The 119,081-nt window shown below is 50.8% G+C and overlaps 9 protein-coding genes and 1 long non-coding RNA gene across 20 annotated transcripts; 5 read left to right on the top strand and 5 right to left on the bottom strand.

Annotated features, from left to right (window-relative positions):
- The first annotated feature begins 25,599 nt into the window (after window positions 1–25,599).
- On the top strand, window positions 25,600–35,482 carry PRSS36 (serine protease 36). Its single transcript, XM_072837690.1, has 12 exons — window positions 25,600–25,730; window positions 26,172–26,452; window positions 29,172–29,338; window positions 31,644–31,893; window positions 31,992–32,121; window positions 32,459–32,715; window positions 32,800–32,963; window positions 33,262–33,499; window positions 33,631–33,772; window positions 34,009–34,274; window positions 34,352–34,473; window positions 34,953–35,482. Exons 1-12 carry the CDS (start codon window positions 25,600–25,602, stop codon window positions 35,229–35,231), a joined length of 2,427 nt encoding a protein of 808 aa, XP_072693791.1. The 3' UTR covers window positions 35,232–35,482.
- Window positions 35,483–38,215: 2,733 nt separating this feature from the next.
- Window positions 38,216–41,766, top strand: PRSS8 (serine protease 8). Its single transcript, XM_072836584.1, has 5 exons — window positions 38,216–38,434; window positions 40,185–40,347; window positions 40,660–40,931; window positions 41,019–41,185; window positions 41,313–41,766. Exons 1-5 carry the CDS (start codon window positions 38,350–38,352, stop codon window positions 41,619–41,621), a joined length of 996 nt encoding a protein of 331 aa, XP_072692685.1. The 5' UTR covers window positions 38,216–38,349; the 3' UTR covers window positions 41,622–41,766.
- Window positions 41,767–42,334: 568 nt separating this feature from the next.
- On the bottom strand, window positions 42,335–53,702 carry KAT8 (lysine acetyltransferase 8). Of its 2 annotated transcripts, none has more exons than XM_072836582.1 (11): window positions 52,618–53,702; window positions 51,180–51,254; window positions 50,925–51,100; window positions 46,979–47,032; window positions 46,714–46,878; window positions 45,850–45,939; window positions 43,523–43,663; window positions 43,332–43,425; window positions 43,088–43,238; window positions 42,794–42,948; window positions 42,335–42,507 (listed from the first exon to the last, which is right to left on the bottom strand). In XM_072836582.1, the coding sequence occupies exons 1-11, from the start codon at window positions 52,826–52,828 to the stop codon at window positions 42,443–42,445; spliced, it is 1,377 nt and encodes a 458-aa protein (XP_072692683.1). In that variant the 5' UTR covers window positions 52,829–53,702; the 3' UTR covers window positions 42,335–42,442. The 2 variants fall into 2 exon arrangements, with proteins under 2 accessions (XP_072692683.1, XP_072692684.1); XM_072836583.1 differs by lacking the exon at window positions 52,618–53,702 and adding an exon at window positions 52,470–52,557.
- A 2,693-nt stretch (window positions 53,703–56,395) lies between these two features.
- Window positions 56,396–60,685, bottom strand: BCKDK (branched chain keto acid dehydrogenase kinase). Of its 2 annotated transcripts, none has more exons than XM_072836580.1 (12): window positions 60,558–60,685; window positions 59,598–59,980; window positions 59,410–59,478; window positions 59,208–59,318; window positions 58,834–58,881; window positions 58,634–58,753; window positions 58,453–58,551; window positions 58,187–58,260; window positions 57,753–57,881; window positions 57,563–57,663; window positions 56,945–57,103; window positions 56,396–56,851 (listed from the first exon to the last, which is right to left on the bottom strand). In XM_072836580.1, exons 1-12 carry the CDS (start codon window positions 60,661–60,663, stop codon window positions 56,592–56,594), a joined length of 1,659 nt encoding a protein of 552 aa, XP_072692681.1. In that variant the 5' UTR covers window positions 60,664–60,685; the 3' UTR covers window positions 56,396–56,591. The 2 variants fall into 2 exon arrangements, with proteins under 2 accessions (XP_072692681.1, XP_072692682.1); XM_072836581.1 differs by having other exon boundaries at window positions 57,574–57,663.
- A 7,669-nt stretch (window positions 60,686–68,354) lies between these two features.
- On the top strand, window positions 68,355–70,401 carry VKORC1 (vitamin K epoxide reductase complex subunit 1). Its single transcript, XM_072836579.1, has 3 exons — window positions 68,355–68,608; window positions 69,376–69,485; window positions 69,961–70,401. The coding sequence occupies exons 1-3, from the start codon at window positions 68,436–68,438 to the stop codon at window positions 70,167–70,169; spliced, it is 492 nt and encodes a 163-aa protein (XP_072692680.1). The 5' UTR covers window positions 68,355–68,435; the 3' UTR covers window positions 70,170–70,401.
- A 137-nt stretch (window positions 70,402–70,538) lies between these two features.
- PRSS53 (serine protease 53) lies at window positions 70,539–77,213 on the top strand. 5 transcript variants are annotated; one of them, XM_072836575.1, is made up of 11 exons: window positions 70,539–71,999; window positions 72,918–72,938; window positions 73,041–73,203; window positions 73,295–73,560; window positions 73,683–73,837; window positions 74,000–74,219; window positions 74,969–75,119; window positions 75,209–75,453; window positions 75,534–75,640; window positions 75,910–76,126; window positions 76,344–77,213. In XM_072836575.1, exons 1-11 carry the CDS (start codon window positions 71,942–71,944, stop codon window positions 76,451–76,453), a joined length of 1,713 nt encoding a protein of 570 aa, XP_072692676.1. In that variant the 5' UTR covers window positions 70,539–71,941; the 3' UTR covers window positions 76,454–77,213. The 5 variants fall into 5 exon arrangements, with proteins under 5 accessions (XP_072692676.1, XP_072692677.1, XP_072692675.1 ...); XM_072836576.1 differs by having other exon boundaries at window positions 75,534–75,679; window positions 76,402–77,213; XM_072836574.1 differs by having other exon boundaries at window positions 75,534–75,679.
- On the bottom strand, window positions 76,711–85,491 carry ZNF646 (zinc finger protein 646). 2 transcript variants are annotated; one of them, XM_072836568.1, is made up of 3 exons: window positions 85,198–85,491; window positions 78,619–84,014; window positions 76,711–77,312 (listed from the first exon to the last, which is right to left on the bottom strand). In XM_072836568.1, exons 2-3 carry the CDS (start codon window positions 83,930–83,932, stop codon window positions 77,191–77,193), a joined length of 5,436 nt encoding a protein of 1,811 aa, XP_072692669.1. In that variant the 5' UTR covers window positions 83,933–84,014; window positions 85,198–85,491; the 3' UTR covers window positions 76,711–77,190. The 2 variants fall into 2 exon arrangements, with proteins under 2 accessions (XP_072692669.1, XP_072692670.1); XM_072836569.1 differs by having other exon boundaries at window positions 85,096–85,235.
- A 27-nt stretch (window positions 85,492–85,518) lies between these two features.
- ZNF668 (zinc finger protein 668) lies at window positions 85,519–94,196 on the top strand. Of its 4 annotated transcripts, none has more exons than XM_072836570.1 (3): window positions 85,519–86,065; window positions 91,636–92,299; window positions 92,763–94,196. In XM_072836570.1, exons 1-3 carry the CDS (start codon window positions 86,032–86,034, stop codon window positions 93,973–93,975), a joined length of 1,911 nt encoding a protein of 636 aa, XP_072692671.1. In that variant the 5' UTR covers window positions 85,519–86,031; the 3' UTR covers window positions 93,976–94,196. The 4 variants fall into 4 exon arrangements, with proteins under 4 accessions (XP_072692671.1, XP_072692673.1, XP_072692672.1 ...); XM_072836572.1 differs by having other exon boundaries at window positions 85,520–86,065; window positions 91,631–92,299; XM_072836571.1 differs by lacking the exon at window positions 85,519–86,065 and adding an exon at window positions 86,110–86,246 and having other exon boundaries at window positions 91,631–92,299.
- Window positions 94,197–107,382: 13,186 nt separating this feature from the next.
- LOC140638736 (uncharacterized) lies at window positions 107,383–109,678 on the bottom strand. The gene is made up of 2 exons (XR_012035717.1): window positions 109,548–109,678; window positions 107,383–107,483 (listed from the first exon to the last, which is right to left on the bottom strand). It is a non-coding gene; the product is annotated as an uncharacterized lncRNA (long non-coding RNA).
- Window positions 109,679–111,612: 1,934 nt separating this feature from the next.
- On the bottom strand, window positions 111,613–117,006 carry STX4 (syntaxin 4). Its single transcript, XM_072836567.1, has 11 exons — window positions 116,617–117,006; window positions 116,327–116,428; window positions 116,116–116,215; window positions 115,905–115,979; window positions 115,538–115,608; window positions 113,713–113,821; window positions 113,564–113,640; window positions 113,190–113,327; window positions 112,159–112,269; window positions 111,968–112,066; window positions 111,613–111,872 (listed from the first exon to the last, which is right to left on the bottom strand). Exons 1-10 carry the CDS (start codon window positions 116,644–116,646, stop codon window positions 111,986–111,988), a joined length of 894 nt encoding a protein of 297 aa, XP_072692668.1. The 5' UTR covers window positions 116,647–117,006; the 3' UTR covers window positions 111,613–111,872; window positions 111,968–111,985.
- Window positions 117,007–119,081: the final 2,075 nt, after the last annotated feature.

The raw sequence follows: 119,081 nt of genomic DNA, 5'->3' as shown, positions 1-119,081 counted from the left end.
TTTCAAAATGTACAATCAGGGGCGCCTGACTGGTGCAGTCAGTGGAGCGTGTGTGACTTGATCTCAGAGTTATGAGTTCCAGCCCCACGTTGGGTGTAGAGGTGACTTAAAAATAAAATCTTCAGGGGCGCCTGGATGGCTCAGTTGATTAAGCATCGGACTCGATTTCCGCTCAGGTGGTGATCTCAGGGTGGTGAGATTGAGCCCTCTCTTGGCTCTTCGCTCAGTTGGGGGTGGCTTGAGGTTTCCTCTCCCTCTGCCCCTCTTCCCTGCTCCCACCTCTGCTCCTGCTCCTGCGGTGTGCCCGCTCTCTCTCTCAAATAAATAATCTTTTAAAAAGCAACGCTAATTGATTGTGTTCCCATCACCATCTTGTGAAGAAAAGGTATCTCCCATTTTATAGGCAAGAAAGCATCCAACGAAGGCCAAGCACAATCCAGATTATAGGGTGGCTAAGGGTTCGACCGGATTCCAGTCCAGGTCTGTGTGGCTGCAAAATACTGCTTTTTTTTTTTTTTTTTTTTAAGATTTTATTTATTCATGAGAGACACACAGAGAGAGAGAGAGAGAGGCAGAGACACAGAGAAGCGGGCTCCATGCAGGGAGCCTGATGCGGGCTAGATCCAGGGTCTCCAGGATCAGACCCTGGGCTGAAGGCGGAGCCAAACCACCGAGCCACCCGAGCTACCCCAAAATACTGCTTCTGTTGATTACATGGACAATTTATAGTGTCCTGAAGCCTGTTCACTCTCTGTGAGAGCAAGGACAGAGAGTTGAATTCAAATTAACTTGCAACTTGCATTCGAATCAGCCTGGCCTAGAGAAGGAAATTTTAAAGTATTAAAACAAGGGCAGGCCCAGCGGTTTAGACCCGCCTTCAGCCGGGGGTGTGATCCTGGACACCTGGGATGGAGTTCCACTTTGGGCTCCCTGCTTCTCCCTCTGCCTGTGTCTCTGCCTTTCTCTCTGTCTCTCATGAATAAATAAATTTTTTTTAAAGTATTGGGGATCCCCGGGTGGCTCAGCAGTTGAGCCCCTGCCTTCCGCCCAGGGCCTGATCCTGGAGACCAGGGATCAAGTCCCACATCAGGCTCCCTGCATGGAGCCTGCTTCTCTCTCTGCCTCTCTCTCTCCCTCTCTCTGTGTCTCTCATGAATGAATAAATAAAATCTTTAAAAAGAAAAGTATTAAAACAAGACAAATGGAGTTATTCCTGTTACACGTGCCATGCAGATATTCCTTCCCAAATCACCCTTGACCTGGGTTCCAGATTCCTTTGTAGGTTTAACACTTTTTCCTAAAGAAGCAATTGAGGGCTATGCCCTAGGCCTGCCCACAAACTTCTACAATTCCTGATTTGTGACCAGTTGGTTCTTGAACACTTTGAAACCCACCCCATTGGAAGGACAGTGTGACTCTGGAGTAAGGCAAAGGGAAGCCTATGACTCATTCATTCATTCATTCTACAAATATTTAATAAACATCTACATCTACAGTGTTCCAGGCATTGTTCTGGGCACTGAGGATGCATTAGTATACAAAATACGCAATTTAATAATTAACATTTAATAATTATAATTTTAGATATACATATAAAATATATTTATAATAGTGTATTACTATAGGGACACCTAGGTGGCTCAGCAGTTGAGCATCTGCCTTTGGCTCAGGGCATGATCCCACAGTTCCGGGATTGAGTCCTACATCGGGATCCCAGCAAGGAGCCTGCTTCTTTCTCCCTCTGCCTATGTGTCTGCCTCTCTCGCTGTGTCTCTCATGAATAAATAATATCTTTAAAAAGAAATAGTGTAATACTATGATAAGGCTTATTAAGTATCAAACACTGTTCTAAGTGCTCTGAGTATAATTTAATCTTACTCTTTGGGACGCCTGAGCGGCTCACCTTCAGCTCAGGGCGTGACCCCTAGGGATGGAGTACTACATCAGGCTCCCTGTGGGGGCGGGGGGTGCTGCTTCTCCCTCTGCCTGTGTCTCTACCTCTCTCTCTCTCTCTCTCTCTCTGTCTCTATCTCTCATGAATAAATAAAATCTTTATAATAAAATTAAATTAAATTAAGTTAAATTTAAAAATTGGGTCTAGGGGCACCTGGGTGACTCAGTCAGTTAAGCATCTGCCTTTGGGTCAGGTCATGATCTCCAGGTCCTGGGATTTAGCCCCGCATCAGGCTCTCTGCTCAGTGGAGAGTTTGCTCCTCCGTTGCCCTCTGCCCCTCCCCTGCCCTCCCCCATTCTTGCTTGTGCTCTCTCCTGGGCTAGCTTACTCTCTCAAATAAATAAAATCTTGAAAAAAACAAAAATTAAAAAAAAAAACTGGGTCTAGACAATCATAACCACATCATGCCTTCAGCTCCCTGATGTATATGTCCAGCCATAACACTCCCAATTTCATGCCTGTCTCCTGATCACCCCAGTCCAGGGCACCTGGGTGGCACAGTTGGTTAAGCCTCTGACTTGGTTTCAGCTCAGGTAGTGATCTCAGGGTTGTGAGATTGAACCAATGTGGGTTCAATGAACCCACATTGAACCCTGCATTGAGCCCCACATCAGGCTCTGCACTCAATGTGGAGTCTGCTTGGGTTTTTCTCTCCCTCTCCCTCTGTTCCTCCTGCTCATGTCCTCTCTTTCTCTCTCTAAAATAAATAAATAGGGCAGCCCAGAACCCACAAACTGGAGATAGCAACCATGTGTGGAAAGTTCAGATATTCTGGCCAGCATAGTAGCTCAAGCCTTTGGCCCTTCACAGGTAGGTAGCTCTTACAGAGGTTATAACATCCCTAGTATAATTTATGTCAATGGCATGAAGCACAGCACTGGAATTTATTTCTATTAGAAAAGTTCTGGGGGATCCCTGGGTGGCTCAGCGGTTTGATACTTGCCTTCGGGCGTAATCCTGGAGTCCCTGGATCGAGTCCCACATCGGACTCCCTGCATGGAGCCTGTTTCTCCCTCTGCCTGTGTCTCTGCCTCTCTCTCTCATTCTGTGTCTCTCATGAATAAATAAATAAAAATATTTTTTAAAAAGTTCTGGGTGTCTGGGTGGCTTAGTCGGTTAAACATCTGCTTCCACTCAGGTCATGATCCCAGGGTCCTGGGATTGAGCCCCTTATTGGGCTCCCTCCCAGTGGTGAGCCTGCTTCTCCCTCTCTCTCTCTGCCACTACCCCTGCTTGTGCTCTCTCACTCTCTCTGTGTCAAATAAAGTCTTTAAAAAAAAAAAGAAAGAAAAGTTCTGTGGTATCGTTGGACCTTTGGCTTGGTATGTGTTACTGGGTAGAAAGCATCCAAGCTTGACTTTGATCCTATCTGAAATTTGATAACCACTCATCATAATCTTTTTTCTGATTAAAGTGGATTACATCATCTGCAACTAAGAATTCCAATTTATACTACTGTCATTGCAGCATGGTCTATATAACAAAATATTAAAAGTCACATATGTGCCTATCCATAGGGGATCTGATCAACTTTATTATACAGCAAGATTCCTCAAGCTCAGCACCACTGGTATCTTGGGCCTTGTTGTGGGGGGACTGCATATTGAAGGATATTTAGCAGCATTCCTGGCCTCTACCCATTAAATGTTAATAACAATTTCCAGTTGTGATAACCAAAATTGTCTCCAGGCACTGCCAAATATCCCTGGGGATAGGAATAGAGGAACAGAATGCAATCGCCCCAGAATGAGAAACACCGTCTTACAGCTATACCAGGAGGTTAAAAAAAGGAAGTGGATTAAATGCACAGATACAAAGAATACCCGAGCTCTATTATTAATGGGAGGAGGAAGCAAATTGCTGGACAATGTGGGTACTATGCTATTATTTGGGTTTTGGGGTGGGGAATTAATTACTGATATATAGGTATATAAATATATGTTTATAAAATATCTGGAAGAAGAAAAAAACTAGTGACAGTGGTTATTTCTGGGGAAGGAATCTGAGAAACTTGGGGTCAAGTATATGAAGGAAACTCACTTTTCCCCCGGATCCTCTTTTATATTTTAATTTCTTACTCTGAATGTATATTGACCAATTCAAAAAAGAAATGGACTCTTACAGAGCAACACAGCAATGTGGTAAAAGGATGTTACAAGGTGGGACCACCAGGGTGGGCAGGGTGATTAGTTTTGCAGTGAGTATCATGGGATTGGCCAGCCTCCTCTGAGGTGATAAACTCCCAGATGAAAAAGGATTTGTCAGCCCAAAACCAGCAAGAACCTGAGAAGGAGGGAGGAGACAGTTTGCCTAAGCTCTTGTCTTGGCCTTGCACTTTGACTGGGTCCCTCTCTACAGAGCCCAGAAAGCATAGCTGAAAATGTCTCTCATCTCAGGAGTGTTTACTGAGCCTGAGGAACAGCGTGGAGGGATGGTGTTCAGACATTAAACCAGACCTGGGCCACTTCCATCCTGCAGTGCTAAGTAGAGAAAGTCATCCTTTTTTCCAGACCAATGCAACCAATGGGGGGTTCAAGGCTTGGGGAAAGGAGCAGGAGCTGAACTTCTTTCTTCTTTCTTTTTTAACTTCTGTCCTTTTCTTTTTTTTTTTTTTTTTTTTGGTAAGTAATCTCTACTCCCAACATGGGGCTCGACATTACAACTCCGAGATCATAAATTGCATGCTCTATCGACTGACCAGCCAGGCATCCCAAGAACTGAATTTTATTCATCCCCAATTAGCTGTTCTGTAGAACAAAACCCACACCATCCTAAGCAGAGACCTCCAGGCATGAAAAGACTGCTACTTTCTATCACTCAAAACAAGAAGAGAAGAAAGTGACCTTGGGGCATCTGGGTGGCTCAGTGGTTGAGCGGCTGCCTTTGGCTCAGGTCATGATCCCTGGGGTCCTCGGATCCCACATCGGGCGGGCTTCCTGCATGGAGCCTGCTTCTCCCTCTGCCTATGTCTCTGCCTCTCTCTGTGTATCTCTCATGAATAAATAAATAAAAGCTTGAAAAGAAGAGAAGAGAAGAGAAAAAAAGAAAAGAAAAGAAGAAAAAAAGAAAAGAAAAGAAAAGAAAAGAAAAGAAAAGAAAAGAAAAGAAAAAAGAAACCTTGAAGATCAATTGCAAATATCAAATGATATTTCCATTTGCAAATCACCTGCAACTTGGCTTGGAACACAGTGGGAGGGAATAAATGTCCTTTTCTCTTTCACCCATCCTTAAAGATATATGGCTTCAAGAAAGAAATAACTGCTTTATTATTTCCTTGGGCAGGATAGGAAGTGCCCCTATGGGGCCCACTCAGGTTTTGTGTCTCTAGGAGAGGTTGTCATGGTAAACAGAACTGGGAGAGTAAATACTGGTGAGATAATTGGGCTCCGCTAAGAGAAAAGCTGTTTGCACCAGCTGCTGAAGGGCCACACAGACCTCTGGGTCTGAGCAGAAAGGGCAACGCCTCCCAGCAGGCAGGGCCAGGGAACTGAACAGATACTGAGTGAGGAGTCTGGGGACAGTGGGAACTTGTCCCATCATTGTGCCATAATCACTTCCAAATTGGTTAAATGTCCCAGGGGAACACATTGAGCATCCCCAAATTCTGGTACCCGGTTTATGAAAAATGTAACATAAAAGGCTATGGTGGGGAGCACCTGGGTGGCTCAGTGGTTGAGTGTCTGCCTTCAGTTCAGGTTGTGATCCCGGGGTCCTGGCACAGAGTCCCACATTGGGCTCCCCGCAGGGAGCCTGCTTCTTCCTCTGCCTACATCTCTGCCTCTCTCTGTATGTCTCATGAATAAATGAATTTTTTAAAAAAAGGCTCTGAGGGCATTCAGGCATCTTTGCCTTTCTCAAGGGTGCACACCATAGGGTCTTCAGCTCTAAAGACAAAGGAAAAAGAAGAAGGGAAAGAGGAACAGTGTAGAAGCTTCCTGACAAATATGCAAAAGAACCTGACGAAACTTGTTATGCCTCACTTCATGCAAAGAAGATTTGAACCCGCACAGGACAAAAATGTATATGTATTTCAGATTCATTTACATTTTCTGACAGAAAGATACAAGTAAAACCATTGATAAGACTTCTGACTTTCTCTGTGGGGCAACAAAAAAGGAAAATTATATATATGAAAAGTTTTTCTTTTTGAACAGATGTCTCAAGGGAACTATCTAGAGCAGTGTGATCCGCTTACACCCTTTACATTTTCTAAGAGGGATATTTTATTTATTTTGTTTTAAACATTTTATTTATTTAGTGAGAGGGAGAGAGAGGGAGAGAGAGTGAGAGAGCAGCGGGGAGGAGGAGAGGGAGAGGGACAGGCCGACTCCAGGTTCCCTCTCAGGACCCTGAGATCTCCACCTGGGCCAAAACCAAGAATCAGATGCTTAGCTTAACCAACTGAGTCACCCAAGTGCCCCTAGGAGTGACAAAGTAAAACAAATCAGTGAGATAGTTTACATAATTTTTTCCCCTACTAACTGTTTGAAGTCAGGTGGTCCCCAAAGATGAGCCTGGGAAGGCTACACACACCAAGAAAGCACAGACAGACACAAGTACACACCTAGGAGGTCATCCCTGATAATTTCCATGATGGCTTTTTCTGCTTCCTACTAAAGAGTTGTTTTTCCAACGTTGCTGTTGTTTTTAAGAATTTTGTCCTAAAGCTCTCACATTGGGTGCTTCAGGGGTTTAGCACCTGCCTTCTGCCCAGGGCGTGATCCTGGAGTCCCAGGATCCAACCCCAGGATCCAGTCCCGCATCGAGCTCCCTGCATGGAGTCTGCTTCTCCCTCTGCCTATCCCTGCCTGTCTCTCTCTCTCTCTCTCATTCTCTCTCTCTCTCTCTTTCTGTGTCTCTCATGAATAAATAAAATCTTAAAAAAATAAAAAGCTCTGACATTTTAGCTGATTAGAAACCAGATAGTTCAGCAACTCCTTTCTTTAGTGAAAACTTCATATAACTCAGGAAAGCCTTGTTTGAACAAATAAGTCTGAAAAACGTGGCATAATAAAACTGGAAGATTTGCTTCTCGTTTCAGGCATTTTATTACCTGATTGTCCTTACTGAAGTAAGAAGATATTTTTATGGGTATTTGGCCTTAGTAATTTTTAGTGGAAGATGTGTTTCTTTTCTGTGGTAGGAGAAGAAAGACATTATCCCAAAAGCCTATCCACCACTGAGTGTAAAATGAGATACAGGCATGGTTTATTTTAGTCCACAGAGAAAAATAACATAATCCTGCTCAATGGAATTATTTGCTACTTTTCTATGAGAATAGGCAAAACTCTCTAGAACAATACCAAAATTGTGTAGAAATTTGCTGACAATTGTATCAAAATGTACCCAAATGTAGGGGAGTTACAGGCTTGTAATTCACCCAGTTTTCATATTTCAGAGCTTCCTTCTACTGATCTAAGACAAGTAGTATTTACATTGAAATGGTTCAAGTAAACTCCCTGGGTGAGAATCTTCCTGTATAATCTTGAATTTGTTTCCAGAATTCTTTTCAGTGGTGTTACCTAAGGAATGTAATAACCATTTAAATACCCAAATATCAGAGAGTAATTGGAATTTATCAGGAAAATCTCAGGATGATCTAGGATACCTCCACCCAACGTGGGGCTCAAACTCATGACTCAGAAATCAAGAGTCACATGCTCTACTGACTGAGCCAGCCAAGCACTCCAAAGATACCTTTGTTCCAGCTTTGGTCTAAGCTATTTAACTATTACCAAAAGCAAATAGATGTACAGGACCTGCTTTACCTAGTAATTCTCAATAATTCATACTTTTAGTTTACCGTCTTTAAAAAAAAAAAGATTTTATTTGGGGCACCTGGGTGGCTCAGTGCTTGGGCATCTGCCTTTGGCTCAGGTCGTGATCCCAGGGTTCTGAGATCAAGTCCTGTACTGGGCTCCCCACGGCAGCTGCTTCTCCTTCTGCCTAAGTCTCTGCCTCTCTCTGTGTGTCTCTTATGAATAAATAATCATTTTTTAAAAAATATTTTATGTGTTTATTTTATTTGAGAGAGAGAGAGGGCACATGCACTCAAGCACATGCACACAAGTTGGGGGAGGGGGAGACAGAGAGAGAATCTCAAGCAGACTCTGTGCTGAGCACGGACCCCGGCCTGGGTTGGATCCCACCACCCTGAGATCATGAACTGAGCCAAAACCAAGAGTCAGACGCTTGGCCAACTGCACCATTCAGGTGTCCCTTACTTTACCTTCTAAAATACCTGAGTAATAAAACCTTTAATCTTTAATCTTTGTACTCAGGAAACACAGAGGGCAAACGGGCACAGGCTTAAAAACAAAACATGTTTTGATTTTGAAAAGTGAGTGAAACCTTTACACAGAGATGGAAAAATAAAACACAAGGGTGTAAACTCCGCCCCCCTAAATGTAGGGAAAGGAACAATAGGAATTATCCTGTAACAGAGAGAGCCTACGATATTATAAATCAGATAATACAAAATTAGCTTCCAACAGTGCGGATTCCAGTGAGCATGCTGGCGACGTGACAGCCAGAAGTGGTTGATGTGCTGGCTGGGAGCACCGCTGGGGCCCTGAACACTGCAGAAGCGTTTCAGGATGCACAGACCACAGGAACATTGCTCTGCTTCAACAGATGTGTTGGCCATCTACTCTTTGTAAATTATGTTAGTGCTTCAGAAGCCCAAAGTGATGGCAAAGATGCTCCCCTATGGATAAAATACAAAGCTCTGGATGGCCCAGTAATTTAAAGATAGACTTGTGGGCAGCCCGGGTGGCTCAGCAGTTTAGCACCACCTTTGGCCCAGGGTGTGATCTTGGAGACCCGAGATCGAGTCCCACGTCAGGCTCCCTGCATGGAGCCTGCTTCTCCCTCTGCCTGTATCTCTGCCTCTGTGTGTGTGTGTGTGTGTGTCTATCATGAATAAATAAATAAAATCTAAAATAATAAAAAGCAAATAGATAAAGATAGACTTGTGTGTGATATGTCATAAAACAAATGTTTTAGGGAAATGCATATATGTATGGAAAGAAAGTAGGAAAAGGAAGGAAGAACAAAGTAACTCCAAAAAGCTTCTCTTTAGGTAGGTTACTGCTATGGCCATATTAGAAATTGATAAATTTTTAATTATCATTACACATTATGTAGTCTCTGAAATACTCTGGAGATCGAAAAAGGCAAACGACCTCTTTGTATTATTATTTTTTTAAGATTTTATTTATTTATTCATGAGACACGCAGAGAGAAAGAGAGGCAGAGACACAGGCAAAGGGAGATGCAGGCTCCATGCAGGGAGCCCAACGTGGGACTCGATCCCAGGTCTCCAGGATCACGTCCTGGGCTGAAGGTGGCGCTAAACCGCTGAGCTACCCGGGCTTCCCTCTTTGTATTATTATAAAGGTTGTTTTGATCTTACAGCCCCTCTAAAAGGGTTTGGGAACCTAGAAAGGTCCCCAGGCCTCACTTTGAAATCTACGGAGCTAGATTATTATGCTGTAGTAATAAACAACTCCAGAATCTCAGTAGTTTAACACATATAAGTTTACTTCTTGCTTATGCTTCATGTCCACTGAGGGTTCTGTTCAGTATCATCCTCATTATAGGGCCATACTGGAACGTTGCTGGTTATTGGAATGAGGGGGAAAAAGTAAGCGCCAGAAGGTCTCAGAATTAAAGCTTTGGCCCAGAATTCACAATTCTTTGGCCAGAATTAGTCACATGGCTCTCCTCAATCACAATGCCAGGAAGTATTATTTTGCCATGTGAAAATGATCCTTTCTGCTTGAAAAGATTTTTCTTTTCTTTTTTTTTAAGATTTTATTTATTTATTCATGAAAGACACACAGAGAGAAAGGCAGAAACATATGCAGAGAGAGAAGCAGGCTCCATACACAGAGCCCGATGTGAGATTCGATCCAGGGACTCCAGGATCACGACCTGAGCCGAAGGCAGATGCCCAGACGTCCCAAGACTTTTCTTTTCAATAGGAGAAGAAAGTCTTTCTCAGAAGCCCCAGCAGACTTTCTATGGGTTAGAATTTGACCAATTTCTGGTAAAGAGGAACAGCGTCAACCCCAAGAGGCTCAGAGCCATAGTCATGTACTCCTGGGCAGAGTTAGGGGACCTACATTCATGAACATATTGTTGCCTACCCAGTAGCTGAACAAAATTGGGGTCTGATTAGCAAGAAAGAAGGAAAGAAATAGCTATCACCGTCTTCCCTCTTCTTTTTTGTCTTGGTCGGCTCTCACACTAGCAATCTCAAATAGTATCTTAAAATAGGCAGGAAACATACTTAGGGTATCTCTCTCTCTCTCTCTCTGTCTCTTTTTAAGTAAACTTTAACCCCATGTGGGGCTCGAACTTATAACCCGAGATCAAGAGTCACATGCTCTACCAACTGAGTCTGCCGGATCCCTGAGGCATATCTCTTAAAAAGGAAGATTTCCATTTAGAGCAATACTTGTCTAAGAGATACCAAAACTGAATATTGTGTTTCACCACAACTGGTTCCAATAGCTGAAGCTAATAAACAGGTGTAGACTTTGAGTGACTTCCAGTTGCCAGACCCTTATGGGACCAAACTGAAGATTCCTTCCTGATTAATGAACAATGGGACTTGTTTTAACCAACCGGGTCAGACCTATGGATTCATCCCATTCTATCCAAAGTGTTCATTTTTCATTCATAATTAGCATATTACCATGAAAACCCCTTCCTAATACACAAAACTCTTGACCTTTCCCACTCAGCAACCCTCCCAGTGAATTTCTTCTTCTGTCAAACATATTCAGCTAAAAAAGCTCTTTCAAACTTTGGTGATCTTTGTTTTATTCATTGATAATCTTTAGAAATGATATAATTTAGGGGTGCCTGGGTTGCTCAGTTGGTTAAGAGGCCAACTCTTGGTTTTCAGCTCGGGTCATGATCTCATGGTCATGGGATCAAGCCCCAAGTTGGGCTTTACAATCAGTGCAGGATCTGCTTCAGATTCTCTCTCCCTCTCCCTCCAGCTCACACATACTCTCTCTCTCTCTATCTCAAATAAATAAATAAAATCTTTTAAAATAATAATAATAATAGGGGATCCCTGGGTGGCTCAGCGGTTTAGTGCCTGCCTTTGGCCCAGGGCGCGCGCGATCCTGGAGTCCCAGAATCGAGTCCTGTGTCAGGCTCCCGGCATGGAGCCTGCTTCTCCCTCTGCCTGTGTCTCTGCCTCTCTCTCTGTGTGTGTCTATCATAAATAAATACATAAATCTTTTTAAAAATAATAATAATAATAAATAAACAAATAGGAATTTGGTCTACAAGTTGACCATCTAGAATAAGAGTATATTAAACCTTTTCTGTAAAGCATAGATAGTAAACATCTTAGGCTTTGTAAAGATCTCTGTCACAAGTACTCAACCTTGCCTTTGTAGCACAAAAGCAGCCAGAGGCAATAAGTAAATGAATGGGAGTAGCTGTGTTACAATAAAACTTTACTTACAAAAACAGGTTGATGGCTGGATTTGGCCAGAGAGCCAGTTTACCAACTCCTGAACTAGAATTAAAACCAGTGAGCTGTGGCCTATATTTTTTTTAATTTTTTAAAGATTTTATTTATTTATTCATGAATGACACTGAGAGAGAGAGAGTGAGAGGCAAAGAACAGGCAGAGGGAGAAGCAGGATCCCCACAAGGATCCTGGTGTGGGACTCCATCCCAGACCCCGGATCACACCCTAAGCCAAAGACAACGCTCCACCACTGAGCCACCCACGTGTCCCTGAACTATGATATATTATAAAAATCAATCTGGGGCAGCCCGGGTGGCTCAGTGGTTTAGTGCCTCCTTCGGCCCGGGGTGTGATCCTGGAGACCTGGGATTGAGTCCCATGTCAGGCTCTCTTCATGGAGCCTGTTTCTCCCTCTGCCTGTGTCTCTGCCTCTCTCTCTCTCTCTCTCTCTCTCATGAATAAATAAATAAATTTTTTTTAATCAATCTGAAAGTAGGGCAAAAATCAAGTTGGAATCCCTGATTATAGCCAAATCTCTTAAGAGACGTCCTCTGTGGAACAGCAAAACGGGATCAGAAAGCCACATGGTTTCTGCTATGAGCTAATTGGAGCTAAGTACAAATGGGCCTGTCATACCCTAGACAGTTCCTGTACTAACTTAATCCAGGCAGTGGACTTCAGTGATCAGAAATTTAAGATCATTTCTAGGATAGGTCAACTACCAAAGGAGCTAACCGAATTCCAAAACCAAGATACAAAGCAGGTGCTCTTCTGTAAAGAACTATGAGAAATAATGATCTATCTGAGGGCAGAGCCAGCCAAGATCAGCTGCAGAACACCATCCATTCTAACACTCTGATCAGCCCAGCTTGAGTCAATAGTTCTGGGCCAATAACTTGCCAGGGAAGAGAGGTTGTGTCTTCCTTTTTTTTTTTTTTTTTTTAAAGACTTTATTTATTTATTCATGAGAGACACAAAGAGAGAGAGGCAGAGACACAGGCAGAGGGAGAAGTAGGCTCCAGGCAGGGAGCCCGAAGCAGGACCCGATCCTGGGACTTCAGGATCATGTCCTGGGCCGAAGGCAGACCCTCAATCACTGAACCACCCAGACATCCCAAGGTTGTGTCTTCCAAAATGGCTGATAGTATGATATTGGAAAAAGGAGTGAAGGACATTTCTTCTGGGCATTGTAGGCCATATTAAGGCACTTAATTTAATTATAAGAGCCTTGAGTAGCCACAGAAGATTTTTTTTTTTAGTTTATTTATTTTTTTAGGTTTTTAAAATTTTTATTTATTTATTTTAGGGGGAGACTAGGGAGAGGGACAAGCAGACTCCACACTGAGTGCAGAGCCCTACATGGGGCTTGATCTCATGACCTTGAAATCACAACTTGAGCTGAAACAAAAAGTCAGAAGGTTAACGAACTGAGCCACCCAGACATCCCATAAAGTTTATTTTTTTAATTAAGTAATCTTTTTTATTTAAGTAATCTTTTTTTAAATTTTTTTTTATTTATTTATGATAGAGAGAGAGAGAGAGAGAGAGGCAGAGACACAGGCAGAGGGAGAAGCAGGCTCCATGCACCGAGAGCCCGACGTGGGATTCGAGCCCAGGTCTCCAGGATCGCGCCCCGGGCCAAAGGCAGGCGCCAAACCGCTGCGCCACTCAGGGATCCCTATTTAAGTAATCAATACTTAATTTTTAATTAAGTAATCTCTAAACATGGGGCTCAAAATCAGGAACCCCAGATCAAGAGTCACATGCTTTTCCAACTGCCATAGCTAGGCCCTCCACCCACAGAAAATGTTTTAAGCAGGGGCAAATAATTTTAAAATTTTATGTCATAGCCAAGATCCCACTCCTGTGGACCACGGAAGTGGATTGGAACAATGGTTATTGTAGGCTGGATAGATAATCTAGAACAGTCGCTGTCCAGTAGGACTTTCTGCAATAAAGAAATGTCCTAGGGATCCCTGGGTGGCGCAGCGGTTTGGCGCCTGCCTTTGGCCCAAGGCGCGATCTTGGAGACCCGGGATCGAATCCCACGTCGGGCTCCCGGTGCATGGAGCCTGCTTCTCCTTCTGCCTATGTCTCTGCCTCTCTGTCTCTCTCTCTCTCTCTCTCTCTCTCTGTATGACTATCATAAATAAATTTTAAAAAATTAAAAAAAAAGGGAAAGAAATATTCTACATCTTTGCTGTCCAGTGTGGGAACCACTAGCCACATGTGGTATTGGGCATTTGAGATGTGGTTAGTGTGACTAAGGAAATGGATTTCAATTTCCGCTTAATCAATTTTAATTTTAATTTTAGCAGCCACATGTGGTGACCTCTGTAGTGGATAGTACAGGTCTAGAAGTCCAGCAAATGTAGCTCTAGTCTTTGGGGAGCTCTTGGGATTCACTGAGACACCGTCAATATCCTGATAATGATGTACCTGTTGTTTTTTTTTTAAGATTTATTTATTCACAAGAGACACACAGAGAGGCAGAGACGTAGGCAGAGGGAGGAGCAAGATCCCCGCAAGGAGCCTGATGTGGGACTCCATCACAGACCCAGGATCACGCCTGAGCCAAATGCAAACGCTCAACTGTTGGGCCACCTAGGCATCCCTGTACCTGTTTCTGTAGTAAGATAGTCTGAATGGGTTTCTGTTACCTACAGCTTTCTTCCTCATACACTCATTTTATTTATTTATTTTTAAGTTGGCTCTAAGCCCAACGTGGGGCTTGAACTCACAATCTTGATATCAAGAGTCCCATGCTCTACTGACCGAGCCAGGCAAGTGCTCCCTCATACACTCATTTTAGACATTTAGAATTCAGAAAACAAAAACAATCAGCAGGAGAGAGAGCTGCTATGCTATGAATCTGAGCTTCCATCATGCCTCATGCCCCATGTTTACCAGAGGAGTCCAGAAATCTTCCTGGCTCAGGTCTCCAAGTCAGGGCCCTATTGCTTCAAGCCACTTCTCAAAAAATCTCACCCTCACCTCCATCCTCTCCTGGCTTCCTCTCTCACCCCCAGGGAATGCACTGGCTCAGCCACACTCATCCCTTTTGTGCAGGAGAACCTTTCTCTCTGGCTCCCTCTGCCTCTCCTCCCTTTTCTAAAATAAATAAATCTTTTAAAATAAATAAAATGAGGTACTCTTTTTTTTAAAGATTTTATTTATTTTTTCATAAGAGACACAGAGAGAGGCAGAGAAGCAGGGTCCCCGCAGGGAGCCCAATGCAAGACTCTATCCCAGGACCCCAGGATCACACCCTGAGCCCAATGCAGATACTCAACCGCTGAGCCACCCAGGTGACCCAAAGTGAGGTACTCTTAAAGCAGGGCAACTCATTGGAGACCAAAATGCTGAGTCCTAGGGCAATTTCTGGCTTCAATAGTCCTCAGCTGCTCAGGGGCTATATTGAGAGAAAGGTTGGGAGACTCCTGGGGATGTGGTACCAGCAAGATCCCTGGAGACCAGGTGATGGAGGCAGGTGGTGCTGGTGTGACAGTGAAATGGAAGTAGTAGTTACTCTTCCTGCCACAAGAGGGAGCACGAGGAGGCTCCTACCAGTTAACTAGGCTTCAGAGGACAGTCAATATGTCAACTTTATCAATAATTTTTCAAATATCCCCATTCAGAGGATCACTCCGCCGAGGAACATGGACATGGACCGTGCATTTTAGATCCTACCTCAAGCAATGTTGGAGCCCACTCCAGAAAGTTTCATTCTTCCAAGCAGAAATGACAACACAGTAACTCAGCATGACAATATCATGGCCAACGTAATAGCATTGCCAGATTTAGCAAATAAAAACACAGAACAACAATTACATCTAGGGACCCCTGAGTGGCTCAGTCGTGGAGCATCTGCCTTTGGCTCAGGGAGTGATCATGGGGTCCTGGGATCAAGTCCTGCATCAGGCTTCCCTACAGGGAGCCTGCTTCTCCCTCTGCCTATGTTTCTGACTCTCTCTGTGTCTCCCATGAATAAATAAATAAAGTCTTAAAAAAATTATTAATTGATTACCTGAGGTTTAACTTAATATCCTCTATCTTATCTAGCAGCCTTCAATGGGGTTACATATGCTTTAACATTTTCCAAACTGGAATATTTGTAGGCTTGCTCTCTAATGACACTCATTCTGGGACTAATTGGAGCAGATATTCCAGATTCTTTTCTGAGAAGACATATGGTATATGGTCCTGCCCACAGGATTTTCACATAGCAACCCTGACCAGAAGTGGAATAACTTCAAATTTGTGCACATCTTCTCTTCACAAGGAGATGCAGTGCTGCCCATCTTAGCTTATGTGACCTAGATGTGGCTCTGCCCTTTACCTGTGAAACGGTCTCCTGCTCCCTCCATTCAGCACCTTTCAAAAGCTTGGCTGAGAGAAAGAATATTCTTCTTCCAGTTTTATTGAGAAGTAATTGACCTACAAGAGAAACAATATTTTTAAAGGATTGTCTGAAGAAGGTCTTTTTTTTTTTCTAGGTCAGTGATAATAACAACCTTCTTAGTGAGAAAGCCATTTCAGAAAATAAGTAACATGTTTCCAAATTTTTTTAAAGAAATTATCTTTTTTTATCAAGAATGTAATAGCAACAATTTTGCTTGAGCATGCTTTTATTTTTTTTTAATTTTTTTTATTTATTTATGATAGTCACAGAGAGAGAGAGAGAGAGTCAGAGACACAAGCAGAGGGAGAAGCAGGCTCCATGCACCGGGAGCCCGATGTGGGATTTGATCCCGGGTCTCCAGGATCGCGCCCTGGGCCAAAGGCAGGCGCTAAACCGCTGCACCACCCAGGGATCCCCCTTGAGCATGCTTTTATTGTTTCTCCAGTTGCTAAAGTCTCATGATTTTGGCTAAACTTTCAGAAACTATATAACATACTCCCCTGTGTATCTGATGTAATGTGCCACCTTCTACCAAAGTTTGTGGTCTAGGAAAGCACTTTTGGATCTGGTTCAGTTTATCCTTAACTGACCTTGGAATTCACTTACTTGCAAAGTGTGTTTTGTCTCTTTTCATTCAGGCATAATAAGCAGACAGTAAAGCTCATAAAGTGTACTAATCTTAAAGGTTCAGCTTAATGAAATTTTGCATTTGTGTACACCTGTGTAGCCAACACCCAGATCAAGATATAGAATTTTCATGCACTCTAGCAAGTTCCTTTATATTCCTTCCTGGTCAATACTTCCACTGGAGGTAACCACTATTCTGACTTTTATCAATATCAATTAGTTTTGTTTGTTCTTTCTTTCGTTTTTGTTTTTTAAGATTTTATTTATTTTTTCGAGATGGAGAGAGAGTGAGGAAGAGAGAGCGGAAGTGGGGGTTACAGAGAGAGAGAGAGAGGGAAGCAAATTCCCCACTAAGTAGGAAGCCCCATTCGGGGCTCAATCCCAGTACCTGGGATAAGAATCTGAGCCGGAAAACAGACGCTTAACAGGCTGAGCCACCCAGATGCCCCTAGTTTTTCTTTTTTTTCCCCCCTCTTTATTTTTTTAAGATTATTTATTTATTTATTCATGAGAGACACAGGCAGAGGGAGAAGCAGACTCATGCAGGGAGCCTGATGTGGGACTTGATCCCAGAATTTCGGGATCACGCCCTGAGCCCAAGGCAGACACTCAACCCCTGAGCCACCCAGGCTGCCCCTTTTTTCCCCTCCTCTTTAAAGATTTTATTTATTTATTCAGGAGAGACATACAGAGAAAGAGAGGCAGAGGCACAGGCAGAGGGAGAAGCAGGCTCCTCAAGGGGAGCCTGATGTGGGACTCGATCCCAGGACTCCAGGGCCACATCCTGAGCCAAAGGCAGACGTCCAACCACTGAGCCACCCAAGTGTCCTAGCTTTGCTTTTTCTTAAGTTGTATATAATCATACAGTATGATACTTCTCTTCAGTGAACATAATTTCTGTGAGATTCATTCATATTGTCACACATATCAGTGATTCTTTTTTATTGCTGCATAGTATTCCTTTGTATGAATGCACCACAATAATAAATTGTCAATTTTCCTGTTACTAGACATTTATGTTGTTTCTGGGTTTGGGCTCTTGTGAATAAAGATGCTATGGGCACTATGCTATGTTCATGTCTTTTGGTGCACTCATTTCTCTTATATGTAATCATAGAAGTATTTGGAGATCATAATACAGCTTTGCACTTAGCTTTAGCCAATACTGCTACATTTCTTTCTTTCTTTTTTTTTACATTTTATTTATTTATTTTAATTTTCAAAAAACATTTTATTTACTTATTTGAAAGAGCGCATGAGAGGGGAGGAGAGGCAGAGGGAGAAGCAGACTCCCTGCTGAACAGGGACTCCAATGTGGGACTCAATCCCAGGACCCCAAGACCACCACCTGAGCTGAAGGCAGACACTCAACCAACTGAACCACCCCAGGTTTCCCTGTTTATTATTTATTTATATATTTATATATTTTTAAATGATTTGATTTATTTATTCATGAGAGACACACACACACAGAGAAAGAAGCACAGGCAGAGAGAAAAGCAGGCTCCATGCAGGGCGTCTGATGTGGAACTCGATCCGGGTCTCAGGATCATGCCCCAGGCTGAAGGCAGCGCCAAACTGCCAAGCCACCCAGGCTGCCCCTATTTATTTATTTTTAAAGTATATTTTACCTTACATGGCAAAAAGGTCTTTGCAAATGTGATTGAGAATATGGATCTTTATTTATTTTTAAATATTTTATTTATTCATGAGAGACACAGAGAGAAGGCAGAGACATAGGCAGAGAGAGAAGCAGACTCCTCACAGGAGCCTGATGTGGGACTCAATCCCAAAACTCCAGGATCACACCCTGGGCCAAAGGCAGATGCTCAAGCACTGAGCCACCCAAGCGTCCCGAGAGTATGGATCCAGGTGGGCCCATTAATCATGTGAATCCTTAAACTCAGAGAACCCTTCCTGATTTGGTCAGACAGAAAGATGTGAAGACAAATGAAAGGTCTTCCGAGCCACCCAGGGGTCCCTGGAGCCTACTTTTTAAAAAAAAGGTCAGAGGGACAACGCCTTGAGTGGCTCGGTGATTGAGTGTCTGCCTTGGCCTCAGGGCGTGATCCTGGGGTCCCGGGGTCGAGTCCCGCATCGGGCTCCCTGCATGGAGCCTGCTTCTCCCTCTGCCTGTGTCTCTGCCTCTCTCTCTCTCTCTCTGTGTGTGTCTCTCATGAATAAATAAATAAAATCTTTAATAAATAAAAATAAAAAAGGGTCAGAGAGATGCAACCTTGTTGGCTCCAAAGAGAAAGGGAACAAGGAGCCAATGAATGAGAGCAGCCTCTAGAAGCTGAAAAGGCAAGGAAATGGATTCTCCCTTAGCGCCTCCAGGAAGGAACTCAGCCGTGATGACACCTAGGGTGATGTTAGACCAGCAAGATCCATGTCAGATGTTTTTTTTTTAAAGATTTTAATTATTTATTTCAGAGAGAGAGAGGGCAAGCATGATAGGTGGGGTGGGGGAGGCAGAGGGAGAAGCAGGCTCCCTGCTGAGCAGGGAGCCTGATGCAGGGCTCAATCCCAGGGCTCTGGGACTATGACCTAAACCAAAAACAGATGCTTAATCAAGTGAGCCACCCAGGCGCCGCTCCATGTTAGATTCCTAATCCTCTGGATTAGGATAACAAGCTTGCGTAGCTTTAAGCCACTAATTGTATAGTTATTTGTTACCTCGGCAATAGAAAATGAATATATTAGCTGATGTGTAATTTCCCCTTCCACTGATCCGACCAGCAGAGAACTGCGTTATGTGTCTATGTATCGCCTCTTACCCAGAGGCAACCACCATACAATTATTTTATTGACTTGTGGTTTGATTATGGGGTTACTGGCTGCCATTAAGCGGCACTATGAAAACCAGCTTCATGAAACTCTCTGTTGCTTTTGCCATAATGGTGTTGTTGGGGAAGATTTCATTACATCAGTTTCCTCTCCATTTGAACCTGCAGGAGAAAATTATCTTTTTAATAAAGATTATTTATTTATTTATTTATTTATTTATTTATTTGAGAGAGAGAGAGAGAGTACAAGTGGAAGGCAGGGAAGGAAGAAGCAGGCTCTTGGCTGAGCCCAATATGGGGCTGGACCCCAAGACCCCAAGACCAGGACCCGAGCTAAGGGCAGACACTCAACCAACTGAGCCAGCCAGGCACCCCAGAAAATTATTTTCTGTCCTAGTATCTGGAAGAAAGACTCTGCTTGGGTTTCCGTATTTGTGTTTGTTGGCTGTTAGGAAGCTTAGAGCAGTGATTCTCAAGCAAGCATATCTTGGGCTAGAATAACTACCAGAATCCTCAGGGCAGCTTTTGCAAAGTGTGCTTACAGCTTACACCCCTCAGAAATTTCAATCTGTCTCCCTAGAGGAAAGTGTTCCCCTTCCTCTCACAAGATCCATGGCTTTGGTGAGCCACTGTGCTATTTGATGACAGATAAAACTCTCTAAAGGCTTGATATATAAGGGAAGCCATTTTAGATTTCTAAGTCAGCATGACTACATAAATTTTATTTAAACCAAAAACCAGGAGCACTTGGCTGGCTCAGGTGGTGGTAGAGTATGAGACTCTTTTTTTGTTTGTTTTTAAGAGTTACTAATCTTTAAAAAAAAAAAAAAAAGATTTATTGGGACACCTGGGTGGCTCAGTGGTTGAGAATCTGCCTTTGGCTCAGGTCATGATCCCAGGGTTCTGGGATTGAGTCCTGCGTCAGACTCCCCACAGACTCCTTGCTTCTCCCTCTGCCTGTGTCTCTGCCTCTCTCTGTGTCTCTCATGAATAAATAAAATCTTAAAAAAGAAAAAGATTTATTTATTTATTTGAGAGCAAGAGAAAGTGGGAGAGAGAATCTTCAGCAGACTCTTCACTGAGCACAGAGCCTTACATGGGGCTCCATCTCATGACCCAAAGATTGGGACCCGAGCTGAAATCAAGAGTTGGACACTCAACCAACTGAACCACCCCCCAGGTACCCTGAGCATATCACTCTTGATTTTGGAGTTGTGAGTTCGAACCCTGTGTTGGGTGTAAAGATTACTCAAAAATAAAATCTTTATAAAGATTAACACAAATAAACAAAAGCCTATTTTATGGCCCACACAGCATAATAGAACACCTCCTTTGTAAATGAGTAGCCTAAAAGAAAGCCATCTTATTCGTAAGATATGGTCAGTGCTCCTACTCCTTGAATTTCTTGACATTAAAACTTGTGATTTCTGCCTAAATATTAATCTATAATTTTTGACTTCTATAGATGTAAAAAAGTAGATAGCCCTGTAAGAACTGTTCATTCTCTGGAGCACTTTCTTCCCTGTGAAGACTGGGAAGCCTTTCCCAAGCTGCTGTCCTAACTTGGGCTCAAATAAAATTCTCTTTCTTACTTTTAGGGATTCTGAAAGGTTTGTTCATTTTGCATCAACATACTTAAAGGAACAAACCCTATTTTTCAGGTCTGCTGAGTTGGAGAAAGGGCTAAGAATTATTGTCTTAGGGGCTTCTGAAATGACTAAGACAATAGAGCATGTGACTCTTGATCTCAGGGGCTTGAGTTTGAGACCCAAATTGGATGTAGTTTACTTAAAAAGAAAAAAATTGTTGTCTTAGAGCAGCAGTTCTCAAATATGGTCTGGGAACTTCTGAAGCGGTTCCCAAGACCATTTTAAGGGGTGCCTAAGGCCAAAAGTATTTTCATGATGTCAAGTGTACAATACAGGTTTCAAAAGGCTACTTGACTAATGATATTTCAAAAGGCTGGCTGCAAAAGCAGATATGAGAAATCCAGCTGTAGTCTATTCATCCAGACACTAGCGAGGTTTGCAAAAATGTCTCTATTTTCACTTTTTTTTCTCACAGATTTTATTTACTTTTTTTTACATATTTATTTATTTACTTATGATAGACATAGAGAGAGAGAGAGGCAGAGACACAGGAGGAGGGAGAAGCAGGCTCCTTGCCAGGAGCCCGACATGGGACTTGATCCCGGGACTCCAGGATTGCGCCCTGGGCCAAAGGCAGGTGCCAAACCGCTGAGCCACCCAGGGATCCCCAAGATTTTATTTATTTATTCATGAGAGACACAGAGAGAGAGAGGCAGAAGGAAAATCAGGCTCCGCATGACCTGAGCCAAAGGCAGATGCTTAACCACTAAGTCACCCAGGCTCCCCTGCTCTTTTCACTTTTAAAACAATGTCATTCTTTCACTATTTTTTTGAAAAAATATCTTTCATTAAAAATGTTACTTACATTAACCGGTAACAGATTTTTTTTAGTGAATTAATAAGTAATTTTAAGTGTTTCTGAGTTTTAATTTCAAAGGCAGTAAACATTGATAGAATCCAAATAAACAAAAATTCTGGTTTCCTCAATAATTTTTAAGATTGTACAGAGGTCCTGAAACCAAAGTGTTTGAGAACTACTGAATTGCAGTAGTTTGTAGGCTAGTGTGTTCATGGCATGCGTGTTTTGCTTTCACCAAACTATACCCTCTCTCTTCTTTCCTATCTTTGTCCATTGCCTCATTTTGCTGAGTGTTTTGTTGTATAAATGGTCCTTTATCCTTGGAGAGGCAAATGCCTACGAATGAATGTCTGAGGGGACTTAGAAACCCCAAGAATTGCGACTCTTGATCTTGGAGTTGTGAATTCAAGCCCCACGTTGGGCATAGAGCTTCTTTTAAACAAGCAAATCGAAACTCCAGGATTAAAAAAAAGGAAACTCCAGGATTGTGTTAATGAGTCTGCCACCAAGTTTACCTTCATTGTCTCCGTGGACTTGCTAAAGTTAGCAAGTTTATCAATTAACTCCAGTGGATTGTGCATCCCTGTGTTTGTATTTCCTCCCTTCCTAATCACATCTCATCCCCTCTGCTCTTGCTGCCCTGGGATTGTACTTCCCAGTAAGGCACAAATATGTGGGCTCTGCCCAGACGTCTATTTTCTAGGGAAACTGGACTACTAGAGTTGTATATTATTAGCCTATATTATTGGTAAGAAAATCAATATATGGGTATCCCATGCTTTTCAAAAGTTTGCATTATGCCACTTGGCTTTTAGGAAAGGCCTACGTGAGTACTTGTTTTCGCTAACCGAAAGAAATCCAAAGAGGATCTTCACTTTTTCGAAAAAAAAAAAAAAAAGGTGAAAAGTGAAAATAGCCCTCAGTGTTTGTTTTGCAGCCAGCTGTACAGAGGCAGCAAGCACCCTGAGATCTCCTACCCTGGGAACTACACTCAGCATCTTAGCAGCAAGCTGTCATAGTGTTGAACTGTACGAGCACCTGTGCTTGATCTCAATTTATACTGTGCATTTGTTACCAAGATATGTCCTAAGGTATCAGAAAAGCCTAAGAGAGGGGTGCCTGGCTGGCTCAGTGAGTGGAGTGTGCAATTCTTGATCTCGGGGTTGTGCATTCGAGGCCCACGTTGGGTGTAGAGATCATTTCAAAACAAAATCTTTGAAAAAAAAAGAAAGAAGAGCCCAAGAGAGGTGATCTTTGGATCTGGGAATGTTAAAAATATTTTCCATATAAACTGATAGTAATTGTTTCTTTGCTTTATGCCATTTCTGCTTCCAAAAGTTTTCTTTTTTAAAAATATACTTATACATTTTTTATTTTTTAAAGACTTTATGTATTTATTCATGAGAGACACAGAGAGAGTCAGAGGGAGAAGCAGGTTCCATGCAGGGAGCCCGACACGGGACTCAGTCCTGGGTCTCCAGGATCACACCTGGGGCTGAAGGTGGTGCTAAAACACTGAGCCACCAGGGCTGCCCCAAAAGTTTTTGTAGAAATGCTTTACTTGGGAAGCCTGGGTGGCTCAGCAGTTGAGCGTCTACCTTCGGCTCAGGGCGGGATCCTGGAGTCCCGGGATCGAGTCCCACATCAGGTTCCCCTTGAGGAGTCTGCTTTTCCCTCTGCTTCTGTCTCTGCCTCTCTCTGTGTGTCTCTCGTGAATAAATAAATAAATCTTGGAGAAGAAGAAAGAAGAAGAAGAAGAAGAAGAAGAAGAAGAAGAAGAAGAAGAAGAAGAAGAAGAAGAAGAAGAAGAAGAAATGCTCTGCTTGTGGGTAGCAGGGGAAACCTGAGTGTGGCTATTCTGTGACTCTCCAGGTCTACTCTCCACCCCTTCTCTATCCTGATCTGCTCCCCCAGAGCGACCTTCACAGGCCACATCGCAGGCTCCCCATCACTTTGGCTTCTGGGAAGTTTCAGGGACGGGAGGAGCTGGCAGGTGATCAGAGGGTAGGAGGAAAGTGAGATGGGGACTTTTATTTCCCAGCTCTCTGCCTACTGAGCCACAGGTTGATAAAGATTGCATTCCTCCATGGAGGGAGCTCCCGACTCATCAGCCTCTCCTCCAGCTACAGCTCTCCCTTTGGGCTTCCAGCGTGTGCTCTCTCTCTGCGTCTCCATTACTGCTAACCTCAAGATTCTTCACCATCCCTTGGTGGTTCCCTGAACCCTGCCTATACCTCTGTAAATAGTTCCTTCATTAAATTCCTCTCAATTCCTCTTTGAGGCACCACATGTTTCTTAGGTGGCCTCCTACTGAAACACACAGAGGGGTTGAGTGACTTTCCCAAGGTCACACAAAGAGTGACAACACTTGAGAGTACTCTAACACAGAAAAGGGTGCTATCTTTTTGGCTTTGCCAGCCTGCCCAGCCCCCTCCCAGAATCCTCAGCCCTGCCCAACCTGCCGGAAATCTGTGATCCTTTTGTTGGGATGGGATTGAATTCCCTAGGGCTCCCTTCCCAGACCTGGCCAGCAACTCCAGTAACCAGAGCTGTGTGAGAAGAAAGGACCAAGCCTTTGGGGTAAGGCACACCCTGAACAGAGGTGAGGTCTCAGGTGAGTCACGCCACTGAGGGGCCACCTCCTCTGTCCCCAGGGCCTGGGTTCACCCACGGCCTGGCCTCACCAAGGAGCCAATACATCAGCCTCCCAGCACCTTGGTTGTCCTCTCCTCCCACCTTTGCCCACAGGGTTCTCCACTCTTCCATCGCCCACTCAACAGCGCCGTGGAGCTAGGACATCTGCCTCCCACCCCCACCTTGGGCCTCCAGTGATGTGAGATGCTCACAGGGCTCTGGGTGGGGCCTACAGGCTCCCTAACTTCCCCTTCCAGCCCCAGATCCTCTCAGATTGCCAGAGATGGGCTCCAGCCAGGGAGGGTGGGGCTGCTCCTGGGACCATCAGGTGTCACACGGGCTGTCTAGGCAGTGACAGAGCTGTGACTGGGAGCAGACCTTCACCCATCTCCGTGCCTCCAGCTGACTCAAATGTGCCATGTCCCACCACCTGCTCCTTCCACTGGTGATCCTCGGTAACTTCAGGAGACAGGAGATGGCTACAATGGGCCAGGGTCCTAGTATCTGGGGAGCTGGAAACCAGGACTCCTGGGTTCTGTGTGGGTAATGGGGGGGTCAGAGGAGGAAGGGGAGGAGGGAGTGAGATGTCAGAAGGGAGAGGAATAGTGTTTGAGAGGGGAAAGAGGCTTGGGTGTCATAGGGAGATGGAGCTTGCTGGGAGGGCATCAGGGAGGGCTTATCAAAGTGTAGATCTCTAGCCTCTCCCTGCTTCCCTCTTTCTAGCCATCAGCCCCATCCCAGGAGCTTTCCAGAACTCAGGTAAGGCAGTTGCGGGGTGGTGGGGAGTCATGTGGGAGGCAGCGAAGACAGGAGGGGTAACATGCCTACTGGCAGGGGACTGAACGCCCAGGGACTGGGAAGGGTAGGGGGCAGGGGCCTAAGAACAGGAAGGTGGGGCTGAGCAGTGTCGCGGGCTGGAAGTCACCAGTACCTTCCTCTCTTTACCTTCTAACCCTCAGCTCTCAGTTCCACCCAAGAAGAACCTGAAGATCTAGGTAAGGAAGAGTGGGGAGTTCCTCAGATCCTAAGGAAAGTCAAGGCTGGCTAGGCGAGGAGGGAGGTGGAAGTCACTGGAAAATTAGACGTGCCAAGGTCCTCACTGTTCTTGTTCAGAGGGGCAAACTGAGGCCGGGTGGGAGACAGGGCTTCGTCTTGAGCTCCCTGGGTGCCCCGGCGTCGGGCGGCCGGCAGGCGACAGCCTCCTCGGTGCCCCCATGCAGACTGCGGTCGCCCTGAGCCCTCTGCCCGAATCATGGGGGGCTCGGACGCGCGGCCGGGGAGCTGGCCGTGGCAGGTGAGCCTGCATCAGAGCGGGAGCCACATCTGCGGGGGCTCCCTCGTCGCGCCTTCCTGGGTGCTCTCGGCGGCTCACTGTTTCGTGACGTGAGTATCGGCCCGCAGCCCACCCCGGTCCACAGCCAGCCCCGCCTGCCCCGCGGCTTGAGACGGCGCGGCGCGGGTCCCCGCCCTACCCCCACCCCCACCCCCACCTTCCCCACCCCCACCCCCACCCCCACCCCCGGCCCCAAGGGCTCTGCGGGGCGGGGTCGCCCTGGTTCCCAATGCGGTGGGCGCCGCCTGCAGGCCCGCCCCACCACTCCACCAGACATCCGACCCTGAATCCCGTCTGTCCGGGTCCCCCAGCCAACCAACCAGCTGGGAATCGGGTCCACGCCTCCCTCTTTCTGGGAACCTATCTGAACCCGGATCTCTCCAGCCCCGAATCCCGACCCAGGTTTCCCGCCGGCCCCACCTTCCCGCGGGCTCCGAGCCCCTACCCCCACGACAGCCGGCCTCCCCCCTCCCGCCCCGGCCTCCGCGCAGGAACGGGACCCTGGAGCCCGCGGCCGCGTGGTCGGTACTGCTGGGCGCGCACTCCCAGGCCGCGGCCCCCGACGGCGCGCACGTGCGCGCGGTGGCCGCCATCCTCGTGCCGCGCGACTACAGCGGCGTGGACCGCGGCGCCGACCTGGCCCTGCTGCGCCTCGCCTCGCCCGCCAGGCTGGGCCCCGCCGTGCGGCCCGTCTGCCTGCCGCGCGCCTCGCACCGCTTCGCCCACGGCACCACCTGCTGGGCCACCGGCTGGGGGGACGTCCAGGAAGCGGGTGAGTGTCGGGGACGTGGGTCCCGGCGGCCGCGGAGCCCGCTGAGGAGTCCTCGGGGCCGGGCCTCGGGAGGTGGAGACCTCGGCCCGGCCCGGTGAGCGCTCCGCCCGTCTCCCTCTATCTCCCCGCTAAGGGCTCGCAGACCAGGACTACTGACTCACCCAACCCGTTACCTCTTCACCTTTCCTGCCAGTTTTTTTCTTTCCCGGATTTAGGATCCGACCAGGGTTCCCATCCTAGCTGGGCTGTTTCAGACAAAGCGCTTCACCCAATCCATTGCTTCCTCTGAAAATTGAGGAAAATCGTGCCAGTGCATGGGGTTGTCGGGTGGATTAAGTGAGGAAATCCATGTAAAGTTGATAGCACGGTGCCGAACATACTAATTAATGCACTTTAGGTACTTTTACCCTAGATAATCGTGCACTAAAGCACAGCGCCTGGCATATCCTAAGCGTTCAGCAAATGTCCGTTTCTGCCCTCCTTTCTCCGGTCCCTCTCCTCCCATCCTACCCTTCTCTCATTCATCCTCTACTTACTCACCTCCTGTCTTTTCCCTACTCACCCTCATTCACTCAGCTCATCTTTCATTTATTCAACAGATATTTCTTGAGCACCTTCTCAATGGGCTGGGCACTGAGGCATTAGAGATACGCCAGTGAACATAACTAGCAAAAGTCCCTGCCTCAGAGCTTAAATTCTAGTAGGTAGACAAGCTATACATTCAGTAGATTGAGCAAACATTACACTAGAAGGTTTGGAAGAGGGACGCCTGGGTGGTTCAGTGGTTGAGCGTCTGCCTTCGGCTCACGGCGTGATCCTGGTCCAGGGATGGAGTCCCACATCTGGCTCCCTGTGAGGAGCCTGCTTCTTCTTCTATCTGTATCTCTGCTTCCCTCTGTGTCTCTCATGAATAAATAAATAAATAAATAAATAAATCTTAAAAAGAAGAAGAAGAAGAAGAAGAAGAAGAAGAAGAAGAAGAAGAAGAAGAAGGTTTGAGAGGAAATAGAGCACTTTCCCATTCCCTATCATCCCTATTATCCAATGCTACTTTTCCATGTTAACAAGGCCCCCACAATGCATTTACTGTGATCAGACCTGTGCTGTGCAGTGCCCAGGGCTTTAGCAAGGGTGCTTCAGGAGGAGATACCACAGCCTGTGCTTAGAGGGGCCCCATCAGGGCAGGAGATGACCTGAAAGGGTCATTCTGAGGACATAGGAAGTCCATGGGGATGGGCCCAAACCATCCTGACAAAGGGTATCCAGAACAGATTTCTGAGGAGCTGTTGTAAAGAGGACATGAGTTAGCATAACAGGCTAGTGTGGGGAGATGGAGGCCACTCTGGGGACTCACATGAGACATGACAGATGGAGAAGGGCCAGCTTGCCAGGCTGGAATGGAAGAGGCATAGGCAACAGAGGTCACAAAAGTTGCTAGGGCTGGACTATGAAAGCCCTAAGGTCAAACCAAGGGCCAGAGTACTCCACCAGCTCCCAGGATCCCTAGGACAATCCCCAAACTTGCCTGGATAGCCCTCAAGTACAGCCTCACCATCACCTGACCTCTCAGGATTCTGGGTGGGGAGGCAACGAGCTCTGTCCACACCCTCCACCACACGTTCCTGGATTCTGAGATGTTGTTTCCATCAAAGGCAGGTTTAAAAAAAAAAAAAAAAAGGCAGGTTTACCTCAGGAAAGGGGTAGGCCTCGGATGTAGACAGTAGGATCCATTGATTGTTCTTGATAAGATCAGAGCTGAGCTTTAAACACATTCCTCTGTCATGGGGCACCTGGTGGCTCAGTTGGATAAGTATCTGACTCTTGATCTCAGCTCAGGTCTTGAGCCCAGTGTCGTGGGTTTAAGCCCCAAGTTGGGCTCCATGCTGGGTGTGCAACCTACCTAAAATTTTTTTTTTAAAGATTCTACCCATTTATTCATGATAGACACAGAGAGAGAGGGGCAGAGACAGAGGCAGAGGGAGAAGCAGGCTCCATGCTGGGAGCCTGACGCGGGACTCGATCCCAGGACTCCAGGATCACGCCCTGGGCCAAAGGCAGGCGCTAAACCGCTGAGCCACCCAGGGATCCCCCCTACCTAAAATTTTTTAAAAATTAAAAATTAAAAAAAAAGAACATTTCTCTGTCAGCAACAACTGAAGGGTGAGTGAGGAATGGACCAGTGAGGAACCTGGGCCAATCATCCAGACCCAAAGTTGTGCTTTCTAAACCAGGACAATTGCAGTGAAAATTGCAAGAAGTCACAATGAGAGGTTTTCAGGATTTGGGAACTGATTGGAGAGGGGAAGCTGAGTCAGGGGTCAAAGCTGACACCCAGACTCCATGCTCTGTAACTTGGTACAGGGCCATGCTAGTCTTTATGGCACCTTTATTGAAAAGGGTACCCTCTCAAGATTGGCACAACCCATATCGGGGCACAGAGCTCAGTGATTTTAGCCCCACATGCATCATTTATTGTCTGGATACCTTTCTCCACTGCACTACCATCCATGGAAGCTCTCACCAGGTGCTTGATGGGGCCACTCCTGAGATGAGGGTGTAAGAAGTTCTCTAATAACTGGTTTTGAATTCAGCAGGTGAGGGTGTCCTGGGGCGTCTAGATAGAGATGCCCAGGAGGCACCTGGAGGACATAGAGCTGAGCTAGGGAACAGAGGACTTCATATCTGCCTCACAGCCTTTGCTCTCTGGTTCTGCCTGCAGACCCCCTGCCTCTCCCATGGGTGCTACAAGAAGTGGAGCTCAGGCTGCTGGGAGAGGCTGCCTGTCAGTGTCTCTATAGCCGGCCTGGCCCCTTCAACCTCACTTTCCAGCTATTGCCAGGGATGCTGTGTGCTGGCTACCCGGAGGGCCGCAGGGACACTTGCCAGGTATGGAGGGGGGAGGCCTGCATCTGCCCAGCAGGGCCAGGCAAAACCCTGATAGGAATCATGGGGAATAGACAAATCTCATCTCTCTCTCTGCAAAAAGAGGGCAAGATTGTTAATGATTGCTAAAGAGGATTGATGAGAAGATTATAAATGGACAGAACTTGGAACTTGACAAGAGGGTACTGTTACTTATGGCAGTTCACCGTGCAGAGGTTACGTGTCAGACTCTAGAGTGAGTCAGCCTGGTTAGAAGTCCAGCACCACCACTTATTAGTTCTGTGACCTTGGCTGAGTTATTTAACTTCTGGATGTCCAGACTTTCTCACCTGGCAGATGGAGATGATAGCATTATTGACCTCATAGGGTAATTATGATGATCACATGAATTTATAGATATAAAAACACTTAGGACAGTGTTTGGTTTTTAATAAGAGCTTAAACAAGTATTATTATTATTATTATTATTATTATTATTATTATTATTATTCCACATCCCAGTCCACAATACAGCACCTGTTACTTAGTAAATATTCAACACATAGTTATTTTTTTTAAAAAATGAGTTTATCTGGGGTGCCTGACTGGTTCAGTCCATAGAATGTATGACTCTATTTTGTTTTGTTTTTTTAAAGATTTTTATTTATTTATCCATGAAAGACACAGAGAAAGAGGCAGAAACATAGGCAGAGGGAGAAGCAGGCTCCCTGCGGGGAGCCTGATGCAGGACCCAATCCCAGGACCCCAGGATCATGATCTGATCCAAAGGCAGATGCTCCACCACTAAGCCACCCAGGTGCCCCAAGTGTACAACTCTTGATCTCAAGGTAGTGAGTTCAAGCCCCATGTTGGGTGCAGAAATTATTTAAAAATAAAATTTAAAAAAGAAGGATTAATCCTTTATAAAAGAGAATTTCCCAGATATCTTGCCGAAAGCGAACACATACTATATTTTAACTATTTTCCCCAGAAACTTTCCTCCAATGGCACACATTTTTTTGTGTGATTAATTGATTTGAGGGCAGCCCCCGTGGCACAGCGGTTTGGCACCGCCTGCAGCCCCAGGTATGACCCTGGAGACTGGGGATCGAGTGCCACGTCGGGCTCCCTGAATGGAGCCTGCTTCTCCCTCTGCCTTCTGCCTGTGTCTCTGTCTCTGTCTCTGTCTCTCTCTCTCTCTCTCTCTCTCTGTCTGTCTCTCATGAATAAATAAAAGCTTAAAAAAAAAGATTGATTTGAGAGAGAGAGTACAAGTGGGGGGAGGAAGAGGGACAAGCAGACTCTGCACTTGATCCCACCATCCTGAGATAATGACCTGAGCTAAAATCAAGAGTCAGATGCTTTGGGGTGTCTGGATGACTAAGATGGTTGAGTGTCCAACTCCTGGTTTGGGCTCAGGTCATGATCTCCTGCTGGGAGATCTCTGGCATCTGGGCTCCCTGCTCAGCTGGCGAGTCTGCTTCTCCCTCTCCCTCTGCCCTTCCCCCCAACTCATGTGCTCTCTCTCTCTCTCAAATAAATAAAATCTTCAAGTAAATAAATAAATAACTCTTTTAAAATATTATCTAAAAAAAAAGTCAGATACTTAACTGAGTCACCCAGGCACCCCCAATGGCACACATTTTTGAGGATGCTCAAGCATGCATGGTGGCAATGGATTCAAGCTAGATAGCCTTCCTTCCAGGTTCCCCCCAGTTATAAGGTTCCAGGACCCATGGACATAATCCCCTGCCTCCTTATTTATTTGTTTGTTTGTTTGTTTGTTTGTTTGTTTTTGAGAGACACACAGAGAGAGGCAGAGACGTAGGCAGAGAGAGAGAAGCAGGCCCCACTCGATCCAGGATCATGCCCTGAGCGGAAGGCAGACGCTCAACTGCTGAGCCACCCAAGCGTCCCCGCTTGCTGCTTTCTAACAGCTTATTTCTAACAGCCTCTTCCTCCTGACTTGTGGCATCTCTGATTTGCTTCAACAAGTGGTTGCACTTAGAAATCCAGAACGGGATTTGAGGCATTTATTGAACAAGAATCATTTGGCTCTGAATGGGCCCTGCAGGTCTCTCTAGCATGGTCTTGAATGCATTAGCTTGGTGCCCTTGACTTTGGCTGCTCATCAGCCTTTCTGCCTTACAAGGCTTTCTTCTGCTTAGAGTTGTAGGGAATGCAGAGGACAAAGCTCAGACAGGGCATATTTCTAGAAGGTGGCTCTTTGTTGGGCAACAAGAAGAGGTCTAGAACCTTTGTGAGGTGACCCAGTGTAAGCTGCTGGGTCCCTGGGCTGATCCCTTGACACTGAATTATCTATCCTCAGGGAGACTCTGGGGGCCCCCTGGTCTGTGAGGAAGATGGCCGATGGTTCCAGGCAGGAGTCACCAGCTTTGGCTTTGGCTGTGGACGGAGGAACCGCCCCGGAATCTTCACCGCTGTGGCTCCTTATGAGGCATGGATACGGGAACAGGTGATTGGCTCAGAGCCTGGGCCTGCCTTTCCCACCCAGTCCTGGGAGCCCCAGTCAGGTGCCTGGGAGCCCACGGATCAGAACTGCAGCATTGCTCTGCCAGGTGAGGGAGCAGGACCCCTAGATGGCAGCTGGACATGGGAGATTTGAGTTGGGGTAGGGGTCTGGGAGGCCCCCTGACCCAGGCCTCTCACCCCTCAGAGTGCGGGAAGGCCCCAAGGCCAGGGGCCTGGCCCTGGGAGGCCCAGGTGATGGTGCCAGGATCCAGACCCTGCCATGGGGCGTTGGTGTCTGAAAGCTGGGTCTTGGCACCTGCCAGCTGCTTTCTGGAGTGAGTGAAAACCCAGTCTCAGACAAATTCTTGCCCCTCCTCCCCCGACCTGAGACACTATTTACCTGTCCTCAGCCCTTCCCCTGTGTAGGGTAGGAGTAGGGGTGGAGGGGCACATCTATCTGGAGTGTGGGGTCTCACTGGCAGGTGTAGGATCCAGCTCGCAAAGTAGGATCCTAGTCTAGCTGGGGCGGGTAGGGGGTAGTATGAGTTTGATCCGGGATGCCACGAGTCCAAGCCAGATGTGTGTGTGTGTGTGTGTGTGTGTGTGTGTGTGTGTGTTTTGAGCTGAGTGTGCAGGATCCGGCCCCCGGCCCCAGTTTCCCCCATCCCGCAGCCCCATCAACTCAGATGGCCCGCCCCGCGACCTGGACACCTGGCGCGTGCTGCTGCCCTCGCGTCCGCGCGCAGAGCTGGTGGCGCGCCTCGTGCCGCACGACAACGCCTCGTGGGACGACGCCTCGGACCTGGCGCTGCTGCAGCTGCGAGCGCCGGTGAACCTGAGCACGGCCCCACGGCCAGTGTGCCTCCCTCACCCAGAACACTACTTCCTGCCCGGCAGCCGCTGCCGCCTGGCTCGCTGGGGCCGCGGGGGTGAGCAGGGGGCGGTGCCGGGCTGGACGGAGGCGGCGGGACTCACTCCTAAGCCGCGCTGGCGCGCTCTCTTCTCGGTTCCAGAACCTGCGCCCGGCCCCAACGCACAGCTCGAGGCCGAGCTGCTGGGCGGCTGGTGGTGTCACTGCCTGTACGGCCGCCAGGGGGCGTCCGTGCCGCCGCCGGGAGACCCGCCGCGCGCGCTCTGCCCCGCGTACCAGGAGGAGGAGGAGGCGGGCGGCTGCTGGGTGCGCGGCGGGGGCGCGGCGGGGGCGGGGCGCCCGGGCCCTGAAGGCCGCCTGGAGCACTTCGGGGAGGGGCCTGAGATGGGCCCTGGGCGACGTCTGGCCCCGCTACACCTAGGTTCACAGAGAATCCTAAAGCGAGGGCTGACTTCTTGTGCAGACTAGTATTGGCGAGTGGCGTGGAGGAGGTGGGGCTTGTCATGTCTGAGTGGGAGAGAGAGAGGAGGGAGAGAGGGAGGTGCAGGAAAGCCCCAGGACCTTGGAGAGCCTCTCACTGGCGCGCACACACTCTTGATTGCAGAACTACTCTCATCGGAGCCTCCTGTGCCAGGAGGAGGGGACTTGGTTCCTGGCTGGAATCGGCGACTTTTCCAGTGGCTGCCTGCGTCCCAGAGTCTTCCACCCCCTGCAGACCCATGGCCCGTGGATCAGCCACGTGACTCGCGGAGCCTACCTAGAAGACCAGCTGACCTGGGACTGGGGCTCTGAGGGGGAGGAGACTGACACACAGACTTGTCCCCCGCACACAGAACATGGTGGTGAGGGCTCAGGGCTTAATGTCTCCTGAGGCTTTGGGGCTTAGGGGCTCCTACATGAGCTAAGACCCGTGGTTAGGTCTTCATGGGTCAGCTGCGAAGCCCCCGTTTAAGTGGTCACCTCCTCTCCCTAGCCTGTGGCCTGCGACCAGAGCCCGCTGTGGTGGGGGTCCTGTGGCCCTGGTTGGCAGAAGTGCACGTGGCTGGAGATCGAGTCTGCACTGGGATCCTGGTGGCCCCAGGCTGGGTTCTGGCAGCCACTCACTGTGTCCTCAGGTGGGTCTCACCCATCTCTTGGACAAGAAGGAAAAATGGAGAGATGGGCCTAAGGGCTCTTAACAATAGTGGGACTCTCCATTTGGGGCTCTTACGGTGCAGGGGAGTGCCTCAAGTGTTTTGAGGTAGAAGAGATCTGGCAGGAGGAATACTCAATGGAACGACCCATTCTGCACTGGGAGGGACTTTACGGCCACTGGGAGAGCAGGGGATGACTTTGAGCTTTGTTCCAACAGGCCAGGCTCCACGACAGTGCCTTATATCGAAGTGTACCTGGGCCGGGCGGGGGCCAGCCCCCTCCCACAGGGCCACCAGGTATCCCGGGTGGTCACCAGCATCCGCCTGCCCCGGCACCTGGGACTTCGGCCCCCTTTGGCCCTCCTGGAGCTGAACTCCAGGGTGGAACCCTCCCCATCAGCCCTGCCCATCTGCCTTCACCCAGGGGGTATCCCCCTGGGGGCCAGCTGTTGGGTGCTGGGCTGGAAGGACCCCCGGGACCGAGGTGAGAGCCCAGGGTCCTAGGGGTGAGGAGTGACTGAAGGCCAGAAGCCCTGCGACAACCCTCTCTCCTCTCTCTAGTCCCCGTGGCTGCAGCTGTCTCTATCTTGATGCCACGACTCTGTCACTGTCTCTATCAGGGCATCCTGCCCCCTGGGACTCTCTGTGTTCTGTATTCGGAGGGTCAGGAGGACAGATGTGAGGTAAAGGGGCCTGGGCATCCCCATGTGGGGAGAGGGGAGCCAGGCAGCACTGGGCAGCCCAGCAGGACCCTAGAGAGTGAGCTGGGTTGGAATTCCTTTTCTTTTTTTTTTTTTCTTTTTTAAGATTTTACTTATTTATTCATGAGAGACACAGAGAGGCAGAGACATGGGCAGAGGGAGAAGCAGGCCTCCTGCGGGGAGCCTGATGTGGGGATCATGGGATCATGCTGCGATTGTGACCTGAGCCAAAGGCAGACAGACGTTCAACCACTGAGCCACCCAGGCGCCCTTGGGTTGGAATTCTTGAGTGCTGGGCCCCAAATGGGAAGAAGCAGTGCTTCCCATCTGGACTGTAGAGAGAGACCAGGGGCCCGGATGCCTGAGGATAGGGACAAGCAGCGCTCTGTGGCTGGACTCTAAGAAGAGAGGAGCAGGAGGAAGGGTAAGAGACCCTTTGGGGCTTGGCTCTGATACTGCAGGTGACCTCAGCACCTCCGCTCCTGTGCCAGACGGAGGGAGGCTCCTGGGTGCTCATGGGCATGGCTGTTCGAGGGAGCCGGGAGCTGTTCGCTGCCATTGGCCCTGAAGAGGCCTGGATCTCCCAGATGGTGGAGGAAGCCCATTTCCTGCCTCCCAATGGCTACCCCCACTGGCCCCCTGAAGGCAGCAACCTCTGCCCCCCTGAAATGGCCAGGGCCTCAGGCTCCCCTCGGGTTGCCCTCTTCCTGCTGCTCCTGACCCCCCTGATCCAGGGCTGAGGGGGCCTGGGTCCGAGAGCCACCCCTCCTTCTCCTCCCCCCACTCCCTCCAGCCTTCCACTTCCCACCCAGTACAGCTGGAATGTGGCCCAACCGGCTTTGTTCCCTCACCTGCCACTGGCACCGAACCTCCAGGCCGCCCCACCCACCTGGACTGCAGCGGCTCTGGCTCTGGGTAATTGGGCCTCCCCAGCTATTTTGGGCTCCGGAATCCTTGGGGGCACCGGGAAGCGGACAATAAAGGTGTAAACACAGACACATGGCCTTATGTCATTGCTGGGGGCAGGCCAAGGGGCTGGGGGAAGCCCACAGGGTAGGGCCCATCCCTGCTGGGGCTCTGTGAGTCAGGCTTTGGGCTCCCAGGAAATGTGTCCCTGATAACGTGGCAGCTGTCCTTCATTCCTGCCCCAGGGCGGGGGAGGTGGGGTGGCAGCTGGGTGTGTGTCACCTCCCCGGTGGAATCAGCATCCCTAGCACCTGCCAGACACCTCAGCCCAGGCTCAGACCCTACTGTCCTCCCCCCAACCCAGAGCAAGGGCTAGGGTGAGGGTTGAAGAAGGGTCCTGGAGTCTGGGAGTCCAGGGGCTACCATATCCTGTATCCACAGACAGATGCCCCCTCATATATACACCCTGTTGAGTGACCCAGAGTGTACACCTCCAGTGTCCCCAATACATACATGACACATGCTTAACAGTTCCCCACCTTCACATCCTGCCCAGTGTCCCCAGAGTTTGGGCATCATCATGTGTCCTTGTGTGTGTACATCCCACTACCCCACTCACCATTTTTTTTTTTTTAAGATTTTATTTATTTGAGGGATGCCCGGGTAGCTCGGGGGTTGAGTGTCTGCCTTCTAGCTCAGGGCATGATCCTGGAGTCCCAGGATTGAGTCCCGCATCAGGCTCCCTGCGTGGAGCCTGCTTCTCCCTCTGCCTGTGTCTCTGTGCCTCTCTCTATGTGTCTCTCGTGAATAAATAAATTAAAACCTTAAAAAATATATATTTTATTTATTTGAGAGAGAGAGAGCACAGGCGGGGATGGGGGGGTAGGAGTGGCAGAGGGGGGGTAGGAGTGGCAGAGGAAGCGGGAGAAGCAGGCTCCCTACTGAGCAGGGAGCCCTGAACTCCCAGGATCCAAGTCCATGCCAAAGGCGAACGCTTAACCAACTGAGCCAGCCCCCCTCGCTCCTCAAGTATTAGTGCCCTCCCAGCATGAATACAACCGCATTCCCTGCTTACTCCGAAGTCAGGGGGTCTGGGGTCTGATGGATCAGCCCATGAAGTAGTGCTCTGTGTCCAGGGAACACATATGGGGACATCCCTGGCTGGGGATTAAGAAAGGGTCACAGAAGAGATTATGTCTGAGTACAGAAAAAGAGCAAATGGAGACCCAGGAAGGGGGCAGTGCTTGGGGTGCAAGCCACAGATGAAGGTGGCAGAGGGGTCACCTTTGGGGCCAGAGTCACCATCTCTGGGTGGGGTGGGCAGAGTATTTGGGAGAGGAGGGAGGAAGTTCTTGGGAGATAGACGAGATGGCAGAGGTTCTTTAAGGGCCAGGGTTGTCATTGGCTGCCAGAGCCCCAAGAGGATAGCCCACCTGTACCAGTACCCGGATGCCATCCCCCACAAACATTTAAACACCCACCCTCGGGTAGCCTGGGTGGCTCTGCGGTTTAGCGCCGCCTTCAGTCCAGGGCGTGATCCTGGAGACCCGAGATGGAGTCCCACGTCGGGCTCCCTGCATGGAGCCTGCTTCTCCCTCTGCCTGTGTCTCTACCTCTCTCTCTCTCTCTGTGTCTCTCATGAATAAATAAAATCTTTTTAAAAATAAAATAAATAAATAAACACCCACCCTCGACCCAAACCCACCACAGTGTCCAATGTCATCCCCTCCTCCCCAGCTTAGACCCCTTCCCACTCCACTCCAGGAGTTCCCTACCCTCTGGGGCCCTAAAATTTTGGCTATGAGGTCCCAGTCTTAGGGAAAGTAGGTGGGGGAGTGGGGCTCTCTTCTGAGGCTTGAAGCCAACATACATGCCCAGGTGCAAACCCGAGGACAAACCTGTCCCCTGGCTGGGCCACTGGGCCTTCCTTCTCCCCCTGAGCCTGTGCCTCCTCCCCGCTGCAACCTCGACCCGGGAACGCTTTCCCGGACCATCCTTCGACTACCTTTGCCACTTCCCATCGCCTCTCGGGCCTCTGTCCTAATAGCACCTTCTCTGGGAGCCCTTCTCAGTGCCGGCCGATGTCAATCTCCTGTGATCAGGCCTCCAGAGCCCCCGTGCCTAGCCTGAAATTATTCTAGAATTCCTGTGTGATGATTTGATTCGAAGCTGTCACCCCTATTTCACTGTGAGCTCAGTGAAGGCAGAGATGGTGTCTGCTTTGTCTCCTGTGCCTGGAACATAGTAGGCACTCAGGAAATATTTGTGAGATGATCAGCATGGCCAGTCACGCTGCACACAGATGATGCTGCAGTCTCTACAGGAGGGCCTGAAAAGACAGGGGTCCTGGGCTCAGAGACCAGGCTGAGGGAGAGCAGGAAGGAGGAGCACAGCGGCCCCAGGACAAGAAAGGCTGGGCCAAGCCCTGGGGGACATAACTGGTCTGGGAGACCTGAAAGACCTGGGCCAGATGCCACTTGGGTCACATTCTAGGGAGCCTAGCTATCAGGGATTTCCAGTCCCGCCTGGAGGGCACACACACATACACACACACACCACACACACACACACACACACACACACAGAGCCTGGGGATCTGGGAGGACTTAGGACCATGTAATCCAGAAAACCTGGTGGAGCTAAGTGTGGAGGGCGGGGCCAGGGGAGGGGCAGGCAGGTAGGTGCCTTTCTCCAAGGATCCACATTCTGGAAGGTCTCCGCGTAGTTAGGCCGAGTTGCAGACGTGTCCTTACGGCTGTGGAGACCCCAGCGTCTCCCTTTGCGCCTTACCTCTGCCTTCAAATCTGGTCTTGGACATCTCTTCTCCCTTCCCAGCGCGGATTCCAGGATCTCTTCCCTCTGGGCCCAATACCAGGAACTTGCCGTTGAAACCAGCCCTAGGTACCTTCCCTTGGGTGCCTGGTGTCTCCCCGAGGGCCCTGGTCCTGGGCCATGGCCCACAGGGCAGGTCTGGGGCCTGGGTGGCTGGAGGCTGTGGCCATTCTGCTTTTACTTGGATTATTCCGGTCCGGACTTGGTGAGTATGTGCGGTGGTCAGACAGTGTGGGGCTCAAGGGAGGGGTGATATACATAGGCTGGGGTATAACCCTTTTTTGGGCACACCCCTTACCCTGGACTCAAGAACCCCCAGCTTCAGCAACTTAGCTCCGGGCCTCTCCCTCTCCCTTCGGCGTTGGCCTCCCAGGGCGGGGTGGGACAGCCTCTGGAGAAGTGGTAGGTGCTAAGGGATCTGGGAACTTTTTCTCAGGGTCTTTCCTGTTTACCCTTCCCTCTTTCTCTCCCTCCTGGAGCTGAGGGGATGAAGGTGAGGCTTGTGTGGGGGAGGGGGAAGGAAGGGGACGTGGGTTCAGATTCCAATGGAATGTTTCATGAGTGCCTGAGCCTCTCTCCATAGGGCCCTCTTCCTTACCCTTACGGCTTTATGTAAATCCTCCCAGTAGTTCTGTGAGATGGAGGTTACAGCCCTCATTCTATGGAGAAAGAAACTCCGATGCAGAGAAGTGACTTACCCAAGAGTACACAGCCAATAAGAGGCATAGCTGGGATTTTAAACCCTGGTCTGACTCCAAAGGTACATCTTTTCAGGAAAACAAACCAGGGGTTTCCTTCCTTGCAAGGCACACCACTCGACTCTGAGTCCGGTTTTCAGTCCCCACTTCACCGCAAACCACTGGCTGTGTATTCTTGGCCAGTCCCCTCCCCTCAAAAATGAAGTCAGTTATGTTTGTCTCCTGGGGCCCAGGGAGGACTCCTGGAGATAAAGGAAGTGAAAGCCCTCCCGCAGCCTGGCATTGCTGGACCGTCACTAAATAGTAGCTATTGTCATTATTATGAGGAGCGAAGGAGGAGCTTGGCTGGGCAGTTTTCTCTGCTCGGGGGGAGGTGACTTTGTGAAGGGCTGTTGGGTCCTGCTCCAAACAGAGGGGAGGCCTCCGTGGGGTGAGGCCGTCCTGGAAATCAGAAGTTCAGTGTGGGAGTCCTGTTGTTTGTTCGACACATATCCACGACTCCATCTGTGTGCCCAGCCCTGTGCTCCAGTCCCTGTCACCAGGGACTTACCCAGATTAGTGCAGATGAAGCAGTCACAGACACCAGCACAATAGCTGTATGATAGGGCAGTTGGGGGTGGGGGGAGCATGGGGGCTCTGGGCGTTCCTGCCATTGTCCAACCAGCCAGCAGGGTCAGGGCAGGTTAAGGAGAGGCTGGCATTTGAATCACCTCCATAGGCAAATAGGTTTGCTGAGTGGAGTAGGATGAGGAAAGAGGGATGGAGGATGCTTGGCAGAGTGGCCTGGCTGAGCAGAGGTCTAGAGGCAAACAAGTGTGTGGCCCTGTGTGTGTGACAGGAAGTGTCCGGAGGGATGGCTGGAGCAGATGGTCCTGTCATGGAAGGTCTGGAATGTATGTTAAGGACCATGTGGAGCCCGGAAAGGATTTAAGCTGAGGTGTGACCTGATCAGATTTGTGGTTTATAAAGATCTTCTGATGTGTAAGGAGTGGACTGAGTGGAAGGCACTCAGTGGCCTGAGTGGAGGGCCTGAAAGAAAGGAAGCTGGAAGAAACCCAAGTTAGGTAATGAGCTCGGTAGCGGGGGCAGAACTAACCATGCCCGCTGAGCAGTGGGATGAGGACAAACCGGTGGCTGGCTCCTGGGAACTCACTTCCCAGACTCCAAACCAGATTGTTAGCAAGTAGCAGGCCTGAGGCCCCAGGAGGTACAGGGGCCCCAAGAGGACCTGACCTCCTGACCTTCCTCCCTGGACAGCCTTCTGCGGTGTGGCCTCCCAAGCACGAATCACAGGCGGCAGTGGTGCAGCCGCTGGCCAGTGGCCCTGGCAGGTCAGCATCACCTATGATGGCGTCCACGTGTGCGGCGGTTCTCTTGTTTCTGAGCAGTGGGTGCTCTCAGCTGCTCACTGCTTCCCAAGGTACCAGCTGGGTGGTGGGCGAGGGGCATGGGGTGGGGAGTCAAAAGTGGGCTGAGGTCCAAGTTAGGGATCAGTCTAGGCCAGAGGTTGGGGTCCTTGGGTGGGATCTAGGGATATCAATGATTCAGTCTGAAAGGATCAGTGAGGAGTGAAGGCCAGAGGTCACAGGTCACAGGATAAAACTGTGGTCTGTGACCTGAAAGGCCATTTGCCTGGGACCAGACAGACTGGGGTTGGGTGGAACAGGGCAATGCAGGATTAGGGAAGTGGGAGAGGTCTCCTGGGTCCCAGCCTTGGCCCCTCTACCTGCAGGGAGCACCTGAAGGAAGACTATGAGGTAAAGCTGGGTGCCCACCAGCTGGACTCCTATACCCCTGAGGCCGAGGTCCGCACCGTGGCACAGGTCATTTCCCACACCAGCTACCAGCAGGAGGGCTCCCAGGGTGACATCGCACTCCTCCAACTCAGTAGCCCGGTCACCTTCTCCCGCTACATCAGGCCCATCTGCCTCCCTGCAGCCAACGCTTCGTTCCCCAATGGTCTCCAATGTACCGTCACCGGATGGGGCCACGTGGCGCCCTCAGGTGAGGTGGGCACTGATGTCCAGAGCCATGGGGGTGGTGCCTAACTCAGGGCAGAAGGCCCCAGGCAAGCATCTTTTGCTCCTCCAGTGAGCCTCCTGGCCCCCCGGCAACTACAGCAACTCGAGGTACCGCTGATCAGCCGCGAGACCTGTAACTGCCTGTACAACATCAACGCTAAGCCTGAGGAGCCCCACTTTATCCAGCAGGACATGGTGTGTGCTGGCTATGTGAGAGGGGGCAAGGATGCCTGCCAGGTAAATGCAGGGGGGTCCAGTGAGACAAGTGCGTCTTGGGGGGAGATGAGGGCCTAATGGGGCTGGTGTGGCTGACTAGAGGCCTGGGGCCTCATCCTGATAGTTACTGTACGGCTCTTCTCTTCAGGGTGACTCTGGGGGCCCGCTCTCTTGCCCTGTGGCGGGCCTGTGGTACCTGGCAGGCATTGTGAGCTGGGGCGATGCCTGTGGGGCCCCCAACAGGCCTGGCGTGTACACTCTGACCTCCAGCTATGCCTCCTGGATTCACCATCAAGTGACAGAGCTCCAGCCTCGTGTGGTGCCCCAAATCCAGGAGTCCCAGCCCGATGGCAATCTCTGTGTCTACCATCAGGCCTTCAGCTCTGCCCCAGCCCAGAACTTATTGGGGCTCATCCTTCTGCTGCCACTAGGCCTGACCCTCAGCCTCCTCTGCTAAGCTAGTCATCTAAGGAGCTGACCCTGCTTCCAGGACTTCCACACTGCACCCAAGGACAGATGCCTGCCTTGGGAATGGACCTGGCCCTTCCCTGACATCTTTTGGGCCTAGGGACCGGCTTGATTCACTCCTTCCTCCCAGGACCTGTGGGAGTACATCCTGACCTTTGAGCCCCCTCTTCTGGGTTGGTTCTTTGGGACTACAATCCACAGTCGGGAGGCTCACTACCTGTGGCATTGGCTAGAACCTCTGGCCGCCTCCACCTGCTGTCCACAAGCCTGCCGGTTGGGATTCTATGGAGCCCCTGAGGACCCTTAACTATGAAAATGAGCCCTGGCTCCCTGCTTTGTTTCCAGAAGACTAGGCTAATTGCTGCTGAAAGGCTGGCCCCAGCGCCCCACCAGTCCTGCCTGATAAGCCCCATCACTTCACCCTCTTCCTATCTTCTGAACTGGGGCTGCCTCTGGGCAGCAAGTTTGCAAGCAGAGAAAAGGCCCCAATCTTGCCCCATCGGCTGCCATGCTCTTGAACCTCGATTCCTAGACTCCGGAGGACTGAGCCCCCACCGGAACTGGGCTTGGGCTTGGATCTGGGGTGAGGGCTAGAAGGAACAAGCAGGAGTAAAATGTTTTCGAGCACAACTGCTGTGTGTGTGACCCTCCACGAAGAATGTCAGCTCTTGGCCTCTCCCTCTCACCTCCAAAGTCCAGAACCACTGGCAGAACTCACTTTATTAAAAAAATGACGAAATAGGTCTGTACATATTTACAGGCAAGGGGGGCAAGGAGGCACAGGTCCGGCAGCGGGGGCACACAGGCTGCTCACTTCTTGGAGAGTTTGACTTGCTTGTGCTTGGGGGGTGCCCACTTGAGACAGACAGAGTCCACTGCGGGGGGGGTGGGGGGAGGAGAGGCGTTAGAGGCGGGGCTGGGCCTCTGGGCCCAGGCCAGGTTTCACCTCTAGGTGAGAACAAGGACATACTGAGTCCTGGGGAGGGGGCAGGGAAGCCTGGGAATGAGTAGCCTGCCTCAGGCTTCCGTCTGTCCTTCCTGGGGAGCTGGTCAGACAGGTTTGGGATCATGTAACAGCAAAAAGGTAGCCTTGGCTCCCAGTAGATCTCAACACCCCCCCACCACTACCACCACACACATCCTGGGCAGCCCCCCACTTACCTGTGATGGGTGGTTTTTTATACTGGGCACTTTTGAGGTGTTCTTCTACCAGCTTGGGTGTGACACAGATCACATGCTGGCCCTTCCAGTACTTGACCATGTTGAGGGACTGCAGGGTGCTGATGATGTCATTCTGGGTGATGCTGGTCATCTGGCTGCAGAGAGGGACAAGAGAAGATGCTGAGGAGAGTTCTCTTGAGGGCTCTAACTGGGACAGCAAAAAGGGACAAGGACCCAGGATCATGGCCAGTCTTAGAAGAGTCTTTCCCTCTCAAAGGGTCCCAAGACCCTCACCTCAGGTCCTTGATGGACAGTGTGCCCCGGAAATCTCGCAGAATCTCCAGCAGGACCCAAGACCAGTAGCTGCGGTAGCTAAGCTTGCCCAGGTCAGACAGCGGCTTCTCCGGGGAGCCGACTGTGCTCTCGAGCTTGGAGAGCTCATAGCCTGGCAGTGATAGAAAGGAGGATTCTGCAGGCCCAGCCCCCCTTGGCACCCACCCTGCAGTACCCCTCCCTCTACAGGCCGGGAACCACTCACTGAAGGCAATGAGAAATTTTCCATAGCCGCGCCGCTGGTATGGAGGCAGGGTCAGGATGCAGGCCACATTGTTCCCATCTGGAGACTCCTTCTCCTACAGGGGTGTGTGGTCAGGACCTCTGGGGAGGCTCAGCCCCTCCTGCAGTCCGTAGTCCCCACCCACCCTCAGCCTGGCCTTCCCAACCCAGCACCTTGGAGAAGTAGCCAACGATGTGGGCTCCCTGCCTGTCCACCTCAGTCAGGATGTAAAAGACGAAGGGCTCCACATCGAAGTACAACGTCTTGTGGTCCAGGAAGAGCTTGGCCAGTAGACACAGGTTCTGACAGTAAATCTGAGCAGTGGGGAAGGTGGAAGCAGCCTCAGGGAGCGGGTATAACTACCCCCACCTGGCTTCACTGAGGCCTGGCAATGGCTGCCATCCTGCTCTGCAAATGCCAGGCTCCAGAGGGCAGCTGGTGCTGGGCCGGTGAAAAGTGGGCACCTTCCCAGAACAGGAGTATTCAGAATTGAAAGGACTCTTATAGTCATTATCTGATGGACAAGGAAGCTAAAAACCAGAGAGCTGGATTAAACAGTGACCACGGCTTTTTTTTTTTCTGGTGCAAAAAGGTGGGTTTTTGTTTGTTTGTTTTTAAGAGAGAGTGTGCGAGTGATGGGGGGTGGTGGCAGAGGAAGAGGGAGGGAGAAGCCCAAGCTGACTCTACACCGAGGGCAGAGCCCGATGTAGGGCTTGATTTCATTACCCCAAGATCATGACCTGAGCCAAATCAAGAGTCAGGCACTCAACTGAGCTAACAGGTGCCCCAAAGGTTTTTGTTTTTGTTTTTTTAATTATAGCATGGGGACAGGACCCATGGACAGAAAAAGCTCTCTCACTCTCTTTTTTTAAAGATTTTATTTTGAAGTAATCTCTACACCCCACAAAGGGCTGCAACTCACAACTCTGAAATGAAGAGTCACCGCTGAGCCATGCTCCACCGACTGAGCCAGCCAAGTGTCACAATCACTTCTGAGTGCTAAATAGGAGTTCAATCTTCAGGGACATTAACTCTTATGTTTCAGATCAGGAAATAGGCTCAGAGGAGATAAGTGGCTGGTCTAAAGTCCCATGGCTGGGGACTACTAGGACCAGATTCAAACTGGTATATGAGTTATGTTTTGTTCACAGCTGCATCTCCAACACCTAGTACAAGGCTACGCATGAAGCTTGGTGCTTGGTAAATGTTTGCTGAATGGATGAGCTTTAAAAAACCTGATCACAGAGGATGAGCTGTTTCCCCACTTGGCTGTACTCCTCTGCTGCACTTCAGCAGCCTTCCTATAGGCCCAGACACTCACCCAGGCTAGAGACCAACAGCAGGAGGGACAAGAAGACCCTGAGGCCCTCTGGCTTATGACATCTTTCACATCCACTCTTATGTGACCCAACGATGATCAAGTCCAACATTGCTAGCCCATTTTACTCGGAGGAAACTGAGGGTTCTGGAAAGGGGAAGTACTTGGCTGAGGCTTCAACGTGCAGAGGGACAACGTTGCAGAGCTAGAAAGAAGACCCACACCTCCTGCTGGAACCCTTTCTGCCACTCCCCCTGTTCATGCTCAGAAAGGCAAAGCAGGGGACCCACTCCAGGCTAAGAGCAAATATTCTCCTTGAGTTATTTAACTCAAGGCTGACTGAACTGGACCGAAGGAGGTCACCAATAATAACAAAGGCCCATGTTTACTAAGCAGACACAGTGTTAAGTACTTGACATTGCTGTCTCATTTGTGCCATCAACAGTCCTATTAGGTAAACATTATCATGACTCCTATCTTACAGATGAGGAAACAGGAACAAACAGTGTTAAGTAACCTGTCCAAGGTCAGCTAGTAAATGACAGCACAATTTGAAGCAGGAGCCACTCAGAATCCTGCCCTCTCTGCCTTACCCTCTACTGCCCTTCCATGGGAAACAAGGAGATCTGGTGAGGCCTTCCCAGACTGACCAGGCAAGGCCAGGTGCTCCGTGGCAGCAATGCAGGCCCCAGATGCCCCACCCTGCCCCATGGAAGTCCTGCCAGCAACAAGGAACTCGAAGGGCAAAGGGAAGGGCGAAGGGCGGTCAGAGCCACACAGCTCTCAGGCAGAGTCTCACACAAAGCAGTCCCCTCCCAGGAAAAAAACCTTTCCTTCAGGCAGAAAGAGAAAGCACTTCTAGAAGCAGCCTCAGGCGTGACAATTTCTACCCTGGGTGCCAGAACCGCCCAAAACTAGTAAGTTAGCCCATCAGGAGAAAAGTCTTCAGGGACAGAACAGAAACCTAGTCCCCAAGGCTGGTACCACAGGCCCATATGTTTACCATGCACCAACCACAGGCCAAGTGCCAGGCTAAACATGATCCTACAGGCTTTTCCCTGGGGCGGGGGGTGGGGGGGTTGTCCTAAGACTGGCCTCTACCCTTTAGTGACAAGGAGGATCGTTCAGGAGGTGCTAGAGCTTCTCCCCATCTCCCCACAGCACTTCGGCCACCTAACTCACCTTGTGGTCTTTGCCGTCTACCTCATACACAGAAATGTTGCTCTTGCGATAGATCTCCTTCCCTGGAGGCTGCCGCCACTGACACTGGCCCTGGGGGTGGGGATGGGGAAATAAAGGCTGGAGACCTTGAGGTTTTCTGCTAGGTGTCCCCATCCCACCCTGCGTGGCTTGCAACAGGTCTCCACTGCTCTTTCCCAATCTACAGACCCTGGGCTCCATGCCTTACCTACATCAAGCAACCCTCCCAGCTACCTGAGGAGACAGAGCCTATTTTACAGATGAAGAAACTGAGGCACAGAGAGGCTAAGTAACTGGCTTGAGTAGCACACGGCTGGATGGTATCAAGTTCAGGTCAGCCTGGCTCTGGAGGGCTCTGATCCATGACAATGGCAATGCCTACACCATAAAGGCTGGCCTCAGGTCACCCCTTTGGGACACAGCCTACCACACTAGTGCTGCGAGCCCCGGGCATCCCAGCCCCGTCCCACCCCTGCCAATGCCTCCCATCTGTCCACACCTTCCAGTCCCCACTGCTCAGGGGCTGTGCTTGTTTCCTCTTTTGCACTGAGGAATCTGGCACTGGGCTGGCCTTGATAAACATGTAGTGTTGGGCTTGACCTGAGGAGGCGGGAAGGGTAGGAATTATTGTCCCCATTCCACAGAGGAGGAAACTGAGGCCTGCGCAAAGGCAGCAGGCTAGCCAAGGTCAACCTGGCAAAGGCCAGGCCAGGCCTAGCACCCGGGTCTCTAGCATTTCCTCGGACCCGGCTCCTCTGGACCTGTCTCTCCCCCCTATCATTGCAGCCTCAGCCCCTCAGCCTCCACACCCGCCTCTCTCGCCAGGCTGGGCCAGCACCGGCTCACCAAGTGGAAGCGGTAGCTCTTCTCAAATTTCATGTACTTCAGGCAGTACTCGCAGAGCCACAGCTTGGGCTGTTTCCCATAGTCCTCGGGGAATGGGGAGAAGTACCAGGCGTCGATTTCGTAGTTCCCGATGTGGATCTTGTCCACATACTTCACCTTGGTGATCTGCGGACAGGGCAGGAGCAGAGGGCGGCAGCTGGCTCAGCCCAGGGGCCAGGAGAGCCGGCGAGGGGCCGCCCACAGTCAGAGCCCTGCCCCAGCTTACCGCCTCATGCTCCTTCTCCAAGGCTGCAGTGGTGGGGTCCATCTCGGCATAGGTCTGGGCAAGGACAGAGCCATGAACAGAGGTGAACAGAAGTGGCGGTTGAGCTATCTCCCCAACCCCCGTACCCCCCGTGCCCGAACCCAGTGCTTCCCTCCTGTCTTCCAGGCCTCAGCACCCGATTGGCAGTGGAACCACAGGAACAGCTAACTTGTTTTACCTGGTTTTGAAGCTGGCCAGGCCAGGCTCCTCTCCTACCTTCCCATCCACTCTCACACCCCTGCATCCCTGATGCCCACGTGTGAACCTTTTGCTAGATGAACAGGGCGGGATCAGAAGGCCTGGTTCCAGTCCTTGGGCTGGTAAAAGCTTCAGCTATACAAAAGGATCAATCCAGCTCTGCCAAAATTGCCATGAGACACATGAATAATAGACTGGATCTTCTGTCCCCAAAGCAGGAACTGATGCTGGACTCCCCAGCGTGATTGGATCTCTTTCCCGAGCACCAGATCCAGGGATCCGCCTGCTCCTGGGCCTGCTCCCCGACGTTCCCTCCACAGGTATCCCAGGCTCTAGGTGTCCAGAAAGGAACTCAATCTGTACCCGCACAAACCTATTCATCCTCCTGGGGTTGCCGTCTCACTGGGTGTGTCACCCCCAGTCCAACTTCCCAAGACCGATTGCAGGTCTGCTCTTAAGACTCCTCCTCTTTCCAACCCAGCACTCAAGTAAGGGCCAGGGTCTGTTGATTCTACCTCCTTGATGTCTCTGCTATCAGTCCCTCTCTGGAACTCTCTTTTGTCCAACTCCAAATAGCCACCACCACCATCTCAAGTCCGGATAATGAACTAAGCCTCTGCAGAGTCCCAGCCTCTGGTCGCAGCCCCTTCATGTCTACACTTCCCACACCCCTCTTTTTGTGGCTTTTCCACATTGAGCATGCAGTTCCCTCTCCGGCTGCCAACAAAAACTGCATCCTCAACCTCAAACAGAGTGTGAGCCAGCGGAGGGTGGGATGAGGCAGTTTTGTGAGCCACGGTGTCTAACTGTGCTCTTTCCTGTCCTTCAAGGCCTCGTGCCCTGCCCCCGCCCCCCCTTCCCTCCTTCGGGAGGCCTGACTGAACTCTTCTGACACAGAATACACCCTCTCCTTCCCAAGCACCCTCTCACTTCCCAAGTGGCTAACCATGATCCCCTCTGCCTCCTCCCATTTGCTTCCCCTTAAGTCCTTAGAAAGCGGGGACTTAAAGTCATGTCACTCACAGCACATCCTGTTCCTAAGCCAGACTCTGTAGGAGCAACCACAGCCTGATAATAGAGAGGGGACCCAAGGTCTCTGACCTATACCAGAGCAGACAGCAGTCTTGCCCTGCAGTTGAGAAGGGAGAAAGGACCCAGAATTTTACCCAGACCCCCTTCCACCAAGCACTTTGCCTGTATGGTCTCACATAACCTTTCAGCCACCCTGAGATGTAGCCTTCTTATTTCTAGTTTACAGAGGAGAAGTAAACAGGCACAGAGGTCACTTGCCCTTGGGGACTAGCTAGCTGCCATTTATTCCAAGTGCCAAACACTCCACAGGCATTATTTCCTTTAGTCCTCACAAAGAGCCTGAGACAAGAGTGCTCATTCTCCACACTGCACAAAGAGGAAACTGAGGCACAGAGAGGTGAGGTTACAGAACTGGTAACCAGCACCGCTGAGCACAGCACCACTGAGCACAGGCCTCTGGTTGGTCCAACTCCCAGTCTCACCCTAGCAAAGATGAGGGAAGAAAGATTTTCCTCCTCATATGCCTCTTTAAAAACCCACTTCCCAACTCTCACAAAAGCCAATCCTCTTCTGCAAATGAGTTAAAGAACTACAAAAACACTACTTTTCTTAAATGCTGCAATTTATTTAGAATTAAACATTAATTAGGCTCTGATGAACCTTGCTGATTATTAACTCGCAGATTGTCCTTCCTTTGATTTTATCACCACCAGGCTACTGTCATCCACCCTGCTGACTACCAGCTTTGAGGTACATTTTGAGATTTGCCAGTGCAACCTGGTTGAGGAACTGAGAGAAACTGAGACCCAGCCATATGTGGCTATTTGAATTCATTAAGTTTAACACAAATTTAACTTTTAACCACCCTAGACACATTTCAAGTACTCAGGCACCACATATGGTTAGTGGGGCTACTCCATCAGACAGTACAAATGGATTTCCACTTATCACAGGAAGGCCAATTGGACAGTGCTGCCTTAGACTTCAAGGGGTCTTTCTAGCTCAGGGTATTTCTTTCTTTCTTTTTTTTTTTTTTAATCACAACCCACAGTAGGAAGCCCTGTAAACCAGTTGACGTGTTTGTATATACACCTTACGTGTATTTGTATGTGAAATAAAAGCTTCTCAAAAACAACACTTACCTTTAATAAACTACGATGTACTCTGATATTTCCTATCTTAGCCTTTCTTTCTTTCTCTTTTCTTTTTAGTAGGCTCCACACCCAGTGTGGAGCCCAAAATGGGGCTTGAACTCAAGACCTGAGCTGAGATCACTTAACTGACCAACCCATCCAGGCACCATATATATGTGTATATATACATGTACATATATATTTTTTAAAGTAATCTGTCCACCCAACATGGGGCTAGAACTCATGTCCATGGAATCAAGAGTTGCATGCTCCACCAGAAGAGCCAGCCAGGCACCCCTCTTTCTTTCATTTCTAAATTTCAAAGCCTGTTAGAGCCCACTGAACTAATTTGGTTGTGCCCCACAGTTGGAAAAACACTGCCCCAAAGCACACAATGAGCACTCAGAAGGATGAAACTAATGAATGTCTAAGTGCCTTGAGAATTCAATAAACCCTGGTCTTGTTTACACTCCCCATTTTACAAATCAAGAAACTGAGGCTCAGAGTCGGGAGGACATAACCCCTAGGAGCAACATGGATTGGGGAAAAGAATCCAGGTTTTGGATCAAGAAGAATCCTTCTAGGTTTTGGAACAAGTGGCCCAAGCTTCTAGGATGTGGCAAAGTAATGGTTAAGGGCCGAAGTAGGACAATCCAGTTGGAGAATCTAATTCCTGACTGGGTTCTTAAACCTCTCTGTTCTTCCCCTATAAACTGGAGATAATGATGATGCTTACCTCACAAGGTTGCTGTGAAACTTCAGTGAGATCATGTATTCAAATACTTAGCCTATAACTTTGGCTCGCAAGCCAATAAATATTTGCCATTATTATTCTAATTCCAACCCACCCTTTTACTAGCTGTGTAACCTTGAGCATGTTACCTAACCTCTCCAATCCTGCTTCCTCATCTACAGAAAGAAACCATTATCCCTGTAGCATTGACTTGTTAGGAAGAATATGATGAGCTTATGTATGTGCATGGCTTAGCAAGGTGTTTAGCAGAAGCAAGTGCCCAATATCATTCATTCTCTTCCTTCTTTCTGGATTTCAATTCTTTGTCTAAGGTGGCCCAGCAAATAGGAGAAAAAGGGGGCTACTGGTGCAGAGGTCTAAGTTCCAGTCCCAGCTGTGCCTGGGTGAGACTGTAGCCAAGTATTTGCCCTCTCTGAGCCTCACTTTTCTTCTCTGTGAAGAGTATCTGATAAAACACAGGTAAAGTCCCTGATACCCTGTAGGAGCTTAAGAAATGGGAGTCGCCAAGCGCCTGGGTGGCTCAGTCAGCTAAGTGACTGCCTTCAGCTCAGGTTATGATCCCAGCGTCCTGAGATCAAGCCCTGAGTTGGGCTTCCTGCTCAGTGGGGAGTCTTCTCTCTCTCCCCCTCTGCTCCTCCCTCCACTCATTCTCTCTCTCGTAAATTAAGTCTTAAAAAAGAGGGAAAGAAAGAAATGGGAGCTGCTTTGATTTTGGCCCTGGGACCCAAGGGAGTTGGCAGAGGCAGAGCTGAGCCTCCTGGGGCCTTGGAGAAGGGGAGGGGGCCCGGACCTTCTGCACATGGTTGATCTCATCATGCTTGCGCTTTTGGTTGCGAGTGATCTTGCGCTCAGGCTGCTCAGCCAGCTCACTCAGGTACTTCTCCGAGTTCTTCTGCACGGCATCTTTTACTGTCTTGGTCAGCGCCAGCCGGTTCTTGTCTACCCATTCGTCCAGTCGCCGGTTAACTGTGAGGATGGGCCATGAGGGGGCTGCCCTTTTACCTCCCACCCCCCACCCAGGCCCGGATACCCGCAAGTCACTCACAGCCCACATAGTGTACATAGAATTCCTCTCGGCCCTCCTGATCATTCACTCGAGACTGAATCACTTCAGCAGAATCTGTGAAAGAAAAAAAGGCTAGGATCATCAGGAAGGCAGGCAGGACTGGAACAAAAAGGATCCCTGACATGGAAGAGCGGTTTCCAGATCCAGGGCCACATATAAGTGAACATCACATGGCTTCATCTGCCATTTCATCAATCGCTGCCTGCAAAGTGGGCCAAGTTGGAGCTGTTATTCTTACTTTGCAGACGAAAATCAGAGGCTTACCCACATTCACATATTTGAAAAGGAATAAGAAGCTGATATTTAACTGAGTTTAAGTCTGGCTCCAAATTCAATGCTTGTTTTATACTCATCTATTCATTTGTTCAGGAGTCATGAGGGCTGGCTCTGGGTTTATACATTATCCTAGCTCCTCACTTCTTTTATTTAACTGCAAATTATTCTGGTTGAGCCTCGGTTTCTTTGCCTACAAAACAGAGATAATAGTGCTACCTCGGAGGGTGAGTTAATGACTCTAAAGCTTTAAGCTTTTAGCATGGTGCCTGACAACCAGCAGCCCATTCAACAGATGAGTAAGGCACCCACTGTGTGTCTGGCCCTATGCTCGTTATTGCTGGGCAGAGAGGGCACAGCAGTGAATCACAAGAGTTCCTGCCCTCCCCAAGTTCGCACTTTGATAGAAGACGCAGACAGACAATGACAACATCATGTCAAATACACTGTGGCTGACTGAGGTATGAAGAAAATGTTGCAGGCACATACAGAAAGGAACGACTCACTCTGCCTGGAGGGAGCCCATAATGACATCACAGGAGCTATGGTATGTTAAAAGGCGGAGTAGGAGCTGGCCGGCAGGGGCGGGGCGGGGCGAGGCGGGAGAAAGGGGGACAGGGGCATTCAAAGCAGCGGGCACCGGCGTATAAAGCATATGGTCTTCAGGGGGCACCATGTGGTCTGGTCTGGCAATGGCCTTTGCGGGGTATGGGGGGGCGGGCAGAAACCAGAGAGGTCGCAAAGAGGCACGCCATTCTAAGGAATTTGCGGCTTATGTTGAACGGGAGGGAAGGGAAAGGGAAGCTCGTTTCTGTGTTTCCGGAGGGCCTTCCCGCTGGCGGTTGTAGAAGAGGGCTGGAAGAGGAAGTCGCAGACACGACAGACACCAGCAAGAAACCACGGTTTTGTTTGCAAAGGCAGGGGAGCCTACGGCTGGACAAGCAAGTGGGTTGGGAGCTCTACACAGCACTAAAGGAACTTGGTTGCTGTCCTCACCGGAGTTTGGAGGTGGCGTCCCGGAGAGGCCGAAACTCTGCGTTCTACCCTCAAGCCACGCCCTCATGACGCCCAGCCCCTCGGAGAACCCGCCCTTAGACCCCGCCCCCCTCAGGTCCCACCCCCAGGCCGTGGGCCCCGCCCTCACGCCAGGTGCTGTCCGGGCGTCGGCACAGGTACGTTTCTCCGATCTCCACGGTGACTTCCGGCTCCCCGCGCGCCGGGGTCGGGGGAGAGACTCGGCCCGGGGACGGGGCGGTCCCCTCGACCGCCGCATTCTCCCCGGGCCCGGGATCGCCCTCCCCCGCGACCCCTGAAGTCGCCGCCGCAACCGCCGCAGCTGCTCCCTGTGCCGCCATAGCAGTACTGCAGGTGACGCCAGAATCCCGCGCCGCGCAGCACTTTTAGTTCCGGGTCAGAGACGCGTGGCGGAGACCGCTGCCGGCTCGAGGGTGGGGTCTGTGACGTGGCAGGAGCTCATTGGTCGGTGCAGCCTTCCCGCGGCCCCGGGACGAGTTTGACCTTTCTGTGCGAATTGCCCTGGAATTTTTTTTTTTCTTTTTCCGTACGGAAATACGGTTGAACTCTGCGTGGAAAGAGGAGAAAGACTTTCCTGATGTGATGACTCAGCTCGATCTTCTTAAAGGGCCTGGTACCTGAGGAAGCCTGGATATGTCAGTTACCCGAGGCGCTGCCCCCGCTTTACCGGCACCGGGATGGGCCAGAGCGGCCTCCCTGGCGGCCGGGCCTTAGGGCCTTGAGCCTGCGCTTAGCACGCACCTCTGCGCCGCTCATTCCGCCATCCTAGGCCAGATCACCCCTTTTATAAAGATTGAAGAAATTGCCTTGCTTGTTCAAGGTGAGGGAAACAGGACGGCTGTGTTTTGGGATCGCCAGTAAATTGCTCTCCTAGAATAAAACCTTCCTAAGGAAACCAGCCCCCCCCCCCCCCCCCCCCGCAAACGTCCCCTAAACAAACTAGTCAAAGGCAGTGGATGAACATACTAGAGAGCGTCTTGGGCTTAGTGACTGAGGAATCCCGGATACGGACCCTGCTTTGGGTAAATTGTACAAGGGCGTCCGTTCTCAGCGTGGTAAAGGTTAAACTATAGTAACTATATGATCCATATAACTATATAAAGGGCAAGCCATATATTTACCTATCTCGTGTGTATATACGACAAGCGTGTTGCCCAGTGCCAAAAAGGGTTGGCGCTTAATAAACATTCTTTTTGGCCATTCTCTGAATCTTCTTTTGACTTATAAATTGGTTATTGGAGGGACGCCTGGGTGGCTCAGTATTTGAGCGTCTGCCTAGAGCTCAGGTTGTGATTCCCCCACTGGGCTCCCCGTAGGGAGCCTGCTTCTCCCTCTGCGTAGGTCTATGCCTCTCTCTGTGTCTCTCATGAATAAAAATCTTAAAAAAAAAAAAAAAAAAAAACGGTTACTGGGATTAAAAGCAATTCTAAGGAGGTGGAATGCTCAAGGCCTAAGGATGGGGGCCAGGCTCCAGATCAAGAAATAAAGGAGTGGGATCCCCGGGTGGCTCAGCGGTTTAGCGCCTGCCTTTGGCCCAGGGTGTGATCCTGGAGACCCGGGATCGAGTCCCACGTCAGGCTCCCGGCATGGAGCCTGCTTCTCCCTCCTCTGTGTCTCTGCCTCTCTCTCTCTATGTCTATCATAAATAAATAAATCTTTTTTTAAAAAAAAAAGGAAAAAGAGGAGTTTGTTGGGGTGGGGGATGAGGTGATGGCAGTGCGAAGTGCTGGTAATTTGGCTTTGGGGAAAATTAGAAAGAATTGGGGGTGGGCAGTGAATGCCAAGTGTCTGGCTGGATAAGAATTGGAAGAAGTACGTCAGGCAAGAAAGAATTAAAATTTAAAAAAATTTTTTTAAAAATGAAAGAATTAAAATTGTAAAGCTTGGGGCGCCTGGGTAGCACAGTCGTTTAAGCACTGGACTTGGTTTTAGCTCAGGTCATGATATCAGGGTTGTGAGATGGAGCCCTGCACAGGGCTATGTTAAGCATAGTGTCTGCCTATGACAGTCTCTCCCTCTCCCTCTCCCCAACCTCTAAAATAAATAATTAAATTTTTTAAAAAAAGAATTGTAATGCTTTCTCTCACTCCTTATCCCATCCCCTATCTTCAAGACTGTTATTTCCTCCACCCAGGGTTCTGGTGCCTCACTTTTGACTTCACTCAACGTCTTGTTACAAGGAGGCTGTCCTTGCTAGTTGAGGATTAGCCTAGGCTTCATAAATCCCTGATCCAGGTTACTACACCAACCTCCTCACTGTTCTCCCTCTAATCCTCCTTCTAATGTGCAAATCTCCCTGTTCCTTCTAGAGCTGTGTAGATGCTTTACCCAGACCCTCTGAAATCTTTTTGTTGCTTCTTCAGATCTACATTACCTTTGATGTGCTTTCAAAAGCCAGATGCTTTTTGTCAAACTATCCTTTGGGCTAATAGAGCTGTTTTGCCCCCCACAAAATTGAAAAGAGGGTAGGGGTGCCTGGGTAGCTCAGTTGTCTAAGTGTCCATCCAGGATCCCTGGGTGGCGCAGCGGTTTGGCGCCTGCCTTTGGCCCAGGGCGCGATCCTGGAGACCCGGGATCGAATCCCACATCGGGCTCCCAGTGCATGGAGCCTGCTTCTCCCTCTGCCTATGTCTCTGCCTCTCTCTCTTTCTCTCTCTGTGAATATCATAAATAAATAAAAATTAAAAAAAAAATAAGTGTCCATCCAGTCCCGATTTTGCCTCAAGTCATGATCTCAGGGATGTGAGACTGAGCCCTATGTTGGGCTCTGCTCAGAGCACAGCGCAGAGTCTGCTTAGGATTCTTTCTCTCCTTCTCCCTCTCCCCCTCCTCCTCTCTCTCAAATAAATAAAATCATTAAATAATAATATTTAAAAAGGCTGCAAAGGGAAGTTTTCAGTTTGGAAGCTTAAGTACCTACCCACCCCTGCTTCCCAACACAGACATTAACGAACCATTGTCAAGCAGAGTTCATCCATGACTGTGGAACATATAGCTCTCTTGCCTCCAACTCTAAGGCAGAACTTACTAGCAAACTCTGAACTTTTGCCTGAGATGACATCCTTGTTTAGCCTCCTGCCCTTCCCTTTCCTGCTTCCCCCTACTTCCTAACTGGAGCCTTTTTTCAACAAATCACATGGACATAAACCTCCTTTCAGTGTCTGCTTCTAGGAAATCCAACTGTAAACATCCCTTCCTAGCTGAAAATCTGTCCATGGATTCCTGCTGCCTACGGGATAAATCCCATGCTTCCTGGCTGTACTCCAGCCTTACCCCCTGGGCTGCAGCCAGCAGGATTTTCATCCTGGTCACTGTGGTTTCCGCCACGTGGCATCTGACCTCCAGATACAATTCCTGTCTCTCCTCAATCCGCCACCTCATCACCAGTCCCACCAAGCAGAATTTCAGGCCTTTCTTCCCCTCCCTTGGGTCCACACCTGCTGTCTGGAGCCCTTTCCTTCTGCCTTCCCTACCAGGGCCCCACTGTCCCCCAGGGCCTGCCAGGGTATAATCTTATGTGTTCCTTTTCCTTGGCAGAAGCAAGCACAGCTGGCAGGCAGTATTTTTAATCTTACTCAAGCTCAGGAATCAGGTGGCTCAGGAGATTGCCCAGTCTGGTAACCTTCACCTCCAGAACCTGTGACTGCCAGGAAGGGAGGGTCAGAACTGAGGCCTGGAAGCTGTGCCAACTTGGGCTGTTGATACTGCCTGGGGCCCAGAAACATTTGTTAAATGAAGAGATTTGGGGGCAATTCTATACCTGGCCTACCAGACTGTCTGGACAGTTAGAGACTGGGACATAAGCTACTTAAACCCAAGGGCCCAGGGAACCAAAACAGGGTGGAAACAAAAGCTCACCTGCCCTCCCCACACATGGGGCCCAAAAGGGCATTCAAAATGTGAACTTTAATAACAAACAGCAGGTCAAGGTGGGGTTCCCCAGGAACAAGAATAACGGAGCTGGTGCTGGAGGCCTCAGGGGCCCCCACTTCCTCTCCTCCAAGGCCTGGAGGCAGGGAAGCAGGGGACCTCTGTAGAGGAGGGGTGGCACCGGGCTCCATGTAATTCCATCTATTTGGGGCCCTAAGACCCAAGATGCAGCAGCATGTGGAGCAGGGTGGCATCCTGCCTTGCCCAGAAGGTCCTGGCAGGGTGTGGAGCCCAGGCTAGGCAGGCAAGTGGGCCAAGGGCTGTGGGGTCAGATGCGGAAGCTTTCCTCTCGACCATCGATGTGACGGAGCCGCAAGTAGACATCTGTGCCAATGCCCTGCAAGGATTGCAGGTGGAGAGAACCGCCGAGGTACTCTGCGTAGGCCCGTGAGGTGGGCAGCCCGAAGCCAAAGCTGGGATGGGCAGAGGAAGAGGAGAGAGGCTTCAGAGGCTTAAGCCTCCTGAGCATCCCCCCAGCCCTCCACCCTGGCCAGGTGGGGCCTCACCCATGCATGGGCCCCGACTGGCCGCCACTGTGCATGTCCAGGTGGCCAAAAAGGGGGCTGATCCGGGGGTCCTGGGTGCTGGCCTCAGCTGTAGTGAAGTGGTAGTCCATAACCCGATCCAGGTCTTTGTGAGCAATTCCCCCGCCTCGGTCTGAAATCCTGGCAAGTTGTTCATAACATGGGCTTGGCTCAGCTACGGTGGGGGGGCCTCACTACTTCCCAAATAGTGCTAGGTCTGCCTTCCCGCCCCTTCCACCCAAAGATGGAATGTGATCTACCTAGACCCTTGGGCCTTGTTTTTTTATAAGTAACATCCTTCCATCCTCACTTTTCTACCTGGGCCACTGGCTGCTTTTACATTCTCATGGGATTTTACACTTATTGTCAACTCAACATCGTGGACTAGTTACCCTAACTCCCCACTCCAGGTCCCTCGGTTGCTGACAAGGATAGCGCTCTGGGACCTGCAGCTGGCCCCAGATCCACTCACATCCAGCTCATGGCATTCTTAGAACCACCAGGGACCAAGTCTCAGAGTAGGGCAGCTACTGGCTCAAGGTCATGCAGGAAGTCAGAGACAGTGCCTGGAACTCCCATGTATCCCAGCCTAACTCTCACTCAGGGCAAACCTGATGACGAGATCGATATCATTGTTGGCGATGGTGATGACCACATCTGGAACATTGTAGGGAGTGTCTAGGTGACTCTCCATCGTGGCTCTATGCAGGAGGAAAGACCAGTAGGTGGTGGTACCCCAGCCTCATCCCAGTTCCTGTCTGCCCCCTTCCAACATATTCAGCCAGCCCACCTCATAGCATTCTTGAGGAGTTCAGGCAGGATGTAGTCCAGCGGCATAGGAATGAAGGGGAAGCGGGCGGCCACATGTCCGTTGATGCGGACACGGGGGGCATTGCCATACTTGTGCTCACATAGGCGTCTGTGGATAGGAGCAAAGGTTCAAACCTAGACTAGTGAGTCTCAGATGAAGGTGATGCTGCCCCAACTATGCCCAGAGAAACTTGGCAATTTCTAGAGATATTTTTCCTTGCCACAACTGGGAGTTGCATTGAATAGAAACCAGGGATTCTTCTAAAGACCCTAACAAGCACAGGGTAGCCCCTAAGAATAATCTGACCCAAAATGTTAAGAGTGCCACGTTGGAGAATCCCTGCCGTAGGCAAGGGCTCAGGCCCAAGCCTTCCCAGCCAAAGATATCCACCCCCTTAGCTGTTCTCGCCTTACCTGGCAAAGTCCACCCACTTTTCAATAATCTTCTTTGGTGACAAGCGAGTGCAGATGATGCCAACAAAGTCGGGCTGGCAGGAGAAAGAAAGTTAGGATTAAGCAGCACCTCGACCCACACCTCAGCCTCCAAATGCTTGCAATCTCTGGACCTCTGAAGCAGCCCAGGCCTCTCCCCAGGCCCTTGGTCCAGTCCTCAGTCCAAGGGGGACCCTGGGTCAGTCCCTTCTGCCCCACCTAGTAGATCTCAGATCCCAGCAGCCCACCTTGTCCTCATGCAGCGCCAGATGATGTGTGGCCAACATGCGGATCCCAAGCCTCGAAGTCAGTGTTTTGTCCAAGAAGAAGCGGACAAGCTTCTCATCCTGTGAAGAGTGGAGCCTCAGAAATGCCATGCCTTTCCCAAGTCCCCCCGTAGGCCCGGGTGCCCACTGTGCTGCCCCTGACCTGTATGTGCTTCCGGCTCTCACGTAGGCCCTCAGCTAAGAGGGTCACCACATCCTTGTGATCGTCCAGCAGCTGTCGCACCAGCTGGCAGTACTGGGCCTCGTCTGCCTGGTCCTTGATCTACAGGCCACAGAGTCATGAGCATGGACGTTCCAGTCCTGACCTCTCAGCCCCTCACCCTGCCCTGGCCCAGCCCTCACCGGAGGGAAGTCTGTCAGCTTCTGGAAGGCACGGATGTACAACTCGTGCTGCAAGAAAGAGGTGTGGGAATTCACAGGGATGCTGTGGGCACTGTATAGAGAACAGCCACCCACCAAGCTTACCCATAGAGATTGCCAGCCACCCCAACTCACTTGGTTTAAATCCTCATCATGGCCTTTCAAGCCTCGATAAATATGCAGCCTTAGCCTCTGAAGGCTTGGGTCTGAGCCCTCTGTGGCCCTGAAACCTTATGGCAGGCAAGTCTCTGCCACCCAAGTCCCATCTCCCAATGTGCCCCTTGGGCAGTGGGGACATTGATCTACAGTCCTGTCTAGAAAAACCCAGAACCCCACACCTCCTGAGGCCACCTTACCACGTGCAGTATGGTGGGGTTGCAGCCAATGATAAAAGGAAGGCTACGGAAACCCTTGATTCGGTGAGCGATCCTCACTGGCAACTCTTGCTGCAAGTACCGGGCACTTTTCTAGGAAAAAGGAGGGAAGTCAGGCACAGGGCCTCAGTGGCTGCACCAGAGCCCCAGGAACCAAGACACAAATAGAGGGCTGGAATCTTACCAGAAGGTGGCTGCCATCCTGAGAGCGGCCTGAATAGAGCATCATGGTCGGAGTGAGGCGGACTGAGGGCTGGAGGGGCAGATGGGCTTTGAGCACTGTATCTGCAACACCCCGCCTCCACCACATTAGCTCCACCCCTTCCCTGGACACCCACTCCAGCCCAGACTGGCCCCTGGCCAGCTGCGCACCTTCTCCGCTGCCACATCGATGGCCGACTGGTTGTAAAAGGAGGTGACAGTCTTGGAGCGCTCCCGCGCCATCTCCACGTGGTGCGTGTCGGTGGCTGACGTGGAGCGGGCCCGGAGAGAGAGTGCAGGCCCCAGCAAGGGCCGGAGTGGAGGTCCGCTCCGGGGACCGCTCCCCAACACGGACGCCAGTATCATCTTCCTGCCCTGTTCCTTTGTTTCTTTGTTAGACTGGGCAGCCGCTAGGGCAGAGGACCGGATGGACGGAGGCGACCCCAAAACGGAGCAAGGGGCTATGTGGGTGGGCAAGGGGCTCTTCTCCGACTTCAGGAGTGACGGCAGGTCAAGGATGCTGACGAGCTCAGCCCCCAGGGAGCAGCTCCCATCTGCGGAGTGGACGGGGAAGGGGGAGTTGTAAGGGTCTGAATCCAGACCATCCGCACCATCTCTCCACGTGGACACGGGTACCATCAGACCTGGGTAATCTCTACCCACCCATCCAACCACCTCCCCAAACACCTACAGGCCGAGCCTGCACAACCTCGTTTGCCCGGGCTACTCTTCAACTTGAGGCTCTACCCGGTGCCTGGAGGGGAGGGGATCCTCAGACCCGTCCAGTCGGAAAACACCAGCCTCGCTCCCTGTGGTCCTGGGCACCCTCGTTCAGGGGGCGGGGCTGACCCCTACTCAGTGCCTTCAGGCTCGGGCCCCCCACAAGCGTGGCCCGCGCGTGCAAGGCACACAGCTTCGTGCCCCCGGGGGCCGGCTGTACCGAAGCGGCAGCCCTGGAGTCGCCGTCTGGGCTCCCCCTCCGCAGGGTCACTTGGTTCGGCCCGAATCCCCCCTGTATGGTAGATGCCACCCCGGTCCACGCGCACGCCGCGGTCCCGCTCAATAGCGGCGGCTACGAGCACGCGCCGCCGAGCCTCCGCAGGCAGGGTCTGCGCGGGTCGTTCCACTTACCGCGGGGCCAGGGCCAGGGCCGGGCCCGAGGTCCGAGCGGAACGGCCCAACAGTCGACCGGCCGGGCTAGCCGAGCCGCCTGCGCCCTCTGCCGCCGTGACGTCATGTGGGCTTTGGGGGCCCGGTGCCTCCTGGGAGTTGTAGTTCGGAGCCAGACCATCCCAGCTACTCCTCTCGAGGCTCCTGGACCCCCAAGTGAATTCCACAGCTCCCTTTACAATTCTTTCGGAGTTATCTGTGGTCTCCCTGGGTCTCTGTCTGCTGCTTTATAAAATGGGCTTCCTGGGAAAGAAATGGGAGAGGGCGGAAAGACCCTTCGATGTAAAGCACACAGACCAAACCCTACCTGGTTCCCTTCCCTGTGGTCCCATCCTTCCATTTTTTGACTGATTTGTGGCAAATCAGACTGCTGGTTCAAATCCCAGTTCAGCCTTTTACTATCCGGGGCAATTTACTTAAAAACTGCTGAATGGGGCAGCCCCAGTGGCGCAGCAGTTTAGCGCCGCCTGCAGCCCGGGGCGTGATCCTGGAGACCTAGGATCGAGTCCCACATCGGACTCCCTGCATGGAGCCCGCTTCTCTGTCTGCCTCTGTCTCTCTCTGTGTGTCTCTATGAATAAATAAATAAAATCTTTAAAAAAAAAACTGAATGCTTTAATATCTGTGTTGGTATAATGAGGATGTATCAACCCTGGGGTTGTGTGGATATATGAGTTTATGTATGTCAAGTGCCTAGAACAGCGCCACGGTGGAATTAACACTAGGTGAGTGTTTTTTCCCTCCCCCAGAGGAAAGCTTCAGCGTCATTAATCCTGAAGAAGGCTGCACATTATGGAAGCCTCAAATAGGATCTGGGACATTGGTACAGGTGCAGAATGAGTAGGAGGAGCCCAGGTGCCCAAGCTGGAGTGGGAAGGGCATGACAAGACAGAGGATAGCCTGGAAAATCTGAGGGCAGCCATGTGGAGGCTAGGAAGGAGAGGGGCTGAATGGGGCCACCAGAACCAGATCACCAAGGGCAAGGAGTCTGCATTTGTCCTGAGACAGTAAGAAGTCACTGAAGGGATTTAATTTGATCTGCTCCTTAGAACCCTGTGGCTGTAGTGTTTGGGTGGTTGAAACCAAATGCAGAGAAACCAGTGAAAAAGCAACTTACTTTTTCTAAGGAGTTGATGGAGAGACTTTTCAGCGTGTAAGACTGTGTGTGTGTGTGTGTGTGTACTTGTATTTGCACTGATCAGATTTTTCTTTACCATAGTAGGTATGTATTTTCTAAATTTTTTTTTTTTAATTTTTAAATTAAAAAAAAAGGACTAGTTGAAGCAGGGAACATCTTCGGAGCCGTCTTTAAACTTCAGCAGAGGTGGGGCCCTTTACCACAGCCGGCCAGCAGGCCTGGGGAAGCCTGGGGAGGTCTGTATGCGGCGCAGGAGGAGAGGGCTCCCTGAGGCTCGGGATTTCCTCCTTTCCGCCGCATCCGCACACCATTCCCACCCTTTCTTTCCCAGCAGCCTGGCGACATCCGGGAGCGAGGCCAGGAGGCCACTGAGCTCTGGAGGAAGGCGCGCCTCGAGCGGGGGACGAGGGGAGAGGGGTGGGTGGCCCCGGTGGGGAGGACAGCACGCGCCGACACGCAAGGGACTCGCCGGGCTCGCAGGGTGTCAGAACCCGCGCTCACGCGGCCGCGGCGTGGCCCGAGACGGCCCGGAGTCTGGGCAGGACTTCACCCCATTTGACCCGGCGCGCTCCAGCCGCGCTCGGCCTGAACTCGCTGCTGTCACCCGGCGGCGGAGGTGGGCCATGCACCCACGGGGTTCCTAATAGTCACAGTTCAGACTGGTCCGGCCCTCCTCTAAGGGCCTCCTGTTGGATTAATCTCATCTTCGGAGCAACTCTCTGAGGCAGTTTCTTTCTTTCTTTTTTTTTTTTAATTTTTATTTATTTATGATAGTCACACAGAGAGAGAGAGAGAGGCAGAGACACAGGCAGAGGGAGAAGCAGGCTCCATGCACTGGGAGCCCGATGTGGGATTCGATCCCGGGTCTCCAGGATCGCGCCCTGGGCCAAAGGCAGGCGCTAAACGCTGCGCCACCCAGGGATCCCTCTGAGGCAGTTTCGATCACTATTCTCACTTTACAGTAAGATCCAAAGACTCCTCCCCCTCTTGTCTCCCTCTGTCCTTACCCCACACGCAACGGCTCCAGCCAGGCTCATCTCCCTGTTGCTCCCTAAACATACCAGGTATGTTCTGCCTCTGAGCCTTGCACTGGCTGTTCCCTCTGCCGGGAACACCCTTCCCCTAGATATCCACATAGCTTACCTCTCCCCTCCTTCAAGCTTTTGCCCAAATGTCAACTGAATGAAGCCCACCCTCACCATCCTATTTAAACTTGCAGTCACCTCCATTCCCCTCACCCCGTTCAATTTTTTATTTTATTTTTAATTTTTTATTTTTATTGTAGCATTTGTCACCAACATACTACATACTTTATGTGTTGATTATATTAATTGCTCATTTTTCTCTTTTTTTTAGTTTTGTTTGTTTGTTTGTTTTGTTTATTTATTTATGAGAGACAGAGAGAGAGAGAGGCAGAGACACAGGCAGAGGAAGAAGCAGGCTACACTCAGGGAGCCGGATGTCGGACTCGATCCTGGGACTCCGGGATCACACCCTGAATCAAAGGTAGACGCTCAACCGCTGAGCCAGCTAGGCGTCCCTCATTATTTTTTTTAAGTAAACTCTAAACCAACCGTGGGACTTGGACTCATGACCCCCAGATCAAGAGTCACATGCTCTACCAACCGAGCTAGGCAGACACCCCTACAATCATTCTTTTTTGAAAGGATCACTTTGATTGCAGTGTGGATGAGGAACAAGTATACCCAGGAGAATAATAAGGAGACTACTGCATTTATCTAGGAAGGAGATGAAGATAGCTTGAACCAGAGTAGTGGTCTGCATAGATTACAGGGATTGAGAGAGTGGTCCAGGAGGAGTGGCTTGGGTGAATGAAGGGGGCATATTTAAAATGGGAAATCCCGGGGATCCCTGGGTGGCTCAGTGGTTTAGCGCCTGCCTCTGGCCCAGGGCGCAATCCTTGAGTCCCGGGATCGAGTCCCAGGATCGAGTCCCAGGATCGAGTCCCACGTTAGGCTCCCGGCATGGAGCCTGCTCTCCCTCTGCCTGTGTCTCTGCCTCTCTCTCTCTCTCTCTCTCTCTCTCTCTATGTCTATCATAAATAAATAAATAAATCTTTAAAAAAAAGAAATAATAAAAAATAAGATGGGAAATCCCATAGGAAGAACAGGTTTGGGGAAGTTTAAGGGGTTCACTTTTGGGTGAATTGCATTACATCTGAATGACCTTGAGGCATCCAGGTGGTGACATCCAAGAGGTATTTCTATTATGGGGTTTGGAGCCGAGGAGAGAGATCTAGGCTCAGGTCAGAAGTTGGAGGCTGTGACCTGTAGGGAGTAAGAGGAGATGGGAGAAAATAACGCTGTCCCATGTGGCAGTCTGTATTTCCAAGAATGGCCCACTGCACATGAACTTCTTAGAATATTACTTTGACACTTCTCAAATCAAGAGATGGAGTTCTAGGGCACCTGGGTGGCATAGTTGGTTAAGTGGCTGACTCTAGTTTTTGACTCAGGTTATGATCTTGGGGTCCTGGGTTGGAGCCCCAAGTCAGACTCCATGCTCAGCGTGGAGTCTGCTTGGAATTCTCTTCTCTCTCTGTCCGTCCCCCATGTGCACACTTGCTCTCTCTCTCTCTTAAATAAATAAATAAAATCTGAAACACCTGGATGGCTTAGTGGTTGAGTGTCTGCCTTCAGCTCAGGTCGTGATCCTGGGGTCCTGGGATCAAGTCCTGCATTGGGCTCCCCGCAGAGAGCCTGCTTCTCCCTCTGCCTATGTCTCTGCCTTTCTCCCTGTGTCTCTCATGAAAAAATAAACAAAATCTATAAATAAATAAATAAATAAATAAATAAATAAATAAATAAATAAATAAATATTTTAAAAAATGCAATTCTATGTTCCTTCCCTTGGAACTGAGGAGGCTTGTGTTACAGTGGAAGGGATACCATGTGACTTTGTTTTAAACATTTTATTTTTTTTAAGATTTTATTTTTATTTTTTCACGAGAGACAGAGAGAGAGAGAGAGAGAGAAAGAGAGAGAGGCAAAGACACAGGCAGAGGGAGAAGCAGGCTCCATGCAGGGAGCCCGATGCTGGACTCGATCCTGGGACTCCAGGATCACGCCCTGGGCCAAAGGCAGGCGCTAAACTGCTGAGCCACCCAGGGATCCCCTAAACATTTTATATTTAAGTAATATGTATGCTCAATGTGGGGCTCAAACTTACAACCCTAAGATCAAGAGTCAAATGCTCCACTAACTTAGCAAGGTGCCCTACTATATGACTTTTAAAGCTACATCATAAAAGATGATTCAGCTTCCACTTCACTCCCTGGAGCGCTTGTACTAGAATCCTGAGCTGCTATGCAGGCAGTTTGACTGTCCTGTATCAATCACCTATCACTGTGTAACAAATCACCCCCACAACATCCCGGCTCAAAACAATAAACATTTAGTATCTCATACAGTTTCTTTGGGTCAGGAATCTAGAAGCAGCTAAGTTATGTGGTTCTGGCTCAGGATCTCACATGAAGTTCCAGTCAAGACGTTGGTTAAAACTACAGTCATCTGAAGGCTTGACTGATGCTGGAGGATCCAATTCCAGGGTGGCTCTCACATGCCTTACAAGTTCATGCTGGTTGTTGGCAAAAGGAATCAGTTCCTTACTAAGTGGTCCATTCCCTAGACTGCCTGAGTGTCCTCATAACATGGCAACTGGCTTCACACAGAGCCAGTGATCTGAGAGGGCACAAGATAGAAGCCGCAGTATCTTTATGACTTAGCCATTAAAACAATACACCATAATTTCTGTATTATCCTATGGGCTCAGGTCAGCCCTGTCTAGTGTAGAAAGAGACTACATAATGAATGAAATGAATACTAGAAAATGGAACTCATTCAGGACAATTTTGAAAGCTGGCTATTGTAGCCTCGAGACTGCATGCTGTGAGGAAGCCCAAACTAGCCCATACAGAGAGACTATATGGATCCTGAGACTACAAAAAAAGAGAAAGAATTGCTAGGTTAGCCCCCAGCTGCTTCAAACTCCCATTGTTCCAGCATTAGCCATCATTTGACTGCAGCTATGGGAGCCAGCATTCTCAGCCAAAATTCTCTTCCCAAATTCCCAACCTATAAAATCTGTAAGAGAAAATAAAATGAGGGGATCCCTGGGTGGCTCAGCAGTTTAGCGCCTGCCTTTGGCCCAGGGCACAATCCTGGAGTCCCGGGATCGAGTCCCACGTCAGGCTCCCTGCATGGAGCCTGCTTCTCCCTCCTCCTGTGTCTCTGCCTCTCTCTCTCTCTCTCTCTCTCTCTTTCTCTCTCTCTAAGTCTATCATAAATAAATCTTTTTTTAAAAAAGAAAAGAAAATGACCATTTTTATTTCAAGCCATTCTTTTTTGTGATGATTTGTTGAACAGCAGTACACCCTCAATGATTCCCACCTTCTGGTATTCACACTACTCTGTATTCTCTTCCAGAACTGACTAGGGCTGATGTGTCCCCACAGGGTAATGGAGATGAGACAATGGCCTAAGGCTGCTGTGACAAATTACCACAAACTTGGGATGCCTGGGTGGCTCAGCGGTTGAGCGTATGCCTTCAGCTCAGGGCGTGATCCTGGAGATCCGGGATCGAGTCCCACATCGAGCTCCCTGCATGGAGCCCGCTTCTCCCTCTGCCTGCATCTCTGCCCCTCTCTCTGTGTCTCTCATGAATAAATGAATAAAATCTTTATAAAAAAAATTACCACAAACTTAGTCGCTTAAAACAACACAACTTAAAAAAAAAAAAAACACAACTTTATTCTCTCATAGTTTTGCAGTTCCGAAGTCTGACAAGTGTCTCACTGGGCTAAAACCAAGATATCAACAGTTCCTTTCCAGACACTTTTGGGCAGAGTCCATTTCTCTGCTTTTTCTAGAGGACACCCAACATTTCTGAGTTCATGACCTCCTTCCTCCATCTTCAAAGCCAACAACATTCCAACCTCTCTATGCCTTTTTTCTGTAGTCCCCTCTCTGATTCTCTTCTTCTAATACCCTTTCTCATTTCGCCCCTCAACCTTTATCATTTTTAAGGATGCTTGTGATTATATTGGATGCACAGGATAATCTGTTTTAAAACCAGCAGATTAGTAATCTTAATTCCATCTGCAATCTTAATTCCTGTTTGCCATGGAACCAAACATATTCATAGGTCCTTGGGATTAGAACATGGGCATCTTTGGAAGCCATTATTCTGTTGACCATGCTCCCTGGAAGAAGAGTGGGTCTGAGAAGGAACAGCCAGAGAGACAGGAGAGCCAGCAGGAGAGTGAAATATCACAGAATCCAGAGAAAGCTCCTGGGCAGGAGTGCTCAATAGTGACTAATACTGTTGATAGGTCAAGCATGATAAGCACTCAAAAATATCCATGGGAGGGGTACTTGGCTGCTCAGTAGGAAGAATATAAGACTCTTGATCTCGGGTTTGTGAATCTGAGCTCGATATTGGATGCAGAAATTACTATACACACACACACACACACACATCCATTGGATTTAGCATTCTGATGACATCAGCTATTAGTTGTCAGGGAAGAGTTTGGGGGCAGGAACTAACTTATGGTGTGGTGGGCAGCAAGGAAGAAGTGAGTAAGTACAAAGTAGAAGTGTAAAATCTTCCCCAAAACTTGACTGTGAAGGGAGATTTGTTACTGTTTCTAAAATGAGGAAAGAGAAGCAAGTTTCAATGCAGAGGAGAAGGAAGGAGAGGTATAGGAGAGATGGGTCATCATTAGATGTGATGTCTGCAAGGGAAAGAGTGCAGCTAACCCAGGGAAGGCTTGGAAAAGAGGTATCCTTGGGTCGATCTAGTCTCAGGTTTGCCAGGCTGGCACGACAGTAGAACAGAAGTTAGGATAATGTCTGGGACGCCTGGGTGGCTCAGCAGTTGAGCTTCTGCCTTTGGCTCAGGTCATAATCCCGCCATCCCAGGATCAGACTCCCTGCTTGGAGCCTGCTTCTCCTTCTGCCTCTCTGTGTGTCTCTCATGAATAAGTAATAAAATATTCTTAAAAAGAAAAAAGAAGTTAGGATAATGTCAAGAGTGTGGCGGTGGTAATGGACCTGGGAATTTAAGGGTGAGAGAAGTAGGGGAAGGAGAGGAGGGAGAGGCGGAGGAGAGGGAGGGAGATTGGCCTGCAGGTGGCGCTGATGAGGCAGGAGGGAATGGCTGAGCAAGCTATGAGGATTGGAGATTATAGACCTAATAGTATCTGAAATAATAATTTCAGCGAAAATGCTGGTTCTTAATTGGATCGCAGCGTTTTCTGGATTCCCTGATCCCTCGGTCCCTAAGCCTTGGATGTGCCAAGGCTTAAAACAGCTTGGCGTAGCGTAAACGCTAAACTGTTAGCCGCAGTAATATAATTTTTTAAAACTCGGAGACTCCATTTCCCTTGAGGCATTGCGGCCGCTCCGACTACAAGTCCCATCATGCCAGGCAGGCCGTGTGCGCTGAAATTCCCTGGTCCCCCAATCTGGTTTTCCACTCCCAGCATTCCTCCCTGTTTTCCTACCCTGCCCGCACGCCTAAACGGGTTGCCGGAACAACCAATTGGGTCAAGGAGTGCAAGGCCAGGCAGGCCAATCGCCTCGCCGGAGGGGCGGGAGAAGGCGTGGCCACACCCTGGCCCCGCCCCTGCTCCGTGGCTCGTTCCCTGCGGACTAGCGCCTCGGGCGTGACCAGGAGACATGAGCGCTACCTGGGGGAACCCGGGATGGGTGAGGCTCGCGCTGTGCCTCGCGGGCTTAGTGCTCTCCCTGTACGCGCTGCACGTGAAGGCGGCGCGCGCCCGGGACCGGGATTACCGTGCGCTCTGCGACGTGGGCACCGCCATCAGCTGTTCGCGCGTTTTCTCCTCCAGGTGCGCGCGGGAGTGCAAGGCTTGGGGGAACGGGGCTGCTCGGCTGGGCGGCCAGGTTGCCAACCGCTTCTGGAGCCTGGGATCGGGATGCCCCGTGAGCGGACCCGTGGGGGCGGGGCTGCTTGAAGGGTCGTTGCCTGGAGATGGAAGTGTGGGGCCTGGGGTGAGGGGGTGTAGACAGTGTTGTTGGGCACTGGGTTTATTCCGGGGAGTAGCACGTAGATCCTGATAACAAGGAATAAGGGTAACCGGGTAGAAGAGGGAATGGAATAGCGTAGAGCGACTGATGATGGTCTTGAGGATGGCTGTGACTGGGGATAAGGGCTGGGCTGGCTATGCATGAGGGCCTGGGGTTGGTCGAATACAAAGTGGGGAGTGGGCGGACAGGGAGCTGGAGATTTAGAGGTCCAGGACGGAGAGATTCTGCACTGTATGCCCAGTCTCTGGTAACTCTGTAAAAGCAAGGTCAACTTTCTATCTACCTTGCCATCTTAAGAATTATTAAAGGTCTAGGATGCAAAGAGGGGCGTGTATGGTGGAGCCATGGCTAGGCTGGCCTGGCCTGGAGGTAGGGGAGGACAGGAGTGACATGGAATCCTGATCTGGCCAAAGGGAGGCTAGCGAGGAGGTCATTGACCGTTGGACTCTGGAGGGCATGGGGAGGGAAGGGGGAAGTACAGCCTAGGTGGCTTTTAGAAAATCACCCGTCCAGGACAGGGCCAAGGCACTGGGTTACCACTCCTCACCTGGGCCCTTCCCTCCACCAGGTGGGGCCGGGGCTTTGGACTGGTGGAACAGGTGCTCGGCCAGGACAGCATCCTCAATCAATCCAATAGCATATTCGGTTGCATCTTCTACACTTTACAGCTGTTATTAGGTGAGTGGTCCCGCCCCTTCCCTGTAGGCCCCGCCTCTTCCTGACAGGCCCCCTCCCCCTTGGCCAGCCCAGCTCAACCCCATCCCTGTCAATCTTGGTGACCCAGACGGGCTGAGCACCTGGGGGCGGGAACTAACAAGTCTCACTTGGTTTAGGTACTGTCAAAGCCAGCAGGGCTCTTAAAGGATCCTAAGACTCCACACTTTTGTGGAAAAGACTCCGTAGTTACTCTCTGAGGGGACTCCAAGGACTGCTTCTCTTTCATCTCATGTAGAGCTCAGCGGGAAAATTCACTATTTGGGTTCTAGGGATCATTGAACTGATAGGAGAACAAAGGCCTTCGTGAGGCCCATCAGAGCCTCTCATTTTAGAGACTCTTACCCAGCAGAGTCTAGGGGGGTACCCTGAAGTCAAAGCAGTGTTCTAGAGGTGGCCAGTCCCTGAAGCCCATGCCTGAGCCTTGTCTGCCTTGCAGGTTGCCTCCGGGCCCGCTGGGCATCTATCCTGCTGGTGCTGAGTTCCCTGGTGTCTCTTATCGGTTCTGTCTACCTGGCCTGGATCCTATTCTTCGTACTCTATGATTTCTGCATCGTTTGCATCACCACCTATGCCATCAATGTGGGCCTGGTTGTGCTCAGCTTCCGGAAGGTCCAGGAGCCGCAGGGCAAGGTCAAGGGGCACTGAGCCCTCACCCAAGCCAGGCTGACCTCATGCCCTGCCAAGGGGGCCATGTCTGGGTCCTTAGAAGAGTCTGCAACCTAACACCACCATACTCCCACACAAGACAATGGACCAAATGTGCCACATTCTTTCCTCCACCCTAGTGCCTCTGGCTCTGTCCCCAAGGGCTGGTTTCCAAAGTTCCTGCCATCGCCCAAGGAGGGAAGGTTCTGAGCAATAAAATTTCTTAAATAAATTGGCTAAGTCTGAGCCATCTGTCTGCGAGGGACCCTAGTGTTGGGCCTCCCCCCGTCTTGCCTCCTCTGTACTAGAAGCATATGAGTGAGAGGGAGAGTGGAGGACCTACCTAGAAAGGATGGTTAGTCCCTTCTTCAGCGTGTATAGTCAGTAAGAGTTGGTGTACCATCAGCCCCACCCCTAAGAAACAGGCTGGCAGCTCATCCTTGCTGCCCAATGAGAGCCAGACTTTCTCTTCGGGGACAGCCTGCATGGGCAAACTACTTTTCTACTTCTGCACATGCTTGCTGGCAAGTTCTTCCTGTGGTCTAACTGTAACCCCTTCAGCTGCCTTATCTATCACCCCAAGTCAGTCTTGGCAGCCCTGGAAGACCAGGGACACATTTTGAGTATTTTTGTTTTATTTTTCCTAATATATACCAAGCACTTAGCCACATGCCAAGGACTGCTTAAGAACATATGTTAACTCATGTAACCCTTATATATCCAATTGTATTATCCCTATCTTGATGAGGAAATGGGGACAGAGAGGGTAAGTAATTTATGTAAGACCACACAGCTAGTGCCAGGGAGGGGATTAGTGGGCTCTCAGGATTTGGATCCACAGGGGCCATCTGGCTCGTGTCTATGTTCTTTTTTTTTTTTTTTTTTTTTTTTATTGATTTATGATAGTCACAGAGAGAGAGAGAGAGAGGCAGAGACACAGGCAGAGGGAGAAGCAGGCTCCATGCACCGGGAGCCCGACGTGGGATTCGATCCCGGGTCTCCAGGATCGCGCCCTGGGCCAAAGGCAGGCGCCAAACCACTGCGCCACCCAGGGATCCCTCGTGTCTATGTTCTTAACACAGCTGCATCTGTGTTGGGGTCAGGATTCCCTAGAAGTTTGGGCTGACCTGAGTTAGAAGTTGGGAAGAAAAAAAGAGTACACTCTGAGTGTTCTTCCCTCCCAACTGAGTCTTCCACCACCTGCAAGAAAGGTGGGAACCACTATGACCCTGGTCTCTGGGAAGGCAGCAGAGAGGTGTTGAGATTCGTCAGTCTCATTGCCAGCAAGTAACAGTGAGCCCCGGGCCTCAATACCCAGCCCTGCACACATGGCCTCTGGGAGTGGGCCTGGGAGAGAGGTGGGAAAGCTGAAATCAAGTGAGTGCCCCTCCCAGTTCCCAGAGGACAGCTTCCATGCTGGGAGCAAGTCTACTCTATGTCAGACTCTGGTCCAAGCCCTTTGACCTTCAACAATTCTGAGTTCACAGACAGGCTAATTGTCCAAGGTCACTCAAGCAGTAAATGGGGGCAGCTAGGATTTGAATCCACAAAATGTGGCCACGGCTACAGCCCAGAGAGGGGTGGCGAATAGCCCAGGGTAACACAGCCACAGCCCCAGAGCTGGGAGCTGCTCAGGCTCCCTTCCAGGGCTGAGGAAAAGCAAGGACACCTGACTCTGAGCCAACTTGGGGGCGGAGCAGAGGTGGAGCTAGGGAAACCCAGGTGGCCTCTCTGAAACCCAGAGCTTAGGCAGCAGAGTGGCCTGGAGCAGCATGAAGCAGAGCTGGGGACCCGGGCTGCTCATCCTGGGAGCAGTGGTCCTCATGAAGGGTGAGCACCCCTGTGTTTGTGTGGGTAGGGGAGTGGTGCAGTGGGTGTTCAGGGGCCACCCTCTGCCCCGGCCGCCTCACATCTTGGTGCGTGTGAGGGAGCATGCCAGTGGGGTGGACAGGCTGTCTGTGGTGATGTAACTGTGTCTGGCTGTGTAGCAGGGGAGGTGTATGCGGCCACTCATGTCAGAACAGGAGTGACTTTCTTGGGCTAGACTTTAGTCTGTATCTGTATGTGCCCGTGTGCGTGTACCCTGTTCCCCTCTCTGCCTCTCCTCTTCCAGAATGACCTTTGGCGAGTTCTGGGAGCTCTTTGGCTCCTTTGTCTCCCTGTCTCTCCGTATGTCCCATCTCTCCTGGCCCAGATGTTGATATGCCTGTGACGGGAAAGAGGGAAGGCAGGGGATCCTTTAGTAGAATTTCTGGCAGTTTCTGGGAAAAGTGGGGGTGTCTGAGTTGTCAGAACAGGGGTGGGGTGAGTCTCCATCTCCTGGAGCCCTCCCCCACTTGGACGTGACGTTGGCCTCTAATCCTTCCTCTTAGGCATCACGGCTGAAAGCACAATTAAGCTAATGCTCACCACATTTATGGGCCGCCTCCCTGACTCAGTGGCGGGGGCTGGAGTTGGGGGTTCTGAAGCCTGGAGGAGGGTTGGACTGGTCCCAAGCTGAACCCTGGCCCAGGAGTGCTGAGCACAGCTAAGGGAGGAGAATTAATTACTAAGTGTACACTCTGAATAGCTTCCAATAAAAGCTGTTTCTTGACCTCATATATTTTCATTCTGGGAGGGGCCGGTGAGGTAGCTGCACAGTCATAGGCAAGGACCCAGGGCCCGACCCCCAAAACCTATGCCTTCCACCAAGGCTGGGCTAGGCAGGTAAGGCTCCCCCAGGTCTCACCTGTGTCTCTCTCTTCCCAGGTCTTCGAGCAGCTCAGCATGGTAAGCTCTGGGGACATGGGGCCAGGCCTTTCTTGGGGCTCCGTCTGGCCTTGGGGAGGACAGGATAGGCCTTCTGCCAGTCTGATCCGCCCCTCTTCACAGTGTGTGGGCAGCGTGGCCCTGGCCCCCCTGAGCCTCAGGAGGGCATCACGGTACCTGGCGAGTGGCCGTGGCAAGTGAGTGTGAGGAGGCGGGGAGTCCACATCTGCAGCGGATCCCTGGTGGCGGACACCTGGGTCCTCACTGCTGCTCACTGCTTTGAAAAGTGAGTCGTGGCTGGAGTCAGGCAGAGCTTCTGGCTTTTGCCACTGTCCCCCTTTGCATTCAGTGCCTCGGCCTTGTCCCTCCTCTTTCAGGGCAGCAGTGACAGAACTGAACTCCTGGTCGGTTGTCCTGGGTTCTCTGCAACGTGAGGGGCTGAGCCCAGGGGCTGAGGAGGTAGGAGTGACGGCTCTGCAGCTGCCACGGGCCTATAGCCACTACAGCCAGGGCTCAGACCTGGCCCTGCTACAACTTGCCCACCCCATGGCCCACACACCCCTCTGCTTGCCCCAACCTACCCATCGCTTTCCTTTTGGGACCTCCTGCTGGGCCACTGGCTGGGATCAGGACACCAATGGTGGTAAGTACTGGCCCAGACTGAAGCCCAGAGGCCCTATGCTTGCCCAAGGTCACATAGCCTCAGCTGCCAACTGTCCCTCTACTCAACGTCTCTTGGTCTCCCAACCCCCTTTCTTTTGCCAGCTCCCAGGACTCTGCGAAATCTGCGCCTGCGTCTAATCAGCCGCCCCACATGTAACTGTCTCTACAACCGGCTGCACCAGCGTCTGCTGGCCAGCCCAGCTCGGCCTGGGATGCTGTGTGGGGGCGCCCAGCCTGGGGTGCAGGGGCCTTGTCAGGTCTGATGGGGAAGATAAGGGAAGGGAACAGAAGGGGAGGGGGGACCTAGCCCTGGGCTTGGTACTCAATCCATAGGGATGGGTGGCAGTGCCACTGTTAGAGGGTGTCTGCCCATGGCTGGGGCTCAAGTGTCTATCCTTGACTCCTTTGCCTGGCTCCAGGGAGATTCCGGGGGCCCCGTGCTGTGCCGCGAGCCTGATGGATACTGGGTCCAGGCTGGGATCATCAGCTTTGCATCAAGCTGTGCCCAAGAAGACACTCCCGTGCTGCTGACCAACACAGCTGCTTACAGCTCCTGGCTGCAGGCTCAGGCTCAGGGGGCAGTCTTCCTGTCCCAGAACCCAGAGACCCCAGAGATGAGTGATGAGGACAGCTGTGTAGGTATGAGCAGGGCGCATTAGGAGTGGGACATGTCGGGACACCCAGGCCTGCATAAGGACTTCTGGGCAGCAGACAGAAGCACAGTGAAGCAAGTTTCAGCTCAGAATAGAAAATTGGGACAAAACGTTCACGTACTAATTAGGGGGCTTTTAAGGCCCCTTTCAGCCCCTAAGATAGTAACACCCCCATTTAGGGCTGAGAGGCATAGTTACTTCAGAACTCTGTGCATTTAGAGTTTAGGTGAGACGAGGGATCTGAGATCTAATTGAAGGTTGTAGGGGTAAGCTGCAAGTTTCCAAGCAGGGACCCAGTGAGATTGGACAGGGCAGGGCTCCCACTCAGAATTCTAGCATTAAGTGACTAACATGCAAATTTCATGAAAAGTAATTCTTAGGATGGAAGCTGTGTCTTGATGGTAAGAGCAGTACTAGTGAGCCAGAATTCTGGGGCCAGTCCAAGCCTGGAGGGGTACAGACAGATGGGGTAGGAGAATGATGAGCAGGGCCACTCCCATGAGGCTAGACCATCAGGGTTTAAGAGCTTAGGTCTTAGCTTTTGAGTCTCAAGTCAGCAACCTGCCTGTGTTTAATGAGCTAGAAAGTCACTTGACCTCTCTGGAACTTTGGTTATGTCGGTAACAAGGGTAACAAGATCCAGCTTAAAGGATATCGTGGGCAGTGCTTAGCACAGGGCCAGGCATGCAGTAAGCACTTAGCAAGAAGGCAGGTGATGTAATCCGTCTGTTCCAGCCTGTGGATCCTTGAGGAGAGAAGGTCCCCAGGCAGGAGTCCCCTCCCCATGGCCCTGGGATGCCAGGCTGAAGCACCAGGGGAAGCTGGCCTGTGGTGGAGCCCTGGTGTCAGAGGAGGTAGTGCTGACTGCTGCCCACTGCTTCATTGGGTGAGCCATCTCTCTTGCCTTTGTGCCCACCCCCACCCCCTCTCCTGCCCTCACTGGCAGCCCCACCACCCGATGCTGCCTCTACACAGGCGCCAGACCCCAGAGGAATGGACCATAGCACTGGGGACTGGAGCAGAGGAGCGAGGCCTGAAGCAACTCATCCTGCATGGGGCTTATACCCACCCAGAGGGGGGCTACGATGTGGCCTTCCTGTTGCTGGCCCAACCTGTGACACTAGGCCCCAGCCTTCGGCCCCTCTGCCTGCCCTATTCTGACCACCATCTGCCTGACGGGGAACGTGGCTGGGTCCTGGGGCTGCCCCGCCAAGGAGCAGGTATGTAGGACAGGCCCCAGCAGCTGTCCATCCATCCTAGAGGCTGCTGGGACAGCTGGGTCTTTACCTTCACCCTACAGGCATCAGCTCCCCTCAGACTGTGCCTGTGACCCTCCTGGGACCCAGGGCCTGCAGCCGGCTGCATACAACTCCTGGGAGCGACAACATCCCCATTCTGCCAGGGATGGTGTGTACCAGTGTTGTGGGTGAGCCACCCCACTGTGAGGTGAGCCCCAGTCCCCCAGACCTCACTCCACAGACCCCGGCATCTTTATCCTGTAACTCACAGACCTTCTGCCAGGCTTGGCCTCCAGGCCTGCCTCTCACTTGAAATCGGGCCTTTCTGCCAGCTGGCTCCCAAGCAGCCAGAGCCTCGGCCCAGCCCCTAGCCCCTTCTGCCCCCACCGCTGCCTAGGGAGAAGAGGAAGTCACCCACTGTCACCTAACCCCTTACAGGGTCTCTCTGGGACACCACTGGTGCATGAGGTGAGGGGCACATGGTTCCTGGCTGGGCTACACAGCTTTGGAGATGCCTGCCAAGGCCCGGCAAGGCCCGCAGTCTTCATGGCACTCCCCGCCTATGAGAGCTGGGTCAGCAGTTTGGACTGGCAGGTCTATTTTGCTGAGGAGCCGGAGCCTGAGACTGAGCCTGGAAGCTGCTTGGCCAACATGAGTACGTGGCCCTAGGGCTTCCCTGCTGACACTTCCCTCTTTAGACCCATCCTCTCTCCATCCAGGGAAAGATCTGTTCTGACCCACCTCTAGGTTGCCCTGGGATAGGACAGAATTCTGGTTCTTCATTATTATGACTTGGAGCAGGCCTCTCAACTTCAAACCTCAGTTTTCTCATGTCATGGGGGTTAAGTAGCATCTTCTTCCTCTTCTTCCAGGGAGGGAGGAAAGTTCTGAGGATGAGGCCAACCCCGCCCTCCTTCCTCTTCCTGACAGGCAAACCAACTGGCTGTTAACAGGTGGCTCTGGGATACTGCAGACACAGTGAGACAATCCGTGCGTCACTGCCCTTGTCCCTCTCCCACTTCCCCAACCCACATGTGACGCCAGGCACGGGGCAGGCCCAACAGCCCAGGGGGCTCTGGGAAGAAGCCTGCCCAGACCAGCTGCTGCCCTCACTCCCTACCCTGCAGGACAGGGAGGTGTCACCTATGGATGCTCCCCTACACCCAGCTCTGCTGTCCGACGCAGGCGTCCCCAGCCTTCCCTAGTCTTCACCCCCTCAGATACGATCACACCAGCCACTTACTTTGAAAATTCATTTTTTGGGGGTTGGGGGAGCAATTTTCCTTTTTTTTAAAACTTAAATAAATTGTTACAAAATAGACTTTAGAAAATAAGTTACAAATTGTAGCAAAAGGCTCCCCTTCCACAGGCAACATTCCCACCTGTGGCTCTCTGAATGGCCTCTCCCTGGTGTTGGAATCTGGCTGGTGACAGTGGCCCCACATCATGGCAGAGCCTGGCACCGGGTTTCTTGCAGGGCTGGTCATAAGGAAGAGCATAGTGACAAAGAATGGGGAAAGGAAAGCCTTCAAGGACAGGGACATGAGGGATACCTCACCCCCTCCTAATGCAAGCAGCCAGATCTGGGTCCTCTGCACAGTGGGAGAGAATAAGAGATGGGGAAGCCTAACTACTCCTGAGCAAAACATGGAGATCAAGCCTTTCCCTGCAACCTGCCCCCCCTCCCCGCCCGTATTCTGATCTTTGGAGACTTGAAGTTTAGAGGGAGAAGCTGAGGTCTGCAGGCCACTGGGGTGAAGGATCCAGAAGTGAGGTCGTGGGGGTGGGTGGAGGGGGCAATGACAAGCCCCCTCTGCCTGCTGCTGGTGCCTTTGGGGCTCCTGGGGAGAAAGAAAGGAAATCACTGACTCAGGGCAGCAAACCCCACACAGCTTGCACCCCTTGTTCCCTAGCCCCGCAGGCCATCCTGACAGCACCCCGCGGGGCCCCAGAGGCCTGCGTGAGAACTCCTAATTATTTTTCTAGGCCTCATTGACTGGCCTCTCGCTCATTCCCTTGAGGTCACGAGAAATCTTTTATTCTGAAAGCCATCGTGTCAGCACTCTCTCAGGGCACTCTCACTCACCATCCCCTCCTTCCCTGAGTCCCTGGTCAAAGACCAGCCATCTCAGGGACACCCGCCCTTGGTGGCCACTATATGGAGGGGTTCTGGGACAAGGCCTACAGATCTCTAGAGGAGGCTGACGGCATGAGCCGAGGGCCCAGGAACAGGCTGAGGAAACAGGCTGCCCCACTCCCCCATAGCCTCCTCCTCCAGCAGGGCTGGGTGGGGTGGCTTTCCATGGAAATCTTCCCTGATAGACGATGGGAGATAGGGGCTAATGGCTGCTGTTGCTACAGCTGGGCCTGGCTTCAAAGAAACAATTATCTGTGACTCAGTCCTCCAGTTAAAGGTGTGCTGGCGGGAAGGGGGGATGCAGGTAGAAAGAGTGGTTTGGTTGGCTCCTAAAAAGGAGATGCACAGCAGAGAGAAGAAAGGGTTCAATAAAGGGGAGAAGAGACAGGGGGCAGTATCAGTAGCAAATGACCAGAGATCTAGTTTCCAAGCAATGAGGAGGGGGACCAGAGACAAGATGCAGGGAAGAGGGACAGCAAGCTGGGGGGCTAACCAGTGGCCCAGCTTCCCTGGCCAAGTCAACACAAAAGCCACAAAACCCACAGAGCAGTCTAGTCTGGGGGTGCCTCCCACACCCCATTCCTCACTCTTGCTACCTGCCTCAAGGAAAGAGCACCACCTTTCTCTGGAGACCATTCTCTCTGGAAATCATTCTTTGACTGGCTGGATCAGGAGTTTCCAGATGTAGTAGCCAGATAGCTGCCTCCTCTCCTCAAACAAAACACCCCTTCTTCTTTGGTTCCTGCCCTGCGGCTGCCTCAGCCTCTGCCCACACCCTACCCCACCCCACAGTTCAGCCCAGCAGGCTGTTCACCTGACCCAGAGGTTCCAATGTCAGTCCTCCCAAGGTGGCATCCTCAAACTGATTTTCTCCATATCCAAGCTGCACCTGCCCCACCCCCGCTAGGAAGTCATGTGACCTTCCCCCCCTCACTCCTTGCCCCCCCACTCTGTGCCCATCTCCTCTGGGACCCTTCCGTTCTCTGCCCAAGCCATTCATGCCCCCGTACCAGAGCTGGCCACTGTCCACTCCTCCTGGTGCTGCTGCTGGTGCTGCTGGAAGCTGATTCGGCGGCGGAAGTGGCGGGGACAATGGGGGCAAGTGAAGGGCCCCTCCCGAGGTGCATGGACCCGCCCATGACCCTCCAGCCGGGCAGCTGTCCGGAAGGCCTTGCCACAGATGCTGCAACGGTGGCGCTTGGGGTCTGTGTGGGTCCTGCCATGGTTTTTAAGGGACAACAGGTTAGGTAGAAGTTTGGGGCAGAGGGAGCATGGGTAGAGTCCAGTGGTGTGAGCCTTCTGATGGTTTAGCAGGCTACCGGCATGGCGGTAGGACCGCCCACACTGGGCACAGCGGAAGGGCCGTTCCTCGTCTTCAGCCACCGTGGACTTTACTCCTTGGCCCCCATTAGCTCTCCCAGCATTCTCTCCTGGGGCTGTGTGGGGTTCTGATGGGGACTTCTGGATTCCCCCTTGGCCAGAGGGATCTGCCTCAGCTTCCACAATCCCACTGGCAGTACCTCTGGCCTCCTGTGTCTGGGGTGGCACCTGACTGAGGCTGCTGGCATGAGTGTGCAGGTGACTGGCTAGTTCATGATGGGACTGAAAAGCCTTACCACAGTCAGGGCAGGCAAAGGTCTGGGCAGCTATGTGGTTGCAGCTGTGGCTCCTTGTGGCCACAGGATTTGAGACCTCCTTGGAGCAGAGCAGGCAATGGTGGCAGTCTGTCTTGGGGGTGCTGTGGCAGTTCAGAGGGCCTTCTGACTGGCAGTACGTCTTGCCACAACAGCTGCAGGAAAAGGGGTGACTCTCTGGCTGGAGCTGAGGTTTGCTATCTCCATTGTCCCAGCTCTCCACAGGACTCAGACTAGGGCCATTGGGCTGGCTGTTGCCAAGGTGGCAAGAACTCTTGGGGATACTGTCCCCTGACTCATCTTCTGGCTTGGTCAGTACATGACCCAGAGGAACCCAACCTTCACCATGATTCACCGGTCCCCCATCTCCTTGCCTCCCTTCGACATTCCCCATGTCCCTGGATACTAGCTCAGTGGGTTCTGAACCTGCTGCCCCAATGGGGCTCTGATTCTGCTCCTCCAGCCTCCCGGGTCTGTCCTCCAGCTGGAGAACTGCCTCAGTATCACCTGATCTGTCTTCTAGTCCCTGGCCATCAGCCTGGTTCCCCTCTGGGCCCTCCAGGCCCCTCTGATCCCTTTCAGTCTCTGCTTCATGCTCCCGGAGGTGCCGCTCCAGAGATCCCCGGCCAGGGAAACCCCGGCCACACAGGGCACAGCGCACGGCCATCCGCCGTGACAGCCCTGCTCGCCGCCGCCGGCTCTCTGAGTGCAGCCTCTGGTGGTCCTTCAGGGCCACGCCATTGGAGTAGGTCTTGGGGCAAGTGGGACAGCTGTAGTGACCTGTCTCGTGGCTGCGCCGGTGGTTCAGGAGGCTGCCCGCGTGGCGGTAGGCCCGCCCGCACTGCCCACACCTGAAGGGTCGATCTTCCCGAGTCAGCTTCCGGGCGCCCCCGCTCCCACCTCGCTCGGTGTGGACCCGTTGGTGGCTGGCCAGCTGTTTCCGCAGGCGGAAGGCCTTCCCACATTCACTGCAGCGGAAACGCCGAGGATCTGCATGGATGCGCCGGTGGTTCTTGAGGGACATGAGGTTGGAGAAGCCCTTGGAACAGGCCTGACAGCCAAAATGGCCAGTCTGGTGGCTCTGTCGGTGATTGATGAGGCTGCCAGCATGCTTGTAGGACCGGCCACACACCTCACAGCTGAAGGGACGCTCTGAGCTGGCCTCAGTCTGGCAGCTCTTCTCTGCCGTCTCCAGCCTCGGCTCTGCCTCGCCCGCCTTCACAGAGGCCTCCTCCCACTCCTCCTCTTTCACCTTTGCCTCCTCCTCTGAGGGCTCTGCTTTAAGTTCTTCCTGGAATTTTCCCATGTCTGCCTGCCCCGGTCCTTCTGCCACTTTCGGAGGCTCTCTGCTACCTCCGGCCTCTGGCACAAGCCCCACCTGGGGCTCAGAGCCTTTGCAGCGTGGGTGGTTTCGCAGATGATTACGGTAGGCAGCCAGGTTGGGGTAGCAGCGGGAGCAGACAGGACAGATGAAGTCTCCAGTCTGGTGGATCTTGCGGTGGTTTACCAGGCTGCCGCCATGGCGATAGGTCTTACCACACTGATTGCAGCGAAAGGGGCGGGGTTGGGTCTCAGGTGGGCTTTCCCCGCCCTGCAGGCAAACGCTGTCTACAACCATGGCACCTGCTCCCTCTCCAGACTTTGTGTCCCCACCCTCCCCAGAGAGAGAAGCCACTGCTGTGCCCTCAAAGACACAGTCACCATCTGCAATCCTTCCCATGGCATCATCTGACTCTCCTAAGTGGCTGGGAGCTTTGTCTGTGGTGTTCCCAGAACTCTGACTCTGGTGGTGACGCTCCAAGCTCCCCAGGTCATCATAAGTCTGACCACAGCAGCCACAGATGTGCCCATAACCAGCTCCATCCAGTGCCTCCACCTCCCGCTGCAGCTGATTCAATAGCTCTGCTTCCGAGAGCTGTAGCGGAGGGCTCTGGGTCGAGGTTGCCCCTGAGGCTCCTTCCTCTTCCCCCTCCTCCTCGGAGCCCTCAGTCAGACCAGAAGAGTCATGAGCCTGGCGTCGGTGAAGCCTGTAGCCAGCCCGTCCTGGGAAGATCATGCCGCAGAGGCAGCAGAGGAAAGGCTGCGCAGGGGCTGCCTCCCCGGGCCCGTGGTTCTGGAAGTGGCTGCGCAGGGCAGGCAGAGAGTCGAACTCCTTCGGGCAGAGGGAGCACTGATAGATGCCTGGTGGATGGCAGGGCCTATGGCTCAGCAGGCCAGTGGCATGAGGGAAAGAATGCCCACAGTCAGAACACGTGTGGGAGACCTCAGCCTGCCAGCTGGTGACAGCTTCAGGAGGTTGGCGAGGGGAGCTGCACTGGCCAGTGGCTGGTTTCTGGTCTTCATTCACCCCTGTGGCACCATCACAGAAGCGAGTCCCATTGCTCTCCTCATGGCCTGGGATGTCTGAGTTGTCAAGGAAACATGCCTCCTTCCTTTTCAGCCCTTCCTCACTACCGCTGCTCTCTTTATCACCCTGGCTATGGGCCTCAGCCCGCTCAAGCCCACATCTATCTCTTTCGGCCTCAACCTGCAAAGAGCCCCTGTCGCTTTCCAAGCTGCCTTCGGCTCCGTTAGGACCTCCGCCTGGAGGCTCTTGCGGATCGTCCAGGCCCTCATTGCTTTCCACCAACTCCTGCGCCCAGTTCCCGCCTGATGGGAGTTTGGCTTCCCCGCCACTGCCAGCACTGCTAGCCCTCCTCCGGTGCTGCCTGCTCCACCGCCCACTGTGGCGTCGCAAATGGTTCTTCATGGCAGCCATGGTGTGGAAGTGCTTGGCACAGGCCCCGCAACTGAAGTCCCCTGTCTGGTGGGTCTGCCTGTGGTTGATAAGGCTCCCTGAGTGGCGATAGCTCTTCCCACAATCTTGGCAGGCAAATGCCCGAGGAGGGGACACCCTGGTCTCTGTCCTACTGTCTTCCCCTTCCCCATGAGTCCGGCCATGGTGTTCAAGGCTCTCAGGGTCTTCAAAGAGCATCCCACAGAGGTTACACATCTGTGGTGCTGTCCTCTCTGCTGCTGGGGAGACACCTGTGGCCTCCTCTTCATGTTTGCACCCATGCCCCTGATCCATATGCGGGGCTGCCTCTGCTTCCACTTGGTCAGGAGGGAGCTCTACCTTGAGGTGACTGGGGGGTCCCTCAGCCCCTGGTCCTGCACTGCGGCGAGCGGCTTTGCAATGGACTCGTACATGGTTGCGCAGGGCCATAAGGTTGGGGTACTTGCGGGGACAGAGGGAGCACTGGTATTCTCCAGTCCGATGGCTGTGGCGGTGGTTCACCAGGCTCCCCCGGTGGCGGTAAGCCCGACCACACTCATCGCACTTATAGGGGCGGTGGTCCAGGGTGATGGTGGGGACTTCTTCCTCTTTGTGAGTTGTATCTGCCAGAGGCAGGGGAGTTGATGGCACTGATGGCTGCCCATCTTCCCCAGCTCCTTGCCGGGGTCTGTGATGAGCCCGCACGTGGTTTTTGAGGGCAGCTGCATTGAACAACTGCTTCGAACAGATGGAGCAGGGGTAGACACCTGTCTGGTGGCTCTTACGATGGTTGATGAGGCTCCCGGCATGGCGGTATGTACGGCCACAGTCCCCACAGCGGAAAGGCCGGTACTCCTCAGGGCCGCAGTCCTCCAGCTCCCCAGAGGTGCTGAGCTCCCCGGAGCAGTTCAGCATCTGTGTACTAGGGAGCTGGTCCTGGCTGCTCTGATCTGTGTGCCCATTGGTTGTGGGCATCCCTTTCTCTTCCCATAGCTGCTCCTGCCTTGCCCCCTCATGGGACTGTTGGTGGTCCAGCAGCTCTCGGGGGAGCCGGAAGGCACGGGGACAGTGGGGACACTGGTAAGGCTGATACTGGGCATGGAGTCGGGAGTGGTTCTTCAGAGCCATTAGGTTAGAAAACTCCTTGAAGCAGATGGCACAAGGGTAGATGCCCAGGGTGTGGCTCTGCCGGTGGTTGGTGAGGCTCCCGGCATGCTTGTAAGTCTTGCCACACTGACTGCACTTGTACCGCCGTTCCTCCTCAGCAGGAGGTGGCTGAGCCGGCTCCTGGCCCCCTGTGAAATTCACAACTGATTCAGCCAAATACTGTTCCAAATTGCTAAGGAGGCTGCTGGCTGGGGTGGGCAGCGGGGTGGCTCTCGCAGAATTGGTGGTGGGCCCCCAGCCCTCCGCACCCTCTTCGGAATCTGGCTGGCTTTCCCAGCCTCTTTGTCTGGTGGATGGATCTTCCCTGGGCTCAGGCCCAGAGCCAGATGTCTCTTCAACAGGTTTTTCCTGGCTTGTCCAGCTTTCCCCAGGGCTGAGCCTCTGGTCCCTGGAGTCAGAGGATGTTGTTTCTCCCTGCAGGCGTGGAACAACTTCCTTGGAGCGGGGAGGCCTGCGCCTCCGGCGGCCCTCAGGAGCATGAGTCCTCATGTGGCTCTTGAGGGCCACAGGGTTGGTAAAGTCCTTGCCACAGGTGGTACAAGGGAAAAGGCCAGTCTCGTGGGTCCGCCGGTGGTTGACCAAACTCCCTGGGTGACGGTAGCCCCGCCCACACTGCTGACAGCGGTAGGGCCGAGGGATACTGTCTGCCTCCTCACTGTCCTGCTTGGAAGATGGATGGAGCAGCTCTCGGTGCCGGGACAGCTCTGGGAGACTAGGAAAGTGGCGCTGACAGTCAGAGCAGCTGAGTGAGGTGGGTGTGTCCTCCATGGGGCAGTGTGGCAGAAACCTGGAGGTTCAGGAAGAGCAGGCAGGTGGCAACAGCATCTTCCTCTGGTGGTGGGACCAAGGCCTAGGAAGAGGCGGGCAGCGGTCAGAAGGCAGGCCTCAGTTAACTTTGCCTCTTGGCTCTATAAGCAACAAGCTCACAGAGGTCACAGAGATGTTCCCCAAGCAGTAATCCCCAGGGACTTGCTTTCTGCTGGATCTAATCTAAAAGCATCATTTAAGGCCTCCTTGCACACAAGCTCCTAGGCCTAACTCATCCCTAGAGATATAGATAAGGAAACGAGTCTAGAGGGATGCAACCTATCTCTGACCACAGTCCTACCTACCTCTGTTCACAGACCAAATCCAAAAAAACCTACTGTCTCTAACCCTCTTTTCTGTATACTTCTCAACCAACCAACCAACCAACCAACCTATCTCCTGAGAGCTCTTCAAGGAAACCTGAACCTTTTCTAGGACCTTCAATATGAGAAGTTCAGTCTTCTCTCCCTGATCCCTCAGCTAAACAGCACACAGCCTAGAGACACTGAAAAGCAGCCTTTTTCTCCAGGTGACAGCGGAGGACCTGAGAAGTAGGGTAGGAGCCCTCTTCAGAGAAAGGGCTGGCTTGTTCCCCCAACCTCTTATTCCTTCAGGGTCACTGAAAGACTATGTGAGCCACCTCCTTCACCTACTTGCCCCTGAACCCAAATTATCTTACATCTTGGAAAATTCCAACCCATTTCTGGTTGGTCTTCACCCCCTACCGTTTTCTTTCTTACACATCCTCACTATACCCTTTTCCTTTTTTTTCTCCTATCCCCTTTTAAAATACTTATGTTGACATCAACTCACGCTAACTGGGCATTACCTGGGCATTACTGGGCATGCGCGGGGTCCTGTGCTAAGTAAAGAATATTCTTGTGTCACTTAATCCTCGCAACACACTGCTGCTCCTCTTATCCCAGTTTCACAGGAGCAAACCCAATGACTCCGGCGATCTTCTCTCCGGAGCCCTTACTCTCTCCATAGCAGGCCCCCATGCCCCTTCCATCACCTTGGCCTTCGCGGACTCTGATTCTTCACTCTCATGGGACCCCTACGCGCCTACAACTCAAACCTCCGGATCTAAACCCCCTCACTCAACCTGCTTCGCGACTTCTCACCTCACAAAGCTCCTTCGCTCGAGCCCCTTCTCCTGATCAACCACCAACCAGGTGTTCTCCCCTCACTCATCTCCTCGGCCAATTTCCTCTCAGGACCCCTACCTCGCTCGGGTGGCCCCTTTTCGTTCCCGCCGCGGGTGAGTCCGTTGGGGACCGCGAACGGGAGCGCGCCTGCGCACTGGGACCCTCACCCTAACTGCAGCCGCGCGCCCCAAGGGGTGGCTGTGGGGGGCTCTCGCGCTCCCACACACGCACACTTCGCCAGGGCTCCTGGGAGGCGGGAAGGGATGGAAAGAAGGAAAGGAGAAAAGGGAGAAGGAAGGAGGCAAAGGAAAGAGGGCGCAGCTGGCCGGAGCCAGAGTCTACCCCCAGCTCCGCGGACACTTCCTATTGTTACTAGGAAACAGGAAGTGTCCTAGCCGCAAAAGGTTCCCCCCGAAACCTCTGCCTCGAGAACACTTCCTGTGCCGCCTCCAAGCAGCGCTTCTACACAGACACAGTTCCGGGGCTAAGGGAGAGGGAGCCGAAGCGCGATTCTGACCCCGCCCACGAGGGTCAAAACACGGCGCTGTTTTGCGCTAGTCTTAGCCACACTTCCGGCAAGAGCTGCTAAAATTGTTCCGGTGCATATTGATTCAAAGCAGAAGAGGAAAAAAAGGGTTCTGCTGCGCTAGCCTCGGTACTTTAGCGACACTTTTCGTGCGGCTCCCTGAAAAACTTCCCAAGGCAGATGGAGGGAGTTTCATTCACTCCTTGTACTGAGGGAAACGTGGTGGAGTATAAGCGGATTTGGGTACTACAAAGCTTGCGCATGGCCCTTCTGTCCTCCCGCCTTCCAGTTCTTGGTGATCTGGCCCCAAGCTAGCAATGGCCCGGTATATACCGTAAACCTGCCTGGCGTCCCCTGTCATTAGCACCCACAGAAACCCTTGCAAGATGTTTCTCCGCCACCTTCGCCTGCTGTGTCCAGGTAAACTTTGCCTTCCTCCCGGGCGAGAAGAGCTCCCGCCCACTTCCGCTTGCCAGCCCCGCCTCCCCCTCCCCCCCCCCCCCGCTGGGTCCTAGTGCCTGCCTCTCCCTGGCAGTGTCCCGGGCTCCGTCGGCGAGAGCGGCCGCCGCTGACGCCGCGGAGCCAGCCCAAGTTCGTTAAGGTAGGAAATGCCAGTGGGAAGCCGCGGGGACCCCCGGGCCGCCCCAGCCCGGACGCAGTCTGAGAGGCCTCAGTTTCTCTGTGGTTGCAGAGGGCGGATGGGGTTGGCCTGGCGCGAGCAGCGCGGGCGGGGCGGGAGGAGTGCGGCCCCGGGAGGGCGCCGGCGGGCTCCGGCCCAGCGGGTCCTAGAACCCGCCGGCTGTCCCCGCGGGCCGGCTGCTGCGGACGCCGGGGCTCGGCCGGCGCGGCTGCCCGCCTTGCGCGGTGCGGGCCTTGGGGGTCCTAGAGCCCGCCATGTTGCGGGCTTTTGTCCCAGGCGCGCGGGCTGCCTAACCAGGTCCCCGGCGTCTGCGCCACCCCTCCCCGGCCGAGGTCCTGGCCGCCCCTCCCGCGGTCCTAGAGAACGCCATCTTGCAGGCCTTTGTCCAGCGCCCGGCCCTTGGCCCATTCATTTGCTCGTTCTCTTCTTCGTTCGCTCTTTCTTGACTCGTTCTCCAAGGCAACGTTTTGCTAGCCTTCCGAGACGAGTCCGCCCAGGGCTGTGCCCTGCGGGTCTGTCTAGTGGGGGCGGCGACGTGTGGACAGCTGCAGGGAGCGGGAGGCGCAGGGTTTCTGCAGCCCTAGGCCCCCTCTCAGCGCGTCTCCTAGGCCCTAACGCCCTTCAAAAACTCCCACGTACTTCAGAGTCCGCATTTTACTGATGAGAAAACTGAGGCCCAGAACGCCGTGGCACCCTTACCTCTACTGCCTATTAAGTATTCTTGAGGGCACTGGGGAAGGGGGGCATTTGAAGGATGCAAAAGAGTTTCCCCATAGGAGAAGGCCAGCGAGGCTCCGGAGATAAGAGAGAACTGCAGGTGGAGGTGCGTTTAGGTGACAAAGTTTGAGAATTGAGGCTGGAGCTTAGTTTGCTGTTGGGACGGAGACACTGCTGCGGGAGCTGAGGCTGAAGAAGTGGGTTAGGGTTAGATTGTGAATTGGCCAGTTTGGAGGTCTAGGAGATGATTAGCACTCACTTCTGCATGGTTCACAGTTCCCTATTCATCTCAGCAGGTCTCAGGGCTACCTGTGTACACATGGGGAGACCAAGGTGCAGAAGGGATAAAAAGTGATTCCTTTTTCACTTCATGCCAGCTTGCAGGGTCCTAGCCTAAGTTGTCTGGGAATGAAATCAGTGCATCTCTGGCATTTACAGGCTGTTCTGGCAGCAGGCAGCAGGCCTGCATCTCCCTTCTAAGCCAGTAGTGAAGGAAGCAAAGTCAAGCCTCCCTCACCAGAGCAATGAAGCCACCGTGGGATATTGGGGTGATATTTGGACCTTGTGAACTTGGATCAGCAGAGAAATTCAGCTAATAAATAGTTGTTGACAGATATTCTCACAAACCCCTACTATGGGGGAGGCAGAGAACATACCACCCCACCTGAGTTTGAATTCTGTCTCAGAGCTTGATTCATTTACTTTGTTCTGGGGCATTAGCCACAGTTCTAGGTGTAGGGGATACAAAATAATAAAGGTTCCTGGCTCTTTGCCAGCCTAGACTCTGGTGCTGCTGGAGACCAAGAATTAATAATCCAGCCATAAAATGTGTAAGTGCTACCAAAGCAACAATCAGGAGAGAACGAAGAAGTTTGAGAGCCAGACCACCTGGCTTTGAAAACTAGTTATGGCCATGACCAGTCTTCATTTCTGTGTGCCTCAGTATCCCTGTCTATAAAATGGGGGAAATAATACTGTTTAACTTTGTTCAGGCCAACCATAATAACAACAACAAAACCCCACACAGGCTGAGGGGCTTAAGGAACAGAAATTTATTTCTCACAGTTCTGGAGGCTGGGAAGTCCAAGATCAAGATGCTGGCCAATTTAGCTCCTGGTGAGGAGTCTTTTTCTGGCTTGTAGATGTCCACCTTCTTGTTATGTCCTCACATGGTCTTCTCCATGCATGTGCACCTTCAGTCCATTGGAAATTTCTAGGCAATTGTGAAGCTTAGCTTGAGTAATACAAACAAAATGCATAGAATGATACCTGGCCCGTGATAAGCTTGCAAGGAATGTTATCCAGATGAGCACCATAAGAGAGACTAAAGAGGAGGGGACAGTGATGAACAAGGATGCAGATAGCGTTAAGAAAGGTGGTCAGGAAATCCTTTGAGGAGGTGACAGGGCTGAGGCCCAAATGAAATCAAAGAGATAGCTACACAGTGATCCTCCGGGAACAGTGTTTCTGGCAGAGGAAACTACTGGTACAAAGGCCCTGAGGTGGAAAAGAATTTAGCTCTTTTTGGAAGGGAAAGCGAGCCTGTGTAGGTCAGGCCTAGTGAGACCACAAAGAGGAGTGAGAGTGAGGTAGGCAAGAGTTAGAGCCTTGCTGGCCAGGGAAAAGATCCTGGCCTTTGTCCTAGGAGCAGTGGAAAGTCTCCTGAGTTGACTCATAAAACCCAAATGAATACAGACTGGTAGAGAAAGAACCCAGCCCACGCACCTGAAGACTTGGATTTGAGTCTGGGCTTCTTGACTAGCTAGGTGTCCTTGAACAAGTATTGTCCCTTATGGGGGCCTTAATCTCCATATCTGAAAGAGAGGTGTAGTAAAAATGCCTCTCTCAGAGGCTTTGTGAAGACCTAAGGATAAGTCTTTGGTTCTTAAGTCTTCTGTGTTGGCTGGCATGACCCCAAGAGTGTATCTGAAGTACAGATTTGTGAATCTAACCCCAGATTCCCTGATGATTATTCTCATGCGGGGGCAGGGAGGTCACAGATCTGACTTGAAGAAACATCAGTCTAGGGAGTGATGGGTGGAAGAGCCCTTAGTGAACAATGAAGTGAGCTAATGGTAGGATTTTAATTAGGGCTTCGCCTATGTGGTCCTCTGCTCTTCATGGAGCTGGGCACCTGGTGTGTCCCTTCCTTTTCCTCAGGGAAGTGCTTTAGGAGGAGAGATGTATACCTCTAGCTATCTGGTTTCTGGTTCACAGAGAAATACTGAGGCTTGGAGCTTGGAACCCAGGGGTCAAGCCTTCTGAGAGGGAAACAGCAGCATAAAGGGTGCTGGTTCTGGTCTCAAGGCAGTTCCCTGGGAATGAGAGAAGATAAGATGTGGCCTGAACTCAGTGTTCTGGTAAGTGTAGGGCTGGCCCAGGCAGCAGACAAGTGTGGGAAGCCCAGAAAGCCAATCAAGAGCCCAGCAACTCAAGGCAAGTTAAGCAGTTGGATTCAAGTCCCAGCTATGAGTCTAGCTTTGTGACCATGGGCTAGTCACTAAACCTCTTAGAACCTCAGTTCATTTGTTCATAAAATGAGGACAAGAACCTCCATCTTAGGAAACTGTGAGAGAATTAAATAATGTAGCAACACACTCAGCAAAGTGTCTGGCTCTAAGAAGACTCCTAATAGTTTAGGGCAGTTATTGATATAACTCACCCAACACTGTGAAGTAAGTACTAATATTACTTCCATTTTTCAGATGAGACAATTGAGGTACTATGGCATGAAGTAAATGGCACAAGGTTACAGCTAGGAAGTGAGTGAGACAAGATTGGAAGCCTGGCAGTTTGGCTTCAGAGATGGGACACTTAACCACAAAGCTACATTGTTTCTCTGGGCCTGTTTCCTTCTCTGTAAAAAAGGAATATATATAACAGAACTCTCATGGTGTTGACATGAAGTTTGAGTTAATACATATAAAGAGCTTAGGATACTGCCTTTTATTTAGCAAGTGCTCAGTAAATATGAACTATCATTTTTATTAAAGAGAAACTTCACCAGTCAGACTGTCCAGAGATGTCTGGAAAGGAGGTAGTGACTGCCTCCTCCAGAGATAGCGAAGGATCCTCTGGAAACTCTAGGGGGTTTCAAGCCCAGGGAAGGTTAAGCCTCATGCCCTTTAACTCACCTTCCAGCCCCAGCATTTAGTGGGAAAAGTGTGGGGGAGGGAACATAAAACAAAACAAAACAAACAAACAAAAGAAAAAACAAGCTGAGGTTGGAACAGAGTTGTGTGGGATTGGGGCCGAAAACCATAGAGGAGATGCAGGAAGAGCTTCCTGGGGAAAGTGGGGCTCAAAGGAAGGATTGGTGGGATTTGTAATAGACAGGAAGGACCTAAGGGTTTGCATGATGTGATGGAAGTCATGGAAAGTTATTGAGCAGGGGATACATGAAACTTTACGAAGAAGATTCTGGCTGCCTGTATACATAGCATGTATGTGTCTAGGGGCAGAAGACTGATGCTGGGCCACTAGGTAGAAGAGTGCTGATTTTAAAGATGCAGCAGCCCTTGCCACTTACCCCAAGGGCTCCTGTGGGTCCTAATTTTGAAGCTACCCACCCCTGAGGTATACAGCTGAGGAAAGAGGTCTAGAAAGGAGCACTAGATTCAGGCCTTCTGCCTCCCAGCCTAGCTTCTGGACACACCTGGCTCCCTCCCCTGCCTATAGCTGCATCCTTCCCCCTCACCCTGGCCGCCCCCAGCAGCTGGTGCTGAGCATTCCCTAAGTGGATCTGCCCATAATCCTCTTCTTTTCATCCCCTAGGGAGGATGAGCTGGTGTTAAGACTAATGCATCCATTAATCCTATTTCCTCCCAGCCATGATCCCCAGGAGCAGCTGGGTGGGGGGTGTCTGGGCACTGAATGAGAAAGAAGCTGCTTTAGCTAGAGCAAGTGCCCCAGGAGACCAGGCTAAATCAGATATATTGATTATGACCGAGACACTTCTAACTTCTAGAAATGGCTCAAGCTGCCTTGAGAGTAATGAGCTCCCCATTACCAGAGCTATGGGAGCAGGAGCCCAACAGCGATGCCAGAGCAGAGGGTGGACCAGGATTCCTGTCTGGGGTGGAGTCCCTTACAGCTGTGCAAGGCCAGAATTCAGTGGGAACAGTTGCTGCCTCTGACTAACCAGAGGGGAAAGACAAAATACATCCGCTGGGGACCTATCACTTCAGACAGACAGTGCCAGTCGCCAGTTAGCCCACTAGCTCTGCCTTCTTCTGGACCTACCTCTGTCTTCCCTGGGCACTTGACAGCCTTCAGGGCAGACCCGCATCTGGGTAGCCTCTGTGCCTGCAGCCTGTATAGGACCCTGTGCCCTGGCACAGGCCTTAGACCCTGAGCTGAAGGAGAAAGATGGTGAGATGGATGGAATCTGGGCTGTCGGGGAATGCAACGGGGTTTAGAGCCCCTCTGAGGTTACCTGGTCCAACTTCTTTCATCAATGAACAGACCAGGGAGGACATCCAGGGCAGAGTGTACAAGCCAGGAATGTTTGGAAGGAGGGATATGGCCATCCCTGGCAGGAAATGCAGATAAGACAGAATTTTCCCCCTTTGAGGCCTTAGCAAATTGCAGAGAGATGTGGCTTGTGTCTCACTTTGCTTCTTTCCTAGAGAAGCTCCGCCCATTGAAGCCATGGAGGTGGAGTCTGCGGAGGCCCCGTCCTCTGCCCCTGGCTACAAGCGCTCCGGCCGCCGCTACAAGTGCCTGTCCTGTACTAAGACATTTCCAAATGCGCCCAGGGCAGCGCGACATGCTGCCACACATGGTCCTGCAGACTGCGCGGAGGAGGTGGCGGATGCGATGCTGAAGCCAGAGACAGAACCCAAAGCAGAGGATGCGGGCGGGGACAAGGTGTCAGGTGCATCGGCTAAGCCTCGGCCCTATGCATGCCCGCTGTGCCCCAAGGCCTACAAAACAGCACCCGAGCTGCGCAGTCACGGTCGCAGCCACACTGGCGAAAAGCCCTTCCCTTGCCCTGAGTGCGGCCGCCGCTTCATGCAGCCCGTGTGCCTGCGCGTGCACCTGGCCTCACATGCTGGTGAGCTGCCTTTCCGCTGCGCTCACTGCCCCAAGGCCTACGGCGCGCTCTCCAAGCTCAAGATTCACCAGCGCGGTCACACTGGTGAGCGGCCCTACGCTTGTGCCGACTGCGGCAAGAGCTTCGCTGACCCTTCGGTGTTCCGCAAACACCGGCGCACGCACGCAGGCCTGCGGCCCTACAGCTGTGAGCGCTGCGGCAAGGCCTACGCCGAGCTCAAGGACCTACGCAACCACGAGCGGTGAGAACACCTGAACTGGGGTGACCAGGCCCTGGGGGTGCGGGGAGAGCTGGCCAGTGGGGCGGAGGCGGGGCAAGGGTGCCCTGTGGCCAATAGGGCCTGGGGCGGAGCCTCAGTCTCAGCCAATGGGAAGGTGGGCGGGGCGGGGCAGACTGCGTCGGGAGGGAGCTGCTGGGACCTAACTGGCCTGGGTCCCTGGACAGCTGGAGAGGGGGCAGGGCTGGAAGTTGTGCAGCTCAGAGGATCGCTGGTGGAGGCCAGTAGGTGGGAGTGGAGCCTGGCTGTGGTGTGCAGAGCGGGGTCTTCTCTGGGACCTAGGCACCCATCCTGAAGGTTTCCTACTCTGGGGTGCAGCCTCGTGGTCCCCAGGGATGTCAGGAGCCCCTGCCGTACCGTGCAGACAGGCAGCAGGGGTCAGATGATAGGCCTGCCACCTTCACGTCCCGTCCTCCGTACTCCGCAGGTCCCACACGGGTGAGCGCCCCTTCCTCTGCTCGGAGTGTGGGAAGAGCTTCTCCCGCTCATCTTCGCTCACGTGCCACCAGCGCATCCATGCGGCACAGAAGCCCTATCGCTGCCCAGCCTGTGGCAAGGGCTTCACGCAGCTCAGCTCCTACCAGAGCCATGAGCGCACGCACTCGGGCGAGAAGCCCTTCCTGTGCCCACGTTGCGGCCGCATGTTCTCCGACCCCTCGAGCTTCCGGCGCCACCAGCGGGCGCACGAGGGCGTGAAGCCATACCGCTGCGAGAAGTGCGGCAAAGACTTCCGGCAGCCTGCAGACCTGGCCATGCACCGGCGGGTGCACACGGGTGACCGGCCGTTCAAGTGCCTGCAGTGTGACAAGACGTTTGTGGCGTCTTGGGACCTTAAGCGCCATGCTTTGGTGCACTCAGGTCAGCGGCCCTTCCGCTGTGAGGAGTGCGGGCGAGCCTTTGCCGAGCGAGCCAGCCTCACCAAGCACAGCCGGGTGCACTCAGGTGAGCGCCCCTTCCACTGTAATGCCTGTGGAAAGTCCTTCGTGGTATCTTCAAGCCTGAGGAAGCACGAGCGGACCCATCGAAGTAGTGAGGCTGCAGGGGCTCCCCCGCAACAGGAGCTGGTAGTGGGGCTGGCACTGCCGGTCAGCGTGGCGGGCGAGGGCTCTGCAGCCCCGGGGGCAGGTGCAGGCCTAGGGGACCCTCCGGCAGGGCTGCTGGGGCTGCCCCCGGAATCAGGTGGGGTGATGGCCACCCAGTGGCAAGTGGTGGGCATGACGGTGGAACACGTGGAGTGCCAAGATGCTGGGGTTGGAGAGGCTCCTGGTCCCTTGGGAGGGGCAGGCGAGGTGGGGGGCGAGGAGGTGGATGAGAAGCCACCGCAGTTTGTGTGCCGGGAGTGCAAGGAGACATTCTCCACTCTGACGTTGCTGCGACGGCATGAGCGCTCACACCCAGAGCTCCGGCCCTTTCCCTGCACCCAGTGCGGCAAGAGCTTCTCTGACCGGGCAGGGCTGCGTAAACACAGCCGCACCCACAGCTCTGTGCGCCCCTACACCTGCCCCCACTGCCCCAAGGCCTTCTTGAGTGCCAGCGACCTGCGCAAGCACGAGCGCACCCACCCTGTGTCCATCGGGACCCCCACACCCCTCGAGCCCCTTGTGGCTTTGCTAGGAATGCCTGAAGAGGGACCAGCTTGAGGCCCATGTCCCCTACACCTCACTCCCAGGAGCCCAGACCTCCTAGGAGGCCTCCTGAACCTCTCTGCCCCAGCTCACTCTTTAAACTCCAGATCCTTGCCCCCGCCCCCAGGCCGCTAGCTCTTCCTTGCCAACAAAGAGCTGGGGACAATGGAGGCGGGCAGCAGCTGTTGAGAGACACGTGTCACTCTGAGTAACACTCATTAAAGCATTTACTTTGACACTGAGTCTTCTGTGTTTCAGTTGGGGGAAAGGGAGTGGGATTTGGGGCATCAGATAAGGTTCAGTGAGACTGCTGGAATGACAGATTAGAAACTAGAGGGTCTTTGGCTGCAATGTTTCCCAAAATATATTTTCAGAATATCTTGACAAAAGGTTCCCTGGTCAGGGAAGTGCAGGAAATTCCCTGTGCCCTTCTTGGGGATTATTGATGATCAAAAGTGTATTAAAGTCACTGATAAGTCCAAAAATGAACAAATCTACTTATCTTTGTTTAGTCCATTGTTATTTCATCATGGAAACCTTTTACTGAGTATTTCTGTCCTTTTACAGATAATACACTGAGGTCCAAAATCAGTACATTTCCTGTATACTGCAATAATCTACTTGTGGGATAAAAGGGTTCCATTCATAGTGACAAGAAAACCCATAAACGGGGATCCCTGGGTGGCGCAGCGGTTTGGCGCCTGCCTTTGGCCCAGGGCGCGATCCTGGAGACCCGGGATCGAATCCCATGTCGGGCTCCCGGTGCATGGAGCCTGCTTCTCCCTCTGCCTATGTCTCTGCCCCCCCCCCCCTCTCTCTCTGTATGACTATCATAAATAAAAAATAAAAAAAATTTAAAAAAAAAGAAAAAAAAAGAAAACCCATAAACGGTGAAGGAATAAACCTTAAAAGAAATATGCAAAACACATATGAAGAAATGTATATCACTAAGTCTTTTTTTTTTTTTTTTAAGATTTTATTTATTTATTCATGAGAGACACAGAGAGAGGCAGAGACACAGGCAGAGGGAGAAGCAGGCTCCATTCAGGGAGCCCGATGTGGGACTCAATCCAGGGTCTCCAGGATCATGCCTTTGGCTGATGGCGGCGCTAAACCACTGAGCCACCTGGACTGCCCCTATCACTAAGTCCTAACTGAATGAAGACATACCATGTACCTGAATGGAAAGACATTATCAAAAAATGTTGATTCTTGGGGTCCCTGAGTGGCTCAGTCAGTTAAGCGTCTGCCTTTGACTTGGGTCATGATCCCAGGGTCCTGGGATCAGGCCCTACATCAGGCTCCCCGCTCAGTGGTGAGCCTGCTTCTGCCTCTCTCTCTGCCTGCAGCTCACCCCACTTGTGCTCTCTCACTTTCTCTCTGTCAAATAGATGGGTAGAATCTTTTTTTTAAAAAAGGCAGCCCAGGTAGCTCCCTGCATGGAGCCTGCTTCTCCCTCTGCCTGTGTCTCTGCCTCTCTCTCTCTCTCTCTCTCTGGGCCTCTCATTAATAAATAAATAAAATCTTTTTTTAAAAAAGGAATTTTAATCCTTAAACTCAGTATCATCCAAAAAGGGTTTTTTTGTGTTTTTTTTTAAGATTTTTAAAATTTTTTATTTTATTTTTAAAGATTTTATTCATTTATTCATAAAAGACACAGAGAGGCGGAGACACAGGCAGAGGGAGGGGAAGCAGGCTCCATGGAAGGAGCCTGATGTGGGACCCAATCCCGGGAATCTGGGATCACGCTCTAAGCCAAAGGGAGCCGCCCAACCGCTGAGCCACCGAAGTGTCCTCTTTTTTTTTATTTTATTTTATTTTTTTTTTATTTTGGAGAGCATGCATGAGTGGGGAGGGGGTAAGAGGGGCAGAGAAAGAGGAGAGAATCTCCAGCAGACTCTGCAATGAGCATGGAGCTCAATCCCACAGCCCTGAGATTGTGATCTGAGCCTAAATCAAGAGTCGAAGGCTTAACGGACTAAGCCACCCAGGCACTCCCAAAAAAGTATTTTTACACAACTTGAACACCCAAAATTCCTATGTAATATATTTTTAAGAACAAATGGGGGTGATGTATTTGACATACTAGATAAACACCAACACACTGAAGTTAAAGCAGGTTATTATTGGAACAAGAATAAATTAGCCAATGGAGTGGGGGGAAAGATTTAGAAACAGCCTTATTTTGGGGAGTTTATGATAAATATGATTATTCAAATCAGTAGGGGAAAGTAGGCTGTTAAATTACAATCATATCCATTTTCTGGACTGCTACATAACTAAAGAAAAAGAAGCCCCATGTTTAGTGTAAATTGGTACAACCATTTGGGAAAATGATTTGATCATGTATTAAAAAGTTAAATGCAGGGGATCCCTGGGTGGCTCAGCAGTTTAGCACCTGCCTTCGGCCCAGGGCGTCATCCTGGGGTCCTGAGATCGAGTCTTGCATTGGCTCCCTGCATGGAGCCTGCTTCTCTTTCTGCCTGCGTCTCTGCCTCTCTCTCTTTCTCTCTCTCTGTGTCTCTCATGAATAAATAAAATCTTTTTTTTAATTTTTTATTTATTTATGATAGGCACACAGTGAGAGAGAGAGAGGCAGAGACACAGGCAGAGGGAGAAGCAGGCTCCATGCACCGGGAGCCCGACGTGGGATTCGATCCCGGGTCTCCAGGATCGCGCCCTGGGCCAAAGGCAGGCACTAAACCGCTGCACCACCCAGGGATCCCTAAAATCTTAAAAAAAAAAAAAGTTAAATGCATATACCCTTTGACTCGGCAAGCACTCGTCAAAGAATTTACACCAGAGTTCTTTTTCCACTTCCATGGCAAAATTGAAGAGAACATTGTTCAGTGCAGCAACATTTGTGATAACCAGGAATATCCTAAGTGTCCATTAGCAAAGGACTAATGAAGGCTAGCCACTCTAAAATATATTATGCAGCTGTTTAAAAAAAAATGAGATTAACCCATGTTGTTGAAAGATACCCCAAAAATATGTCAAGTGAGAAAAATAAGGTGGTTAGTATTCTCCCATCTGGGCCAAATTACACATTAGTACTCAAATTCCTATAGAGTATCTTTAGAAGAACACTCAAGAACTGATTTTGGATTATAAAGCTCAGCCACAAGGTCCTTCCCAATTTGTAAGCCAAAATGAAGCCAAAGGTTAGAGTGAAGCAGATCCTCCTTTCCATGCTCTTATCAGCGCTAGACCAAGCTGGCAGCCTCAGGAAGTGACCAGTGCACAGCCCATCTCCAGGCCCACATGCCAGTCGTAGAGGACTTTGCAGCTGGGAGAGTCAGGACTGTTAACACCAGGTGGCTTTCAGGAGCAGAAGTATCAAGGATCTCCCTGATGTCAGGGACTTCACTCAGGGTTGTCATGCCCAGTCCTCAGACGGTAGCTTTAGAAAACGTTCTTATTCTTGCTCCCCATGGCAGGACAGAGGGCCCACATGGCAAGAGCAGGGACTAGGGTGTCATGGCTGCATGAAGAGACACCAGTTTGTCCAAGGACACTCACTGCCCAAAGCAGGATAAGCACTGACCCCAGACCTTCTACCTGTCCAGGTTGGACCCAAAGGCTGACAAGAGTCCAGGACAGAAACAGACTGGACTGGGGTATTGGAAACGGGGATTTTGCTAATTAGCAAACTTGATTTGTGACCTTGAGCAGGGTGATTTATGTTGGGAATGATTAGGCACCTTTTTAAAAGTTGGAATGGAGATACCATATACCCTGATCAACATATACCCATGAGTATCTACAAAGAAGGATGAACCGGGTCCTATGAAATGTTTAGAAGGGGTCCACAGCCTCTGCTCCCTTCCTGGGACCAGACAGCGCACCCATCCCTTGGTCCTTCTCTGATACCCCAGACATCCCATACCCCAGCCCCAGTTCCTGCTTTCTAAGGACTCAGACAATCTGACTTTTTAAAAAAATTATTTTAGCAGCTTTATAAAGATATAATTAACATGCCATACAATTAACTCATTTAAATTATCCAACTCAGTGGTTTTTAGTATATTCATGGGATTATGCAACCATCGCAATCTAATTTTAGAATTAGATCCATCGCTTGAAAAACTCCATATCCATTAGCTGTCACTACCTATCACCAACCTCCCCCTCCCCGCAACTCCTTTCCCTTAGCCATAGTCAATCACTAATCTACTTTTTCTCCCTCTAGAGTTGCCCCTTGTGGACATTTCATGCAAACAGAATCAAACAATATGTGGTCTTTGTAACTGGCCTCTTTCACTTAGCACGATGTTCTCAAGGTTTAGCCATGCTGTAGCATATGTCAGTACTCCATTCCTCTTCATTGTCAAATAATAGTCCATTGCATGAAGATACATTTTTTTTAATTTATTTTTTTGGGGGGGCGGCAAAAGAAGGGGGAGAGAGATTTTTTTTAAAAGATTTTTTGTTTATTCATGAGAGACAGAGACATAGGCAGAGGGAGAAGCAGGCTCCCTGCGGGGAGCCGGATGTAGGACTTGACCCCAGGACCCCGGGATCACCACCTGAGCCAAAGGCAGATGTTCAACTAGTGAGCCATCCAGGTCACAGAGAGAGAATCTTTTTTTTTAATTTTTTTTTTAATTTTTATTTATTTATGATAGTCACACAGAGAGAGAGAGAGAGAGGCAGAGACACAGGCAGAGGGAGAAGCAGGCTCCATGCACCGAGAGCCCGATGTGGGATTCGATCCTGGGTCTCCAGGATCGCGCCCTGGGCCAAAGGCAGGCGCCAAACCGCTGCGCCACCCAGGGATCCCCAGAGAGAGAATCTAAAGTAGGCTCCACACTCAGCACCTAAGTCTAACAAGAGGCTCGATCTCACCACCCTGAGATCATGACCTGAGCTAAAATCAACAGTTGGCTGCTTAACCAACTTTTACTTTCTGGATGCCCTTTGAAGCACAAACGTTTTTAATTTTGAGATCTTATTTACCTATTTTTTCTTTTGTTGCTTCTGCTTTGTGAGCCATATGTAAGAAACCATTTCCTAACCCAAGATCATGAAGATTTATGCCTATGTTTTTATCTAAGAGTGTTAGAAACATTTATAAAGTTTACAATCTAGTTATAAAGTTACAAGCTTAAAAAGTTTATAAAATTTTGGGGGCACCTGGGTGTCTGAGTCAGTTAAGCAGCCAACTCTTGATTTTGGCTTAAGTCGTGATCTCAGAGCCCTGGGATGGAGCTCCAGGAGTCAGCTTGAGGATTCTCTCCTTCTCCACCTGCCCCTCCCCCCCCCCCCCCGCACACATGCTCTCTCTCTAAAAATAATCTTTTAAAAAATTATAAAATATTTTGTAAACTATAAATGTTTTATAGCTAAAAGCTCTTATGTTTGGATCTTTGATCCATGTTGAGGTAATGTTTGTATGTGTTTGAGAGGAGTCTGATTTCATTCTTTTGTACATGGATATCCAATTGTCCCAGCACTATTAGTTAAAAAGACTGTTCTTTCTCCATTGAGTGGTCTTGATACCCTTGTTGAAGATAAAGTAACTGCACACATAGTTTATTTCTGGAATCTCAACTATATTCCATGAATGAATGAATGAATCTATCTATCTATCTATCTATCTATCTATCTATCTATCTATCTCAATCATCTACCTATCTATATCTTTGCTTTCTTTATGCTAGTACCACACTACTTTGCTTATTGTAGCTTTGTAGTAAGTCTTATCAAGTGATTCCTCCAAATTATTCTTCCATTTCATTTTTTTCTGGATTCCTGCGTTTCCATAAGAATTTTGGGATCTACTTGCCAACTTTTTCAAAAAAGAAAAAGAAGCCAGGATTTTGATGGGGATTTCATTGAATCTGTAGATCAGTTTGAGAAGTGTTGCCATCTTAACAATATTAAATGGGTCATTTAATGGGTCACAGGACCCATGAACTTGAGATTTAAAAAATCTATTTCAATTTTAAATTTCTTTTCACAGGGTGTTTGTCATTTTCAGTATATAAATCTTACTCCTTTTGTTAAATTTATATCTAAGTATTTTATTCCCTCTGTTTCTATTATAAATGGCATTATTACTTCATTTTTGGATTGTTTCATTGCTAGTAATGAGAAGTAAAACAGATTTTTGTACATTAGTCTTATATTTTGCAACCTTGCTAAACTAGCTTATTAGCTTTAATAGTTTTTGTATGTGTATTCCTAAGGGTTTTCTATATACAAGATCACGTCATCTGGGTAATCTACTTCTTCTTTTCCAATCTGGATGTCTTTTATTTCTTTTTCTTGCCTAATTGCTCCAGCTAGAACTTTCAGTACAATGTTAAAGGGAACAGATACCCTGATCTCAGGGGGGAAACATCCAGTCTTTCATCATTTAAGTATGATAATAACTATGAATTTCTTATAGATGCCCTTTGATACCTAGAAAGCTAAGGAAGTTTCATATTATTCCTAGTTTCTTAAGCCTTTTTATTTTTGTAATTAAAGAGTGTTGGATTGTGTCAAATGTTGTTCTTTATTATATTCAGAATTAGGGGTGCCTGAGCGGCTCAGTCAGTTAAGTGTCTGCCTTTGACTCAGGTCATGATCTTGAGGTCCTGGGATTGAGCCCCATGTAGGACTCTCTGCTCAGTAGAGAGTCTGCTTCTCCCTCTCCTTCTGTTCCTCCCTTCCGTTCATGTTCTCTCTCTCATAAATAAATAAATAAATAAATAAATAAATAAATAAATAAATAAATAAATAAAATCTTTAAAAACATATTCAGAATTACATTAATTGAAGGGTGCCTGGCTGGCTCAGTTGGAAGAGCATTCAACTCTTGATCTAAGAGTTATGAGTTCAAGCCCTACATTGGGTGTAGAGATTATTTAAATAAATAAAACTTTAAAAAATCACATTAATTGATTTTTGGATGTTAAACCAACTTTGCATTCCTGAGGAAAAAAATCCCACTTGGTCATGGTGTATAATAATTATTAGATATTGATAGATTTGGTTTGTTAGTATTTTGTTTTTTTTTTTTATTTTTTTTATTTATTTATGATAGTTACAGAGAGAGAGAGAGAGAGGCAGAGACACAGGCAGAGGGAGAAGCAGGCTCCATGCGCCGGGAGCCCGATGTGGGATTCGATCCCGGGTCTCCAGGATCACGCCCTGGGCCAAAGGCAGGCGCCAAACCGCTGCGCCACCCAGGGATCCCCTTGTTAGTATTTTGTTAAGGATTCTTTTTTTTTTATGATAGTCACAGAGAGAGAGAGAGAGAGAGAGGCAGAGACATAGGCAGAGGCAGAAGCAGGCTCCATGTACCAGGAGCCTCAGGAGCCTGACATGGGATTCGATCCCGGGTCTCCAGGATCGTGCCCTGGGCCAAAGGCAGGCACTAAACCGCTGCGCCACCCAGGGATCCCTTTGTTGAGGATTCTTATAAGAAATATTGATCTGTAGTTTTCTTGTGATGTCTTTGTCCAGTTTTATTATATGGAAAATGTCCAGTCTAACTTCTGGCCTTCATTTTTCTTCTGTCCTAACTTCATTTGCCTCCCTGGCTATCTACCAGGATGGTCCCAGGTAGTGAGTATATCTTGGGAATGCAAAATCATATGCCCTGCAGCTGGAGCAGTAGCATCACTTCTCAGTCTGTATTATGGACTACGGTCATCATCCCCTTCCCGGCCAAATGGCTGGATGAATTACAGGCTTCTCACAAGAGAATGCTCCAGGACCAGAGCCAAGGAGGAAATAGGGGAAGGCATCAAGCTTTGTAGGTGGGGCAGTCATTCTGGATTCAACCAAGGAAATTTGGAGGCCAGTTTTCAATTATCTACACATAGTCCACTCTCAACAGAAATCCTTCCACCTGGGATCCTTCCTTTCAGCCCCTATCCCTGCTCTGACCTACCTACCTACTACTACTTAGCAGACTCCAGCAAACAAATTTGTTTGTTTCTTCCCATTCTTGGGGCCTTTGCACTTGCTCTTCCCTGGGGATAGAACACACTGCTAGATTTGCTCATCCCTGATGTTCTTTCTCTTCATTCAAGTCTCAGCTCCAGTCACACTGTATTAGGTTTCTATTCCTACATATTAAATAACCACAAACTTAGCATTTTAAGAACATTACCCAGGGCATCTAGGTGGCTCAGTCGGTTAAGTGTCTGCCTTTGGCTCAGGTCATGATCCCAGAGTCCTGTGATTGAGCCCCCATCTATGGTCCATCCCCAGTGGAGAGCCTGCTTCTCCCTCTCTGCAGCTCCCCCTGCTGGTGGCTCTACCTCTCTGTCAAATAAATAAACAAAATCTTTAAAATAAATAATAAATAATAAATTAAAAAATAAAAAAGATTCATTTATTTACTTGAGAGAGCACCAGCAGGGGGGCAGAGGGAGAAATAGACTCCCCGCTGAGTGCAGAGCCCAACGTGGGACTTGATCCCCAGACCTTGAGCTCATGACCTGAGCTGAAATCAGGAGTCGGAAACTTAACTGACTGAGCCACACAGGCGCTTATTTCATAGTTCCGAAGGTCAGTAGTGTAGGCTGACTCAGATGGGCCCTCTACTTAGGGTTTCACAAAGGCAAAATCAAGGTCTTGGCCAATCTGGGCTGTTATCTGGAGGCTCTCCCAGAGAGTCCACTTCAAGATTTATCCAGCTTATTCACTGAACTCAGCTCCATTTGTCTATAGAACTCAGGTCCATTTTCTTTGCTGGCTGCCAGTCAGAGGGTGTTCTCAGCTTCTAGAGGCTGTCTACATTACTTGGTGTGTGTTTGGGGGAGGTGGTTCAAAACTGGCAATGACACATCGAATCCTCCTGTTTTGAATTTCTCTGACTTCTGTCTTCCTCTTCTGTTGCTAGCTGGAGAAGCTTCTCTGCTTTTAAGAGTTCGTGTAATTACATTGGGTCCACCTGAATAATTCAGGATGCTCTCCTTAAGTTTAACCAATTAGTAAACTCAATTACATGTGCAGAGTCCCTTTTGCCATTTAAGGTAATATGTTCACAGGAGATTAGGGCATGGAATCTTTGGAGGCCATTATTCTCCTTACTACAGTTCAATCTCTAGCCCTCAAAGCTTTGTATCTGTTCCACATGCAAAATACATTCACTTCCTCCCAAGTCCCTAAAAGTCTCATTCCAGAGGCACCTGGGCCGCTCAGTCAGTTCAGTGTCTGCCTTCGGCTCAGGTTGTGATCCCGGCGTCCTATGATTGAGCCCCACAACCAACTCCCTGCTCAGCAGGGAGCCTGCTTTTCCCTCTCCCTCTGCCTGCTGCTCCACCTGCTTGTGTTCTTTACCTCCTCTCTCTGTCGAATAATAAATTTTAAAAAATAGTTTAAAAAAAAAGGTCTCGGGACTCCTGGGTGGCTCAGCAATTGAGCATCTGCCTTTGGCTCAGGGTATGATCCCGGGGTCTGGAATCGAGTCCCGCATCGGGCTCCCTGTAAGGAGCCTGCTTCTCCCTCTGCCTGTGTGTGTCTCTGCCTCTCTCTCTGTGTCTCTCATGAATAAATAAAATCTTTAAAAAAAAGTCTCATCCTATTACAGTATGAAGTCAGAGTCCAAAAAAATCCCATACAAATATTATCAAGCCCAAAGTTCTAAATTTCATTACCTAAAAGTAAATGCAGATGAGGGCTCTGGGTATAATCCTTCCTGGAGCACTATTCCTGCCGTCTGTGGACCTTTGACACTAAAGAGACAAGTCATGTACTCCCAATGTGCAATGGTGGGACATGTATAGGATAATATAGACATTCTGGTTCAAAATTAGGAGAAATGGAAGGTAAAAAGGAGTCACTGATCCAAAGCAATTCCAGAATCCAGCTAAGCAAATTCCCTTACGTTTCCAGGCCTAGAAGGAATCCTCCATAGCTCTATTCTGCACTGAGCTCTCAGGTCTGCCCTTTGGATTAGTCACATTCTCTAAGAAACCATTTCTGACTACCTATTAGCACAGACATCTCCAACTCCTTGTCATTTTTTGTCATAGCATGCTGCTTAATTTTTAATAACACATGTCATGGTTTTGATACCTTAGTGCTTTCTTTCCTTTTTTCAAAGATTTTATTTATCTATTTATTCATGAGAGACACAGAGAGAGGCAGAGACATAGGCAGAGGGAGAAGCAGGCTCCCTGTGGAGAGCCTGATGTAGGACTTGATCCCAGGACTCCAGGATCACACTCTGAGCCAAAGGCAGACGCTCAACCACTGAGCCACCCAGGTGTCTCTCTTAGTTATTTCTTTGTCCTTCCAAAATATAAACTCCATGAGAGGCAGAGACCTTGTCTGTATTTTCACCTTTGATTCTCCAGCACTTTCCATAATACCAAGTACATAACTCTTGCTCAATAAACCTTTTATGAATAAGTGAATGAATGACTTAAATGTAGAATGAGGCAGTACGGTAGGCTAACAATGACCTCCTAAACATGTCCACATCCTAATCCCTGGAACCTGAGAATATCATTTTATGTGACAAAAGGGACTTTGCAGATGTAATTAAGCATTGTAAAATGGGAAGTTATCCTGGAGTATCTGGGTGGGCTCAAAGTAATCACAAGCATCCTTATAAGAGGGAGACAGGGGGCGTACCTGGGTGACTCAGTGGTTGAGCGTCTGCCTTTGGCTCAGGTCGTGATCCGGGGCCCTGGGGATAGAGTTGCGCATCGGGGTCCCCACAGGGCGTGTGCTTTTCCCTCTGCCTCTCTCTCTGTGTCTCTCATGAATAAGTAAATAAAATCTTAAAAAAAAAATAAGAGGGAGACAGGAAGGTCAGAATCAGAGCAGAAGGTGATGCGACAATGGAAGCTGAGGATGGAATAACGTTCTTTGAAATGGAGGATGAGACCACTAGTCAAGGGATACAGCATCCAACAGAAGCTGAAAAATGCAAGCAAATGTTTCCTCCAGAAGGAGCCAGCCCTGCTAACTCCTTGACTTTAGTCCAGTTAAACTAATTTTGGATTTCTGATCTCGGGAATATAAAAGAATAAATGTATGTTGTTTTAAGCCACTATGTTGATGGTAATTTGTAACAGCAGTAATAGGAAACTCCTACAACTGGGATGGGCTAACACCAATGGTGTATGGCTGTAACTGCTGGTGGCCCCCCAATATTCATTCTTCCACAGTTAGATTGTTTCCTGGGAATAGTTCCCCTGTTCCCCTAGAACTTTTATCTGGACAAAAAGCTTGCCCAGGGTGAAGATTCTATTTCTTGGCCATGTGACTACATTCTGGCCAATAGGATTACAGCAGAAATTCTGGGTACAACTTCTGCAATTTAGGGTAAAGGACAAGCCATGCCCTTCACTTTTCTGCTTTACAAGGGCTAAGCTGTGGAAGTGGTGGTGGACCATCTTAGACCATGTGAGTGAGGGCCATATCAAATAGCAACGAGAGAAATACAAGTATTATTATTAGTATTATTTTATTATTCATGGGTCCTGATGACTTCATGCAAAAACCCACCATACTACTTTGGACTTTTATGTAAGAGATAAATAAAACTCTTACCTTGTTTAAGCCATGGTTAGCTTGGATCTCTGTTTCATGTAGATCTACCCATACACAAAAACAGAATTTCCATTTACTATCCATGATATTGGGGCCTCTTGGAAGGGCAGACATCCATGCATTTAAGGCAAGTTTGAGTTTTACTTTCTTTTTTTTTTTTTTTCCTTTAGGACAAGTCCTTTGTAATAATGCCATTGTGGTCTTAGGATATATGTGAGACTGGCATTTACTAGGCACCAAGTTGATGTTAGAAGGTCTGGGACCCCATCCCCCCGGATGTTTTTCTAGTCCATGTAAACAGCTACCACAAGTTGCCAACAACCAGTAAGAATCAAGAAGGCTCAGGCACCTGGGTGGCTGAGTAGGTTAAGTGTCTGCCTTCTACTCAGGTCATGATCTCAAGGTCCTGGGATCGAGCCCTGCATCCAGCTCCCTGCTCAGGGAGGAATCTGCTTGTCCCTTTCCCTTTGCTCCTCCCCCTGGTCATGTTCTTTGTCTCTCTCAAATAAATAAATAAAATCTTAAAAAAAAAAAAAAAATAGAATCAAGAAGGCTCACTGGACCTGAGGGTAAGTACCTCCAAACAAGGGGCAAGCCTCAGACCTCAGAGTGCCACCACAGCTCTAAGGGTATGCCAACTGTCCTGATGATAGGAAAGGAAAACTGAATACAGAATCTCTACAACATGGAGGGAGCTTTATTAGTCGGCTAGGATCAATTATGCTGTAGTAATAACCATCTCAAAATTTCAGTGGCTCACAACAAATGTGTTTTTCTCACTCATATTCCATGTCCTCTGTTGGGGGAGGTCATCAAGAGGATGTGACCACCAGTGGATCTATGAGTGGCACCCTCATAATCAAAGGCTCCTCATACCCCTCCCCCATCCCTGGGATATACACAAGGCTTGCCTTCCCTGCCCCCAGAGGCTGCCCCAAGGATGCAGCCTTGAGAGAGCAATGGGTTGTTGAGACCATTAGGATGGTATACGTGAACTCAGTTAAGGCCTATATAAAAAAATTTTTTTTTAAGATTTCATTTATTTATGAGAGACACAGAGAGAGAGGCAGAGATATAGACAGAGAGAGAAGCAGGTTCCTTGCAGAGAGCCTGATGCAGGACTCCATTCCCCGACCCCAGGATCAGGCCCTGAGCTGAAGACGGACACTCAACTGCTGAGCCACCCAGGCATCCCTAAAAACATTTTTTAAAAGTAGGTTGCATGCCTAATGTGGGGCTGGAACTCATGACCCTGATGTGCTCTACTGACCAAACCAGCCAGGCACCCTGAGGCTTCTATATAAATTTTTAATATTGATGGGAGATACAAAAAGAAAATAAGAGATATGGGAGATATGGTGGGAGGTGCAGAGATCTACTCATCTGGTAGTTGCCCAAGACAAGCGTTATATGTGAGTCCCCTTGCTTCTTAACCCTGCCACCTACCAATCTGCAGGGGCCTGTCTCTTTTTTCAATCTCTCCCTGCCCTCTGCATACAGGGGCTGGTTTCAGATTTCACTTGGTTCACAACATCCTCAATGGAACAGCTATGGGTCTTTTCTACATCATCTTCATTCTAGAATCTAAAGGAACAGCCTCAATCTGGAATTCTCAATCTCAAGACAAAGAAGAGAAGAAAGGTGTTAGGCCCCACGATCGCTCTTAAAGCTTCTTCTTGGAAGTGGTACATGTTACTCCTACTCGAGTTCCATTGCCTAAAGCAAGCCACATGCCCAAAGCTGATGTTGGTGGACTAGGGATATATAATCTTTTTGCATGAGGTGCCCCACAGAGAGGGTTAATGAATGAGGATTTTTGAACAATTGTGAAATCTTCCTAGTCTGCCATCTTTGTCACAAATACAACCTTAGTGTTTCTTCCACATGCAAAATAAATACATATCCTTCCCAAGGGAGACCACTCAAATGACCCATTTAATCATGGCATCAGGCTCAAGTCCAGGACCACTAATAGTCTCTGTATCAGGTCCAGAGGTGGCTTCTCTTGATCCAGAGACCTATGAACCAAAATCATCACCATCATCATCAACATCATCACAACTTATCTCTGCCCCACCTCCTCATACACATCCAATACATGAAGTGGAACAGGGACAGGATAATAGCAGTAAACATCCCCATTTAGAAGGAAGAATGGAAGACACACAGCACTTACTGGTCCATAGTAATGGCAACATCCTCCTGGGCAGACGTTGCAAAGGCCCCCCACCTTTACCCGGGACTAGGAGTGCTTCCTGAGACTGGTTCTCTAGTTCCACAGAGTAGCTCATCCTTTCCCATTTATCCTCCTTGGCCACATTTGAGAAAACACCAGAGGTTATGCCCTTCTGAAGCAAAGCAGCTGTTTCTTTCATGCTCATAGAAATTTAGGAGCCTTCAAAGTCTTGAACACTCATGGTCTTTTAAAAATCCAAGCTGGTGGCTTTTTGTGAAGAGGGAAAGAAGCTTCTTATCTCTTTGATTCCAGTCAGTTCTATGGGCTAACTGCCAAACCACAATTCTTTTCAGATATGCCTCTCTCTTTAGACTTAATTGTAAGCAAATGGAGCCTACCAGCTCCTTTGGGAGAGTTGTACTCCTAATCTCTCTTTTCTGAATCATCCTGACTAAATGAAAGGCTTTAAGGAAAACCACTTTGACCAATTCAGAGGTTTCTACAAAAGGCATGAGAGCCATACACTTGATAAGGCCCGTGCTACAAAGATGAGTTTTACTCAAACTTTGTGGTTTAATGGCCTTGTCAATTGTATGGTTAAAAATGTAGATCACCTGCCTGGAATTTCTATGATATCTTCCATTTCTGCTTAAAAACTGGCCAATGATTTTCGGAGTCATCTCTTTCTTACAGTAGCTTGTCAAATGTACCCCCAAAGCAATCAAGTCATGCTACTAATATTCTTTCTCAAAAAATGTTCCCCCTAGGGACACCTGGGTGTTTCAGTGGTTAAGCATCTGCCTTTGGCTAAGGGCATGATCCTGGGGTCCCAGGATCAAGTCCCTCATTGGGCTCCCTGCATAAAGCCTCCTTCTCCCTCTGCCTTTGTCTCTGCCTCTGTGTGTGTGTGTCTCTCATGAATAAATAAATAAAATCTTTAAAAAAATTTCCCCCTAAAGCCCCAAGCTCATTTGTACATTATTTACAATTCTTACTTATTTCTGGCTTACAGTTTAACCAAATGCTTCACCACTGCCTAACACACAACACCATCTTTCCAATTTCCACTGATGGTTTCCTCATCAGCCGTCATCCAGCTCCAAAGCCAATGCCACTTAATTCAGGTTAATTTTTAGTGTGGCAGCACCCCACTTCTGGGTACTAGTTCTGGGACAGTTGGTTTTAACTTATTCTGATGTGGCAACAACTAGTCTCCAAATATCAGCAGTTCGCAGCAAGTGGGAAAAGAAAAGGCAAGCTACCAGACTACTCACTGATGCTTAAAGCTTCTATCTGGAAGTGATACTTTACATCTTTACTCATATCTCACTGGCCAAAGCAAATCATATAGCCAAGCCTACTGTAAGTGAGGCATGAATGTGTATTATCCTATAGTGAGTGGTCCAGTAGGAAGGACAGTATAAATTTGGAACAATACAGGGTATCACAGGGCTGCACGAGAAATGCTCGTCTACTCCTCCTTTATACACACTCTGCTGCAGTGTTTTGTACCATGTAAACACTTTACATACATCATGATCAAAGTTAAAGTCTTGACTTGAATTAGACAATTTATAGGCTGGTCAAAGTAGCCTGACTCAGACAACCATGTTCCTTTTCCTGGTAATTTGAACCACAAAATGTTGAATGAATGAGGCAATAACTGGGGGGAGCTACAGCTGAAAAGTTATGATGCAAGATGGATTCGGAAAAGCCACACCCAACCAAGACCCTGTTCCCTGAAAGTTGGGCTGACAGCAAAGACAGGATTTCAGTGCAAAACCTGCCTATAACTCCTCATTCAGTTCAGTTTTCCCCAGCGAAAGGGTATATACAAGGGAACCTGTGAAAACTCCAATGCATGAGTCCACCTGACCTCTAGGTCTGCCCCAAACTTGCCACTCACCTGTTCAAAAACCTTGCATATGTCCCCTAGCCCACAGGAAAAGTTCAAATTACTGGGCCCGGCATCTGAAGCCTCACTCGGCCATCTAGATACTCCTGTCAGGAGGTTCCACACGGCTTCCTGGGTAAGGCGGACAGGTAAGCAGGCTTTCAGGGGTGGCGCCGTCCCGCAAAGCCAATCTGAAGTCACATAACGCACACTGACACATCTGATAGTCTCTATCAGATCCCAGTAGGTGCCACGGGTGGGGCAGTTTTCCTCTGAAGGCAGAAAGGTGAGGGGTGGACAAAGGCGACCTACAGGACAGGATTCCGCCGAAGATGCAGGCCGCAGGGGGGAGAGCTGGAGATTCAGGGAAGCCCAGAAGCCCCGTACTCAAATCAATGTTTTACGGGGGCAGGATCTGTGCCGCCCAGCAGTTTTCCCCTCGAGCGCACATCCAGATTGTGTTTGCACACTGGGGAGAATGAGGAGCTCTTTCCTGTAGGTATCTAGGGCTTCATCTGTACACAGGATCCCAGGGTACCCACGCCCGTGACGAAGGCGTGGGTACCCTCCCAGCTGCCAAGCTCGGCGGCTAGGGAGGGGGACCCAGCCACGCCTTCTCCGGTGAAGTCCCTGACTCACCTACCCCCGCCAGACTCTCACAAGCCAGGGCCGCCTCCGCCTCTAGAGGTTTGGTCGTGCCTCGCCCTGCGATCCAATCACTTGTGGGTGCGACTGAGGACTCGCCGAGGCTCCTCCCACGTCAGTTCAGGGAGGCTTGCGGCTGAATAGCCACTCCTCACTCCCCCAGGAGGTCCCTGGACGTCCTAGGGACCAATCCCGCTGCTCCTCAGAGGCGGCGTTTACTAGCGCGCCCAATCGTGTTCCACTTGCGGCCAGGCCACGCCCCCTACACGCGGGGCAAAGCGGACCCTCGGACCTGGCGCAGGCGCCTTGCAACTGCCAGGCGAGGGTCGCTCTAAGCCCACTGGGAGGCGCTGCAGGAGGACGCCCAGGTGGGTGGAGGCAAAGCAGGCAGGGGTCTCTGGAGCCTAATCCCGTCCTCTGGCTCCTGCCCTCCCCCCCGCAGGTCCAGGGGCTGGGTCCGAGACTGCACCCAGGGCATCGCGTCCACCCCTTCTATGATTCGCGTCACCCAGCACCCACATGTGTGGTACTTTGGCCCGACGGCCCAGGCAAGGGCAGCTTGGAGTAGCAGCGACGACAGCAGCAGCAGGGGCCTGTGGGATCGAAAGCGGGATGGGCTGTGGCAGCTGGAACCCGGCCTCCAGGACTTGATTGGGGTCAGGCGCTGCTCCACTCCAACCAAGCTTCGGAGCCAGGAGCTAGCTTACCCCTTGAAACCAGGTGTCTGGCGACAGGTGCCACACCCAGCTCTGGAAGCTAGGCTTCTGGACTCGGAACTCTTAGAAATTTAGAGTTGGGGCCCAGAGCTCTTAGAAACCAAGGGTCAGGCTCCTCTGTCACCTCTACTGCTTCAGCCACCTAACTCCCTAGAAGCCAGGTGTGTTGATCCGGAGTCCCCAGTGCTTTAAGCTAAACTCTTATGTCAAAGGCTATGCCTTTTTCTGGGCTCTGCCCTGCAGCCTCTCCCCCTGCTTCTTCTCATAACTGGCTCCTCCTCATTTAACAGCCCACTGAAATGTCACCCTTTCTGAGACAGGACTTTCCCTGTTCACTGTATCTGGAGTAACAGCCTCCATTACTCAACGGTGCCTCGTGGCCTCAGGAAGGCCGATGGATGCCCACACACACCTCACCTATGTCCCAGCCTACCAGGCCCAGCTTCACTGCTTTGGGGTTAGGTACTCACAGTAATCCTTCCCCAAGGACAATACTGAGCCAGATGTGGGTGTTAGCCCCTCCCTGCCCACCTGTTCCTAAGGGAGAGTAGAAGGGCAGTGCTAGCCTGCTGTGGTCACAGCACCTGAACAGTCTGATCTGAGTCTTCCTCGGATGGGCCTGGCCCCAAAGATGGCCACGGAAAGAGGAGGCCGCCTACGTAGAGGCCCTGGGCCAGCTCTTCTAGGAACATACATGCACGGGGCAGTCTCCAAGCTCATTTTTCTGTTTGTCTTTTTTTACTTTCTTACAAAACCATGTGTCCCAGCCAAACAGGACGCTGCAGGCCTTCCCCCAGGCATTGTGGCCTGAGTGGAGAAGCCCCCATGAATGAGTGGCTGCCAACCCCAGAAGAACTGTCTGCCCCTCTGCACAGGGCCAGTGTGAGGAAGGGGGTCCAGTTGGAGGCTCTGTCCTGCCCTCCCCCCTCAGCTGCTGGGAGAGAAGGCGGACCCGGGTCCCCGGTGTTCTTAGAGCCTGTAAGGGAAGGAGGGAGAAGAGGGTCTGAGGGGAGGAGGAAAGGCAGGGGCCCAGGACGAGGCAGGCCAGGGGGCAGGCCCACAATAGCTCACCAAGAATGTGCAATGCTCTCAAACCAATGTGGCGATACCAATGATGACTGCCAGAATGACGACAGTGACAGACACACAAATGGCGATCAAGACTTTCTTCTGTGGGAGAGTTCAGGGAAACAAACTCAGAAGGGGAGGGAAGGCAACCAGGGCCTCAGACTAGAGGGGAGGGAAGGGGTGTCAAGGCTCACCTTCCGAGCCTTCTTCTGGTTCTCCAGGGCAATCTTGACATGTTCCTGCCCGCGTTCCACATAGTCTGCTGAGCTCAGGATGTTCTTCTCAATCCGGTTGATCATCTCCCCCTGCTCAGAGGAGGGGGACAGTTCAGGCAGGTAGGGATGACTGGGGGTGGAGAGCCCATCAGCTCCTCTGCTTGCTCACACTAGCTGCCTAAAGGACATTTTCTGGCAGGAAATGCAGCACTAACAAAGGTGTGGGGGTAGGACCACATCTGACCAAAGTGCACACTCCTGAGGGTGGCTTCCAGGATCCCTTTTATTATGTAGTCCCTTCTGCCCTGCTCCCTTACCCCCTACAACCTTCATTTGCAGTGGTGGCTTGGAGCCAAGCGCCTTAAGAAGCTCATACCTTGTCACAGAGGGTGAACTTCTGTCTCTTTGTAAATCTGTCTGAATTTGCTCATTCTTCTAGGCTTGCCTCTCAACAGCTGTGAAGCCCTCCCCAACCCTGCCTCCTCATGGCACTGCCAGCCTTCAGGTCCTGGTACTCCTACTGAATGAAATGCCTTCCCCATGAATCCCAGCTGCACAAGGGCATTGGCTGCAGCACTAGAGGCCGGCAGCTTACCTCACCTCACACAACGGGGGCAGCAGAAGAACACCACCTCCCACCCCAACCTCATTCAGATCTGTGGAGGCATGCCCCCTAAGGAGCATCTTTGAGTAGAACTCTTAGAGGTATAAGGGTGGATTCTATTGGTGGAGGAGGAGCCAGAGTTGGGCTACATCCTGGGTAGCTCAACTGGGAGACAGGGTAAGATGGTGAGTGTAGAGGAGTGGCCATCTGTGTAATGTGGAGGTGGAAGCAATTCTGGGGCTCAGCTACAGATGGGAGTGAGGGCCAGCCTGGGGGCATGGCCCAGCCTGGAGGGGGATGAAAGCCTCGGGGAGAGAGGCTAGAGAGTGGAGATGGACTGACAGACACAGTGGGGTTTCTGACTGAACACGGTCTCACATCAAGCCCAGCCAGCTGTCTTGCCCACCTGCATCTCCACTTCTGTAGCCAGGAAAGTGAAAATCTCATGAAGTTCACGGATGCTGCGTTCAAGCTGCTGTATCTCACTGTGCCGGGCTGAGATCTCATTTAGGGCCTGTCGAGTCACCTGCGTGTCCTTCAGGATCTGGGGAGCAGATAGGAATGGCCAGAAAGGTCACAGGGAATCCAGCAGCAGATCAGAAGTTCCTGTTGAGCTTTCAGGCAGCCCTCAGGCTTAGAACTGGGGCCAGGACCTTGATGAGCGACCCTAGGCATGCTAAGTCATTCCCTTCCAGGCCTCTGTATTCCCTCAATCAAAGGGGACCAGGCCTCAGCGAAGATGAGAGTCCCAGAAGAGGGAGGCTAGCCATGACCACTCACATTGGATACAAACACCTCGCTTTGCCCACTGTCCAGCATCTGCTCCAGCTCCTCATCAGACACCATTCCAGCATTTGCTGTGAAGGAAAAGGTCAGGCTCAGAGCTGGGTCAGGTTACCTGACCCTGTAGGCCAGACACCACAACTCACTGATCTTCAGCTGCCTCCGAATCCGCTCCACATTCTTCTCCCGGTACTCGGACTGCATCAAGTTGCACTTGTTGATGAGCTCCACGAATTGCTGGGACAGGACCCCATGCTGATGATAGAAAATATAGGCTGGGCACCCCGGAAGGATTTGGCCTTAACATCCCCATAAGTATAGGGAGCAAACAGCATAAGCTGTTCTAGGAGCCTGCTGCCTTGACCACCATTCTCTCAAGGTCAAAGCCAAAGCCTTTACTAGGGCTTATAAGGCCCTATTGGACCTTCCCTTCCCCATTTCCCCTCTGACTTTATGTCCTCCAGCTGTTGCCTCACTCGCACCCTCTGACCACAGTGGACTCCTTCCTCCCCCCACCAAAGCCACCCCTACTTCAGGCTTTGGCATTCACTGCTCTTTGGGCCTAGAATACTCATGCCTCACAGAGACATACATACATTCATTCATTCATTCATTTATTTATTTATTTATTTATTTATTTATTCACAGAGGCCTTTAAATCTTTATTCCAATGTCACCTTCTGAATGAAGTTTTCTCTACCTTATTAAAACTGCAACCTGCCTTCTCCCGTCACTCTCAATCCTCTTCTCCTCAGTTTTTCCCTTAATACTTAACTACCGTCTGGGCAGCCCGGGTGGCTCAGTGGTTTGGCGCCGCCTTTGGCCCAGGGTGTGATCCTGGGGACCTGGGATCGAGTCCCATGTTGGGCTCCCTGCATGGAGCCTGCTTCTCCCTCTGCCTGTGTTTCTGCCTTTCTCTCTCTGTCTCTTATGAATAAATAAATTAAAAAAAACCCTACGTTCTAAAATAGTGGGCATATTTATTATGGTGTGTGTCTCGCCCCACCAGAACATAAGTTCCATGAAGATTGGGCTCTTTGGTTCACTGCTGCATCCTAAACAGCTAGAAAAGGGCCTAGCACACAGTAGGCACTCAATAAATACCTTTGAATGCTTGCTGAACACCAGCCTTGCAGCTTAGACTAAAGGTATGCCTGGAGGTCAGCCCATTGCCCAGCTCTTACAGGTCCGGCTGGACCCTCAGCCTCTCACACCAATGACTACCACAGTTTCCCCCTGAAACATCCTCTTATCTTGTCCATTCTCTTGCTTCCTTCAATGTGCTCATTCCTTGGAGTTCCTTCCTTAGAGACATATTTGCTCTCCTGCCTTCACCACATCATTGTAAGATACCCAAACTGCCCTATCTTCAATCCAGGGTACTTTCTGGGCCCACCTACACCAACTCTGACCTCCAGGAACTCCAAATTACTCCTCCCTGGGCACCCAGACAAGGGCAGTTAGATCGCCTCAAATGTCCTCACTAAGATGTTGATTCAGTGACCTTCTCCCTCCAGGGAAGTTCCTCTTCTTGATTTCTTGAATTCTGCCCATGGGGCAGAGGATGACCCTGTCATATGGGCAGGAAAGCTCCCTGTCATTTATGACCTTTCCCTCTTCTTCCCTGGGCGGGGTTATTAGCTACCACACCCTACCTGAGTAATGTCTTTGTCATCTAGTCAAGCTTGACTCACCATGTTGGTTTCTAGAAAGCATGCCTTCCACAACCAAGCCCAGATCACATCTGGGGATTCAGCAACTTCTCATGAATGGAGAAGGCGACAGGATGTTAGGTGGATTGGGAGTCAGGAGACTTTGGGTGAGATTTTTTTTCTCTCAGCCTCAGTTTCCCCACTTGAAAATCATTAGGTTGGACTTGATGATCTCTAAGGGCCCTTTCCCCTTACTTTTGCCACCTAATGGTCTATGAAACCCTGCAAAATGTCTTAGTTCTGGGAATAATAAACCCACCTGGGTTTTTCTCATCCTCGTGTTGACTGAGTTATAATTCTCATCAGCTTCTTCATTCTGGGGCTCTATGGCTGTGGGAAGACACAAGGGGATTGGTGGGGAAGGAGATTTGATCTGTGTGGCTTCAGAAAATCATGTGGGAACCAGGACACAGGGCCAGGGCCATACCCCATCCATACAATAGAGAGGTGCTTATCTCCACAGAATTATTTTGGGAATTATATTTTATCATAAATGACTAATTATGAGCCTCTGACGGTAGCTCAAGTGTATTTTTCTTTGCAATACTGAGCCACACAGTCCCCAGATATACCAGGAGCTGGGCAGGACCACAGGGAAGGGTCTGTCTGAGGTCCTAGGGGCTCACCCTTCAGCTGTGCTCGGATCTCCCTCCCCAGCTGTTTGATCTCCTCACGCAGGTTCTGCAGGTCCTGCTTCATACCTGAAGAAGAGAAAGCCATGACTCCCAGACAGCGGCTCCTACCTCAAACCAACCTGCCTGGCCACCACCTGCACGGAACTACAATCCCCACAATCCCTCTGGCTGAGCATGCGTTTGCACTTGGGGTTTCACTCACTCTCCTCGGGAAGGGGCGTGGCCAGGATGGTGACCTGCTGCTTCTCCAACTCCCGGACTTTATTCTCCAGCTTGACAATAGTCTGTCGAATTGTCCGGACCTGGGGAAGGTGACCGAGAGGGCTGAGGGAGATGGGGGATACTCCGGACCGCGCTGCTCCTCGGATCATCCAGCCCCCTCATGAAGACAGGCGGAGACCCCAGCCTCTTACCTTTTGGAAGAACTCCTCGTCCGGGCTCCCCAGCCGTGCCGTGCCCGGGTGTACCACCAGCGCGACCCGCTCCTTGTCCTCATCGTCCGAACTGTCATCCCCCTGCCACGGCCGGGGTGGTCACTGGCATCACTTCCCTGCGGTTGCTCTCTCCCCGCAGGACTCACAGACTTCCGGGTCTTTCCTTCCTAGCCCTCAGCCACCCCTCCCTGTCCCGAAGACCGGGAGTCCTGTATGCCAGCCAGACCCCAGCCCGTCCGCCCACCCCCAGCCCTGCAGCCCCCTCTCACCTGTCTCAGTTCGTGGGTCCGGTCGCGCATGGCGGCCCGAGCTCCCTCTTCCCGGCGCCGGAGCCCCGAGGGCCTCGAGACTAAGTTTGGAACTCCCGTACCCCACTCACACTCTGACACTGACACTTCCCTCCGCCCTCACCCTGCGGACCCCCGGGCCCCCCCACGAGCCACCAGAGGCTCCGTCCCGGGCACCATCCACAGTCAGTGGGAAGCAGCCGACCCCGGGGACCCCCCAAGATTCCACAGGTTGGAATTCCCTTTTCTTCCCCCCCTCCCGTCCCCGTAGCCTCGGCCCCGCCCCTCTGGGATGATCGGGGCATGCGCACGGGGTCGCGTCTCTTCCTCGCCGGAGGGAGCCTGAGGTCGGAAGCTGCGGCGCCCCGAACGGAAGCAAAGCTGCCAGGACGTGAGAACCCGCCCCCTTCGCCGGAACTGTCGCATCTACCAACGGAAATCTAGTTGCCAGACCGGGTGGGAGTGCGTCATTGATACGTAATCTCAGAGGCCCTGCATCTCACATCACCCCATGGTGCCCCCCCCACGTCACATGACCAGCCCGGTCCCACCCTCGCGGACCTCGGAACGTGACACTTTGATTGTCACGTGCCCCGGCGCTGTCAACTCCGTCTCTGGAGCACCTTTCTCCCCACGACGTCTCCGGGACCCTGGCGCCCAAGCTACGCCCCTCCAGCCCTCGCGAGGCGGGGCGGGGGCTGCTGACTACCCCCAGAGACCGTTTGAGGCAGTGGGTGGTAGGACCCTCGCTGAATTCGGCTTCATTTTCTTTTGGGTCCAGGGACGTGGGCAGACGGAGAACTTAGAATTCGGGGCTGTCAGCATCATGGGACCTTGAGATTCAGAAAATAATAAGATCCAGCGTCAGAGAATTGCAGGGTTTTGTAGGCAGAGAATCTGGGGGTGGAAAGTGACCTCACCCAAGGCAGAAATCTCTCCTCCCGCATCCTCCTGGCGCAGCCTCTGACAGGTGGGCGGCTGGCGCCCTGCATGAACACTGCAGTTCCGCCGCACTCACCACCTTCCGAGCATAAGACCATTTCAGGGCAACTAAAGCTGAGAAAAGTGTCTGTATTACATTGAGGAGTCTGCCACTTAACATCTAACTCCCTCCCTCCCTAGCATCTGGGTCTACCCTCTGAAGCCCGCAAAAAAATCTGCACACATTCCCCATTATAGTGGACCGTGGGCTCTTGAGGTCAGGGCGCTGCAGTCTTGTTCTTACCTGAATCCCCAGGGCCTATTTCAGTACCTATCACATATGGGCCCTCAATAAATATCTGTGGACAGAACTTTAACCTTTCATGTATCTGAAGATAAAGCTTGCCTTTTGGGCTTCAGCCTCTCACGGTGACACTGCCCTAGCCCACTAGATGGTCATTCATTCAATGGATATCCATTTATTGGGCACTTATTATGGGCCAGAGACTGTTGTAGGGGTCGGAGATAAATCAAGGCCTAACTGACAAAAACCTTTCACTTGTGAAACTTACATTATGTGAGAGCAGTCTCCAAGGCCACTCAGTGAGTCTCAGCATAGCCAGAATAAAAATCAGGTCTCCTGGATCCCAGGACTCTTTCCAGAGAACTTACATGAAGGTTCAAGCAAAAGAAAGACTGGCCCCTCTCTAGTATGTCCTGGTAAGGAAATCTGTATTGTGATCAACTCTGTGATTGAGTTGCTATGGATTTCTGGAAAGTCATGTCTTTGTCTCTGGGCCTCAGTATCCCATCTGTAGGATAGATGGCATAGCAAGATGGAGAGATCATCTTTAGATCATCTTTCCCTGCTCTAAAGTCCATTGATTATGAGGTTGGAAAGTATAAACTGCTGTCTGATTCTATTAGAAGGGCTTTGATCCTTCCCTTCCCTTCTGTCCCCTTCAGAACCCAGCTCGCCTGGGGTAGGGAACAAAGGAGTGAAAATGGTGTGCTGCTCTGATCAACCTACAGGAGAAATGAAGGGTTGGAGGGTTTTTCCAGAGGCCAAGCCCTGCTCCTTGGGGTCTCCTGGAGATCATGAAAGGTTTCCCCACTCTTGGGTCTTCAATGTCAGCCTCCCTGCCTCCCTGCCTCCCTTTCCTTCTTTCTGTCTGTCTGTGTCTCATACTCTGTCTCAAGGGGCGGGGGGGAGGGCAGTGGAAGGGCTTTAGGAACTTGGACTCCCAGTCCTGAATAACTTAATGATCTTGATCTTGAATAACTCGTTGCTCTTCTCTGGGAATTAGTTTCTCCATTTGACAACTTGGTCTGGTGATTTCTAAGGTAAGAATTGAACAGTATCAGGAGGCCTGGTGGCTCAGAGGTTGAGTGCCTGCCTTCGGCTTAGGTCATGATCCCGGGATCAGGGATTGGGTCCGCATTGGGCTCCCTGCGGGGAGCCTGCTTCTTCCTCTGAGGGTGTCTCTGCCTCTCTATCTCTCTCAGTCTGTGTCTCTCATGAATAA

The sequence above is a fragment of the Canis lupus genome, chromosome 8 (assembly GCF_048164855.1).
Source record: "Canis lupus baileyi chromosome 8, mCanLup2.hap1, whole genome shotgun sequence".
NCBI lineage: Eukaryota > Metazoa > Chordata > Mammalia > Carnivora > Canidae > Canis > Canis lupus.
Note: the sequence above shows the minus strand (reverse complement) of the source record. Positions and strands in the feature narration are given on the sequence as shown.

Coding starts and splice junctions, on each gene's coding strand:
- PRSS36 (XM_072837690.1), top strand. CDS start 25,600: ATGGGGGGCTCGGACGCGCGGCCGGGGAGCTGGCCGTGGCAGGTGAGC. Junction 25,731..26,171: donor GCGGCTCACTGTTTCGTGAC/GTGAGTATCGGC, acceptor GCCTCCGCGCAG/GAACGGGACCCTGGAGCCCG. Junction 31,894..31,991: donor CTGCAGCATTGCTCTGCCAG/GTGAGGGAGCAG, acceptor CTCACCCCTCAG/AGTGCGGGAAGGCCCCAAGG.
- PRSS8 (XM_072836584.1), top strand. CDS start 38,350: ATGGCCCACAGGGCAGGTCTGGGGCCTGGGTGGCTGGAGGCTGTGGCC. Junction 38,435..40,184: donor ATTATTCCGGTCCGGACTTG/GTGAGTATGTGC, acceptor CTCCCTGGACAG/CCTTCTGCGGTGTGGCCTCC. Junction 40,932..41,018: donor GGGCCACGTGGCGCCCTCAG/GTGAGGTGGGCA, acceptor TTGCTCCTCCAG/TGAGCCTCCTGGCCCCCCGG.
- KAT8 (XM_072836582.1), bottom strand. CDS start 52,828: ATGGCGGCACAGGGAGCAGCTGCGGCGGTTGCGGCGGCGACTTCAGGG. Junction 43,426..43,522: donor TCGTTGGCTACTTCTCCAAG/GTGCTGGGTTGG, acceptor ACACCCCTGTAG/GAGAAGGAGTCTCCAGATGG. Junction 43,239..43,331: donor AAAATTTCTCATTGCCTTCA/GTGAGTGGTTCC, acceptor TATCACTGCCAG/GCTATGAGCTCTCCAAGCTC.
- BCKDK (XM_072836580.1), bottom strand. CDS start 60,663: ATGACGTCACGGCGGCAGAGGGCGCAGGCGGCTCGGCTAGCCCGGCCG. Junction 59,479..59,597: donor TCGATGTGGCAGCGGAGAAG/GTGCGCAGCTGG, acceptor CTGCCCCTCCAG/CCCTCAGTCCGCCTCACTCC. Junction 58,261..58,452: donor TGGCGCTGCATGAGGACAAG/GTGGGCTGCTGG, acceptor TTCTCCTGCCAG/CCCGACTTTGTTGGCATCAT.
- VKORC1 (XM_072836579.1), top strand. CDS start 68,436: ATGAGCGCTACCTGGGGGAACCCGGGATGGGTGAGGCTCGCGCTGTGC. Junction 68,609..69,375: donor TCGCGCGTTTTCTCCTCCAG/GTGCGCGCGGGA, acceptor TCCCTCCACCAG/GTGGGGCCGGGGCTTTGGAC. Junction 69,486..69,960: donor CACTTTACAGCTGTTATTAG/GTGAGTGGTCCC, acceptor TCTGCCTTGCAG/GTTGCCTCCGGGCCCGCTGG.
- PRSS53 (XM_072836574.1), top strand. CDS start 71,942: ATGAAGCAGAGCTGGGGACCCGGGCTGCTCATCCTGGGAGCAGTGGTC. Junction 74,220..74,968: donor TGATGAGGACAGCTGTGTAG/GTATGAGCAGGG, acceptor CGTCTGTTCCAG/CCTGTGGATCCTTGAGGAGA. Junction 75,120..75,208: donor GCTGCCCACTGCTTCATTGG/GTGAGCCATCTC, acceptor GCCTCTACACAG/GCGCCAGACCCCAGAGGAAT.
- ZNF646 (XM_072836568.1), bottom strand. CDS start 83,932: ATGGAGGACACACCCACCTCACTCAGCTGCTCTGACTGTCAGCGCCAC. Junction 77,313..78,618: donor GTGGACAGTGGCCAGCTCTG/GTACGGGGGCAT, acceptor CTTTCTCCCCAG/GAGCCCCAAAGGCACCAGCA.
- ZNF668 (XM_072836570.1), top strand. CDS start 86,032: ATGTTTCTCCGCCACCTTCGCCTGCTGTGTCCAG. Junction 86,066..91,635: donor CCTTCGCCTGCTGTGTCCAG/GTAAACTTTGCC, acceptor TTCCTAGAGAAG/CTCCGCCCATTGAAGCCATG. Junction 92,300..92,762: donor GACCTACGCAACCACGAGCG/GTGAGAACACCT, acceptor CGTACTCCGCAG/GTCCCACACGGGTGAGCGCC.
- STX4 (XM_072836567.1), bottom strand. CDS start 116,646: ATGCGCGACCGGACCCACGAACTGAGACAG. Junction 116,216..116,326: donor ACGAGGAGTTCTTCCAAAAG/GTAAGAGGCTGG, acceptor CACCTTCCCCAG/GTCCGGACAATTCGACAGAC. Junction 115,980..116,115: donor CACGCCCCTTCCCGAGGAGA/GTGAGTGAAACC, acceptor TCTCTTCTTCAG/GTATGAAGCAGGACCTGCAG.